The sequence below is a fragment of the Melanerpes formicivorus genome, unplaced genomic scaffold (genome assembly GCF_026170545.1).
Source record: "Melanerpes formicivorus ecotype bairdi unplaced genomic scaffold, bMelFor1.0.p_v2 SCAF_2, whole genome shotgun sequence".
Taxonomy (NCBI): Eukaryota; Metazoa; Chordata; class Aves; order Piciformes; family Picidae; genus Melanerpes; species Melanerpes formicivorus.
In genome coordinates, this window is record NW_027142354.1 from 19427397 (window position 1) to 19566276 (window position 138880).

At 40.0% G+C, this 138880-nt stretch overlaps 2 protein-coding genes across 2 annotated transcripts; both read left to right on the forward strand.

Annotated features, from left to right (window-relative positions):
• The first annotated feature begins 10502 nt into the window (after nt 1-10502).
• SHPRH (SNF2 histone linker PHD RING helicase) lies at nt 10503-66656 on the forward strand. The gene is made up of 30 exons (XM_068152438.1): nt 10503-10653; nt 12798-13470; nt 13853-13982; nt 23109-23327; nt 23629-23707; nt 24452-24602; nt 25693-25798; nt 26299-26555; nt 26850-27545; nt 30695-30946; nt 31693-31771; nt 34308-34471; nt 34562-34818; nt 37475-37596; nt 40205-40293; nt 41948-42040; nt 45609-45716; nt 46595-46737; nt 48999-49172; nt 49455-49517; nt 50699-50924; nt 52927-53070; nt 54799-54900; nt 55720-55791; nt 57516-57704; nt 60926-61018; nt 61571-61657; nt 62103-62281; nt 64824-64904; nt 66156-66656. Exons 2-30 carry the CDS (start codon nt 12829-12831, stop codon nt 66250-66252), a joined length of 5094 nt encoding a protein of 1697 aa, XP_068008539.1. The 5' UTR covers nt 10503-10653; nt 12798-12828; the 3' UTR covers nt 66253-66656.
• Nucleotides 66657-102483: 35827 nt separating this feature from the next.
• On the forward strand, nt 102484-122002 carry FBXO30 (F-box protein 30). Its single transcript, XM_068152448.1, has 4 exons — nt 102484-102691; nt 109161-109265; nt 116138-118211; nt 119070-122002. The coding sequence occupies exons 3-4, from the start codon at nt 116154-116156 to the stop codon at nt 119271-119273; spliced, it is 2262 nt and encodes a 753-aa protein (XP_068008549.1). The 5' UTR covers nt 102484-102691; nt 109161-109265; nt 116138-116153; the 3' UTR covers nt 119274-122002.
• Nucleotides 122003-138880: the final 16878 nt, after the last annotated feature.

The following is a 138880-nucleotide window of genomic DNA, read 5'->3' on the forward strand; positions in this document are numbered from 1 at the left end:
AGAAATAGAACTCAAGCCCTGAAACAGTGAAAAAAAGAGAGGCCTGTCATGCCATGGCTCCATGGTACTTTATAAACCAAACACTAAGGAAGTTTGCTAGAGCTGAACCTATGAACATAATTTCCTACCATGGCACAGAATAATGACCAGTTTATTAACATTTGGGAAAGACTGGAGTCATGTTATGCCTCTGCTTGGATCCATCTTTTCATTGCTATTAGATGGTGACTTTTATATATGGAACTCAAAAATGTTTTCTTACTAGTTAACTGATTAACACAGGACTTGTTTGCCACCTCATTTGTGGAGGTACACAGATCGACGTTTAACTCTTCAGCATAACATGCAGTCACAGAATCACAGAATCACAGACTGTTAGAGATTGGAAGGGACCTCCATATATCATTGAGTCCAGCCCCCTGCCAAAGCAGGATCACCTAGGGTAGTCTGCACAGGAATGCATCCAGGCAGGTTTTGAAAGTCTCCAGAGAAGGAGACACCACAACCTCCCTGGGCAGCATGCTCCAGTGCTCTCTCACCCTCACTGTAAAGAAGTTTCTCCTCATACTGAGGTGAAACCTTCTACGTTCAAGTTTGTATCCGTTGTTCCTTATTACTGTGCACCACCAAAAAAAGATTGGCCCCCTCCACTTGACACCCACTCTTCAGATATTTATAGACATTGATCAGATCCCCTCTCAGTCTTCTCCAGACTAAACAGCCCCAGGTCTCTCAGACTTTCTTCATGGGGCAGATGCTTAAATTGCCTAATCATCCTTGTGGCTCTCGATTGGACCCTCTACAGCAGCTCCCTGTCTCTCTCGAATTGGGGAGCCCAAATGTGGACAAAATACTCCTGGTGTGGTCTCACCAAAGCAGAGCAGAGGGGGAGAAGAACCTTCCTAGACCTACTGGACACACTTTTCTTGATGCATCCCAGGATACCATTGGCTCTCTTGGCCACAAGGGCACATTGCTGTCCCATGGAGAACTTGCTGTCCACTAGGATTCCAAGGACTTCCTCCATGGAGCTGCCTTCCAGCAGGGCAACCCCTAACCTGTATTGGTGCCTGTTGTTATTCCTCCCCAGATGCAGGACTCTGCACTTGTCCTTATTGAACTTCATGAGATTTACCTTCACCCAGCTCTCCAGCCTGTCCAGATCTCACTGGATGGCAGCACAGCCTAACGGGGTGTCATGGAATCACAGAACTGTCAGGGTTGGAAGGGACCTCAAGGATCCTCTAGTTCCAACCCCCCTGCCATGGGTAAGGGTACCTCACACTAGATCAGGTTGCTCAGAACCCCGTCCAGCCTGGCCTTAAAAACTTCCTGAGATGGGGTTTCTACCACCTCCCTGGCAACATGTTCCAATGTCTCACCACCCTCATGGTGAAGAACTTCTTCCTGAAATCTAATCTGAATCTACCTACTTCTAGTTTTGCTCCATTTACCCCTAGTCCTGTCGCTACCCAACATCCTAAAAAGTCCCTCATCAGTCTTCCTGTAGGCCCCCTTCAGATACTGGAAGGCCACAGTAAGGTCTTGTGGTGGTTTTAGGCTATGCCAGACTGAATAGCCCAAACTCTCTGTCTGTCTCCATAGAAGAGGTGCTCCAGCCCTCTGATCATTCTCATGGCCCTTCTTTGGATATGTGTTGGCCACTGCCCCAGTTTTGTATCATTGGTGAACTTGCTGAGGGTACACTCAATCCCCTCATCCAGGTTGTTATTTTCAATGCACCTCATGGACCAACCATCTATGCCACATTTCCTGATCTTTTCTATGAGGATGTTATGGGAGACTGTATCAAAAGCCTTACTGAAGTCAAGGTATATGACATCCACAGCTCTCCTTTTGTCTACCCATTTGGTCATGGTTTCATAGAAGGCTATCAGATTAGTCAAGCAGGATCTCCCCTTGGTAAATTAATGTTGGCTGCTCCTGATAACTCTCTTTTCTTCCACGTGGTTAGAGATAACCACCAGAATGAGCTGCTCCATCATCTTTCCAGGAATGGAGGTGCGGCTGACTGGTCTGTAGTTGCCTGGGTCTTCCTTCTTGCCTTTTTTGAAGACTGGAGTCACATTGACTTTCTTCCAGCCATCAGGCACCTTTCCTGCTCTCCATCACTTTTCAAAGATGATGGAGAGAGGTTCAGCAACAGTATCAGCATCTCTCTCAGCACTCATGGATGCACCCCATGAGTGCCCATGGATTTGTGTGTTTTCAGTTTTCATGTGTTTGGTACACATGATCTCTAACCCAGTCCTGACTGAGTAGTAGAGTGTCCTCCTCCCTCCAGTTCTGTTCCCTTGCTTTCAGAGACTGGGGTTCCTGAGGGCTGATCTTAGGAGTAAAGGCTGAGGCAAAGAAGGCATTCAGCAATTCTGCCATCTCTGCATCATCAGTTATCATATCTCCCACATAGTTCACTAGGGAACACACCTTTTCCCAGCTCTTCCTTTTGTCACTGATGTATTTGAAAAAGCTCTTTTTGTTTTCTTTCACCTCCCTGGCAAGACTCAGTTCCGAGAGCACCTTGGCCTTTCTTATTGCATCTCTACATTCTCTGACAATACTTCTATAATCCTCCCAATTGACCAGACCTTCTTAACACATACTGTAATCCACCTTTTTCTTTTTGAGCTTCTCCAAGAGCTTCCTGATTATCCACGCAGGTCTCCTGCCTCCCTTACTTGATTTTTTTTTTCTTGACCTTGGAAGAGGTAATGTTTAAATATGAACCAGCTCTCTTGGGTTCCCCTTCCTTCTAGAGCCCTAGCCCACTGGATACATCTAAGTAGAGTTTTGAAGAGGGAAAAGTTAGCCCTCTTAAAGTCCAGAGTTGAATTTTTACTTATCACCCTGCTTCTTTGTCTAGTGATATTAAACTCTTAACATGTTGTGGTCACTACAGCCAAGATTGCCCCCAGCCTTAAGATCTACAACCAGACTGTCTTTGTTTGTTAATACGAAGTCCAGCATCATTAGTGGTGTGCCCCAAGGATCAGTGCTGGGCCCCATGCTATTTAACATCTTTATTGATGATCTGGATGAGGGCATTGAGTCCATCATCAGTAAATTTGCTGATGACACCAAGCTGGGGGCAGGAGTTGATCTGCTGGAGGGTAGAGAGGCTCTGCAGAGGGACCTCGACAGGCTGGACAGATGGGCAGAGTCCAACGGCATGAGATTTAACACATCCAAGTGCTGGGTTCTGCACATTGGCCACAACAACCCCATGCAGAGCTACAGTCTGGGGTCAGAGTGGCTGGAGGGTGGCCAGGCAGAGAGGGACCTGGGGGTGCTGGTCGATGGTAGGCTGAACAGGAGCCTGCAGTGCACCCAGGCAGCCAAGAGGGCCAATGGCATCCTGGCCTGCATGAAGAACAGTGTGGCCAGCAGGAGCAGGGAGGTCATTCTGCCCCTGTACACTGCACTGGCTAGGCCGCACCTTGAGTACTGTGTCCAGTTCTGGGCCCCTCAGTTTAGGAAAGATGTTGACTTGCTGGAGCGAGTCCAGAGAAGGGCAACAAAGTAGGTGAGGGGCTTGGAACACAAGCCCTATGAGGAGCTACTGGACACACTATTACTTAAAAAGAAACACTACAGGAAGTGGAGAGAAGGACAGGTAGAACAGGGGGAATATAAGGAAGCTGCCCGAGCAGCAAGAGTCCTGGTTAGGAAAGCCAAAGCAGAGTTTGAGTTGAATCTAGCCAGGGAGATTAAAGGGAACACTAAGAACTTTTACAGGTATATTAATGGGAAGAAGAAGACTAGGGAAGGTGTGGGCCCCCTCAGAAAGGAAAATGGTGACATGGTCACAAGTGATGAGGAAAAGGCTGAGGTACTTAATAACTTCTTTACCTCAGTCTTCACTGCAAGGGCCTCTAGCCACACTCCTGATGTTATGGAAGTCAAAGCCAGGGACGGGGAGGAAGAACTGCCCATTGTAAGTGCAGATCAGGTTCGTGATCATCTGAAGAACCTGAAAGTGTTCAAGTCCATGGGACCCGACGGGATACACCCACGGGTGCTGAGAGAACTGGCAGATGAGGTTGCTAAACCCCTCTCTATTATATTTCAAAAGTCATGGCAATCTGGTGAAGTCCCCACAGACTGGAAAAGGGGAAACATTGCCCCCATCTTCAAAAAGGGTAAGAAGGAGGAACCAGGCAACTACAGGCCAGTCAGTCTCACCTCTGTGCCTGGAAAGATCATGGAGCAGATCCTCCTGGAGTCACTACTGGCTCAAAAGAATAGTGAAGAGGTGATTGGGAACAGTCAGCATGGCTTTGCCAAGGGCAGATCCTGCCTGACCAACGTGGTGGCCTTCTATGAGCAGGTGACAAAATTAATAGATGAGTGGCGAGCAACTGATGTCATTTACCTGGACCTGAGCAAAGCCTGCGACACTGTCCCGCACCACATCCTGGTCTCCAAAATGGTGACACATGGGTTTGACGGGTGGACCACTAGATGGATAAGGAACTGGCTTGATGGCCACACCCAAAGAGTGGCTGTCAATGGCTCCATGTCCCAGTGGAGGCCAGGGACAAGCGGAGTCCCTCAGGGATCAGTCCTGGGACCTGTCTTGTTCAACATCTTTGTGGGGGACATGGACAGTGGCATTGAGTGCACCCTCAGCAAGTTTGCTGATGACACCAAGCTGTGGTGCAGCAGACACGCTGGAGGGAAGGGAGGCCATCCAGAGGGACCTTGACAGGCTGGAGAGGTGGGCACAAGCCAACCTCATGAAGTTCAATAAGAGCAAGTGCAGGGTCCTGCATCTGGGTCGAGGCAATCCCAGGCACAAATCCAGGCTGGGCAGTGACTGGCTGGAAAGTAGCCCTGAAGAGAGAGACTTGGGGGTGCTGGTGGACAAAAAGCTCAACATGAGCTCTCAATGTGCACTTGTAGCCCGCAAGGCCAATCAGATCCTGGGCTGCATCAGGAGAAGTGTGGCTAGCAGGTCGAGGGAGGTGATCCTCCCCCTCTACTCAGCCCTGGTGAGACCCCACCTGGAGTACTGTGTCCAGTTCTGGAGCCCCTATCACAAGAGGGATGTGGAGGTGCTGGAGCGTGTCCAGAGAAGGGCCACAAGGATGATCAGAGGGCTGGAGCACCTCTCCTATGAGGACAGACTGAAGGAGTTGGGGCTGTTCAGTCTGCAGAAGAGAAGGCTCCGAGGTGACCTAATTGTGGCCTTCCAGTATCTGAAAGGGGCCTACAGGAAGGCTGGGGAAGGACTTCTCAGGATCTCAGGTAGTGATAGGACTAGGGGGAATGGAATGAAGCTGGAGGTGGGGAGATTCAGGCTAGATGTGAGGAGGAGGTTCTTCACCATGAGAGTGGTGAGACCCTGGAATGGGTTGTCCAGGGAGGTGGTCGAGGCCCCGTCCCTGGGGGTGTTTAAGAGCAGGCTGGATGAGGCTCTGTCCAGCCTGATCTAGTGTGGGGTGTCCCTGCCCATGGCAGGGGGGTTGGAACTAGTGATCCTTGTGGTCCCTTCCAACCCTGAATGAAACTATGAAACTATGAGAGGCTGAGGGAGCTGGGATTGCTTAGCCTGGAGAGGAGGAAACTCAGGGGTGACCTTATTGCTCTCTACAACTATCTGAAGGGAAGTTGTAGACAGGCGGATGATGGTCTCTTCTCCCAGGCAGCCAGTACCAGAACAAGAGGACACAGTCTCAGGCTGCGCCGGGGGAGGTTCAGGTTGGATGTCAGGAAGAAGTTCTATACAGAGAGAGTGATTGCCCATTGGAATGGGCTGCCCGGGGAGGTGGTGGAGTCACCATCATTGGAGATGTTCAGAAGGAGACTTGATGGGTTGCTTGGTGCCATGGTTTAGTTGTTTGGGTGGGTTGGATTGGTTGATGGGTTGGATGTGATGATCTTGCAGGTCTCTTCCAACCTGGTTTACTCTGGTTCTGGTTTATCATGCTTCTCCTTGTTGGTTGTTCAACTACCTGCATCAGAGAGTTGTCATCAGTCATTGTAGTGCAGGGAATATAGCCTATCTGCTCTCAGTTTTATTCTTTTGCTGCAACTGCTTGCATATCCTGTCCGCAGAACCAATCTGCAGAGAAAGATAATTTTGATTTTCTTTCATCTAGTTGCCTTTGCACCTAAAATATTGGTAGAAAGGACTCTACAATGTTGTATTGGTTGACATGCTGTTTTCTCTTCTTCATCCTCCCTCACAAAAGAAACACTTTGCAATGTAGCATGTCTCCTGCTTTTCTTTGGTTACTCTTTCTGGGATTTAAGAGTTGCTGCTGAGAGCAAAGGGAAATTTTTTTTCCACAGGCAAGAGAGGCTATGTTTTCAAATGTGGTCAAAACCCCGCACTGTCTCATTTTATGTTATATTCTCTTCTCTTTATATAGTTCCTTTCTTTTTTGTTAAATTAAACGGCAATTCTATTATTTCATACATTCAAGTCCTTTAGAACAGGAGGGAAATTACTAGGTACTAATCACCAGGATCCTCAGTCATTAATTGCTGAATAGAAATGGGCATTCTTCCACCTGCTCTTGACCCTTATTTCAAAACACAGCTCATTTATCCTGAGAACTGAAGAAGGTATTTTCTACAGAATGAGGATGAGAGGGGAAAAAAAGAGGCTCATTATGCAGAACAGACAGCCTCCTGGTGCCATTGTATTTTCCCCTCTTCTGAAAGCAGAAAGGTTCCTTTTTTGCTTATTAATTTTTATGACATCCAGATAAGAAAATAAACTTCACTTTCACAAATGTCTTGCATCAAGTCCTAAAACCTCACCATCACTATTGAAGAATGCACAAACCCCAACCCTGCAGAGGAAGTCATTAAATACAGAATGTACATTACAGAATTACAACAGTTAAATAAAAGACAAGGACTTATTAGGAGATTCACAGCCTTTAGCCTGTGAACAGAGCTTGATGAAAACCAGAGTGTTTTCTGCTGTATGAATTTTGGAGTGTATGCTGTTGGAACAGTTTCTAATAATGGGTGAGTGATTGGGCTACCATTTGTCATGTGTTTTTCTTCCATTCTTTTCCCACAGGAGAGTATGTGGTGCAATTCTTTGGTTCAGTCACTTTTGTCTGTTCTTTTTCATACTGCCAAAGTCAGTATGCCAGAGACAAAGTAGTGCTGTTTAGGCTTTTAGTAGGAGGGGGACAGTGTTTTGATGGTCACCAGTTCCTAGGTAAACTAGGGTAAGGGCTAGGTAAGACCACTGCTAGAACATTACATCTGAAATGTGTTTTTCAGTTTGATGGAGATTGGTGAAATTTCTCTAGATGATTCATCAGCTACTGGTTTCAGAATTGGATGAAGCCTGTGCCAAAAGTTTAGTGCTCCTTCAAAAATTCAGAGTGTTTTCTCTCATAAAAAGCTTTTGTGGGGCTCACAATTCTGAACTGGATAACTGAGTTGTTGTCAGGGTTGATTTGTCACATTTAAGCTTGATTTACATATTTATAATGAAGTAGGATACCACAATGTTCCTTGCTGGATTTATTGTCATTAGTAGATTCCAGACCATTTATAAAGCTGTTTCCTATTGCTAACCCGAGGATCAGATTTGACAGCAATTACAGATTCTTATATGAAGCCTTTTAGGCTACATCTGTGCAGCCTCTGTAAGACATGCCAGTGGGCATAAGCTAATTCTTGGGCAAGCAGCACAGTCCATATTGTACGTAAGGTATTTTGGAAAGAGCTACGTCCAGTCTGTATTTAAGCAGGACAAACATGGACAAGAATCCAGAATCCTTTTGGTTACAGACTGCAGGCAAGGGGTATTGTTCCACCTGTCAGACTTCTCTTTTCTTTCCCATTTCCCATTGTTGGTAGAGCCCAGACTTCATAAAGTGGAGAAGGATGAGTAGCAGTCACTGCTGTGCCTTACAGCATCAGGTTGTCAATAGCTGGTTCAGGACATTTGCATGCAGAGTCCCACATTTGAGGTCCTACATGGGTGGAATCCATGCTGCCCCAGACTGACAACATACTGCTTTTATGATTCCCTTACCTCAGTAACCATGGTGGGAGTTGTTGGCTTCTGGCTGCCTTAACTCCTACCATTTGAAAGAACCAGTTCAGGATGGGAAAATCTGATGTTTGCATCTTGCAGAGTAAACCTGGGAGTTATCCCTTTAAAGTGAGCTGCCTACCAAGGCATATGGCTACATGCCAGGAGGTAAGAGTGAAACATGGTAGCTTCCTAATTTCCTGTGGAAGCACATAACCAGCTACATCCCAAAAGGCATATACAGAAAGAAATGCTTCTATTAAAAAGAAAATAAATAATAAAAGGAGGCTCTTTTAGCAAGACCTCAGAAGACAAGTCTCCCAAGGCAACTCCAAGCCACCAGCTTAGCAGGGTGTGATGCAAAGACTCAATGTGCCAGGACACAGCACACCCAGAGGCATGGGTCACCGGGGGCGTGGTCATAGGATGGGACTCATAGTGACCTGCCCCCAGGGTGGTCTAGGTCTGGTCTTAAGCTTTTTGAATTGATAGAACCTTCTACACAAGTTAAACTAGCAGTTTTGCTATCTCCCCAACATTTTTTTCATACAGTTGATGGAAAAATTGCTAGCAGTAAAGCTGTGTCTGCAGCATCAGCAAATTCTCATGAGTATAGGCATCCTCAGGGCAAAACCACCTCTGATTGTCCCTACTGGTCCCCCAAGGCACCCCTATGGCCCAAGACTCCACATCAGCACTGGATGCTGTCAGCTTCTGCCCCAGTAATACCACTGAATGTCCTGTCTCCATCGCTTCACAGCCCTGCCCTGGGCCCCATCAAGACATGGACCCAGCTAGAAACTTTATCATAAAACAAGCTTGCTCACTCTTCAACCGCTCAGTTGCTCTTAGTCCCTTAACACTGCACACTTAGTGTCTTCCCTTTTGTCTTAGTTCTGTAGTTATGTACAGAACATCGTAATGCAGGACTGAGTGACGATTTAAAAGTAAATTTTCATAGAAGAATGTCAAACGTTCACATAGCAAACAAAACATTGTAAATTAAAATAGAAAAAACATCACAGTGTAAGGGCCAATGGTCTGAAAACTCCCTTCACTAAGATACACCATGGTTTTGAGCGGCTCCACTGAACTCACGCAGGCCTTATCCTTCCAAAAGGGCTGAAAATGCTAGAAAATGAAATACAGACAAGTAATGAATTAATTGGTAAAGACGAACAAGTGGTTGAAAGGATTGCTGTAAGAATAAAACAACCCACAGATTATTGTAAATGGCTTTCCAATTTATGTATTTACAGCTGCTCTATGTCCACAAGTGCTGTGGTAGGTTGAAATTTCACTCCCAACTTTGCCAGACCATCTCAGGTGGAAACAAATGAAATCTGTATTTACAGGCAAAACTACAATCTACAATGGAATACAATGAATATGTACAGAATATACAGTATTTACAATTAACAAACAGCACAAGAACCCCCCTGTTCTTATCAAGGACCACCTGCCACCTGCCCAAAGAAGGGAGAAAGGAGCAGAGAAAGGTGTTGTTAGACTTAAGCAAAACAATGCAGGCAATGGAATTGTTTAGGAGTGGATTGCAGTAGCGTTAGAAAGGTAGTAAAATGCAAATAAGTCACTATTGGGTGTAAAAAAAGAAAAATAAAGAAAGGTAGCCCAAAACTACCACAAGTGTGTATCTGCATGTTTCACAAGATGACGTTTTCCTAGTTTTTATTGAAGTGATATTTGCTGTTAAAAATGTAATTGACTTTCTTGCAGTACTAAGTGTCCTGAAATGCACTCTATTAATGACTTGACACATGACTTAATGGACATTTACAGACCTCTGTTCTCTCAATGTTTCACCTCATGGAATGCATTAAGGTTACTACCATCATCACTATTTTCAAAAAATAATTTCTTGGTATCTTTTTCCCATGTATCATTCACCACAGAAACAAGATGGCATCTCCTCAGTTCCATGATTAAGTTTCTGTACCAGACTTATAAATGATGAGAGCACCAAAAGGTTTTCATTAGGTTCCCAAGAGGATTTGAGGACTTTCTACCATCACCCCTCAAATGAACACCTCTTCTAGATGACTGAAACACCTCATTAACCCAGTGTAGGGTTTTAACCTACCCAATATACTCCAGCCTCATTCCTCACGGGCATAACCCAGCCCATTCCGCTCCATATCTATCTCACTACACTAGAAGGCTTTACCCAGGGCAGAAGGGTGAACCTATGGGACCGCAAGCAGGGACACGACCGCACCAAGCCGTCCTCGGCCGCAACCACTGAGGCCACAAGCCCCGCCGCCGCGGCTCTTTAAGCTTCGCCCCGCTAAAGGCGAGGAGCTTTTGCCCGCCCCCTTGCCCAGGGTACCGAGCGCGTCTGCCGAGGCTTTTTCCGCCGGCCCGAGGGGCGGGGAGAGCTGTCATCTCCCTCACGTGCTATTGGCCGCCGGCCGGGCCAGGGCGGGTGCGCGCGCATCTTCCGTGTCCGCTCCGCCCCTCGGCGGCCGTGGGGTCCTTCCGACGTCGCCAGCAGCGGCGGGGGTCGTGAGCCCTCGCAACCTCACTCTTTGCTGTCGGTAGAGGGTCTGCTCCGAGCGGAGCAGGAGCCGCGCTGGGAGGGCAGCCGTAGCGGCCTTGCCCCTTCGGTATGTTGCTGGTTGTTGGCTCTGCTCACCCCTGCGGCTCCAGGGGCCGCAGCGGGGGACTGTCCGCCGGGCTCAGGGGGGCGGTGGCCAGTCATCCTGCCTACCGGTTCGCCATGCGCGCCTGGTGATCTCCCGGCCATGGCACGGCGGGGCGGCCTTGCTGCGGCCGGCTGCAGGAGGGCATAGTGGCCGCGGCAGGGCTGGGCGGCCCAGGGGCCTGGACAAGTGCCTGTGGTTAGTGGTGGGTGCTCTGGCCTGGCTGCTTGTTTGTCGCCTGCCCTTAAGGGCCGTACAGTAACCGGGGGGTTCTGAGGGTGGGCAGGCTAGCCGCAGCCTCTTACAGCCTCTCCGGTAGCAGGTGTCGGTGGTAGCTGAGTACGCTCCTCCACTGTTGGCGCCTCCTTTCCGAGTTTTCAGTAACTTTCTTCATTAGGGACAGCGAGACCTGCCCGTGTTCTGGCAACGGGGCGGGCGGAGGGCCGTCGCCCGGGGATCACAGCCGCGGGCTGCTTGGCGTGGTGCTTGTGGTCTGCTGAAGCGCAGCTGCTACACAGGCCGCGGGCGTAGCGCTGGTCTCCATACCTCTACAGGTTGCTTTCCGTGCTTCTGTTTGCGGGTTTGTTACATCCCGTTGTAGACGCATTCGTCTTCTGGCCATGGGAGTTAAACGATTTTACTCAGAGCAGTTCCCTCTAGCTTTGTTCGTTGGAGTGTGATGCTGAAGTTCATGTGTTACATGCAGAGTGGGTGATGGAGGAATACTTCGATCTTTGGTTTAAGCTCAATGCCGTGATGCTTGCCTTTGGAGGTTGCTTCATTTACTGTCAGTAACACTATATGCCTGAGCATCATTTCAAAAAAACTCTCATCTCCTTTCCTAATTCTGTTGTGTCTGAAACTGAAACACAAGATTTTTATATTCCTGAATGTTTCTCTTGCCTTTCATTAATTAAAAAAATCAGACTGGTTTTTTTGTTGTTGTTTTTTGTTTGTTTTGTTTTTAATATGACCCTTCAAAATTATTTAGAATTAGGAGTTTTGCCCTATTCCAGCATAAACCGCTTTGCAGGATACTGCATTTAGTAGCTTAGAATATTTGCCTCTCAATTTCCTACTTTTCTTAAAAATGTGTATTCAGAAACTGAATAGACATGGATATCTCAATATTTTCTTGGTTTTGCTGACAGAGATAGTGCTGTAACGTGAAGTCATAAATCTATTGCTGGAAGGGGGGGAGGAAGTTCACTACTTGCTTGGGTATTTAAGTATGAGCATGTTGTTTTGAGTATGTAGCTACTAGTTTCCCAGGTGGGTTTGATATTTCATAATCTGCTTCTCTGTATGTATTATGTGTGTACTTTATTTTCTATAATTTTATCCACAAAATCTGTTCACTGCCCAGGTTCAGTCAAGGAATTGCATGTGTATCTTGACTTAGTTTTGCAGTTAGTCAAAATTAGTAAGACAGTGCATTTAATTTGCTGATTGAACCCAATGGAATGAACTATAGGATAAGTAGGGTCTCCTCTGCAAGCAATTTGTATATCCAGATACCAAGATGCACAGCTTCCTGGGAAAATAAAGTATCCAGTACTAGTGGGAAGGTCCTTAGAAACTTCTAAGGACAGAACTTGATAGTTTAGACTCTAAACCATGTTTTATGTGTTATCAGATTCAGACTAGCCCTGTGTCAAGTTTACTTAAACTTTCATCTCAGTGTAGACTTTGAAAGGAAGGGTGTTGTGTGTGTTTCTTTTCCCCACACCTGCCCCAAAATCTCCTGTACTTCCTGCCCTTTAGTTTGTGGAGTTTATTTTGCCGTTTCCTTCCACTTTTCAGGAATTTTACTGGTTATCATTTTATAGGTGTCCCACAAGATTCTGAGTAATAACTGAAATGTAGCATTTTCATGAATCTTTGTGGCTGTCTGGTGAAATGGTTATGATGTAGTACAAGGCAGATGCTTCATATCCAGCTTTGTGTAACAGCACAAGGACAGGGGAGGCTCTGTAAAACTAAGTTTCTTTTGAACAGTTAATTTTCTTAATACATATGTCTGTGTCCAAACCTTTTGCAGTGAAATTTTGGTGTGGGCATTTGATTTTGTAATACTTATTGCTGACTTATTTTATTTCATCTCGCAGAGACTGAAAATAGTGTTGAGAAAGCAACATAATGAGTAGTCGTCGGAAATGTGCACCTCCATCAAAACTGGATGAGGAGAAGAAGAAAAAGCTCTGCTGGGATATGCATGAAGACCGGAGAAATGAGATGATAACATCAGATGATGAATTGAGTAATGAGGGCCATGTTCCAGGTCCAAGCTCTTCTTCTGCATCCTTCATTGTTATAAATGATGACAGCACTGATGAAGATCTCATTCAAAAAGAAGGCAGTGGTTTAAAATCTGTCAAGTTTTTGACAGTTAATGATGAAGAGGACTCTTACTCTGCTTTGACTCCTGTGTCAGTACAGCTAAATATTACAGTCTTGCCATACCGTGCAGATGGGTCCTGGAAAGCCTTGTTGGGAGAATTTGCTCTTCATCTTCCATCCGAGCAAATTCTAACTGATGGATTCCATGAAAGGGGCTTTACTTTAACGAGAGGAGATTCTGATGATCAGCTGCAGGTCTGTGTTCATGAAAAAAGTGAAGAAGAGTACAGTAATGAAACAAAAGAATACATGGGTTCTTATGAACAATGTATTTTGGTGGAACCGACTTTAGGTGGTGAAATACTGGAAGGCTTGAGATGGCTGCAAAAGAAAAAGATAATTGGACTTTATCAAAGGCCTAGAGAGGCTCAAGCTTTAAAGGTATGGGTTCATATATTTGTTATGCTTTTTAAAAGTTACTTTTTGTTTTGAAATATAAAATCCTCTGAACAATTAAGTCTGTCAGCTACTGTGTATTTTTATAATGTGATGAAAGCAAGTAGTTTCCACATGCTTTTTGTAAATGTTTTCATTGTGATTTAAAAAGTAAATTACTGTTGCACTGTTACTAATACACTACCCAAAGACACCACAGAAGTTTTTAGCTGCAATATAGGATACTGTCTATGTGGTGATTTTAGTATATTTCTTGTGTCTGTTTACATCTGCTAGTTTTCAAAGCCTTGTTTCTTTCATACCTTTCTGTTTATAATATTCTTGTCATTCTAACAACTTAATGAATAACTGTGTAACCATTTCACAGGTTGGAATTTATCTTCTGGAAACTGGGCTAAGTAAACCAGAGTTTCTCAGCGATGGAGGTGGAAGGCCGAAAAAAGCTAATCAGCTGATTCAAAAACTCATGGAAAAGTTCTATAGTTTTTTAATTCCAGGTAAAGTGATTCAATTTAATGCTGATGAATTCAATTTTTTTGCTAATATTTGGGTTAGTATTTTTAAATGTAAGGGAAAATAAGAAGTTGTTCCTACCATCTAGAGTAACTTTCAAGGTAATATTAACTAATTCTCTCCATATTATTAGCTGATTAAGTATTAATCATATGTTAATCAGTTTTGGTCAAATTACAGGTAGAATATTCCTTATCTAGAGATAAGGCCCTGAGGCACATAGAAGTTTGAGTTCTTACCTTTTTGTGGGTAAATACAATTTCCACTGATTTGTCTGGGTTGTTTGAACAGGGCTGCAGTATCTTGTCCAAGTTAGACAGGAGCTATTTAAAAGAACCAGGATTTCAGTTTTGAAAGCCTTTCTTGTGTGTGCTTAACACATGACTATGGCAGTAGAATTTCTGTTTGATTTATACTGTAAAGCAGTTACGATGTAAACTACTACAAAATGCACTTTTATGATGGTTTTAAGAACCTATCACTGCAATTTATAATACAAATATTGTCACCATTTGGGAGCTGAAGATGTATTTACCACATTATACTCAGTACTTACACAGATTTTTAAGGTGATCAATGATCACTTTATAGTGTGATGACTTAGGAAACTCTTAAAAAAACCCACCCATCATCTTGTTCCTGAGTGTAGGTTATATTCATAATGTTAGTTGAAGACTGACTTGGAAACAGTGACTGTCATATACTGGGTTTCAGTGGTTTTGCTGAAGCAATAGGAGATTACAACCTCCTGTATAACCGAACTTAAATTCATAAGGCAGAGTTAATTAGAAGTTAGGCAACTTGCTGAAGAAAAACTGAAAGGAAGAGCTAATAGAATAAATTCTGTACATTCATGCTTTCTGCAAAGAACAAATGTGCAACTGTTAGAAAAGACTTGAGAAGCATGAAGAGAAGGGCCAGTATAAGTATGTGGGGAAGGGAAGATACAAGAAGTCGTACTTCAGAAATCTGAAGTAATTTGGCTGAAGCAAATTTGTCAGTTTAGCTTTAAAAACACAATAAAGCAGATCCAAAAGGGAAGCCTGGAGAGTAAACAGTTTAGGATATGGAAATGTATAATAATAATTTTAAAATGTATTAGGAAAAACATTGTCATAAATGCATTAGAAGCAGAATTCATAGAGTTGACATCACTAAAGCATATGAATGAGTGCTCAAATATGGTAATGCTACAGCAGGAGGCACAGTTTTCTTTTCTGAATATGTTCTCACTGGGGAAAGTGATTGTTTATGGACAAAGTGAACAATGATTTTTTATTTTTTTTAATTATTTTTTGAGATCAATAATAATTTTCTGCTGGAACACAGAGCATTTGGTCTCAGTACACTCAAAGACACACTTCTATGGACTGTGTGGTTCAATGTATCTTACAAGTGATACCCAGAAGCAATATAGCTTCTGAAAGGGAAGACATCCCCCTCAGTTACTGGAGCAAGAATGGACCTGAGTGACTGGGTTGTTACCCCTTCACCTTACCTTTTCAGAAGGCATGTGGCTGTCTCAGGTTCATAAGATCTTTGTTGCCAACTGTTAATTTTTTTGACTGTTGTTCAGTATATACATTTTGATATAGCATAAAACAATAGTATAGTATTGGTTTTATGCTAATGAATGCCATCTAAATGATGTAAGCAAACCAGAGGCTGTGGAAATAGAAATAAACCTTAATATACCATTAATATCCTTGTGAATGGTTTTGAGACATTGTGGAAAGAATCATAGAATCAATAAGGTTGGAAAAGACCTTCGAGATCAAGTCCAACCTAATACCTAACACCTCCTGACTAACTCAGCCATGGCTTTAAGTGCCACATCCAGTCTTTTTTTGAACATCTCCAGGGATGGTGACTCCACCACCTCCCTGGTCAGCACATTCCAGTGGTCAATTACTCTTTTTGTGAAGAACTTTCTCCTCACCTCCAGCCTAAACTTCCCCTGGTGCAGCTTGGGTCTGTGTCCTCTTGTTCTGATGCTGGTTGCCTGGGAGAAGAGACCAAACCCCACATGTCTACAACCTCCTTTCAAGTAGTTGTAGAGAGCAATAAGGTCTCCCCTGAGCCTCCTCTTCTCCAGGCTAAACAACCCCAGCTCCCTTAGCCTCTCCTCATAGGATTTGTACTTGAGATCTCTCACCAGCTTCATTGCCCTTCTCTGGACACTCTCCAGCATCTCAATGTCCTTCTTAAATTGAGGGGCCAAGAACTGGACACAGTATTCAAAGTGTGGCCGAACCGGTGCTGAATACAGGGGCCGAATGACTTCCTTGCTCCTGCTGCCCACACTATTTCTGATGCAGGCCAGGGTGCCATTGGCCTTCTTGGCCACCTGGGCACATTGCAGGCTCATGTTTAGCTGGCTGTCAACCAGTACCCTCAGGTCCCTTTCTGCATGGCTGCTCTCCAGCCACTCTGTCCCCAGCCTGTAGTGCTGCATGGGGTGGTTGTGGCCAATGTATAGAACCCGGCACTTGTTGTTAAATTCCATTATGTGGGACTCTGCCCATCTGTCCAGCCTATCAAGGTCCCTCTGCAGAACTCTCCTATCCTCTAACAGATAAACACCTGCCCCCAGCTTGGTGTCATCTGCAAATTTACTAATGGTGGACTCAATCTCCTCATCCAGATCATCAATAAAGATATTAAACAGGATGGGGCCCAGCACCATTCACCACCACTCTCTGGGCTTGGCCCTCCAACCAGTTCCTAACCCAGCAGACAGTGCTGCTGTCCAAGCCACAAGCTGCCAGCTTGGCCAAGAGTTTGCTGTGGGGAACAGTGTCAAAGGCCTTGCTGAAGTCCAGGTAGACTACATCCACAGCCTTCCCCACATCAACCAGGTGGTCGCCTGATCATAGAAGGAGATCAGGTTGGTCAAGCAGGACCTGCCCTTCCTAAATCCTTAAACAACCTAAATGTCATTTACCTGAACCTGAGCAAAGCCTGTGACACTGTCCTGCACCATATCCTGGTCTCCAAACTGGTGACACATGGGTTTGATGGGTGGACCACTAGATGGATAAGGAACTGGCTTGATGGTCACACCCAAAGAGTAGCTGTCAATGGGTCCATATCCCAGTGGAGGCCAGTGACAAGCAGGGTCCCTCAGGGATCAGTCCTGGGACCTGTCTTGTTCAACATCTTTGTGGGTTACATGGACAGTGGCATTGAGTGCACCCTCAGCAAGTTTGCTGATGACACCAAGCTGTGGTGCAGCAGACACACTGGAGGGAAGGGAGGCCATCCAGAGGGACCTTGACAGGCTGGAGAGGTGGGCACAAGCCAACCTCATGAGGTTCAACAAGACCAAGTGCAGGGTCCTGCATCTGGGTTGAGGCAACCACAGGCACAAATCCAGGCTGGGCAGTGAGTGGCTGGAAAGCAGCCCAGAGGAGAGAGACTTGGGGGTGCTGGTGGACAAAAAGCTCAACATGAGCTCTCAGTGTGCACTTGCAGCCCACAAAGCCAATCAGATCCTGGGCTGCATCAGGAGAAGTGTGGCCAGCAGGTTGAGGGAGGTGATTCTCCCCCTCTACTCAGCCCTGGTGAGACCCCACCTGGAGTACTGCGTCCAGTTCTGGAGCCCCTATTACAAGAGGGATATGGAGGTGCTGGAACATGTCCAGAGAAGGGCCACAAGAATGATCAGAGGGCTGGAGCACCTCTCCTATGAGGACAGACTGAAAGAGTTGGGGCTGTTCAGTCTGGAGAAGAGAAGGCTCTGAGGTGACCTAATTGTGGCCTTCCAGCATCTGAAGGGGGCCTACAGGAGGGCTGGGGAGGGACTTCTCAGGATCTCAGGTAGTGATAGGACTAGGGGGATTGGAATGAAGCTGGAGGTGGGGAAATTCAGGCTGGACGTGAGGAGGAGGTTCTTCCCCATGAGAGTGGTGAAGCCCTGGAATGGGTTGTCCAAGGAGGTGGTTGAGGCCCTGTCCCTGGATGTGTGGATAAAGCTCTGTCCAGCCTGATCTAGTGTGAGGTGTCCCTGCCCATGGCAGGGGGGTTTGAACTAGATGATCCCTGTGGTCCCTTCCAACCCTGACTGATACTATGAATCCATGCTGGCTGGGCCTGATCCCTTGGCCATCGTGCAGCTGTGCTGTGATTGCCCCCAAGATGACCTGTTCCATAATCTTTCCTGGCACTGAGGTCAGGCTGACAGGCCTGTAGTTTGCAGGTTCCTCCATCCAGTCCTTCTTGTGTATGAGCATCACATTGGCCAGTTTCCAGTCATTTGGGACCTCTCCGGTGAGCCAGGACCGGTGGTAAATGATGGAGAGCAGCTTGGCCAGCTCATCTGCCAGCTCTCTCAGCACCCTAGGATGGATTCCATCTGGTCCCATGGACTTGTGAGTATCCAAGTAGCTCAGCAAGTCCCTAACTACTTCCTCATGGATTTCAGGGAGACTATACTGCTCCCTGACCCCATCTACCAGTTCAAGGCCAGTTATCCTGAAGTCCACCTGCCTTACTGTTGAAAATGGAGGCAAAGAAGGTATTTAGTACCTCAGCCTTTTCCTCATCTTTAGTTACAATGTTCCCCTCCAGGTCCAATGAAGAGTGGAGGTTCTTCTTGCCTCTCTTTTTAGCATTAATATATTTATAAAAATGCTTTTTATTGTCTTTCACAGCAGTGGCCAGCTTGAGTTCTAACTGGGCTTTTGCCTCTCTTATTTTTCTCCTACATGATCTAACAACATCCTTAAACATATCATGAGTTGCCTCCCCACTTTACAAAGGCAATGCACCCTCTTTTTTTTCCCCCTTAATTCCTTCAAGAGCTGCTTGCCCATCCAGGCCGGTCACCTTCCCTGCTGGCTCATCTTTTGGCACGTGGGCACAGCCTATTCCTGTGACTTCCTCTTTGAAGTAGGTTCTTCAGTAGTAGTTCAGCAGTACCCTGCTGCCCAGGGTACTCTCCAAATTAGTTGCTTGAGCAAGCTGAAGTCTGCCCTCTGGAAGTCCAAAGTAAGGGTTCTGTTATTGCTCCTCCTTATTTCCCTGCATATTGAAAACTCCACTATCTCATGGTCACTGCATCCTAGACAGCCTTCGACCATCACATCTCCTACCAGCCTTTCTCTATTTGAGAATAGCAGGTCAAGTAGGGCTTGACCCCTGGTAGGCTCACATAACAACTGTGTCAAGAAAGTGTCCTCCATACACTCTAAGAACCTTCTGGACTGCCTCCTCTCTGCTGAGTTAAGTTCCCAGCAGATGTCTGACAGGTTAATGTCACCCACAAGGACAAGGTCTGGTGATCTTGAGACAGCCTCCAGCTGCTTATAGAATAATTCATCAACCTCTTCATCCTGGTTGGGTGGTCTATAACAGATTCCAACCCGGATGTCAGTTTTGTTAGCCTTCCCTCTGATTTTAACCCACAGGCATGCAATCCTTTCATGCTCTATCTCAAGTTCTGAGGCATCAAGAGGTTCCCTAATATACAGAGCCAGCCCTCCTCCTCTTCTCCCTCGCCTGTCTCTCCTAAAGAGCTCGTAACCATCCAGTGCAGTCCTCCAATTGTGTGAATCGTCTCACCATGTATCTGTAATGGCAACGTCGTAGTTTTCCTGGTGAACCAAGACTCCCAGGTCCTCTTGTTTGTTACCCATACTGCATGCAGAATTCCATCTTAAGTTAAACCAGATAGATGCCAGAGAGTTGCAAAATATTTGATATGCAGAAGCTTCATGATTTTCAAACGTTAATTGGAGAGTTAACCAACTTTATGAGACATTTGTTTAATAAATAGTTTTATAATAGCTTGTCTATTTTATTTGCTGTGCAGTGTCACGTGTTATGTCTTGTTGCTTCAGGGAACACGCGCGCATAAATCACTTGTAGAGCCAGCTATCTGCTTTCTCAGTATGGAAAAAAAACCTAGTATTTACACATTTATCTTAATAAAATAAAAAAAAAGAAGAAGAAAATGCCAGTTTAACTGCTGGTTTGGGGTTTTTTGTTTTTTTGTTTTTTTGTTTGTTTGTTTTTTCTAGTGAATGCTGAGTTCACAGTGTTTTGGTGTTTGTTTTCTCATGGTGTCTTGTTTTGTGCCATATGTTCCATGACATGGAGCATATGGCATACTGATGGCATGTCAAGAGCATGTACCATACACCATTTTCATTCAACTTGTGTTCAAAGAAGAGGATTTTTTTCTATGGTATTTTTAATGCGATATGTAAAGCAACAAGTTTTCCGTTAATCTAGAATAAAGAGAAGGAAGATTCAATTTCTTTGATGTAGGTGTTCTCATACTGCAATTTGGAAACTGCATGTTGTAGTTTTAGACTATGCCTTTAAAAATTTTTCACAGATCTTGAACAGAAAGTAGTAGAATGTAGATAAATCACTATTAGGTGTAAAAAGGAAAATAATGATAATTCTAAACAATCCTATTGGAAAGATACAGGACTTAAACTAGTTGTACCAAAACAACTTCTGTTTCTTCCTGCCTCTTTGCTCTGGTAGATAATAACTTGCTTGTGCTTGGCCTTGGCTGCATTGTTTTGTCAAAGTCTAACATCTCTCTGCTCCTTGTCCCTTTTTTGTTTTGTATGGGGGGTAGGAGGCAGCAGGGAGGGAGAAACTATTAGCTTCCCCTGGTCTTTGGGAAATCCTTGTGCTGTTCACTAATTGTAGATACCTGTAAATACTGTATATTTTGTACATATGCATTGCATTCTGCTGTAGACTGTAGTTTTGCTTGTAAAGACAGCTTTCATTGGCTTCCAACTGAGCCGGTCTGGCAAATTTAATTTTGATGGGGTGTGTGTGTGTTCAACCCACCACACTGCACTACCACTAAAATGGAAAGGTCCTACTGCAGATGCAGTAGCCAAAATTCAGTTCAGTCACTGAAGGAATTAAATAGAATACTTGATTATAAAGCATCAGAAAAAATTTATAGTATAATAGCCTCTGTTTCTCAGAGGTAAGAAATACTAAGGCGGAAGCTTTGTAATTGAATTTCGTGTTTAAGTGGCTGAAAGCCTAATTAAATATTCATAGATTCATAGAATGGTTTGGTTTGGAAGGGACCTTAAAGAGTATCTAATTCTGATCCCTGTGGCATTGGCAGGGATGCCTTCCACTAGACCAGATTGTTCAAGGCCTTCTCTAACCTGGCCTTGAACACTTCCAGGGAGGGGACATCCGTGACCTTCCTGGGCAACCTGTTCCTGTATCTCAGCACCCTCACTGTAAAGCATTTCTTCCTAATATCTAGTCTAAATCTGCCTGCTTGAGCTTCAACCCATCATTCTTTAATAAGTGACAGAAAGGTAAATTTCCTTAGCATCCTTTTAAATATCCCTGTGGTGCATGGAACCATTTAATAAGGAAAAAAAAAAATCTCTGAGAGAATGAAAAAAATGAGAAAGGTATGGGCAAAACATCCAATTGTGTGAAAAATATTCTGTTTGAAGTGTATTGTGATCTTTGCTCCCGTGTAAAATTATGGATGAATTTCTAATAGAGAAGTCAATTTAGTATGCTTTGAAATGTGAGCTGTAAAACCTATTACTTTAGCAAGTATGATGGTAAGTGTCACTACAGATTGTTAAGGGTTGTTCTCAAACCAGGACATAGATCATCTTAATTGTTCAAAGTTATACTCTGTAATTACTCTTAATTTCTCAGTTCTTTCCATGAAGTGAGGAATGTGTGTGAGAGGATCCCTTTGTACAGTTTCTGTAGTATATATAGCTGTATGCTCTGCTTGGTGCTTTATGTTTAGCTGGAACATTAATAACCCCGTATGTGCACTCTGGTTGCCTTCTTTACATGTACAGTTTTTATGAATTTATAGAAACTTCATGTCTTTCAGAATTTTCCCTTGTGAAGCACTGGAATTGTTCTATTGACTAAAAAGGATTAGGGGAGGGCACTGATGTCACACGAAAGGCATACAACTTCCTGCTGTTTGTTTTGGAAACCATTCTTCAGCTTCACCATTCATTTGAATGAAAGAAAGCTTTTGTTTACTATGAAATAGAGTCCTAATAGTCTCCAAACATTATTTTGAGGTAGACCTGTCTGGCATTTGTGCCAAGTACATCTCTTTTTTTAGCAGGAGGCATTATAATTATAATTTAATTGTCCCTGCCATTAGATGGTTTTTCTTTTTATCAGTGTATTATACTTTTTAATATACCTTACGGTCACTTTGTGCTGAAAATGTTGGAATGAACTTGCTTCTAAATTTGGCTTGCTTTGTTGGTTTGGTTTTTTTTGGTTGGTTGGTTTTTTTAGAGAATAATTCTCTAAGAGGGCTTTATCTCCACTACCAGCTAGGGCTAGCGTCTTTCTTTGAACAGTAGAATTGTACATCTGGTGCTGATGTTTCTAATTTTAGACTGTGAAGTCTTCTTTCTCATCAGTTTCCTACCTTTGAATTTTTCATGATATTTTTTTGCTTTACACTGCTTGAAGTCTGTGGAAAAATACATAAGCACAAGGCCTTCTCTTCTAGAGGGTAGAAAGGAAGGCTAGACCTTCTGTCCTAGAGGGTACATGTCGTAAGAAGGAATTTTAATTTCTAAAGTGTGACTTGTCTGAGTTTTGCAGTGATGCAAGTTGTCCTACTGCTACAATTTTCTTATCCAGATGGATAAGGTCACTGAAGAGAATCTCCTGGGTTCTTTTTAATCAAGAAGGGCTGTGTTTAATGAAAAATGTACAAATCCTTGACAACCCACTGTGTTTTTTCCCTTTCTGTAAGATCACTGAGCCATGTTAAAATTTAAAATGTGAATTATTTGTGATTCTGTATCAGTGGAAATATTTAGTAGAAGGCCTTATTTAATAAAGTCTGGTCATTCTATCCCTCTGTTATAAAGGAAGAGGTTTGGTGGTTGTATATACTTCTGTGATTGCCATAGCATGTTGTTCTCAACTTTTAGGGAAGTAGTGCTCATTGTTTCCTACTGCTGCCAGCTGAGTCAGGTGCAGTCATGATATACATTTCAATGGTGTTTTGCTTTCTTTGCTTTCATGTATTAACTAAATATGTTGCACTAAAATTTACTGAAATGTTGACCAAAATTTACTGTTAACATGTGTCTTGGATGACTTGGTATATGCAGATGAGCTGGAAGAAGATGAGGAAGAATCTGACATGGAACTAGAGCGACAAAATATTGAAGAGCTTTATGACTTTGTAAGGCATACCCATCAGCAGGATATCCACTTACTGAGAGAGGATGTGCAGCATCCTGCATTAATTCCTATTCTGAGGCCATACCAAAGTGAGGCTGTGAACTGGATGCTTCACCAAGAGAACCACACAAACAGTCCATGTGATGGCAAGTATATAAGTCTGGAACACTTGCATAATTGAGGATAGTGATATTGTATTGTCAGCAGTAATGTTTTCTTGCTATTTGATTAGAACCTTTGTTAATTATTTCATTACCATTTTTATAAAAGCTGCTGTTTGCATAGTACACTAAGTGGTGAACTAAACTTTGCTGAACAGCAGTTGATGTATCTTGCTGGTCATGAAGCACTGCTTTTTTGTCTATAAATGTCACAATAAGGCAGTTCTAAGTAGTGTGCTGTTCATAGCAAAACCTCATAATAGTAACATCAACTCTTTCTCCATAGAAAATGCACTGCACTTCTTATGGAGGGAGGTCAGCACTCTGGATGGAGTAAAAATCTACTATAATCCATTTACTGGCTGGTATGTTTTTACAGTCATGTCTTCAGTTGTAGTTTTTGAAAGCCTTACTGGCATATTTTGCATACAGGGTAGCAAATAGTCCATAACTGTCACTTTTCCATTAGCAACTAGAGTTAAAACAGTGTTATCTTTAAGAAAGAAAGAAAGAGAAAAAAGGGCAAACTGGAATATTTGACACACAGATAAGTAGCTAAATCCTTAAATATTAAAGGTTTGATTTTTATCTTGTTCTAAAAATTAAAGATTAACATTTTAAAATGTGACCACTACATAAAAACTGAGAGCATTGGAGGCTTCAACCTTCTGGTCCAGTGTTGGGTGTTGCATTACTAGTCATGTTGCATTTTTCTCATTAATTGGTTAGAATAGAATCTTTTGATAGTGAGTTTGCCTTTTTTTTTTTTTTTAATTAATCTATATAGCTTTCAGATCTTTAACATGTAAGTATAAATCCTTTTTTTTCTTGACTCTAAGGTAATGATGTGCTAAAGTTAGCAAGGCAAGGCCTGTTAGGAGGGGAAAAAATGCAAAACCATCTACATCTGGCGTGGGTATTCATTTGCGAGGCTTTGTATAGCCAAAAAGCTTACTAACTTTTGTCAATCTCAGTTTATCTAATAACAGATAACCTCTCACCTTACAGACTTTTGCTTGCTGAGGCTGTGCTGTGTATCCCTGAACACATTCTTTGTTACACCATTCTGTAGTTACTGACTTTCATTTGCCAATGTACTTGGATTTTAGTATTATCCGTGAATATCCTAGTGCTGGACCTCAGTGGCCTGGAGGTATTTTGGCAGATGAGATGGGTCTTGGAAAAACAGTGGAAGTGTTGGCTCTCATTCTGACTCATACCCGACCAGACATTAAACAAGATGATCTGATGTTACCTGAGGTAAGAAAACCAGGTTAAGATTTAGTATGAAGAAAATACTTTTTCAGAATTAGTGGAAATGCACTTCTTCTCTTGAGTTTATTGCTTTCTGTTTTATAGAAGTCCAGATTTAAAGATGGATTAAAGTACAGTGGAAGTTTTTGCTATGTGTGATACTTGGTAGCATAGATAATGGAATAGTTTGCAAGAGAAATAATGGAGAGTTTGCCATTGTTGGAGGATGTTAGTAGGCAACCATGCTGTTAATAGGCTTTTGGTAGTTGACATGCACTACAGCAATTTACAAATATATAGTTCAGTATACAATGTTGGAAATCGTTCTCCATTTCATTGTATTGATGAGTATCAAACATCCATTAGAGATGCAGTCCATGCTAAACCAGGGATGATTTAAACTCAGTGAATGAATGAAGATTTCTGCTCCCCCTCTATTTCAGATAAGAGCTGATTTAACAGCAGTTTTCTATCTTTTTACTTTCCTTTTCATGTATCCTGAGGAAATGTAGCACATTAATTAAAACCAAACATTTTCTCTGAAGGGAAAGAATCTTTATCCTTAAGTAAACTCATACCATTTCTGTGGGTTCCATCCTTTTGAATTCATGGCAGTCAGTTTCAATATATATCTATACATAATGATCTTGTATTTTATCAGTTGCTTCTAATTTTATCAGTTAAAAAGACCCTATTCTCAGAGAATAAGTTTCTTCTTGAATGTATCAGAGGGTCAGCATAAGGAGTGTAAGAGAAAAGTATTAACACTAAAGCATCTGGACACCAACTGGCAACAATAGCTTTTGGACTATAGCACATAGCTTTATGGAGCGCTGAAGTTATGAAACATTCAGATGTGAGCATCTGGGACAGACGTCTTAGCTGATATTTTCAGATCTTTGGGAACAGAATTATATGATGTTTGCCTGTGGTTAAAAAGGCAATATTGCAGTCATCCAGAAGGCACTTCATCATCTGTATTTGTCTCATCTTCAAATATAAAATGTCTGATGTGCTGAAAAAAAAGAAGTTAATGAAGTTCAGAATTACTGTGAAGAGACATGAGCTAATAACTATTAAATGTTGTCTGCACTAGGGTAAACTCGTAAACTACTTTGTTCCACCTCAACCTTTAGAAGGAAATAAAAAGAAAATACCAAGGGAAATGGAGCTTAAATTGAAGGAAAAAATACAATATCCCAGTAAGTATTTCTGATAACTTTTTTCAGTGCATTTTTCTTTTCTCATTTGTCTTATTTTGGCCACTGATCCTGACTTCAAGGCTACTCTTTAGCAGAATGAAGTGATTATTTTGGTGAGCACTGTGATATAGAATTGTACGCTGCAAAGAAGTGATAGACATTTTAAAGCTTCCAGATCAGTGCTCTGTCCCACAGAGCTCCATGTAACTAAAGGTCATTGTAAGACAGTTTATGCATTCAGCTGAAATACATTGCTGTTTTCAAGCTCAGTGAGAAAACTGAGTAACTTATTTCTAGTGCTACTCAATATTGTCTTAGAATCACTGAAAAATTGTGATTTTTAAGGGTGCCTCAAGTAAAGTGTTGTCAAAACTGTTGCCTGTTTTTTTAATGTAGTTTTTAGATGACCACAGTGTTTAGAGTTCCCTTGATAGGTGTTCTCTGAGGTAACTTCCACTTTGTGAGCTGTAATGTCTTTTTTGCTTTGATTCTATGTATAGGCTTACGAGTAATGATATTAGCAGCTGTAAAGGAAATGAATGTGAAGAAAGGAGCATCCATTATTGCAATATTTAAGTACATCAGTGCTATGTATAGGTATGACATACAGAGAAATAGACGACTTCTGAAAAGGACTCTAGAAAAACTAATTGCAGAGCAAGTAGTAGAGCAAGTCAGAGGACATGGTCTGGCTGGATCTTTCAAGCTGGGAAAGAATTACAAGGAACAGAAGAGGAGAGAAAAAACCAAAGAGAAGGTAAAACACTTAAAAAATGTTGGAAACACATGACTTAGTGCTGTGTTTTCTGCATACACTATTTCAGTGATACGGGCTTATTGACAAAATTGACAAAAACTACAGCATTTTCTTTAATGAACAAAGAAGCTAAAGCATAAACATCAAATGTGGGGTTAAACTATTAACTACATAGATCTGGAATTGTGTTTTAAATGCTGGTAAACATAAACTAAATCTTGATATGTTTATGCATTAAAGGAAAAAAAAAGGTGAAGAGAAAGTCTGACATTATTTGTTAATTTTACTTTGTAGATAGCAAGGACTTCAGAAAGCATTCAGAAGAAGCAGCTGAATGATGCTAAAACTCAAACCAAAGAATCAAGAAATAGTGATGTCACTTCTGAAAATGTCTTAAAAACCCCGTTACAGATGGATATCACCATGGAAGAACATGATTATTGTACAACTAGCAAAAGTGACAAGAAATCTGAATTGAATCGTGAGAACTCTGTAAAAGATGATAATGTTCAGCAGGAAGCTGCCATCTCAAGGTCTTCTGATTCGCATGGCAGCCTTCTTGTCTCCAGTGACACGAACAGTCAGGTCAATTTTGGTGTTTCTAAAACTACAGCTGATGTCTGTCAGGAAGTCCCACATGACCAGTCCTCACGTTCCCAAGAACATGCCAGTAGTAGCATACAACATAGCAGTTCTGTATTTCCATTTAACACCTCTGAGTATCGTTTTGAATGCATCTGTGGTGAGCTTGGATTGGCTGACTATAAAGCTCGTGTGCAGTGCCTGAAATGTTACTTATGGCAGCATGCAGAATGTGTGAACTACAAAGAGGAAAACCTAAAGATCAAACCTTTCTACTGTCCCCATTGTCTTGTGGCAATGAAACCAGTTCCTACAGGAGCAACTCTGATAATTTCTCCAAGTTCTATATGTCATCAGTGGGTAGATGAGATCAACAGGCATGTAAGATCATCATCTCTTCGAGTTCTGGTAAGGTTATATGGTTTCATAATCTGCAGAGTTTTGTCAAGGCTTGAGGCTTCCTGTCTGACACTGCATCACACAAATTTGGAGGTTTCTTTGTCCTTTGTCTCAGCATTCTACATTGCTGGCTATTGGACCTGTACTTTGGTACTACATGGTGTGTTTGTCTGTGTCTTAGACTGCCTGTATTTGGTTCCTCATTTGTTCCTTACTACCCAATCACTAGGAGGTGATGTGGGGGACTAGATATTTTCATGAAATGGAAGCAAATTTTGACCAATTGCAACAAGTGATTCATGAGAGGGAAGGCTGGTGTCATTTGGGGTTTGGGTTTTTGTTTGTTTGGGTTTTTTGTCATTTTGTTTTTTGAAAAAAATTAACCATGGAACTTAGAAAGGCCTGACTATAGGTGTGTCTCACTGTACATGTGCACCCAAGCAGCTCTCTGATGTTTCATAGCTTCTCATTTCATTCTAGATAAAAACAAATGTTTCAGAAGTAGAGAGTGTACTTTTGAATTTCTGGTTCTCAGGCTTTATGAATAAAGTCTTGGGCTTTGATGTTTACTAAGAATAACACAGTTACAACTTAGGCATTGTCTCTATGACATCCATCATATTTCATGGGATGTTGCCTATCTGCAGACCTTGTATTTTCCTTTTACTTGATTTCTAAATAGTTCCATCACTAAAACAAAACTTAACTCTACACATTAGACTGTGGTTATACAGGATTTTTTTTAATATAGTTCTTACACAATTCAAAATTAGTCCTTGTCTCCTATTTGACGTAGTCATGTCCTTCATATTTTTGGTAGACAAGAACATTTGTAATGGTAAAGTACTTTGAGAACCCTTGTTTTAAGTGACAGTGGTAGTTGATAGATAACGAGCAGAAACTTTGTATTCAGGAACGTATCACCTTTAGCTGTCCTGCATAAATGTCCAATGTATAAATGAATTCTAGGCATCCACTAAGCCATTTGTATGAGTTTCAGTAATGCAACAATGAAAGACGTAAAACTTGCACAGCTTTTGTGGCACCCAGTCCAAGGTAAATACCAGCTTTTAAAACTGTCAGAAGTCAATTTACATTGTAGCAGTAAAATACAGTAAAATACTGAATGTCAGTACTTTAAACTGTGTGTAAACATCCATTATAAGACACTATTTTGAGGGTTTTTTTCCCTGCTGATTGTAAGTCATCCAGACTTGCTTTCCATGTTGGTTCAAAATGAAAATTTGTTGTTTGGTTGGTTTTATTTTCTGTAAAGTTAAAAGTAATGCAGGTGTTTCAAAGAACCAGTTTCTCATGTTAAGAGGTTTTGCATTGCATATGAAGGGTGATTTTTATTTTTCCACTGATTTACAACTCATAGGAAATTCTAATGGTTTTATATCATAGAACAAGAAATTAATATTTATCAGTAGGTCTTGTTTTGTGGCAGGTTGTCTTCTTTCTTGCTGCTGTGAAAACAGCAAATCCTTGGCCAAGTTATAAACTCTTCATAAATACTTGGAAGAGATTATTAGATTTGAACAGCTATTTTTAATTCCAACCAGTTGCTTCAGTAAGCATACTCTTTTTAAAAAATAAATAAAAATCTTGCTCACTTCTCCCTCTTTAGTTCATGTGCACTGACTTGGTTGCACAGTCTTTTGTAAAGGAAGGCTATTACTGGAAGAAAATTACAATGACTGTGAAATTAACAGTGAAATCATGGGTTGATCGTCAAGGGGTAAAAAGAGGGGGAAAAATCAACTGGGGTTTTATAGTCACCTTAATTTTGGTATTTTTTAGCTATTAGTTGGTGAATTAAGGGAACATTAAAGTTTGTGATGATATGAGGGATTGAAAAGATTGTGATTTTTCTCAAATGGTAAAAATGTTTGAAGATAGTTGCAGATAAGAATGGACCGCCTTGGTTAGTGTTCATGATTTATCATGAAGTTGCAGAATGAGAGAGGAATAGAAAGATGCTAGCTGTTTGAAGATGAGACTAGAATATAGATTTTTTTTTTCTAAAAAAGACAGAGATGATGTTGTATCTTTCAGATGAAAGCCCTACCTATTTTAATGTTGTGACTAATAATAATAGTTCAGTGATATGATGATAACTGATGATAGCATTTGTGAAGTAATCAGTGAATGCCTGTGAGTTTGAAATAGATTCCTTAGGTAAACTGAGAGCAAGAGAAAAGATTTGTATGAGAAAGAAAAGAGGAGGATTGATGTACGACTCTTGTAATCATTACTTTTAGTAGCTAAGAATACTGGATATTAGAAAATGCTCATTATAAAAATATTATATTGTGTTATACTACAAGTTAGTTGAAATTTTCACTTGTTTTGATATTGTAAGTATAATAAGACTTATAATATGCACTGTATTATCTTTAGATACAGAATGCTGCTGCAGGGAAGCATATAGTAAAATGTTTGATTTAGCTTGCCAATCTTTTTATTTGTGCTGCTGTATGTTTCTGAGGGATTATGCTTAAATTATAAGGAGGATAAGAAAAATACTTCTGATATTAGAACAAATACCAGTATGAAAGGTTTATAATAATAATCCGTGGGTGTACAGGAATTTTTTCTTACTAAGATAGTCTTTCTCTTTCATGAGTCTCTGTAAAAATCCTTTTTTGTAGATAAAATAATGCCCAGAGTATAATTTCTGTTCTTTAGAAACGTTTTGCCCGGTACATCTCTCTTTGCAGAATGCTTGGAGCAGTAGGGAGAAAGGTAATAAACCAGTGCTAAAGAGGAGGACGGGACACATGACACTGGCATGATGTTTTTCTGTACAACATCAAAGAATACTTAATCATAAAACTTTGACAACAAATAGCTTATAGCAAATACTTAAGTCATCTTTTTTTTTTTTTCCCCTTTGCAAAGTTATGAATACTGAGACATTGATGCAAATTTCTTTTTTTATATATAGATTGCATTTATTACCTGTGTTACTTGCATGGATTTCCAACTATATTATTGCTACTATATGAATACAGGTTTTATGAATTATTTCATATTATATGAGGAAGCATTCTAAAAGTATGCACATATCAAGCTGTACTGGTGTTTTTGTATTTTTACTGGTGTCTCTTAATAGTATTCTCTGCTGTTGTGCTATCGATCTCAAATCTGTGTAGGTGTATCAAGGTGTGAAGAAGCATGGCTTTTTGCAGCCACACATGTTGGCAGAGCAGGATGTGGTCATTACCACATACGACGTCCTCCGCACTGAGCTGAACTATGTAGATATACCCCACAGTAACAGCAAAGATGGGCGCCGTTTCAGGAACCAGAAGCGGTACATGGCCATCCCAAGCCCCTTAGTGGCAGTGGAATGGTGGAGGATCTGCCTTGATGAAGCACAAATGGTTGAGTGCACTACTGCAAAGGTATGACATTCCCAGTCATGTATTATTTAACTTGAAAAGGTTCTAGCAAGCTTATTGTAAATGATATAATAATCGCCTCCCCTTCTCCCTCTCTTAATGTTAAGTACAGTCATTTTTTCTCTAGAAGTGAATTTCCTGATGGAGGTATTTACTGTTAAATGGTTCTCTTGTTGGAATTTTGGCAAACTCTGAAGTATATCCGGCTCAAAAAGTACTTACAATCTACACTGACAGTTTAAGGAACTAGTTCACCATGTTGTATATGGTGTTTGATAGTTTCTAACAAGACACTAGCCTGTTCAGAGGTATAGATACACCCTTTGGGTCTAGGAGCTAAAGTAGTCATCAGCATGTCTGTAGACTCTAGGGCTGTAGTCTGCAGAGGGAGATTGTTTTAATTAGTATTTTTCCAGTCTTTTTTTCCCCAAAACAAAAGTAGTGCTTATGTAATGTCTTATATGCTTTTGTTATTTTACATACAGTTTTCTATTGCTAAATACTTACCTTTTCCAAACCCTTAATGCACTTGATTAGTTGGAACTGTGTGTGACTTTTATCAGCTTTCATTTAACATCAAAAATACTAACTTTTCGAAGATGTTGTACGAATAGTGCTTACAGGTCTGCTAATCATACAAACTGAAAGGATACTCAGACTTCTTAAAAATGAGGTCCTTGTGTTTTCAGACTGTGTTTCACCCTATCTGTTTTTCTTTTCCTACCACTGATTCTGTCTTCATTCATTAGGCTGCTGAAATGGCACTCCGTTTAAGTGGAGTCAATCGCTGGTGTGTTAGCGGCACTCCTGTGCAACGAGGATTAGAAGGTGAGATTTGGAGGAATTTTTTTGTAGCAACGTTGTCTGTGATTTTTCTGTGTGTTGATAGTCAGGTTTGAAGCAGTTAAAATGTCTGCAAGTTTTACTCTGACTTTGTAAGCCATAAACTTTAACCATGTTATAAAGCCATCAATAAATGTATCAATGTAAAAATCACAGAACTGAAATCTTATCTCCTCAAATTAAGCTAAACACTTTTTGGAGTAGAGAAGCTTTATGTCCAACAGTTGACTCCAAGTCTGCTCTTCAGTGTTCACGTAACTGAATGCAAGTATTAACCCTTCTCTAGTGCACCTAAAGATAGTCTACTCTGGCTACAGCATCCTTCTAACTATCAAATACAGCAATCAAGCTTTATTTGCTTTATGCATAGCCCTGTATGGATTACTGTGGGCATCAAGTGCCATGATTATGAATTCTAAAAATGGTACTAAAGCTTACTGAACTCATATTAAGTCCTTATGTAAGTGCATAATGAATTGAGATGCATGGTGTAGGGAGCTGCATTTTAGCAGGTGTCATTTATCTTGTCTCTTTTGTGAGGTGCTCAGGTTCTGTAGGCAGGCTTCAGGCAAAGATAGGAAAAAAGAAAAAGAACTGACTTCTTTTCTCTTTAATTGATTTAGAAATATGTGCTACACATGGAAAGAATGACTTTGAAAGTGAAAAATCAGTGTGTTTATGTGTATTTGTGAACTCTTGTTCAAATACTAAACTATCATTAAATATTGTAGATTAATTCATTATATAATTATGAATTGTATAATGATGCAACCTGATCTAGCTGAGGATGCCCCTGCTTACTGCAGAGGGGGTTAGACTAGATGACCTTTGGAGGTCCTTTCCAACCCAGACCATTCTATGATTCTATTAATTAAATTTATATATGCACTTACTAGTTGTGAGAATACATAGTTAATAAGCACTATAGAAGAAAGTGCTTGATTTGACCATCATGATTAACTTGTTCAAGTTTTTGTGTGATAATGTTGATTTAATACAAATCAAAAATGTCATGTTGTCCATAATACATGTTGACCAGGCACTCAGGAGGCTATACTGAGGAAACCCCCATCATATAGTGTGGCCAGCAGGAGCAGGGAGGTCATTGTGCCCCTGTAATCTGCATTGGTTAGGCCGCACCTTGAGTACTGTGTCCAGTTCTGGGCCCCTCAGTTTAGGAAGGACATCAAGACACTCAAACGTGTCCAGAGAAGGGCAGCAAGGCTTGTGAGAGGCCTTGAGCACAAGCCCTATGAGGAGAGGCTGAGGGAGCTGGGATTGTTTAGCCTGGAGAAGAGGAGGCTCAGGGATGACCTCATTGCTCTCTACAACTACCTGAAGGGTGGTTGTAGCCAGGAAGGGGTTGGTCTCTTCTCCCAGGCAACCAGCACCAGAACAAGGGGACACAGTCTCAAGCTGCGCCAGGGGTGGTTTAGGCTCGAGGTGAGGAGAAAGTTCTTCATGGAGAGAGTCATTCTTCATTGGAATGTGCTGCCCAGGGAGGTGGTGGAGTCACTGTCCCTGGAGGTGTTCAAGAGGAGATTGGACGTGGCACTTGGTGCCATGGTCTAGTCATGAGGTTGTGGTGACAGGCTGGACTCAATGATCTTCGAGGTCTCTTCCAACCTTTGTGATACTGTGATATAGGGGATGAAACATGTTTATTAATCTGAATACATGCTGCTGCTGCTGTAAGAAAATGGTATAGAACCTCTGGGTAAACAACTGCTTGCTGCATAGAAATGATTCCCAGGATTTTTCTTTCTTTGATCTGTATTTGGAGAACATCTTATGTCTTTCAGCTGAATACCAAAGTTACCATAAAGAACAGAATAGAAGAATAAAGAATGTAGCCACTAGATCTTAAAGAACTGTGCATAAGATACAATCATGTATTTCTGTTTCTACATTGTCCACATGCAGTATTTAAATGTGCCTCGGTATTTCTCCAGTAAGACTAGATACAAGCTTGAAGTGAGTACATCTTTAAATTCCAACCTCCAAAATGATGGGTTTCTGAGTTGGATGCAATTAACAATCAACAAGAAAAATGTGTTCTGTTAATTTCTTCTGCTGTAGTAGAAAGTGAAAGTTCCTTTTAGGTTGGTGGGCAACAGACAGTTGGTACACAGCAGGCTGTGAAGTAATGTTACGGAGCAATATTGTTTTACAAAACCTGGCAAACCCAGGTAACCATGTGCCATCGTGGTTTTTTGCCTCTCACCCTCTCTAGGAGTAGGCTTAAATTAATCTTTCTGTTCTGCTAAACTTGAAATGAGTTTCTCATAAATAGTTATATTTCAGCAAGTTCTGTGAAAACCAACAACTAGCTAAAGAAGAGAACCCCCACCTTCCCCCACCCAACCCCCTGCATCGAATTAGCTATTTTGGTGAGGGAATGACTGTAAAATGAGTGGAAAAGGTTACCGTTCTCTGAAAGTTAATTTTCTTTTTTTTTTTTTCCTGAGATAGATGAAATTGTAAAACACAAACATTGTGCACTACTTTCTTGTCTTTACAGATCTGTATGGATTAGTCCTTTTTCTTGGAGTCGATCCTTACTGGGTCAAACATTGGTGGGACCAGCTTTTATATCGACCTTACTGTAGGAAAAATCCTCAGCCTCTCTACAGTCTAATTGCCAAGATAATGTGGAGATCAGCAAAGAAGGATGTGATTGACCAAGTAAATAAGAGTTTTGGGGTTTAAAATTACTAAGCAACATTTATCAACAGATTTATTTGCAAATTTTTTTATTTTTTTTTTTAATTGCAGATTCAAATCCCCCCTCAGACAGAAAATGTACACTGGCTTCACTTTTCTCCTGTGGAGAGACACTTCTATCATCGCCAGCATGAGGTGTGCTGCCAAGATGCATTGGCAAAACTCAGGAAGATTTCAGACTGGACTCTTAAGCTTAGTAGCCTAGATAGAAGGACTGTGACTTCTATTCTGTACCCTTTGCTGCGGCTGAGGCAGGCCTGCTGTCATCCACAAGCTGTTCGAGGAGAGTTCTTGCCATTACAGAAAAGGTGAATTTCTGTCACTTTCTAAATAGCTTGTTTTATTCAAAGCAAAACTCTAATTGTCCCTAACAGGGAAAGATCTAGTACAGTTCTCAAACAATACTAATTTTATACTTCTTTAGTTAAACATGTAACTATGCCACACTAAACTGTCTGACCTCAGAAGCTGCATAGGATGTAGTAAGGCGTTTAGTGTAGTTTTTCTATTAAAGAACACTGAATACTATGTTGCTATGAGACAGTTGTTTCTGAAGTAATATTTTAACCATACCATGCTGATGTATACTAGGGTGTTGCAGGATAACAAACTGAGTGTGAAACAGTTTTAAATAAGCCTACTGATTTTCTTTTGTCTCTTAAAAATCCTCATGTTTATGAATGAGAACAACAGTCACAATGATTAAACAGAATGGGAATAAGTCTTTAATTCAAAGAAAATACAGACTTTGTAAATGTAGAAATGTAGATCCAAATTTGAAGGCTATTGAAATGCTTTTTTTTCCACTTTTTTTTTCTTTTTTTTTTTTCCTGCTTTCAAAATAATTTTCCTCACAAATACCCCGCAAATACCAGCTTGGTCTCAGTCATTGTTAGACCAAAAGCATGTTGCTAGTGCTCTTTGCAAAATATGGTTGCTACATTTTTGGGTCAGTTAAAGAGAGGATGTGAAAGAATGTGCAATTTCTATTCCAGACTCTCAGAACACTGGGTTGGGTTTTTTTAAACTGCAGGTAGGGAAGATCTTAAACTTTTAACACTAATCATGTTATTTCTACAGTTTGCTGGTGGTGTTCATCCATTCTATTTAGTCTCTTTCTGTCCCTTTATGAAGTTTTGTGTCCTAGTCTTTTCCCTTTCTTGTACAGGGCACCCATAGCTCCTAAGCAGCTGTAACTGACTTTGCACCTGCTTCTGCAGGGACCAATGGCAGGCACTGTGCTGCAGCGCTTTCTAATAGTGTGCTAGTGTGAAAGCAAGGACTCAAACATGGAAGAGATCATTATTTCCACTGGCCCATACAAGATTATTTACGCTAAAATGACCCAGTGAAATACAAATGAAACATGTTAACTGAGCTGAGTATGCTGAGGACAGTTTAGTACTGTGTTGTTTTGGATGGAATAGTTGCAGAGTAACTGTGGTTGCTTCTGGCTTCCTGAGGTCAGTGGTTTCATCCTGGTGGTGTCTGGTTTTGGTCATATGTAGGAGTATAATGAAGAAATTCTGCACTATGAACTTCAATGAATAAGAGAAATTTACTGAAACAAAGTTGATGCTGGAGCATATGTTTAACAGAAACTGACCTGAAACAAGAATGAGTTTGGAGCACATTCTATGCTAGATTTATTTATTTTTTATTTTTTCCCACTTGGGTAGTGAAGGCAGTAAATGATGACTTCTACTCAGCAAAAATACAGCCCTACCAGGGAGTTTCCTAGGCTCCCCTAAGTTGACTGAGTAAACTTCCTCACTTTTTTTTTGGTCTAAACTGGTAATCCTAGGCTGTGTATCAAATTGCATGCTTTATATGTATATCATTTGCTTTTATGTTTTTTTATTGTTGCTTGTTTATTTGGTGTGATTTTTTTCTTTTAACTGCTAATGGCTTTGAAAATGAAAGATAAGTAGTAATAGCAGAGGTATTGGAGTATGAGTGGCAAGTACTATATGTGTTTGCAGTACTTTGCAAAATTCAGCTAATTATAAATAATGTTGATTTAAAGCCTGCTCTAGTGTGCAGTGTATACTCAAGGAACGGTTTCTGCAAATGGAACTGTTGCGAGGAGGATACCAGCATACATTGGGCTTAGACTGTTCAGAAGTTATTTCACCTCTAGTCCACAGCAGTAAACATGAAATAGTAAATGCTTCTCCAGAAGGTGAATGAGGCTGATAAGCAGAGATTCAGGAAGAGGATAGGTCGGTCTCACAACTGGTCAAAGAAGCATCCTCTGGTCAAGTGTTGTAGACTGTTGTTGCCACTCTTGCCTGGAATCTTTACCACTTGGCCTTACTCCAAGCTATCTTTCATGCTTTATTCTGTGGTTTCTCATCTTGCTTCTTCCTCTTACCTCTCCGTTTCCTGTATTTTTATATTAGGCTAATTCTCTTCTGACTAAATTGCTCTCATGAATTACAAATGTTACAAACAAATGTAAGAAAGTCTAAAATGATACTTGCTAACCTTCACTGTCCTCAATTCACACATTTTCATCTTTACCTTGACAGCTCATGTATTTTCAATGTTTGAATTGGTAGCAAAGGGGATAAATGTAGTCTTTTGTACCTGTTTTAATTTGAACAGCTTGTATCAAAATGAAATCTATTTTTGCCTGTTTCCAGTTCATCACTGTAACAGATGGAACAAAGTATTTTGCCTTGTGAAAGATTATTTTCCCTAATTCTAATTTTCCTCTCATTTCTTACTTCTTTTTATTTTTAGAAGGTGTCAACCTCTTAACATACTTAAGTCAGGGTAAAGTTCTAGCTGGGGGGAAACCTGACAACTGGGGTTAATTTAATAAGTAAATAAATCTCAATTAAACATTTGTACAGTGTGTTGGATGTACGTAACAATCTTCCATGTTCCACAGGATGACAGTTTTCATTCTGTAGTACTGTGGGTTTGCTTCAAATCTGAGCCATTTGGTCTCCATTTCAGCACCATGACCATGGAGGAACTGTTAACCTCTCTGCAGAAAAAATGTCGAACTGAATGTGAGGAAGCTCACCGACAGTTGGTGTGTGCTCTTAATGGCTTAGCTGGTATCCATATCATTAAAGGTAAGACTGGATGGTTACAGCATACTCTTTACTCTTTTTTTTAGTAGGCTAATTAGGGTTTAGATGCCACCTTATAAAACCTTATTTATTTTTTTTATGATTCAAGGGAAAAGCCATAGTGTGTAACAAAAGCATGCATTCTAGGTGAGGGAGAAAAGAATTGGTGTCGTTTGGTGCATCTTTGACAAGTATTTTGGCTATTTTGTTTTGTATTCCTTCTTGATTCTATCATCTGTTTGTACTGGGAGGATAAAATAAGTCATCTTGTGTAACTGTACTTAGTCTGGTTTTGCTTTACGAGTAGTACTTTCTGGGCTTCCTTTGAGGTCCCAGCTGTGCAGACTGCTGCTTTGGCTGTGGAATCCCTTCACTGCTGCCTGCTATACAGCTCTGTCAGTGTAGTTTTTGTCTTATTTAGGAGGAGATAAATCTTTGAATGGCACTAAACAAAATAATAATAAATGAAAATGATTGAGTCGTGAATGTGGAAGAAAATGCCTCTTTGCCAAGTAATAAGTTTTCTGAAGTTGACAAACTGCTTGAATTTTTCTAGCTCATACTGAAGTCTATTTTCAAAGCAGAGAACAAGCAAACTGCCTGTTCTGTTTTTAACTTTCCTATTGAAAGACAAGTCTGTAGTTAGTATGTTTGAAATGCGTTGTGATGACTGCAGGGTGAAGATCTAGTTTTTCAGATAGAATTAAGTGCTTAAAAAGCCTTCTGTACAGATCAAATACTTCTGATATACACTGATAGCAAAGACTATGTCTGGCCTTTCTTGAAAAGCAGGCTGGCAAAAATTGCATCTGGTGAGGGGGAAAAAAAACAACCAGGTTTTAGGCAGAGTTCTGGTCAATAACTTCCAGTTTCCGTAGCCTCACTGTTGCACTCACTACACAAGCAAGGAGGAAGCACACCTTACATAGATACTAATAGGAAATGAACGTGTTTATAATTGAGATCTTACAGGTCTTATTGTTACCAGTGGGAAAAAAGTAATAATCACTTTGACTTGTTTCTACTGTGTTTTCATGCTTTTATGCACACCTTTCCACTGTCCTCCTGGGTCCAGAGGTCAGTGGTTTCATCCTGGGGTGTCTGCAATGGGTGGTTGTATACCACCTGGAGTTCTTTGTCAGGAGGAATGAAATGTTGGTGGTGACAGTTTCTTCTTTCTTATTCAAGGATCCAATTAGGGTCATTTTTATGTTTGCTAGCACACTTTCACACTTTTCTTCATTTGTCTGCACTCCATGTTAACACCAATTTAGTGTACGTGATGCCGTTTATGAATGTTACATACTATTTCTTTGTTCTCTTTGTTGTCCCTAAAACCAGTTTTGTCCAGCTGTAGGTCTGCATTTCTGTGGGTGAGTTGTTTGTAGCCATGTCTTCCTTATTCACTGCCAAGCCTGTGCACCATTTTTTAGCATCCCATGGCTGCATTCTACACTGCATCCTATATGTTTACTTTTCAAGGCCTCTGCTATTGTTACTAGGCCTGTATTTCTCTACATCATTGTGTTAGTTGTAAATATCTCATTCTACATGGAATAACTGCTTGTTACTGCTATCTGCAGAAAGCTGTACCACACTAAGATAAACAAAGTCTAAAGAAATAAACCAAAACCAACAACAAAAACAAAACACAAGGGAAAAAATCATCCACAGATATTTAGTGAAGTAGAGAAATTGCTGTCACAGCTAAGCCCAGTCCAGGCAGGTCAAGAAGGATTCAAAGGAGACCTGACATGCCTCAAGCTTGGGACCTTGCAGTTTCAGCACATAGCTTTTGGCTGTTGCTAGTAATGACAATACTCTATTGCAGGCATACACACTTACAACTGGCAACTGTTTCAATACAAGAAGCAGCAAATCTTGTTGAAATAGGGTTGTTATACTTCCAGATATGTAAGGAGATAATTTTTGGTTTACTCTGTTATCTGTCTTTATACATTTCATGTCTGTATCTTCTCCATGTTTTAAGAATAAGCAACTTTGTGTCAGTTGGGAAAAGAGAAATATTTTTTTTTTGCTGCTTTTCCATATGCAACTTCATTTTATTTTTTTTAATTGAAATTTATATAGTCTATTTTATGAAAAGTGGTTGTGATGTTAGCAGCTTACATCAATATTTATGCTCCTTGCATGTATTTAGTCATTTCTGCTTTTCTGAAGTAAGACACAGCTTTCATTGTTGTCACTGAAAGAGCGAATAACATGTTTGCAGTGCCAATCAGTAATGCGTCACTGCAGTGAGTTGTAGAGTGGGTTTTTTTTTCTTAATTTGAGAATTTTTGGACTTAGGCAACTGTGAATACATATTTTAAGATCAAGGAGCCTACAGATCTTGCCGTCATGAAAGATATTGAATTTGTAAACTGCTCTAGTCTTTGTAAAATATAATACTCTGTCTTTTTCCCATTTCCTGGTTTTTTTTGGCAGTAGGGGGGTGGCCTGCCATGAATAGGGAAGATTTGCTTCAAGACAAGCAGATATGCAGCCTCTCTGAAAACATCTTAGTATATTATGCTGGCCAGTCATGGCTGCTTATGTATTTAAAAACCAACACAGTATGTGTATGTTTTTGTTACACTTTTTTTTTAAGGAGAATACGCGCTGGCTGCTGAGCTGTACAGGGAAGTGTTACGATCATCTGAAGAGCACAAAGAAAAGCTCAAAACAGATTCATTGCAAGTGAGTGAGCATTCAAATATAAAGGAGACATAGTGGAGAACTAGAATACTTGTATTTCATTCCACAGGCCAGTCTTTTCTTTCTCCCAGTAGTGTGCTGAATGATTCTTTCAGCTTGCTGTCCTTATCACAGTCTTTGGAAAAAAAATCTGTCTGGTGACCTTTTAAAAAAAGCTACTGTGTTTCTCAGCTTTTGCTTGTGAGTGAACTCCACCTGCTGTTCTGCAACAAAGATAACAAGATGAATTCCTAGACATGTGTATGTGACTGCTCACATTAATGGCACTCTATTACATCTTACAAATACAGAATGCTGGGTTATCATTGGGAATGATATTAATGTTCCCAATGATAAAGAATAATAAAATTGTTGCATTGCATAAGATGTTCTCTGAAAGGAATTCAAAACATGGAGAAGAATCAAAATCAATTTTCTTTTCAGGCAATATATTAATACATTTTGAATACTTTATTAGAACTATTAATGTATCTTGTTGATAAAAAAGCAGTGTTTTTTGAAGTAACATCTTTTTATTTATTTTTCCAAGAAATATTAGTTCTAAATTAACCAAATTTCTTGTTAGCATACTAAAGTATTCAGAATGTTAGAGGTAAACAAGAAATGATCTATTGTGTATTTATTTACTTTGCTTGCTTCACTGAGTAAGTTATTATTTGATTGTCGTGTGATCGTACGGCTCTCTTGCACTTCTTTTGTGATTTCCCAGAGGCATTCTTCACTTAGCATATGTATATTAGCATAAATTTGTTTAATTAACAATATTATTATGAGCAGTTTAACTGTTCTACTGCATTATGAAATCAAATAAAGAATTGTAGTGTTGTTTTTTTCCTGAAAATATGCGCTGTCTTAATACTGCCTTGTGAATAAAACTCAATTTTTGATGAGTACCTCCTAGTTGTGAAGGCTTGTCTCTTTGAGAGAATGGTAAACCATTGCAGACCAGTGCTCTTCAGTGGCTGAGATAGTAATAGGTTCAAAGGTGAATCCAGGAGGTGAGAAAGGCACAAGTTCACGATACTGGAGGCTATATTAGTATGAGTTTATGGGAGATGTGCAGGAAGCATAATATTAGGGTTCTAGTTTGGAATATGTAGGATGAACCTAGGAAAGGGGAATAGACTTGCCTTATATAAACAATCAAGTTTATTTTCCCTAATAATAAACAAAAATGTGTTATTCAGTCATCTTTTATTTTAGAAACTTAAAAACTGTAAAAAAATATTGAAGCTCTTGGGACCTGTTTTTCTCCTTATACTTTATTTTGCTTTAAGTAGGCTAAGTGAAAGGTCTCCTTATAATATTGTGAAAGATATTTACAGAAGAGTGCGCTCTGAGATAACGAATTTATTTTCTGCAATGTTCAGGGGCTGATTTGATAGGGAGGGTGAGTTTGGAACAGAGCCTGATGACTTGCCTGCTGATTTGCTTTTGAGGTATTTTATTTGCTACCTCAGTAAAATGGGGGAAAGAATATTTTCTATATAAGATGCTTCCAGATGTAGCAGAGACAAAATTAATTTGGAGTAAATACTAATTTCTTATTGCAAGCTTTCATTGCTGTTTAAGCTTTTCCTGTCACAGATATTGCAATGTATTTTTTCATGATTGTTGTTGACTTTGTGCAATTTAGAGACTCCATTCTACACACAATTTGATGGAATTGTTGCTGGCAAAGCACCCAGGAATTCCCCCGACTTTGCGTGATAGCCGACTTGCAGAAGAGGTCAGTTTTCATTTAAATACATTTTGAAGAGTGCCTTTGTATTTTTCAGCCTTTAATTTTTTCTCTAACAGAAAAACCCATCAAATAGCTTTCAAGTTAACTACATACATTTCCTTTCAGGCTCATAAACCTAAGAGCTTTTTAGTGTGTGAGATGAAATCAGATATGTCCAGTGTAATGGTACTGTTCTGAATGCTTGGTGGTCTCTGTTATGTATGAGCTAGTAATGACTAATGCATCTTCTCAAGTATGTCTCAAAGCTGGTTTTCTACTTCTCTTTTTGACCCTCTGTGTGGTACTGATATATTCTCCAAAACCTTCTTGAGAAGGTCCTGATTCACAGTTTCCTTCACAGCCTAAATTTTGCCAGTGGCATTTGTCCAGTTCTCCCTGTATTACTTACATTGTACTTGCATATCCTAAAGCAACTGATTTGCCCCTGTCACTTTTGTTCTGCCTAAACATCTGGAGAGGCTGACCAAGTGAGCAAGTCACTGTGTGCTGGTTATGGTGTGTGTAAGCCTGTTGAACTGTACCCTTAAGTAGGGAAATACTTATCTGGCATCACTGTTCCTCACTGGTTTCTCATACTGGACATATAAACCACATTTGCAAAAGCACATCATTACTGAGGCATCATTTGGGTTGTAAAGCTCCATGGGAGGCCTCTAGCTGAACCTCCACCTCAGAGCAGGGTCAACACTGATTTCTGACCAGGTATCTCAGGGCTTTATCCAACTGGACCATTAAAACCTCCAATGAAAACTTTCTCAACTATCTGTGCAACCTGTTCCAAGTCTTCATAATCCTAGTAGGGGGGGAGAAGGGGTGTGGGGGGCGAAATTCAGATAGAACTTCCCATTCCAATGTATAGCCACTGTCCCTTGTTCACTTGCCATGTAGTTCAGTAAAGTGCCTGTCTCACATTTCTTGGTGATTTCTTTCTGGCTGCTGGAGTGCTGCTATTTTGTATGCTCTAAACCTTCCTTCTCCAAGCTGGGCATACCCAGTTTGTTCAGTCTCTCACTCTTCTGTGATGGTGATCAGTATCTGTCTTATTATTTTGATATCTTGTGATATTTGATCATTTTAATGCAAATACTTTGCATAGGTAGCTTTATTTTCTGTTTTAATGAGACTTACTAGAATAAACCTTTATTAGAATAAACCAAACCAGGTTGGAAGAGACCTTCAAGATCATCGTGTCCAACCCATCAACCAATCCAACCCACCCAAACAGCTAACCCATGGCACCAAGCACCCCATCAAGTCTCCTTCTGAACACCTTCAATGACGGCGACTCCACCACCTCCCCGGGCAACCCATTCCATAGCGCAATCACTCTTTCTGTATAGAACTTCTTCCTAATATCTAACTTGAACCTCCCCTGGCGCAGCCTGAGACTGTGTCCTCTTGTTCTGGTACTGGCTGCCTGGGAGAAGAGACCATCATCAGCCTGTCTACAACCTCCTTTCAGGTAGTTGTAGAGAGTGATAAGGTCACCCCTGAGTCTCCTCTTCTCCAGGCTAAGCAGCCCCAGCTCCCTCAGCCTCTCCTCGTAGGGCTTGTGTTCCAAACCCCTCACCAACTTTGTTGCTCTTCTCTGGACTCGTTCCAGCAAGTCAACATCCTTCCTAAACTGAGGGGCCCAGAACTGGACACAGTACTCGAGGTGTGGCCTAACCAGTGCAGTGTACAGGGGCAGAATGACCTCCCTGCTCCTGCTGGCCACACTGTTCTTGATGCAGGCCAGGATGCCATTGGCCCTCTTGGCTGCCTGGGCACACTGCAGGCTCATGTTAAGCCTACCATCAACCAGCACCCCCAGGTCCCTCTCTGCCTGGCTGCTCTCCAGCCACTCTGACCCCAGGCTGTAGCACTGCATGGGGTTGTTGTGGCCAATGTGCAGAACCCGGCATTTGGATGTGTTAAATCTCATGCCGTTGGATTCTGCCCATCTGTCCAGCCTGTCGAGGTCCCTCTGCAGAGCCTCTCTACCCTCCAGCAGATCAACTCTTGCCCCCAGCTTGGTGTCGTCAGCAAATTTACTGATGATGGACTCAATGCCCTCATCCAGATCATCAATAAAGATGTTAAAGAGCACAGGGCCCAGCACTGATCCTTGGGGCACACCACTAGTGACTGGCTGCCAGCTGGATGTGGCACCATTCACCACCACTCTCTGGGCTCGGCCCTCCAGCCAGTTCCTAACCCATCGCAGTGTGCTCCCGTCCAAGCCATGGGCTGACAGCTTGGCCAGGAGTTTGCTATGGGGGACGGTGTCAAAGGCCTTGCTGAGGTCCAGGTAGACTACATCAACAGGCCTCCCCACATCCACCAGGCGGGTCACCTGATCATAGAAGGAGATCAGGTTGGTCAGGCAGGACCTGCCCTTCCTAAATCGATGCTGGCTAGGCCTGATCCCTTGGCCATCCTCTAAGTGCTGTGTGATTGCACTCAGGATGACCTGTTCCATGATCTTGCCTGGCACTGAGGTCAGGCTGACAGGCCTGTAATTCCCTGGCTCATCCAACCGGCCCTTCTTATGGATGGGCACCACGCTGGCCAGCTTCCAGTCCTCTGGGACCTCGCCAGTGAGCCAGGACTGCTGGAAACTTACTGTCTTAAATATTTGAAGAATTTTCTACCAGCCTTTATAGAAATGTTCCCCTTGCTTTTTTAGTGTCCTGTAACTCCAGCAAGTTTTTTATTACTTTCTTCTGACGTTATTGTGAAAACAACAATCAAAAAATTTGTGTTTTGCTTATAAATGTGAAGCAGAGATTGGTTTTCTTAGCTGTCTTTGGCCAGTAGCTCAACCAAATGCCTGAGTCCTGTCCACTCCTCATAAACTGGGCTTCATCTGTAACAATTATATAATTGCCTTGATAATAGCAAACAAAAAGAAGAAAGACTTAAACACACTCTAAAATTCACAAAGTAAAGATGTTTAATGAAAAAAATAATGGTGAAGCCATGTATGTGTATATATTACTTGTAAGAAAGGTAAGTTATATCTTCATCAATTTTTAAAATCTCAAATAAAATGGTATTGATTGTACTATGGCAGTGCCTACATACTGAGAGGAGTTTTCGCTGTCAGAAGTAAAAATTTAAAATTTAAACCTTTCTTTTAACTTTATGGATAAGTTTTATATGCAAGTAATTTAAATTGTCCTGTTCTCTGGTTGTTCTAGGATCTTTTTGTTGTTTGCCAATTCAACACAATATAGTTTAATGTACAAAGAAGTAAAAATCAGGCATTGAGTAGCTTTTTGTAATGCAGTGCATTCCTGTTGTGTTGCTTGGGCTTATCCAAAAGCATAGTTAGCATCTTTGTAGCCATTTGCCTTCTCAAATGTGTTTGGTTTGGTTTGGTTTTTAATTGCTAATAAATGCTGGATTCTAAAAGAAAAAATGATGGTGAAATACTGCTTATGAATCAAATTGGGTAGCACATAGGTAGCTAACGGTTTTAAAACATTATGGTAGCTGGAGAGTTTTTACCTTTTCAATTATTCCTCATAAAAATGATTTGTGCTTAATTTAAGCTCTTGTTTCCATACAGGCAGAACAACTTCGACAACATTACATGAGTAAATCCAATGCAGAAGTTGCAGAAGCCCATCAGGCTTTGCAGCCAGTTCTTCAGACTATTCGGGAGCTCCAGAGAAAGGCAGGTACCTTCTACATACTTAGTGTCTGACTTGAGATTTGGTTGAGTTTTGTTGTTTGTTTGGGGGGGGAGGTTGTGGTGTTGGTATGGGTTTTTTTAAGATAATTTTTATCTGTTTATCCAGAACTCTAGCTTTTTATTATATCTGATAGTTCTTCTAGTTTAACACCATACTAGAAATTTATATTAACTGTGTTTTTCCTGTAATTTTAGGTAAATAAGTTTTGGCCTTGAAACATTTTTGTGCTGTATCAAATGATATTTCAGTTACTTTCAAAGGAGCTGTTCTTGGACATGCATTTAATTATTGTGCTTAAGACTTGATTGTGTTTAGTCAACATGTAATTCAGGTTTCATGTAACTGATGATGCCTGACTTGAAATGCTGCTTGTCACTTGCCCCCATTTCTTTATTATTTCTTTACTATTATGGAGATGGCGCCTGAGGAAGTAAACTTCCGCATCTTCTTTCACCTTTTAAAATTAATTAGGTCATGTCAGTGTAAATCTATTAATTTTACAGAGAGCTTGCTTTTGCTGATTGAATGATCCTTTCATCTCCTTTTGAGGCAGAGAATGAGGAAACTTTGAGAATACAGTATCTCTACGAGGTTACTCTGTGTAGGTGGCCTCAGTGAATCTAACTTCATAGAAGCGACTTGAAGGTGTGGAAGTAGGTGGGAATGTAGAAAATTTTTCAGTTGTATATTCACTTAAACAGGAAAGGGGACATTTTTCACACATACTCTTATCTTAGGCTTTCCATGGAATTCACTAGTCTGTGTTTTAGTGTGTCCTAAAGAGCTGCATAATCCTCTGCTGTAATGAGTAAATTAGTTTGTTGAATGTTCATGGATAAATTTGTTCTTTTGCATACAGATACATTCAGGTTCTCCTTGGTGGTTGGATGTCATCCAGACAGCAATACAGTATGCTATTGATGAGGAACTTGTTCAACGTGTGCGAAACGAAATAACCTGCAACTACAAACAGCAGACTAATAAACTCTCCATGGCAGAGAAGTAAGAGAATAGCTAAAGTAGGCTAATGAATACAGTTAAGTCTGCTCAAGTCCTTTTATCAGTTTATGCTAACAGTTTCAATTAAATAGCAGGCATTTTTGCTTCTAAGTATCTGGGCTGCAATTTAAGTTTCAAGAGCAGTCCCCTACAAAGTGTAAATAGATAGAAGACTTGGAGAGAAAAGCAGGACAGTTACAGTTTTCTCCTTGACAAGTGTTCTTTTGAATGTTCCTTTGTATTATCTAGTGTGGCTTTACAGTCTTCTGTACTCATGCAGCTGCCAAGCAAGAAAGTTTCAAAGTTCAATGCATTAAAATTGAGTAACTGCTAAAATAAACTTATTTAAATGGAAAATCAGCAGACAATATCACAACAGCCTTGTGTAACACCATAAAATAGCATCACCTTTTTTCTGAACAACGAAATTTGGTTTGACTTCATGTTAGAGACAACAGTACAATTGTTCCAGTGTGCAGTCACGAAATAGTGGATTAGAAAGGGTATTTGAAGGTCACCTAGACCAGCCCCCAGCTTATAGGTCCAGACCCGTACTCGTAGATTCAGCCTGATAGGTTGCAAAGGGACATGCCCTTTTAAGATTAGGGTATCTCCATGAAGATTTCCTGATGTCTATGTGAAGCCCATACTTGGTGGAATTGGAAGGATTTTTAATTTTGTTTTTTCATCTAGTCAGTATTTCCTGTGTTGAATCTCCGTCCTTTATCATGTCCTTTCACCATGCATCTTTGAGAAAACTGGCTTTGTCTCTGCAACTTCCAGTTAGGTAAATGTAGAAAGCAATAAGGTCTTCCCTGAGCAATCTCGTTTTAAGGCTGAATAAACTCTTTTCTCCCAGCCTCCTCTTGTGCATTATGTGCTCCAGCTCCTAAAGTCCGTCACAGAAGAGTGAGGTATAAGGAGAGTATTCTTATTTTTTAATTTTAGGCAGTTTTTCTCCAGATAATATGAGTAGTCTTATACTCTTAAATACAGTCTATATGAATTATATTTTAGTTAAATTTATGTGTGTGTGTATATATATATAGCAGGCATGACATATGTATGGCATGGAATACCCACTGGCCGGTTCAGCTGGCTGTCTTGACTGTGGCTTCTCCTAGCTTCTTGTAACAAAATTTACCTTATCCTATCCTATCCAAGACAATCAGGAAACGCTTTTGAGGGGGGTGGTGGGTGTGACCAAGCATTTGCACAGGTTGCCCAGAGAGGTTGTGGAGTGTCCACCCTTGAATATTCTCAAAAGCCATCTAGGCATGGTCCTAGGCAATCAGTTTTAGGTGATGCTGATTGAGAAGAGGGGTTGGACGACACAACCTCCAGAAGGCACTTCCAACCTCAACCAGTCCGTGAGTCTGGATATGAATGTTTCATGGCTGATCAAAATAAATTTGAGGGAAGGATTGTTTGCATGTTTATGCTGAGCTGATATATATGCATCTGTCTGTATGCTTTCCCGAAGCATATTGGAATTTTTTTTCCTTTTTTTTTTTTTATGATTTGAAATTGACTCTTTATGGAGTTGTTTGGGTTTTTTTATTATTACTGTTGCTTACAGGGTATATAACTTTGGAAAATCTGTCTCAACAGGTTCCTAGTAAAATAGGTACAAAACTTTATTTCCTTTTAAAATTTGTTTTGGCATATGCTATAAACTTCAAATGCATCATCCTACAAAGTGGAAGCAATAGGTGCTAATCTCTAGCTATTAGAGATAGTTAATGCAGGTAATGATGTGAGACACTTGCTCACAGGAAAAACAGTATAGGTAGTGTTTAACTGGTGTTTGTATTCACATTCCAATCCTCCTAGCCTGCAAGTACTAGGCATCATCTCTGGGAATACAATGGAATAATTTCCAGCAGCATTACATGTAGTCATATTAAGCATGTCACAGAATGTTAGAGGTTGGAAGGGACCTCCAGAGATTATCAAGTCTGACCCCCCTGCCAAAAGCAGGATCACCTAGGGTAGGCCACACAGAAATGCATCCAGGCAGGTTTTGAAAGTCTCCACAACCTCGCTGGGCAACTGGTTCCAGTGCTTCATCACCCTTATTGTAAAGAAGCTTCTCCTCATGTTGAGGTGAAACTTTCTCTGTTCAAGTTTGTATTCCATTTACTTGTAACATGAACTTCGTGTGTTGTCCTAGATTGTTAGCTATTTCTCTTTTACTTCAAAATACTGAGTTACATTTGAATTTGGTGACAGAGTGCAATTAGTTCCCTTTTTCTTTAAATCAGATTCCGTGACTGCAGGGGCCTTCAATATCTGCTCACAATCCAGCTGGAAGAAGTGAAGAAGTTTCAGAAGATTGTAAGAGAAGCAGTGAAAAACTTAGAAGGCCCTCCCTCGAAGCAGGTTATTGAGGCTGCCACTATCTGCCATTTGCGACCTGTTAGACTTCCGCTTAACAAGTATGTCTTGAAAGTAGAAAATGCACTTTAGAAGTATATTGCTGAATTTTTAATTATTTATTCTGTACTCAGGATTTGTATACACACAGATACCACAGATCAGTGTGTTAGAATCATGACCCTGTTTTGTTATACTGTTATAGTGGATGTACATAAGACTGTTAAATTGTCCTTTTTTTAAGGACTTAGTAAGCTTTATATGTTGGAATAGGCAATTAGAGGAATTACTTTGGGTTTTGATGAAATTCTGAGTGCTTCTGTTTTCAATATTCTATATTGCAGCTGTGTCTTTTGTAAGGCTGATGAGTTGTTCACAGAATACGAGTCGAAGCTCTTTTCTCATACGTAAGTTCATAGCTTTATAAGCTTCTCACCAGAAAAAAATAAAATGGATTGTTTTGTATTTTCTACTTGAAGTTTTCTGAAGTGACATTATGAACAAGTTATAGCAACTTCATGCTGGTGGCCTCTAACAGCATTATTAGGTTTAATTGGCTTTGTAGATTTAATTTTAAAAAGTTGTATCCAAGGAATGAGTACAGGCCACTTTCCCCAAACTGCTGTAATATGACTGTACATTTGAAGTGCAATATTAAAGTATTCAGCAAGTGTATGTATAAATACAAGTGTGCTAATTAAGTATATATTCCTATTTGTGCGAAGATTTATTTGCTGTCTAATTGCAAGTGCTATAATACCATACTTGTTCATGCCTTTCTCTTATTTTAAATTTTGCATAATTTATGAAGTAGCTAGATTTCAGTAAAGCTACAGTGGGAGAGGAGATTTCAGTCATGAATGCAGCTGTGAGCTGAAAGAAGGGTTGCACCAGCACATAGTACAAGAGAATTCTGCGTAATGGACAGTAGTAAGACACAGATTACAGTCCTCTGCATGCTTTCTCTTTGGCTTTTATCCCTTGTATTCCTCACAGTATCAATATTATACTTAAAATTCTTGAGGTCACTGAGAAAACCTTTTGAAAAGTCTTTGCCACTGTGAGCTGTGTTACCTAGTGATTGGTGAATCATTAGGAAATGTTGGTGTGTTTCTGAATTAGCATTGTGTATCATGGAGGGAACTGGCAAGCTGGGCAATGGTGCAATGCACAGCAAATTTTGCATCAGACTTTAACCACAGTCCTTGCTTATTTAAGAAATCAAAATTGCAAATATTTTTTAATTAAGTTGATGTTATTAATTAAGATGACATTAATCAATAACTACTTTAAGATGACATTAATCAATAACTACTGAATGCTTAGTAAGATTTGTAGGCCTTTACAAAAGCTATTGATGATTTCAAGCCAACAAAATGGCATGTACATTGATTTTATTGCTGGTACTGAAGTCACTGTTAAAAGCAAACTTTTGGGATTTCAAGTAATAAGCCAGCTGCTTTATATTTGTTTGATATGCTATATCCTTTAAGGAAATATTAGAAGGCTAAAATATATAATGCTTAAGTAGAAATGGATGTGGAAGTACAAAATCAATACTAAATGTCATGTTGGGCTTGTTTTTAAGTGTTAAAGGCCAAATGGCAATATTTGAAGAGATGATAGAAGATGAAGAAGGGCTTGTTGATGACCGTTTGCCAACCACAAGTAGAGGACTGTGGGCAACCAGTGAAACTGAACGTGCCTTGAAAGCTATTCTCTCCTTTGCCAAAGCTCACCGAATGGATGCTAAACTAACTGAAGAAGGCAGCGTATTTCTGGAACTCTTTGAAGCATGGAAAAAGGAATATAAGGTACAGTCAAATGAGGTGGTGATGGAAACAGTTACATAGTCTGTTCAATGTAATGTAAATGAATTTAAGCTGAATATGAACAAATCTAAGTTGCCCAGGGTGGTTGTGGAGTCTCCTTCTCTGGAGACTTTCAAAATCCACGTGGATGTGTTCCTTTCCAGACTTCAGTTTCAGTAGAACACGTTCAATACGCTAATACCAGGTTTATTGACTCATTTGTACTTTTTTTTAATTTTAAATGGCCTGCCATCAAAGGAAATTTCTGTTTATTGAAGAGTTTCCATCTGTGATCTTTCTCCAAGACCTTCTGTTTCATGATTTTAGGAAAACTATCACTTAACATATATTTTCCTAGGCGATTTTGAAAAAGCAAAGATACCTCTTACAGAAATATGCTGTCCAGGAATTTAAACATTTGTTATTAGCTTTAGCCCATGTAAGAAGAGAAGTTATTTTAGAGAGTGGATTACTTCAGGTATCTTAGATCAATTAACAGAATTGAGTCTTTTTCTGTTTTTCAGCAAACTTGGTTACTGGCTACCTGTTTTCCTCAAATTAGTGCTACTTAGGAGTAAGCCTTAATCTAGAGTGGTCATAAAAACAGTTACTGGGTTACAGTGTAACACAGTGCAAAACATTTTAAATAAAATGACATCTCAATCAGCTTTCAGGTGTCTGATAATTAAAGTCATAAACACCTAAGAAAGTTGTGTTGCTCTCAAGTTAAGTCACTTCCTTTGGTCAAAATGCTGATTGGAGAATAATGTCCCAATCTCTTCTCATGCTTCATTATGTTATGGCCCCATCTTGTAGCAGTTCACAAGAGGAGGATATAAGGTAACCAGTTACCCCGGCATTGTTGTGTTGAATTTTCTGCTGCAAGAAGGGAACATGATCTCTTCGTGTCCTTTTACTTTGGGAAACAAGAGGTGGGACTAATATACCAATGAGAATCAAAATAATGCTGTTATGATTCCATCTCCTATGACTTAGAAATGTTGATTCAGTTGTCCATACTACTACAATCTACATTTTTAGAGTATCATCTATGTATGTTGAATAGCCCTGAAGACTAAACCAAGCTGCATTTTTTTTTCTGGTGGGTTTGGTTTGGTTTGGTTTTGTTCAAAATAATTTTAGCTTAGTTTCTCATTTTGTTTAGTTAGAGTAAGCCCCTTTCAGCTTACTTTGTCCATACCCTGTATGCTAGGTTTAATACACAATAATTTGTAATCTAGGCATAGCTCAAAACCAATACTCCAGTAGTCTTTCTTGAGCTAAAAAGAAAACTTCAAGCTAACTAGCCTAATCCCCAGCTACTGGATGTTCAGAAATATCTTTACAACTGAAAAATCAGAAATCAACAAACAGTAATTTTTGACATTTGCCACAAGGTCTTGAAATTTCAGTAGTGGGGCAAAAAAAAGCTTGGGAATAAAGTATTTTACAGTGTTATCAATAATTTTTGATTAATGTCTGTTTATAATATACTTCCAGTTATAGCCAATTCTTTTATAGAAAGCAAGCAACTTCTTGGAAGAACTGAACGTGTTTTTATCTTCACCTTGTGATTGCCTGTGCCTTTATTAAGACCAATGAAACTGTTAACATTTCTTTAAAACATACTTCACTTTTGAGAGCTGTCTTGGTACTATCATAGGTAGCTGTTTAAAATTGCTTAAATATTTTTTCCTTATTTTATTCAGCATTTGCTTAGCCTTGGTAGGACATTTTGTTTCTGAAGTTTTAGTTGCATTAGTAATTGCAATAGTAACAGAAAAAATGAGAGACAGCTGTTTATAGTTGTTCATAAAGAGAGGCTGGAAAAGACAATCACTATACTCATTGTTTTCATTCGTAATTTGTTGTTGTGGCTGAATTACTGTGAGAAAATACTATCTCTTACTCCAAAAAGATTTTCACGTTATACATTGTATGTCAGAGTCATATAAAGGGAGCTCAGCTCAGTTCTGCTACAAATTTGTTTGGGCTTTTCTTACAGCTGCTTCATGAATATTGGATGGTACTCAGGGATCACGTGTCTGCTATTGATGAACTGGCAATGGCTACAGAACGGCTGAGAGTGCGTCATCCTGATGAGCCAAAACCAAATCCACCAGTTCTCCACATCATAGAACCACATGAGGTAAAGTACTGGGCAAGAAAAAAAATGTTTTGATTTTTTTTTTCTTTCTTTTTTTGGAAAAACCTGAGTCCTACAAAACTAAGTTTGTATCTAGGTCTCTCTATGAGCTCTATAATATGCCTTTTTCCATTACATAAAGCTTTATCTGGAATAGAGAGTTCCTGTCTATTTCTACATTTAATGTGTGGGACTTATTGAGCTTGTAACTCTTATTTTGATATATTTTTGTCAGCCTTCTGACTCTTAGGAGTGGCACGTTTCCAAAAGAGTGCTGTCCTTCCAATAGCAGGTGAATACCTCTGGGACCTTTCTCTACAATTACCCAGTTTTCCAAGCTGGTGGGAAATGAAGTTGACCTGATTTATCACTTGTATTGCTACTTCTTACAAGGACCTAAAAGACAAATCTTTTTTCAGTACCTTGACATTTCTAAGCCATGTTTGAGACATGTCATGAACACAGAAAAAGGCTGCTCTGATTTAACCTCTTATTTTTTCATTTCTTTTTGCACTAATACACATATGAGATGTTTTCAATATAAACATGTTGTGTTTTGTTGGGTTTTTTTCAGAGTTTCAGTGCTAGATAAAAGTACTTATTTTTGTTATGTAGGGGAAATAGATATTTAATAATTTTATCAAAGCAATTTTTTAAATTAAGTACTTCACTTAAGAATTGTTGAACAAAGTCTGAGTTTTATGCATGGATTTGCAGACATAAAAGATACACCCTTTATTTCAGCCTTCATCCTTCAGGTGGTTGGTGAGGGCTTTGGAACACAAGCCCTATGAAGAGAGGATGAGGGAGCTGGGATTGCTTAGCCTGGAGAAGAGGAGACTCAGGGGTGACCTTATTACTCTCTATAACTATCTGAAGGGAGGTTGTAGACAGGTGGATGTTGGTCTCTTCTCCCAGGCAACCAGTACCAGAACAAGAGGACACAGTCTCAGGATGCGCCAGGGGAGGTTTAGGTTGGATGTTAGGAAGAAGTTCTATACAGAGAGAGTGATTGCCCATTGGAATGGGCTGCCTGGGGAAGTGGTGGGGTGCCGTCATTGCAGGTTTTCAGGAGGAGCCTCGATGGGATGCTTGGTGCCATGGGTTAGTTGTTTAGGTGGGTTGGATTGGTTGATGGGTTGGACGCAATGATCTTGAAGGTCTCTTCCAACCTGGTTTATTCTATGTATTCTATGTATTCTCTTCTGCAGTATTAATAAGTGCACCAGTACCAACTGCCAATTAATAAAGAAGTTGGTTTGATGTTTCTGGCTTTGTATAGGTTAAATGAAAAGTGAAAGCTTCTAAGAAGCATAAAGAAAGTAATTAATTAGTTCTTACACATTGGTTTTGGAACCTGTGTTAGAATCTAGGATCTATTTAGTTCTAAGGAGATAGATGATAAATTTATTTAGAAGTTTCTTTCAAATTTTATTCACTTATTTTAGGTTGTTATTTGGTCTCTGGAAAGAATAAATAATGCAGACAAAGCAATTTGTATAACCTCAGCCCATTCACAGCACTGCGTTCATACTGGCTACAGGAAAGGAACGGATAGTCAGTTTAGCCTGGGGAGAAGTGCCTCTTGAATTTACAGCATGAGCCATTCTTCTGTCTTCTGTAAATTATTCAATTTAATTTTACCAAAAAATGAACTTAATACTTTTTTAAAAGCCTAACTATTTATTTTTTACTTTTCTCTTTAATATGTATTTAATACTGTTTCCATAGGTAGAGCAAAATCGAGTGAAGCTTTTGAATGACAAGGCAGTTGCCAAATCTCAGCTTCAAAAGAAATTAGGACAACTCCTGTATCTCACTAATCTGGAGAAAGTAAGGTTTACAAATCCTTAGTCTTTACCAGTGATGCACTCCATTCACCTAGTGGAAGAAACATACCATTACTTTTATTTAAAGCTTATATTTCAAAGAAAATGTATTTTTTGTTTAGGTTGATTACATGTTGGAATTCAGTGTGTTTTTATTTGTGTTCCTGCATAGCCATAAAATTCTTTATTACATTGTGTATTTTGACTGCTTAATTATACAGATATGAAACTATTAACTAGTTTTAGATGGTTAAAATTTTCATTAAAGCTAACTGGGCTGTGTCTAGTAGAAGCCTTGTAAAATGATGTGCCCCTCATGTACGAAGAGTTTACATTCTTAAAAAGAAAGACAAGCAAGTCTACAGGTTAAAAAGGTGTAAAAAAGTCAGACTAATGCTTTGTATGTTATGTTATTCTAGTAACAGTATTCAAGTAAATACAATTATGCTTAAAAAAAACATAGTTAAGCATGATTAAGTATATTTAAGCATATTTATAACAACATGGAGCTGGTAGAAAATATGAGGAGTTTTTTGTTTGAAGCTTATCTTTTGCCAGGAGTTTTCAAAGCTGTAGTACAAATGCAGATACTATCTGAAGGACAGCAGTATGACCAGTACTCCTTTTACTTACTATAATTGCATATTTTTTTAACTCCTCAAACTATTTATTCATGAATGATGTTTTTTTAATTTGCTCATACAGTGTGTTGGGTTTTTTTAAGGAATTCATTATTCATTTTTTTCTAGAAGCTCGGTATAAACATAGAGTAACTTTTTATTTATTGAAACACAAAGCTGTTGGTTTTTTTCCTACTTTGTAGTCTCAGGATAAAACTACTGGGGGGATTAACCCAGAACCATGTCCAATCTGTGCACGTCAGCTGGGAAAGCAGGTAAGATATTTAGTCATCATCTTTTGGTTTTAGAACATCTTTACCTTAATCTGAAGCAGTTCTGTGTCAAATTTTCAACATCTGAATAAGACCTTTCCTGTAATGTACCAACCAGTCTCTCTCCTGAAATAAAATCTTGTTTAAAAGCAAGCAACTTTAATGTCTTTAGCTGCTGATATTAATTCTTAGGTGTTTCCATGGAAGTGTTCAAAAAATGTGTGTTGCTGATTGTTTATAACTTTGAAGTTTTGCTTTCATGCTTTGTCAGAATTTTTTTTTTTCATTTATAATCTAATAGAACAAAGAAAGAAATAAGCTTCTGTATTTTACTGTAACTACTCTTATTAATAGTATTATTTTATTTATTCTAGCCTTTAAAGAAGTTGATAGCAGCTATTTAAACAGTAGTAAAACCCAATAGAAAATGACTGGCAGTCAAAATTTCTTTCCTCACCACTTAAACTGCTGTACTGCTATAGTTGAAATTTTAAGTGAGATTTGTGATCTGTATCATAGAGTACAAAGCCATAGTTTATATGTTACTTATCAGGCATTAGGTGAAAATATGAAAGGACTCCTCAAGAAAACTAAACTTGCTCTTTTTTCAGGGTGGCTGCTTTAAAATGTGTTAGTGTTACAGACATGCATAAGCATGGGCTGGTGTCCTGCTATGTTTTCAAAACCTCCTCTGCACTCTTCTTCTGAGAGTGATACAGGTGTTAACAGAGAACACGTGTTTGCCCTGTTACCTGCTATTGTACTTCAAGTCTGAGCTGGAGGAGCTCGTTGAAAGGAAAAATGCCTTTATCATTGGCCTGGACTGCCACTTTAGATAATAGTAGTCATAATGTTGCACAGATCTTTTAAAATCTTTTGCATGCTGTTTCTGCATGATTTAAAGAACCTTGCAAAGCCCACAATATATTTTGTTTGATAATTCCCTCTGCTCCATGGACCCATGACAACTGTTTTATTTTTTTCCTCCTAGAATGGCCTATGGAGCAGACTAGTACAGAGTAAGACACTATTTCTAGGTGCAGTAACACTCTTACACAAACGCCTTTTGTGTTAGAGTATCACAGCTCACACAGATGTTCAAGGCCTGCGAAAGAACAGATTAAGCAATACGATTTTTTGGTCCTAATGCTTTCTGTCAAAAAAAACCACAAACAAACAACAACAAAAAAACCCCACTTCTCTGTTTAGAATCTGTCTTAAATCCGAAGATGTTATCTAGGACTTAAAAATAGGCAAGAATTAAAGCACTTCTTTCAGGATTTTTTAAATAAAGACCGATCTATTATGAATGTATAGAAAAAGAAGGCCAATACAAATATTTCTCTGCAAATACTTAATTTGTGTGCATAATCTATGTATTAAGAATCATAATTCATAGAGCTGAATGACTGTAATGTCCTTTCTTAGTTTTAAAACTGGGAAAATTAAAAACAAACAACAACAACAAAAAACACACCACAACAAAAACCCCAAAACCAACAACCAATAAATGCAGAGAACTTCTGTGGGTCATAAATCTTTCTGGCTGGAAAAACTTCCAAAACCTGGCTTTATAGCAGCTAGAGCTGTCAAACTTCTAAAGTTCTATATTTTTAATCTGATGGAAATGATGTTTCAATAAAAATGTGATGTATTAGTATTCTGCTTTTCTTTTGCATTCATCCAAAACTGATACTGTTCTGTTTTGTTTTTAATTTCCTGCATAGTGGGCAGTGCTGACCTGTGGGCATTGTTTTTGTAACGAGTGCATAGCAATCATCATAGAACAGTACAGCGTCGGCACCCGTCGGAGCTCGATTAAATGTGCCATTTGCAGGCAGACAACATCTCATAAAGAAATATCCTATGTCTTCACTGCAGAAACTGCAAATCAGGAGGATGACATTCCTGTAAAGGTACATTGTTTGTATGAGTTTTGTGGCCCAAACTTATAGTAGTGAGTATTTGTTGTGTTTTGCTGTATACTGCATTTAGGCAGACAAATCTACCCTGTATTTTATAAGTACGTTTACTTTTATAATCTGTTTTGTTTATGATAGGTGTAGTTCTTTTTCTTTTGTATTGGACATGATGTATGTGGGCATTTCTTACAGTGTAATCAGTGTTTTTGCATCCTTCCTCAAGTATAAAATACACATTTTCCTGTCAAGTAAGAGGTTTGGGGAGTTTATTTGTTAGGGATTTAATTTGTTTGGTTTAGGGTTGTTTTGTTTTACCTTACCCATTTAATAACTAATTAAAATTTTGGAAACAAAACATGAAAAAATAGAGGATTCTGGACTAAAGTGCAAAGGTAAAAGGCTAATATTGGTAACGTTTTTATTTAGATGATACTCCTATTTTTGTTTACTATTATAACACAGCTGGACATACCAGTCAGAATTTTAATCTGGTTGGAATAGTAAAAAGTAATAATGAAATATGCTGGTAAAGACTTCCATGTATCCATGCAAGCATCACTAAACATTGTGGGGTATACCAGGGTGGGTGGCCTGCACTGCAGGTAATGCTACCACATTCACATTAGTTATATTAACCATTTTATGAATACATGCTTCCTAACTCAAATTACTTGATTGGAAGTAGTTCACAGTATGAGGCACCAGGGGGGGTAAATAGGCTGTATTTTTGAAGCGGTTGTATTAGGACCTTGCTTCATATAATCTGTTAAAAAATATGTTTCTTCAGAGTTTAGAGCTATCACCCTGTTTCTAACAGGAAATTTTCAAATCTGGTTCATAAATTGCATTAAAAGATGAATAGAATAATTGAATTTCATAAATAAAACACAGAAGAGGGGTGGCTGTAGCTGTGAGGGTACAGTCTCAAGTGGGATCAGCTCTGCAGGTCTGTGCATGGTGCTGACAGCCTGGTTGCAGAGGCAAGGCAGTGGTGTGGCTGAGGTCTGTTTCCAACAGCAGGTTGCTTTGGGAGCTCCTCTCCAAGCCTGTTTCTTCTATATTTCCTTGGAAATGGTCAGTCATTGGAACGTGCTGCTGAGACGTGTGGAGTCACTGTCCCTGGAGGTGTTCAAGAAATGTGTGGACATGGCACCTTGGGACATAGTTTAATGGCCATGGTGGTCTTAGGTTCAAGGTTGGACTCAATAATCTTGGAATTCTCTTCCAACCGAAAGGATTTGTATTCCCAACTATCATCTGAGACATGAATTGTTTACTGGGGAGTAGTTTTGATTCTAATGTGTTCTGTTCTGTAATTAATTAATACTAGCGAATCTGTTTATAAATACTTGTGGATAGTCAACAAAATGGCAAATTCAAGGTGTGTAGGTCATGAGTGGGGTAACTCTTTTCTTTTTAAAGACTGAAAACCAAGGACCAAGTAGCAGGTTTCATCTCGCTGTAAATATTGAGAACAATATTGAATTTTTCCATCCGCTGTAAACCAAAGCTTTAGTCTGTTAGCTCAATGATGAGTATAATATCATTTGTCTAATATAATGAGAACCAAGCACACTTAGTTATCTTCTTTTAAAAACAGAGCAAAAAGATCTGCAACCACTTTGATCATTGTGCTGTTTTTCTGTCCGCTATAGTTCCCCTTACTGACATTGTACAAAGTTTGATTTGTAATACCTAAGTCACAGTAAGTCTGAGGTGTGGAAAAATCAAACACAAAGGCTAAAGCTACTATTTCTTAGAGCAGGGAAAAATAGAACCTATGGTAAGGTCCAGAAAAAGCCTCTGAGGAAAAGACAGTCAGAGGAGATTAGCTAGAATGGACAGCACTGAAACAGTGATGAATAGTATCAGAAAAGCACATAGATGACCCTGCAATATATAGGAAATACCTGAAGATAGTCTCTGATCTCCAACCTGTAAGTGGTTACAATTGGCAGGGAGATACCGCAGGGCTCAAACATGTCATTCTTCTTTGCAGATCATAACACCTACTGTCATGAGCATTTTTAATTGACCATCTGACTTTGGAAACAGTGCTAATGTCTACCAGGTGCAACAGAGATGTTATAAAAAGGAGATGGTTTATTTCTATTACTGTGACACAGAGTTTGAATCACTATGGAAGACCCAGGGAAATAAAATGGTACTGCTTATAGCAGCATTCGCTGTCTGCAGAAAGTCTTTTGCACATATTTCTGGAGCATTCATTTAGCTCCATAATGTGTGAATAATCAAGCAGCCCAGCATTGGCTCCCAAATTGTGCTTGGACTGCTGACATTCTTGCACACCAATTCTGCAAGCAGCATAGCTTCAGTAAATTTGATCTGTCATTGTAGCAAGCCAACATAGTTAATTCAAATGTTCAGAGGACAGGTGCAGACAGAAATAAAACAATATTTGTCCAGCTGGATCTAGTGCAGTTTGAAATTACTATGCATGTAAGAACAAGTAAGAAATTAAATAAGAGCTTGTTAAAAACAATTGCTTAATACAAAATGCATACTGAAGGAAATAGAGGGAGATACTAAATACTTCTTGGAATCCTCTTCTTGACCTAAGGGGAAAGAGTAAAGTACAGAAATCCAAGTGGACAAGAATTAGAATACAGTATTAGAGTCATTAAGTGCTGAAATACCTCTGAGTTCAGAATATGAAGATTTTTTTTCACTGCAGTGCACAATCCTTCAAAAACTTAATTATATTTACCTATTTCTTATGATTTTAAGTATATTTAACAAACTTCATAGTAATGAGCATGTCTGGTGTTGCCAGAGACAAAAGCCCAGAAAGAGTGTTCATTTTTCACTGCCAGTTTTCAAGAGTTATGAAGTGAAGGAAAATTAATTATGCGTTGGGAAGATTCTTTAGTGATTGTGCCACTAAATTAAATCTCAGGAGGCCTAGCTGGCATGTTTGGCACAGCTGCAGTGCTTGGGCTATCCATTCTGCCTCACAGCAGAACCAGAGAGGTGTGTCTGTGTGATACTTGCTGTAATACACTGCTGATCCTATGCTGTAGCAGGACATTATCAGGCAGGTATAAAAGCAGTTCAGTGCTACTAGCCTGTCCTTTCTTCAGATTGCTGATTATTACATTTCTGTAAGTATCTAAGAGTAACTTAATAAAGCAACAAATGTGGAAGGAACTGTTTAATATCTTACTTTACTAATGCTCTTCTTCAACTTCTCAAAGGGAAGTCACTCTACCAAAGTGGAAGCAGTGGTCCGAACACTGAAGAAAATTCAATTTAAAGATCCAGGGGCTAAATCCTTAGTTTTTTCAACGGTAATAATAGCAATTTTCTGTCTTGTCTTTGTGTGTGTGTGAGCTTAAAGCAGTCATAATACTTTCAGGAATTAGTTTAACTATCAAAATGTTGATTCACTCTGTACAGCCACTTAACTGTTTTGAGAATTTGTAGGGCAATTCATGTAGCTGGGACATGAGTAATGATTGTAGTCAAGAGATGCAAAAGCCCAGTTCTTTAAAGGAAAAAGAGATTTATATGGGAGCATTAGAGATTATAGATATTTTAAAATGCAGTGTCCAGAAATTTTGGATCCATTATAAAACTGACTTTGTGATGGGTACTAATTTCTTTTATTCTGGATGATCTTTTAATTCTATTTCTTAGTTGGTTTTATGAAAGATTTGGTTCTTGATACACAAATACTTTTAAAATTTTGCTTTGTTTTCCACTTATTCTTTTTCCTTCTGTCTTTTTTTAATAACTTGAAAGACCTTTTTATCTACTCTTTCTTAGGAAGTTCTCACTAGTGTTTGTAATGTGTTATTTTTATTGTGCTGTGTTCTGTTTTATTGCCTTTTTCTTTACAGTGGCAAGATGTGTTGGACATAATTTCAAAAGCTTTGTATGACAACAACATGATTTTTTCTCAGATCAATGGAATTAGTAAATTTCAGGTACATAAAGGATATTTTTCTTAGTGTTGTTTTCAGTGGGGAAAATTACAGTTCCTAGAAGTTAATTTGATCCTTTCATTGCTTCATTTGTGAAACTGAAAGTGCAGCAAAGTTGTTTGGCAGAAGCTTTGATCTCAAATTCTAAAAAATCATAATCACAAAAAGCCACGATTTAAAGCCTTTGGAGGTAAACAGAATATTCACTTTTGAGAAAGAAATGTTGATGTGGCTGTTAAGGATGAGATACTGGTCAGTGTTCCAAGAAGTTCTTGCCTTCGCGATACCTGTCTGGGATGTTGTGGGATGAGAAGTCTTGGATCAGTCACACCGCAAGATTGTCACTAGGGCCTGTAGTAAAAGCTATAATTCCTTGAAAATGTAGAGGGGGCCCCCAGTATCTTTCCTGAAGATTTTTTGTCATACTGCTGTGATGTTTATCTTTTAGGAAAATCTCTCTGCATTTAAATATGATCCAAACATTAACATTTTGCTGCTGCCTCTTCACACTGGATCTAATGGACTCAACATCATCGAAGCAACTCACGTTCTGCTCGTGGAACCCATTCTGAATCCAGCACATGAGCTACAGGCTATTGGCAGAGTACATCGTATTGGCCAAACAAAGTAAGAGTTGAAATTATGTGGAGTGGTTTAGATATGGTCCAGAATAGAACTATGTATCGTAATCAGAATAAATCAAGTTCATTAAAATTCTCAATTTTGAAGGTGAGAATATTCATAGGAAGCCAATTTTTAAAGATGATCATATAACAGAAATAATTAGGTTTGGGTTTGTTTTTTTTTAAATGTTGCTGAAAGGTTTGGTTTAGGGAATTTTGAGCTACAAGGGTAAGATGCAGAAGCAAATTGTATTTAGGCATTTAGGGAGAATATAGGCTCTTGAGTCCAAAATCTTGAAAAACATGCACTATTTTGTGGGTACCATAGATGCCTTAGTTTTTAACTTCCAAGTTCTGCTTATAGTCATGTCCAGAAGTGTCCTTGCTTTTCATGTCTGAGTAACTCAACATTCCTGTCATATGTGGCTAAATTTGGGCACAGCCCTTCCAAGTTTCCTTGCCAGGTTCCTTCTAGGTGACCATTTCTAGCTCCCGGTTAGGAGCTACATAAGTTGTTGGTGTTTTTGGCTGCTGCTTTTGTTCTTGCTTTTTTATGTTCCAAAAATTTGTTTATAGTACACACTTGAACTGATTAGCTTTTAGATCACAGTTCTACTCCCATCTCCATCCAAGTCTTTTTGAAGACAATGAGTTTACGTGTCTTTGGTTTGCTCAGTGGTTTAGATATTGCATGGATAGTACGGAACACTTAACAAAGGTTTTGGAACAGATGTGTACATTTTTCCTTAGGTTTCATGCCACTTGAAAAAATAATTGAAAACCCCTGTACACGAAGAAGAAAAAGGACTGGAGTCAATTCTGGAATCATATTCTAGAATAATAGTGGTGGTTGTGTTCTGGAAGTGAAGGCAAAGCGAGAGGGCATGAATAAACATTATGGCAAATAATGTTTATGAACAGGTGGATATTTGGGTGTGTTGGTAAAGATTTTTAATTGACTATGTAGGCATAGGATTACAGCAGCCTGCTTTATAATTTTACATGATTCTGGTACAAAAGTTTGGGGGAAAACTTGTACAAAAGCCAGCAAGGTTCTGAGCTGTACTTCTTAAGAATAAGTCTTTAGCAAGGCTTATTTGAAAAAGGGCTGTGTTCAAAAACAGTGAGTGTATGGGAATATTCCTCATTTCACTGGTGCAAGTATTAACAGTTCAGATGAGTTCTTATTTACATTTCTTTGACAAGACCTTTGCCTATGAATCAAAAAGTAGTCCCTCAACATTCCTTTGTGTAATATTACCTGCTGAAGTTTCAACTTCAACGCAGTTTGATGGATTCATATTTTGAAAAATGTTTATGTTGAGGAGCCTGGAGTAATTTCTCACTTTATCTTTGAAGCTGACTTTTCTCCATTTCACCCTTTTCTGCCTGACTTTTTTTTTTATTGCCGCTATGAAATTTTATTTCATAACTATGAAATTTTATTTCATACATGGAATTCTTATTTTGTTTTATACTTAATGACATTTTGGGGTTTATGCTTTACCAGTGCTAACAATGTTATGTTTACTATGGTTGCTGACTTTAAAATGTTGTGGGTTTTTTTTTGCCATGTTCAGGAACTGTATTTTTAAAACACTGCAGACAGACTTTAATTATCCATTGCACTGAGCTCTGCCTCTTGCACTAGCTATTGACAGTGGCAATATAACCAGTGGGCCAAAGTAATTTCTTTAGACATGATAGGCACTTGAGGACTCATTGTTTCTTTTAGGGCCACAGAAAGCAGAATTTAGCTCAGCATCTGCTTTAGCATTTTATTTAATACAGTTCATATCCATTTGTTATTCAGCCAAGGGGAAGCATATGCCTTGTGAGGCAGTAAAGATCCTTAAACATTTATCAGTGGGAGTTGTTAACAGCCTTGTAAGTCATCTTTGGGAAGGAGAATAGAATAGAATAAACCAGGTTGGAAGAGACCTTCAAGATCATCACATCCAACCTATCATCCAACACCACCTAATCAACTAACCCATGCAACCAAGCACCCTGTCAAGTCTCCTCCTGAACACCTCTAATGATGGTGACTCCACCACCTCCCTGGGCAGCCCATTCCAATGGGCAATCACTCTCTCTGTGTAGAAATTCTTCTTAACCTCTAGCCTAAACCTCCCCTGGCACAGCTTGAGACTGTGTCCTCTTGTTCTGGTGCTGGTTGCCTGGGAGAAGAGACTAACCTCTGCCTATTTACAACCTCCCTTCAGGTAGTTGTCACCCCTGAGTCTCCTCCTTTCCAGGCTAAGCAACCCCAGCTCCCTCAGTCTCTCCTCACAGGGCTTGTGTTCCAAGCCCCTCACCAACTTTGTTACCCTTCTCTGGACTCGTTCCAATAAGTCAACATCTTTCTTAAAATGAGGGGCCCAGAATTGGACACAGTACTCAAGGTGTGGTAGAGGCATTTTTTCAGCACTCTTACAGTAATTAGTATGTGAGAGAAATGTGACCTTGAACTTAGACAGTAACAACAAAGTTTCAGCTCACTTCTGGTCTTGTTTTCTTTTTTTCTTTTTTTTAAACACATTCAGATCTACCATTGTCCATAGGTTCCTGATAAAAGCAACAATAGAAGAGAGAATGCAGACTATGCTGAAAACTGTAGATAGAAGGTATGTGTGGGATTTTTTTAAAACATCATTATTGCTCTGAAAATGAAAAGGTGATTCTCAACTATACTTTATTACAGTTGTATATGCATAACTTGCTTATAAACTCTTCTCCTTGATCTTTTAAACTGTTTTCAGTAACTTGAAGCTTAAGGTATTTTCATACTCTGGAGAATATTTTGGTTATATTTTGTATATTAGATTTGATAAGAACCCAATTAATAAATCACATTTTTATCTTTTCAGTTTACCTATTCCTGTTATTATAAAAGTATTGCAATTGGCAGTGTAATACTAAGCCTGCCACTGGAATAACAGCATATGTTATAAGCTCTAATGTAGGGCATTAACTCTTTCTTTCATTATTTTTAACTTCTACAAACCTCGTCTGTCAGTGCTGTGTGTCACTGGTTGGTTTTGCAGTCAGTGCAAAAGTTGTTCAGAATGCTAGCCCATAAGGTAATCTTCTGTGTAAATACAGAATACACTGCATTTACTTTTTCACAGTCTATAAGCAAGGGTGGAATGGGAGTGGAAGAAAAACTGGTAGCCCATAAGTTAGTCTTCAGAAAGCAGTTTTCACTGCATTTGCTTTTTCAGAATCTATAAGCAAGGATGGAATAGGAGTGGAACAAAAGTGGTATTTACATTTTGTATACAGAAAGTATAAGAGGCTTGCATCTCTTGAACTATATTGCATACACATAACAAATCTAGAAGGAAATTAGTTATTCTTCCTTTTTTATGTCTGTTGCAAATAGCAAGGTTAAAACTTTACATGCATGTCTTTGTAGTTACAAAATATTTCAGCTTTAGCTTTGAAAGGATGATTCAATGAGTTTCCATATCCATAAATAATACTACTTTTGCATATGAAATTCAGAAAAACATACAGTGGTTGAATGCAATCCAATGAGGGCCAGTGTTTTGGAAGCAATACCAAATCTTCTGCTTGGAAGCTGAAGTCAATCCGCAAGAGGGCAAAGTGAACTATCTCATGTCCTGCTTCCTCTGCAGTGCCTGATGTTGAGAAGTTGTTAGCAGTACTAGATGGACTTTGTGTCTTGCTCAGAACATGCAAAAAGAGCAGCTAATCAGTGTGTGTATATTCCCTGTTAGAAAGTGTGTTTTCCTGCTGAGCTTCAAAGCTGAACAATTATTGGACTGAACAATGTGGTGTCTTCAGTGCATACAGCTTGTTACTTACTTATATTGCTTCCTTCTCTGATATCTGCATCCAACTCTTTTCCACAGCCACACAAGCTCTTCCATGAAGCAGTCAGAAGCCTCAGTTCTGACAGTGGCAGATTTGGCTGACCTTTTTACAGAGGAAACCGAAGATCTTGAGTAAATGCATTGGTTTGGCCTAACGACGTCAGAAAGTACCTGACCTAATGAGTACATGTATATAATCCACTTAATCTGTCATTCCTGTAAACATATCTAACATTGGTCCATAACAGAGCTATTGGAAATGGAAAAGTCTTAATTGTTACTATTTCATTCTGTGGTGAAGTTCTTTGCAGCACACACTTCTGATAGCACTGGAGAAAACTTGCACTTTGCACATTATACAAAAATATGGATTTTATTCCCAAAGAGTGTTTGAGCTATATGCTAAAACTGCTATCTTGGACCCTTGGCTGAGAGGATTTTTACCGTCGGGTGTGATTGGCTAGTAGCTCAGTCCAAGAGCAAAAACTACGTGGGTGGTTGGATGGGAAAAGGAAGCAGGGAAAAAAAAAGAAAGAAAAATCAACACACTAATTACTAATATAATTTTTTTTACTGTACAAAGAATTGTTAGAAAGGATAACTGTAAATTAATATTCTTCTAGAAAGGGCTTGTTAGCACTTAATGCAGAGTTATTGAACATCTTATTGATAACACTTTAAATGTCTAATCTTTAATTGCATAATTTGTATTAGGCTTTTAGATACTCCTAAAAACTTGTGACAATTAAGGATTTTGTTGTTAATGCTTACTCACTGCAAAACAATGATAATTAAATTATGATTTTTGGTATGTGTGTTGGTCTGGTAATCAGTTACATTCTTGAACTTACTATATGTGTTTTCACTTATTTTTGAAGCCATAACTGATTTAGTGCTTTGTTTAAAAATTAGTTGGTTAAGTTGCTGATTTCTTTATAATCATTTGGTGCTTGTATACGTTTTTTTCACACAGTTTCTTTTTTGTCTGGTTCTCCCTGTTATAGATGCAGCTATCTAAATATTCAAAACAGATTAAATTTAGGTTGGCAGTCTAATTATTAGGTACCTTGCTCAAGTATAATCAGGGAAAGAGATGAAACTTTTTTGAAACTGCATTTTTTGATAGGAGAGATCACTCTGCCTCATCTCTGCTGGCAGTAGGGAATTTAGAAAACAGATGTGATGTAGGCTAACTGTTAGACAACTGAAAGTAGGCAAGCCAAATTTCAAGCCTTCTGGCATAGGTTATGAATACCCTGGACCACATCCAAGGGACAACAAAACTGGTAAATGGTCTAGAGCACAATCTTGTAAGTAGGTAAATGAGGTTGTTCAGCCTGGAAAAAAGAAGGCTAAGGAGAGACCCTATGACTACAGCTACCTGAAAGAAGATTGTAGTGAGGTGGGAGTCAGTCTGTTGTCCTGCTGCTTGTTACTTGTGAGAAGAGGAAGCAGCCTCAAGTTATGCCAGGGGAGTTTTACTTTGGATATTATGAAACATCTCTTTACCATAAGGTATTTAAAGCACTAGAACAGGCTGCCCAGGGAAGTGGTGGGGTCACTATCCCTGGGGCTATTTAAGAGACATGTAGGTAGTAGTGCTTAGGGCCATGGCTTAGTGGTGACCTAGCAGTGTTGGGTAGACAATTGGACCTGATGATCTTAAGGTTCTCTTCCAACCAAAACAATTCTGTGATTTTGTGTAACATCATTTTTGAACGTATTACAGAAGCAATCTCAGTTAGAAAGTTATGATAGACATATGTTAGAGACTGGGCAAATGTATATCCATAAGCAACAGGCTAATTCCCTCAAATTACAGCATTTACTTTTCCAGTATACAATGTTTTTTGTATGTTTTAGAAAACTTATTTGAGCTTGAAACTAAAAGGAGTCCTTTAAGAAATCTTATCTTAGAATTTTTACTCTACTGATGTCAACTAAATGGATCTGCTATATGGTTACTGAACTTCAGTTCTGCTTTCAGTCGTACTGCATTTGAGTTGCACTGTTTGGGTATTAATCCTATCTTCATGGCAGACAACTTTTCCACTTCCTGACAACAAATGCAAATAGAATTTACATGAATAATATTGTATCAAGAAGTGGAGGGTTTGGTATTTATAACCTGTTGTCCCTTTGGACCAATTAGGTACTTTGTTCTAGAGACTGTTTGAGTACATTTGCAGACAACAGATCTTTATTTCCCATATCTGTCATATGTGTCAGTCTTATTCATACATTTTTCTTCTGTTGATTACTAGGTTTTTTCAGATTACAGTTTGCAACAGGGGAAATAAAATAGATTTTGTTTCATGAGATTGCTCAAATGATTTGCACAGAGACCATGGCATCTCCATCCTTGAACATACTGAAAACTCAAATGACCCTGAACTGTCTGACCCAGCTTCAAAGCTGGCTCTGCTCTTAGTGGTGTGTTTGACCAGGTGATCTCCATGGATTCCTTCCAGCCTAAGTCGTTCTATAGTGTACTGGAGACCAGGCTGTACAGACACTGCAGAAACTCTGAGGGCAGCAACATTCCAGTTTTCTCATGGTCCTCAGAGAATTTTAACGTATGACATAACGTGACTGAGCAAGGAGTTGCTGTTCACTCAGAGAAATATCTGTGTTAAAAATTATGGAAGCACATCATGTTTACAGTCATAACACCCATACTAGATGTAATAGCCCTAGAATAATATAATTATAGAATGATTATAGAATTATAATTCCTATGTCGTCATCATCATCAAATAATAACTAGACATGGGAATAATAGTTGTTTGTGAATACCAAGACAGAGAAGCCAACTGCAAAACACCTGGCTATGAGAGGTTTGCCAATTTGCAAGCTTTTGGATTATTTATGTAAAGATGTGGGTTTGTGGTTTATTTACAAATATGTAGGGTTTGGATTCCTAACCAAAAGTGTATCGTCTCATCAAACAGTGCACAAGTCTTTAGCCATGACTTTTTTTTTCTTTTATCCTTTTTTTTTCTTTTCCTGCTCACATATCAGTGTGGAATGCCAGATACCTCAGGTACCTGGTTCTATCTGCTTTTTCCCAACTGCTGTGGAGCACCAAGGTCTAGGGCTCTGAAAGTATAACATTAAAATGTGTACACCAGTGTTAAAACACCTCTTGAAATTAGAAGATGGAACCATTGGAGTATATAGCTTGTGTCAGTAGTAAATTGTGTTCTTCAAGTTTCACATAATAGGAAGCACAGGGACTAAATGCAAGGAATTATTTTGAACAGGAACCCAAAATTTCATTTACTGTTTGTTTGGGGTTTTTTTGCCATCCTTTGCAACATTTAGTTTGTCATGACAAAGGTTTTCTTCCAGGCATCATAAAACACCTAGTGAGGTGAACTTTTTGTTTCCCCCACCCTTTAGGGTGCAGCTTGTATATCTGTGGTGCTTATCACAGCATAATAAATCTGTTTTCATGGTGCTGCCATGATTTCGCTCTCAGAACATTCTTGATAGGCTTTTTGTGAGTGTTCCAATATCACCTTTTTTGCCAATATCTTCAGAAGTATTCGAGTCATCTGTCAGCACATCATTCTCTGCTTCAAAAGTAACTGTGCTTCAGTACAAATGTGAGTGGGATCCTACAGAAGAAAACTGCATGGTTGTTTCTGGTTAAAAGCGTAATTAGACATACTTTCTGCCGTAAGATTTTGTCTGTATTAGTGACTGAGAACAAGTTAAAAACTTTGCCACTGCCCTTTCGAACACAAATGGTGTTCTTGTTTTTTCCATGCCTTTTTGCAATCCTTAGGACTGCATTATGTTTTCCAGGAGTCCCAGAGTTCTCGGTTAATTAGCAACTGTTCTTCAGTTAAATTGGAGCGGGGGGGAAAGTCTGTATTGGTTAAGCTTCTGTTGGCTGATGTAGGAAAAATTTAACTGTGAAATTTATTGTTCTGCCTAGGTAAGGGATTGGATGAGTTTCTAAAGGGTAGGTAGCTATAAATGAAACTGATTTCTGAAGCTTTATCTAAAGACTTCCTACTTGAAATCTTTATAAGGTTTTCTATAGTCTGAAAGGCTAGTTGCAGGGATACTGCACTTCTGCTGTTCTTCCTTGTTTGGTTGCCTGAAACATGTGAGGTATTTACAAGATAATATACTGTAAATATAGGCTAAAGTAATTTAATAGAGAAAAAAGGAGATCCAAGACATCCGTGTCTCTCTGTTTGTGTCCTTCTTTCTCTGTCTGCTATCCTGCACTCCCCCTACCCTCCACCCTCCCCCAGTTTACTCAGTTTGTTACAAAAAATATTTCTTTAGTGGAAGTAGAGTAAAAGAGCATACTCCATAAAATGGCTACAGTGAAACTAGCTTCTTGCATCAGTGAGAAAGTGTTGGGGGTAGAGGGAATTTTATCCTGGTATAAATTCTTTTTTTGTACCTGTGATGTCTTCATTTATCCACATTATTCACCACTGTAAAAGGTGATGTTGAATTTCAGTCTGTTAATTTTTATTTTTCTGGTTTTATATTGTACAGCTGACCTATAAAAAGGAGCTAGTAATCGAGAATTGGGGAGGCTTATGAGTTTTAGTGGTAAAGTCTACAGGTTTTGTATTCATAAATTGCACCTGAATCACATTATCGCAAGTCCTGGTGTGTTCACTGTCCTTTCTTTTCTTTAGAGGCAAAGGTAACTATTGAATCATTCTAGTATTGAAGTCCAAATAGTCATTCTACATACTCTGCAGTCATATGCTATGTAAACAGGAGAGTTAGTTGAATTTGGAGCTTTCAAATGTAGTTAGGGAATTAGGTTTCAAGTTGGGCTTTACACATTCAGCGTTCCATCTTGGACAACAAAATAATTGCTAGTAAAATTGCATATTGTTAGAGGGACACTGCTCTTCCAGGTGCTTCATATGCATTTATATTAAAAAAAATTAGCTTTGGGGTACATTGATAAGATAGAGAATACATTTTATAGAGAACAGAAGAAGCCATTATATTTGACTTTTTTTTTTTCTCATTCTCCCACTGTGACTTTTTTTTCCTCCTTCACTGCCTGCAGTTGACTTGGTTTGTGTTCTGGACTGTAAGCTTTGATGCAACACTGGAACAAATGGTGAAGGAATAGAGGGCAGACTTTACTGAAGTGATGAGTGCTGGATGAGGGGGTCGAGTCAGTCATCAGCAAGTTTGCAGATGACACAAAGTTAGGGGCAGATGTTAGTCAGTTAGAGGGTAGAAAGGCTCTGCAGAGGGACCTCGACCGACTGGACAGATGGGCAGTAGTCCAATGGGATGGCATTCAAAAGTCCAAGTGCCAAGTGCTGCACTTTGGCTATGGCAATCCCATGCAGAGCTACAGGCTGGGGTCGGAGTGGCTGGAGAGCTCCCAAACAGAGAGGGACCTGGGTGTGCTGATCGACAGCCACCTGAATATGAGCCAACAGTGTGCCCAGGTGGCCAGGAGGGCCAATGGCATCCTGGCCTGCATTAGGAATAGTGTGGCCAGCAGGAGCAGAGAGGTCATTGTGCCCCTGTACTCTGCTTTGGTTAGGCCGCACCTTGAGTACTGTGTCCAGTTCTGGGCCCCTCAGTTTAAGAAGGACATTGAAACACTTGAACGTGTCCAGAGAAGGGCAACAAGGCTGGTGAGAGGCCTTGAGCACAAGCCCTGTGAGGAGAGGCTGAGGGAGCTGGGATTGTTTAGCCTGGAGAAGAGGAGGCTCGGGGGTGACTTCATTGCCCTCTACAACTACCTGAAAGGTGGTTGTAGGCAGGAAGGGGTTGGCCTCTTCTCCCAGGCAACCAGCACCAGAACAAGGGGACACAGTCTCAAGCTGCGCCAGGGGAGGTTTAGACTCGAGGTGAGGAGGAAGTTCTTCACCGAGCGAGTCATTCGGCATTGGAACAGGTTGCCCAGGGAGGTGGTTGAGTCATCGACCCTGGAGGCGTTCAAGAGGAGATTGGACGTGGCACTTGGTGCCATGGTCTAGTCATGGGGTCTCTGTTGATAGGTTGGACTCGATGATCCTCGAGGTCCTTTCCAACCTAAGTGATACTGTGATACTGTGATACTTTCACATCATCAAACCGGAGATTTACTTAAGGAATGTGAACATCAACTAAGTATTTTTGTGTAATTTCCAAGCATTAGTGTATTGGGCCATGGAACAAAGCAGCTGTTTCCTGCTCACAAAAGAATATTTGTTCACAAAATGACAAATACTTGTACTAATTCTTCCTTATCCCATGTCTGTTAGTGCACATTTATATTACAAGTATGTAATCAGCAGCTGTAAGCAGTGGAGATTGGTTTCTATTCCAACTTCTCTCAGTATACTGGAAAGTAAACCAAAGTAGTGCAGATGTAAAGCTAGCAGCTCCTTCTGCAACATTTTCTTTGATATGGGGCACTTTAAAAAAATAAAATGTATATATACACTCTTGATTCTGCAGCAGATACAGTGATCCAGATAGAAGATCTTCCATAGTGTACTACCATTCTCCTAAATGCATGCCACCTTCATTGCTCAAACCTTCAGCTACCTCAGAGATCACGCTGCATGTCTGGCCCACACAGGAAGGGGACCAGCAGCAGGAAAAGGGCTTGCACGTGTTCTTTCTCTGCTAGTTTTCTACAAAGTTTTAATAAAGCAATGTAAGACTTTTGTGGAAATTACTATACCATGCCAACTGCTGCCACCATTGCTAGTCTTGAAAGAAGAGATTGCACCATCCAGCTTCTCTTTCAGAGGTGGAAAGCCCAGAGCATTTCACCACTAGCCAGAAAAGAGATTGAGAAACTCTCTGAGTTCTGGTGATCCATGCGTATCTGCTGCTGCTGCACATGCTGCAGTGGAGCTAGAACCTGTACTGGATTAACTTGAAGGAAGTGGGGAGGAGGCTGGGGGCAAAATTCGAGAAATAGTTGTAAAATCTTCCTCTGAGTGATCTGTTTTTCCTGTGGAATAAATCACTGAGTAATGAACAAAAGGATGAAAGTGTAACCTGTTTGTCTAAGTATGGTGGCACATTTTTGCGTGATTGTGATTTGAGATTGTAGTAATTTTTGTCCTGGGGTAAGAACATAGAGGAGGTTAAAGCAGTTGCACAAATGGGAATATTGAAACCTTTTATCCTGGGATACCCCTGGTTTTTATGTGACTTAAGAAAAGTCATAGGACTCCCTAGCCACATGAATGCTGTGGATTTATGAAGAAAACTGGTGCAAACTCATAAAGCTATAAATGCATGGGTCTCCCTGATATAAAATGGCAGGTTTTGCTTGATAAAACTTCTGGACAGGCATAAGTCTCTCTGAAGGGGCAAGACAGTGTACTTTGTAATTGCCACTTGGGAAATTTTGCACCTAGTGCTCTTTCATGCCAGCAAAGATGAAAGGCAGTAAGTCTACACCAGTTCTGGAGTGCAGGGAACATGGTCCTGGGAAGTCTTGCCAGAGGTCTGAGCTTGCTGTGTTGGAAGGCATTTCTGGAAAATCTGCTTTTGCCTTCTATAATCATCAGACATCTTGTGAGCAGAGGGTTTTCTGTCAAGTTTCTACAGTTCTTTACATATGCTGCCTTCATTGGCAAGCTACCATTCTTCAGAAAGACTTTTTTCTTGTCGAGCATCTCTCTTTTTTCTTTATTACACTTTAACAAATAGGAGTGCTTCTGAATTGTTTACAGCTTGTGTTAAAAGCTTCAAAGAAGAATTGAAAGATGTTAAATAAAAAGGTGGTAGACAAAGTGAATGAACTGAGGGGAGTTGTATTTCTGTCTAGTGGGACGCGATGATCTTGAAGGTCTCTTCCAACCTGGTTTATTATTATTATATTATTATTATTATTATTACTATGCTGCTACTGCAGCACAGGAGAAAAATGTGTGAGTATGGGTACAGCAGAGAGTGGGTCCATCCCTATCTTGGGGGAATCAGTTCTAAAATAGGTAGAAAGTGCTTTCTGAGCTGTTCTCCACTGACTGCACTTTAAGAATCCTGTTGTTGGGCACAGGACACCATTTGGTCATTTTTTGAATCACTTTATTCTGTGGAGAGATTTTAAATCCACAAACCATGGCCCTGGACTTAAAAGTCTGGAGAGATTTCTTCAGCTTCTGTTGAACTGAAAAAAGCTTCACCTTTTACTCCCACCAGAGAAAGCATTTGGAATTGCAAAGATACAGAGATCTTCAAAGATATCCTGACTTTGGACTGCAGAAGGAAGTTTGATACTGACTTTGCTTTGTAATGAGTTGCTTCCTAGTTTAGTAGCTGCTTCTGTGCTGATTTCTTTAGTGTCAACAGATGGCACTGACACGAGAGAGGGTAAGTTTTGTGTATTTTTCTTGAAGAAAATGCTATCATTGATTACTGAAAAAGGGTATTTCCATGGAAACCTGCAGCAACACAGAAACCTTGTAAGCCAGATTCATAATGTGCTGGTGTAATTGTCAGGTTTAAAAATTAACCTCAAATCAGAATCCATCACAGCTTTGTAACAACAGTAGACCATATTTCCTTGCTGTCACACTGATGTGCAGTAGGACCTACAATGGTATCAAAACAATTTCTTTCATAACCTCTTATTAGTTTTCTACTGTAACTTTGTTGCTTACAGGATTCTGGGGACGACGGAGATTGGAATCAATACGGCTGATCAATATGATCTAGTATTGTTCCTTTATTGCTTCATCATTGTTCTGTTATAAAGCAAGCATAGTGCAAAGCAGACAGTAGAGCTGACAGGCTAGTAAGGAGTGCGCAGAAGAAGTGCGTATTAAGAAAAACTTTAGAACTTATATAAGCTCGGGGGGCATTGCTGGCATGGCTTCATTGGCCCCTCACGAGTGACCACACGCTGTACTACTGTGGATTATTGGTTAACACACGGGATTGTTGATATACGTGTGCGTCCTGTCATTCCAAGATAACTCTCTATGTTTATGGCTACCAGTGCCCTGCTTTGGTTACACAGTGCAGGCACAGCACTGTTCTGCTATACTGCTAGCCACTTCCGCACTCATGCTCGGCATGGCCTACCACCATGTCAGGCTCTAGGCCTACACTGCCAGATTGCTCACACTGCCTGTCACAACCATTACCACACAGGATAGCTAGAACATTTGTGATATTTTAAATGTAAATAGGTAGAGATTTTTAACTGGTCAGTTGTCTCAGTGTCAGCTGCACGAGCTCCTCATTTATTCATTTTATTATTTGTTCACTGTAATAATGTTTAAAACAATTTGCAAATTAATCCAGAGAGATATCTTTGATTTGCATTTATTTATTTTTCAAATACTCTTTTAATAATCAAATTATTATAAAGTCTGTCATCCACTTTGTTAGAAAAATGTGTTCTTTTATATATATATAAACAAATACTTTGTCAGGCATTTGCAAGCAATTTGATGTCCTCTAATTTAATTATCGATTTCAGTATGGAAACAGAATGGTAGAATAGTGAAACTAATCAGCTTTTGCAGTGCCAAGTTATTGACATTTAGAAAGCAAGCCATAGAAGAGCTGTTGGCAGTTGTATTCCAGATCTGTTTCCTTGCATTATACAGATATTGTACTTTCAATGAAATAATTTATCTAGAAAGTAGCAAAATTAATTTTTTATTTGAAAATTACCAGAGATGGATAAACCTACAAAATAATGCTCCCTTGGTCTGTGAGTAACAGCAGTAGCCTTCCCATTGCATTCACAGTTTACTGTCAGAAATACATCATACTGCCTCTCGAGGTTTGCAACTATTTCAGAGTCTTTGTCAACACAAATGTTTGTCTTATGCTGCTACTGAGATAATACCAGTTGTAATATTCATTAAATATCTTTTCTTTATGGTTTGTGGAAAAAGAGCTGGTGCTTCTTCTGAGAGACAGTGCTTAATAGTTTGTGTTCCTGTTCCTCAGTATGTAACTGATAGATGTCTGATAGATGCTACCTGTTAAATAGTATCAATTAACAGGAATTCTCTGCCTGTGTAAATAATTGTTGTTCAAAACTACAATTACAATATGTGTAGAAGCCCAGGGGTCCATAATTACTCTTTTAAGTGTGATTGGTTGAGCCCAGCTCCAAAGCTGCTGCCCTCTGGAAACAGCTAACAGTTCTCTGCAGCATTTCTTCACTGTAGTCTGCTGCTCCATAGAGGCTGAGCCTGTGACATCTCCTCAATAAAGTCATCTGTTGGATCAGTTGTATCATATTTTCCTTCCTAGAACTGTACATCAGGCCTGGTCAATCCCAGTATACACAGAACAATTTTTAACTGTGTGATATAATTAGGAGACCTCTGGCTCACTGCTATATTGCAGTCCATCTGTTACTGCTTCTAATTCCTTTCAATGTTTGAAAAGAATGAGAAAACAAATATTTGGTTAGTTATATATAGGTAGAATCTAAAGAATGAAAAAAATGGCTGCTCTGTTTCAAAAACCCAAACTTCCTCACAAAGCATGAGGAATTATATTGAAAACAACGGATCTTAACTTCAAGTCAGCACTCTGCAGGTTCTTATTTTTCTGGGCACTGTATAAATGTTTGAAATTGAAGCCAAAGTCCAAATCTGAAATGGGAGATATTTTTGTTGAGGTAAATGGCCTGTGGACCAATTATAGATGGAGGGAGAGAGAAGCTGTAACTGAAAAGGATGTGAGGGGACTTGCCCAAAGCCAGATGGTGGGAGAGGGAAGCCCTGGCCCCCATGTCCTCCAGGGGAAGCCACATATGCCCACCTGAGCCCACAGCATGCTTGTGTTTGGGTACCTGTATCTCACAAAGCTGTTGGCACAGTAAGTGTTGGAGCCATTCAGCATAAGCTGTTGCTCACAGTGCCCTTTGGCACACGACGAGATCCTATGCCTGCTGTTCCTGTGGTATTGTATACTGATGGAACTCCACAAAGGCTCTTGTGGCATGCTTGCAACGTGCCCTGCTCCTGGCTGTCATGCGCAGGCAAAGCAAGATTGTCTTCCATGTCCCCCACACCTCAGCTGACAGCTTTCAACAGCTGTCCTGCACTGAGCAGCTAGCCAGTCTTCCTCAAGATATACCAGTTCCAGCAATAATATGGAAGAAAATGTGACCTTGGAAAAAACACATCTGTTAACAGTTCAGAACCTTCTATAACCTGTTATGGTGCAATGTTTATGCTGTTTTGATTAAGTTGTTCTATGGAAAGGCATCACAGCAACCAAAACTGCTGCATATAGTGATTGGGGTTGTTGCTCATCTGTTGTACTCTGGAATAAAAAAATAGCAAAGTATTAATTAAGTGCATTGGAGGAAGACACTAAGGGTCCTTGGGGTCCAATTATTGAAAGATGATCTCACAGAAAGTCCCAGTCAGGTCTCACGGTGTCAAAAGGACAGTAGCTGATGTGAGTGACACACAGACATTGAATAAGAAGTGCAATGATGTCACTGTCTTATGACATCATCTGAATCAACACTTGCATGAAGGAAGTGGGGAGGATCCTTTTTTGGTGTGATCTCTTTACATACTGTAATATAATGTACATGGTAAGAAACAAAACACAGGATTTCAATGGATCACCCTGAAAACAACCTTTTCATGTGGAGGTTTTGCTGCAAAGGAGTTAGAAGATCCCTCTGGCTTTGCGAGCCTTGCTGGCCAGACTTCAGGCAGGTGGAGATGCATTATTCATAAGCATATGACTGAAGACTGAGAAGGAACCTGGGCAGTGAAACCCTCCTGGCTGCTTGTGCTAGGGATATTTCCCTGTCCCAATTCCACAACTCAGATCAGGAAGCCCTTGGTCTGAGGAAATGTGGGTGCATGCTGGTGATAACTGGGAGCTGTAATCCTCATCCAGGGAGGCAGAGAACAGAGATTTGTGAAGCAGAACCACAAAGAGAAAAGTGGGACTACATGGGTAATACTTTGGATGGCACACACATGCAAAACCAGAATTCATTGCTACATCCGATTTCCCTTTGCATAGTTATCCATGGTATCATGAATAAGGAAGATGGTGTGTTAACAGAACAGAAGTTGTTAGGTGATCCTGTGGTAGGGAAAAGGGAAAATCTGGACTTGTGGCAGGCTAAAAGCTAAATAGAAGTCACAGCTTGAGGGAAAGGTCAAAAGTTAAGATGTGCCACTATTTCCAATAAGATGTTTAAAGAAGTGGGTTTCTTTGGGTGAGTATGAGTATCTGGGGACATGTTTTGCTGTCAGTCAGTCCACTGCTGGACTCTGGAGCTTTGTGAGGTTTTCTGTGCTCCTGCCAGTGCAACTGAGAATAAACTTTGGCTCTAGTTACATCCATCTAGAGCAAGCTGCAGCTTGCCTTATCCGCAGAAGAATTCCTATGGACTTCATAAAGTTTTTCAGAAAGAGTTGGGACATCTGAATTTGGTACAGTAATACTTAACATTAGGATGTTGCTGTAAACACTGAGATGTTTACAGAAATGAGAGACAAATCAGACTCCTGTTAACTATTTCACAGGAGCATGGAGTTTCTTCCAAGAAAAATACCTGAGCACTTTAGGGCAGCCTCTGCTCCCACTATTCTCTTCTGCATGAAAACATATGCAGGAAGATTAACTTCCCTGGATTCCTGTATAAAACTGCCAGCTTGAGAATCAAATCCATCTCACAGTTTCTAATTGCATTAATTCCCTTAAGTGTCAGTAAACCAATGTGTGCTTACCAGCCATCCCATGTCCCTTGTGAGCTCCAGCCCCAGTCTACCCTAAGCCAGGACATGCATCCTTTGGTAATTAAATGCTTGGCCTGTTCCAACAGTAAGTGAGCTACTGTGAAAATGGGAGATGAAGACGATGAATACTTAGAAAATATGAGCTGTCTTTTAGTTACCCTTCCTTTGTACCAGCATCTAAATTCTGGAGACCTTTTGAGTCTGTGGTTGCATTTCTGTTCCTCAGTTAGATCTGTTCTTAAATATAAATTATCCATTTAAAGCAGAAACTAATTTTGTGACTGCTACATCTTGTGATCCACTCCAGCATGTAAGTTTTCAATGAATAGCCACCATAACAATTTGGAAGATAATTACTACACAAAAACTTCCATAATATGCTTCAGTTACAGTAAGAACTGGTCCAAAGCCATCAGGAACCATCTGCACTATGGTAGGGGCATTTACAGCTCTCTTTGTGTCAGAGATTAGCTGGCAGCAAGAGGCAACTGCTGTGCCGTACATGAATTGGTCAAATTGATGCTAAACTTGGTGACCCAGTGGTAAATGGAGAGCTGGGACTCTCCCTGTACAGATTCTGCAAGCACAAGAAACAATCTTCCCTTCATTTTGCAAAATGCCAGAGGTTTTATAAACAACTGCCAAGATTAGTAGAAAACACAAGGTTTTCCTCACCCTAGCCAGTATAATTAAACTGACATGATTACTTTTTGGAGATCTTAGCACCAGTCTTGAGCCTGAAATGTTTCCTGAGTTTGTCCCTTGTTTACCAGAGGGGGAAGGATGACAGTACTTGCTGGTGCTGTTTTGAGCAACCCTACCACCATGGTTAAACTTGACTGGGAGCTGAGCCCCAGTGGACAAGTCACAGTCAAGTAAAAATCTCTTGAGGCAGGAGATCACCTCTTCCACATCACCAACAGTGCAAAGCTGAGTATTATCTGTGTATTCCTAATGCAGTACTCAGTATTTCTGTATAACTCTTCCAGGAGACTTCATATGTGCACTAAAGGAGGGGAAGGACACAGTAAGACCTTCCTCTGTCAGATCATTTTTCAGTTTGGGGGCTGCTGTTCACACATTGCCAACAGGAGGAGTGTACTTCTGTGTATGTCACTACTTCAGTGCTTCAGGAAGTGTTTTTCAAATGAGGTCCCCTGGTACTTGGCTGTGAGTTGCCTTGCTGCTGGTTTACTTACAATACAGGGTGAGCATAGCATGGGAAGAGGGTGTTTCAGGGTTGTTGCATACTGATGTGGAACAGTGCCTAGCCATCATTTAGTGCCAGATTAGACACTTCCAGAACCAAGCTGCAGCAGTCTTACTGGGAAGTTTATCAATATTAGCATTTCACGCTGAATACTCTCCAGTACCACAGTTTGTCATAAGCATTGCACTCTTCTCCATCTCATCCAAAGATGCCAGTACTTACATGCTTTCTTCTCTCTTTGTATGTACCAAAGTCAGACTTTGCACAGGAAATGACTGTGTGAGTGCACACTACCTTCAGCTCTGAGCAGTCATTACAAGGCAGAACCTGAAAACTGAGATACACTTTCTCTAATATGAATGTCACATTAGGATTTGTTTCTTGCACCATTTGCTGAGATATACACAGAAGGGTTCTGCATCTGACAGGAAAAGTAAAGGACAGTCCTTTCCATTCCCATCTGTTTTCCAGACACTGTATCCTTGTGCTAGGTACAGGTGCAAGGGAAAAGATGCTCCAGCTCTTGCATACAAGATGGATCTCTACAGCCCAGTTTTCAGTTCCCCAGAATCTCTGTTTAGCAGTACTAATGAAACTGAAAATAAACACCTTGGGTTACATTTAACAGATTTATCTGGTTTTGTTCTTTAACAATTCTCAGGTTGCTGTACTTGTTCCTTCATTTGAATTTGAGGGCCACAGGACAGGTGAGCTGTTCCTTGATTGGCTGCTGGTCTCAATCCAGCCACAGCCTTTGCACTGTGGCTGCGAGGCCCTTTGGTAAGCTCAAAGAGAGGAACCTGTCGCATTACTAGTAGCGGAGCTTAGGGTAGGCTTGGTTTCATGCTGTCTTCCCTCAGACTGTTGTTCTTCTCAAGAGGGATTGGCATCAGAGGTTTGCATTACTACTATTTAATATGATGTAATTTATTAAGGAACTTGCTGCTGGGTGGCTTGGGTAAGGAACAAAGAGGCAATAGGCTCTAAAAATTGATTAAATTATTTCTCACAGAAAGTTTTCCAAGCGTGCACTCTATTTCACAGCTCAAAAATTAGCCTAAGTTGAATAAAAAAGATAAACAGAATTGTTTTCATGATGAAAGTAATTTGTTATCATGTATTAAAGATTTATTGTATCTGTTGCTACCAGTGGGAAAGGCACTGAGCTGGTTCCTCATTTTAGTGATCATTAACCACCATGGTGTGGTAAGGTGTAAGGCAGTAATTACTATTTTTCTAATATATCGTGGTAGTGATTTTTGACATAGGGAACATTAAAGCAGTGAGCATAGTAAGATCTGATGGAGATGGTCTGAGTTACCCACTCAAGCAAGTGGCGATGAAAGCTTCCAAACTAAGCTTTGTCTCCCAAGATATCCATCTCCACTGCATTAGTTTCCTTGGCAAGGACTGCCAAGAGATTGGCTTAACAGATCCAAAGAGAGCTCCTTATGAGCTGCTACCTGCTTTCCTCAAAGGGTGCATATTACACAAGTGCTAAGAGCTGGGCTTTCAGCTATGCAGAATAATGCCAAACACTTCATACAAGTCCATACTTGGGGTAAGAAATTGATCCAAACATGATCCAAAAAGTAGAAATCTCTTCCTAAACCCAAAACCTATATATGAGCTGGACTTCAATACTTACACACAGCATCACACATAATTAGGGCCTCAGGAGGCATAACCAGTAAGTTGAGAGAAGAGTTGTTTCTCCACCCCTGTTTCTATATCTGACATGGGATTTCATAGAATATCAGGTTGGAAAGGACATCAGGGATCAGGTCAAACCTCTCTTGGGAAAAGTGCAGTCTAGATAAAATGGCCCACACTCTGACCAGCCAAATTTTAAGTGTCTCGTGCTAGGGACTCCACCACTTCTCTGGGAAGATTATTCTAGTGGTGAATTATGATAAATTCAGATGTCTTGTTAGACATCTTCATGTCAAAGGAAAGATCAGAAATTATAAACCATTTTCTCTTTAATTCTTTCTAATTTTTCCCTGCTTTGAGTAGTAAAGAAAATAGAAATTGGTAGTTGTAGCACAAAGAGACAATTCTAGGCTACCAGCATGGTAAAAAACCAGAACGTGTTAGAATAAAAGTGACAAAACAGCATCCATTCCATCATTTTCCTGAGTTCAGCTGCAAACCTCTTAATACTGTCTGATCATTACAAAGATTTTACACAACACAGTGAGACCTGTTTCCCACCTGGCATTAATCAGTAGAGTCCCAGAGAATTCAGATGAGGAAGACCTTCCCTAATGGTTCTTTCCAGAATCAATGAGGAGAGATTATTCCTGTTAATCAGTCATAGGTTTCTGAAACATTGAGGAGGAACAAGCAGACCTTCATCACTGCCCCTTCCAGCAGTAGCTGGGAATCCTCCCACATTCACTGTGAGTTTTGATGGATGGCATACTAAAAAAATATCATGAGTCTTTCAATGCGAGACAGCCTGCAAGGAAACCTTGGTCCTATTGTAGCATTATTAGTATTTCTTAAAGAGGAAAGGTTTACTTTGCACTTGACAGTAGGCTGAACATGAGCCAGCAGTGTGCCCAGGTGGCCAAGAAGGCCAATGGCATCCTGGCCTGTATCAGGAATAGTGTGGCCAGTAGGAGCAGGGAAGTCTTTCTGCCCCTGTACTCAGCACTGGTTAGGCCACACCTTGAGTACTGTGTCCAGTCCTGGGCCCCTCAGTTTAGGAAGGATGTTGAGTTGCTGGAAGGTGTCCAGCAAAGGGCAACGAAGCTGGTGAGGGGTTTGGAGCACAAGCCCTATGGGGAGTGGCTGAGGGAGCTGGGCTTGCTTAGCCTGGAGAAGAGGAGGCTCAGGGGAGACCTTATTGCCATCTACAACTACCTGAAGGGAGGTTGTAGGCAGGTGCAGGTTGGTCTCTCCTCCCAGACAACCTGTGACAGTCTCAAGCTGTGCCAGGGGAGGTTTAGGCTGGATGTTAGGAAGAAATTCTTCATAGAAAGAGTGATTTGCCATTGGAATGGCCTGCCAAGGGAGGTGGTGGATTCACTGTCCCTGGAAGTGTATAAAATAAGACTGGATGAGGAAATTAGTGCCATGATTTAGTTAATTAGATGGGTTTGGGTGATAGGTTGGACTTGATGATCTTGAAGGTCTTTTCCAACCTGGTTAATTTTGTGATTGTGTGGTTCTGCAAATATTTAACCTATTGTCTCTTGCTGTCACATAAACAGATAGAATGTTTACATCACAAGTGACAGAAAATTACATACAATTCAGCTTGTCATGTGAAAATCATTTTTTGTGCTATCTACTCCAGCTGAACATGAATGCGATGGTGGGTAAAAGACTTCTGCTTTCCCACACTACTACTTATTCTGTTGAGCTGCAAGAGATGTGAGTTTCTGTTTGTTGACTGTAGGGTACAGTGACTTTTATACCAGGGTGAAAGAAGAGAGAATGTGGAAAAGAACTAAAGAGAGTAAAATCAGACTCTTCTTTGCATGCATTTTACTGGAGTGGGATAGCAAACACCTATATGGTGCTTTCTTTCTCTACCTGATGTTCACTATTGTGCTTCGACCTCTTATCTAGTGATGGGCATTTCATTACTCTCTAACACTATTATGAAACATAGATGAAAAATGAAATTTTGTGTGGTAAGAAGAGAGGCAAAAAACCACATAAAGTAGGATCTTGCAATGTGCTCCAGTCAAACCGAAGCAGAATTGAATTATGAAAATATTGACATATTTTCCCTTAGCATTTTAAAATGACTTATTTGACATTGGAAAAGTAAAACAATAAAAAAATATTCCAGTGCCTTCAGAAAGAAATATATTAGTTGGCTTTAAAATCATATTTATCATTTTCAATTAACCTAAGGGGAAAAAAGAACATCTGAATGGATTAAAAATGTTGTTGCTTGCTGTTCTGCTTATTTTATTGCATATAAAAAAGCCATTTCAGTTCTATCCAGACAATTTTTTTGTTTGCTTTCTATCTTAGGACTGGTATTTTTAAAAAAAAAAAAAAAAAAAGTCTTTATTTGTCCAAGCATGCTGAAAACATTTATCAGACATGTCAACTATTATGTAAGAAAAATGTGGTTTGCAGCATAAACCAAACAATAAAAGAGGAGCAAGGTTTATAGTGGAGATCCCTCAGTCAAGCTCAGAGGGTTTTATTACTACTGATGTCCAGCTCAGATGATCCAAGCAGATGGTCAGAGACAAGAGATTCACGCCTCACTATCCAGCAGCAAAACTCTGCAAGAAAAAATCCCAGTGCTTCTGCTGGCATTCCTCCAGAACTATGTACAGAGTCTAAATGGGACCAGAGTCTAAATGGGACCTCTACTCAGCTACGAAAGAAATTCTGCTCCATCCATGCAGCTCCTAGCCATCAGCCGTGCATCCTGCACATCTGAAGTTCTCTACACCACAGTTGAAAGTTCCATTCTAAGAAAAGACCCAAGCACCCATTTCAAGATTTTGGACCTAAGTTCTTTCTGCTGTAGTGCACAGCTAAAATTAATAGCTCCTTGTTTATTTTATTCTTTAGAAATGCAATGGTCTACTTTAGAGCCTGAAATATGTCTATATAAGGTAATGGCCATTTGGCTACAACATGAGCTGATGCTAACATGTATCAAGCTGCTAAAAATGATCATTTCATTTCAGATCTCCAATTTACACCTGAATGACCCCAAAGGCCATGGCACTGAAAAGGGTAATGTTTGTGTGTTCAGCATTAAAACTGATTTAACAGACTGTGCAGACAGCATAGCAACAGCTTGCTTTTGAAAAGGAACATTTTTCCCCCTAAATGCCAAGTTTATTTCTTATGGTGGTGCAGCTGCAATGGCTTAAACTACAGAACAGTACATGTATTTGATGACAAAGTTCTGTATTTTCTCTGTATTTTATTGCTGCTGCTGCCCTGTACTAGTTTCTTATTGCAAATTTTCTTTGCAAAACAGACACTAATCCAAACAATGATGTTGCTCAAAGTCCATGGGAATAGATCTTTTATAGACAAGAACAAAAGCCTGCTATATGTGCAGTTTCAGAACATACATGAAAGAAAGAATCTCAGAGCTACAAAAAGGCCAAATTCAGAAGCTATACTGTAGAGGTACCTAAAGAGAAAAAAAAATTAGACAAGGTGCAGCAGCATTCTCCATTTACATTCCTTGGATTAATAGCCATAATTTGCAATGTGAATTAATGAAACATGGAATAAAAGAAAAAGAAAAAGAAAAAAACCCACCCAAAACCCAACCAAAAAACCAAACAGAATAAAGAGATATGCTGATTGCAGAAAATAAGAGAAAAGTGCTTTCCCAGAATCCAGGGCACTCTGCATGTGCAAAGAAGAGGCATTTGAGACTGCCTGAGTTTTAGATTTCAAACACTGAGCTCACCGAGAAGAGGATTTGGCTCCATTGCCTCACATAGTACAGATTTAATCCTATCTGGCACCAACAGTTATTTTGAAATTACTTCAATGAATGCACTTTGAGAACTAGCAAACCCTGGCTCCTTAGGGATTTATGTATTGCCTCCTGCCTCCACTTTGCTGCCATAGTACCAGACGTTCTCAACACCTCCACCACAAAATTTTGTCTCTTTTCAGGTTTTCTGGAGAGTCTACCTTCTTCCAAGCATTTGGAGAATCTGCCCCAGAGCCCTTGGGCAGGAAGAGACCCTGCAGACCATCAGATCCCAGGTTCTGTTGAGAGCTGGTGCTTATCCAGGTTCTGCACATTGGCCACACCAACCCCATGCAATGCTACAGGCTAGGGTCAGAGTGGCTGGAGAGCGGCCAGGCAGAAAGGGACCTGGGGGTACTGGTTGACAGCTGGCTGAACATGAGCCAGCAGAGTGCCCAGGCGGCCAAGAAGGCCAATGGCATCCTGGCCTGTATCAGGAACAGTGTGGCCAGCAGAAGCAGGGAGGTCATTCTGCCCCTGTACTCAGCACTGGTCAGGCCACACCTTGAATGCTGTGTCCAGAGAAGGGCTCCTCAATTTAGGAAAGATGTTGAGTTGCTGGAACGTGTCCAGAGAAGGGCAACGAAGCTGGTGAGGGGTCTGGAGCACAAGCCCTATGAGGAGAGGCTGAGGGAGCTAGGGTTGCTTAGCCTGGAGAAGAGGAGGCTCAGGGGAGACCTTATTGTTCTCTACAACTACCTGAAAGGAGGTTGTAGCCAGGTGGGGGTCAGTTTCTTCTTCCAGGCAACCAGCCACAGAACAAGAGAACATACTCTCAAGCTATGCCAGAGGAGGTTTAGGCTTGATGTTAGGAAGAAACTCATCACAGAAACAGTGATTGGCCATTGGAATGGGCTGACCAGGGAGGTGGTGGGGTCACCATCACTGGAGGTGTTTAAGAGGAGACTAGATGAGGCACTTAGTGTCATGGTTTAGTTGATTATGTAGTGTTGGATGATAGGTTGCACTCGATGATCTCAAAGGTCTATTCTATTCTATTCTATTCTATTCTATTCTATTCTATTCTATTCTATTCTATTCTATTCTATTCTATTCTATTCTAATTCTCATCAGGCCAAGCCTGGAGTGTTCCCTCACCTGGACAATGGCAGAGTGATACCCCTAGATCTCCCTCATTTCCCTTTTGATCCCACCAGGCCCTCCACACACTTGCCACCCACCTCACCATGGTCTGTGGTAAGGTGAGAGGCATCTTAGGGCTGGTGTGCCATGTGTTTATTGGGCCAACATTCCAATGGGGCTGCCAGCAACCCACATTCAGGCTGGAAAGGAAAGGGAGAGATGTGGCTCTTCTCCATGTCATCACTGACAAGGTTTCCCTTCTTCAGCTGTGTGCTGCTTTACAAAAGAGCAAGACCAAGCCTGAAGCATGTGCCTAAGCCCTCCCCTTAAACTACCTCGTTCCAAAATCCAGTCTCAGTTTGCAGAGCCATGGCTAATCTGTGTGTTACGGCTGGGAACAGTGCAGCTGGTGTAGTGCCTGACTCAGGGGAGAAGACATCTCTCTTTGCATCTTAGGGCTAACAAAATAAACTCTATTGTTATTAAAGATGATTGCTTTTAATGGATCTGTGTGGTACACAATGATAGAAATGTTCCCATTAGGAATGTTTGTACAAACCGCAACGTCTGATGAATCTCCTTGTCTCCTAATATTTCTTTATTAACTTCCAGACTTCTGATGATGCACATATTGTCTTCAGAAACACAATACAGGGTAACTTCTCCAAAAGGTTCTCGAGAACCTTTACCAATATCACATTTGCTTGCCAGTGTTGTGTCAGTTACATGGCACAAAAGCCTGATGGACAGAACAAAATCAGTTGTCAACATCAGGCAATTGTATTTTTCCTACTAACTGGAGCTAATAAACTATTCCGTTTAAAGACTGTGTAAGAGCATCAGCAAAATTAAGTCTAGGGATGCTCCTTGTTTTATAGGGGTGCTTTTGCCAGGACTCCTGTAATAAAAAATAGTTTCTTTCTAATATCTAACCTAAATCTACCCTCTTTTACTTTAAATCTGTTACCCCTTATCCATTATCGCTACATTCCCTGATGCAGAGTCCCTCATCATCTTTCCTGTAGCCCCCCTTTAGGTACTGGAAGGTTGTAGTAAGGTTTCCCTGGAGCTTTCTCTTCTGCAGGCTGAACAAATCCAGCTCTCAACCTGTCCTTATAAGGGAAGTGCTCCAGCTGTCTATGATCATCTTATCATCCTCTGGACCAGCTTGAGCTGGTCCATGTCTTTCTTACGCTGGGGTCCTCAGAGTTGAATCAACCAGACAGTATTTGTGCTTGGGATTGCCCTGACCCAGATGCATGACTTTGTATTTGGCCTTAGGTTCACACAGACCTACCTCTCAAGCCTGTCAAAGTCCATCTGGATGGCACCCATTCTCTCCAGCATGTCAACTATACCACAAGGTTGGTGTCATCAACAAACTTGCTGAGGGTGCACAATAGTTAATGCAGTGGGGTTTTAGCTTCAGTTCTGGTTTAGTTCTCCAGGCCACGCAGCCCTACAAATTTTCAGTACAGTTAGTGGTATACTGTACATCAAAGTCTCACGGTCAGAAAGCACTTGAGCTAATGTCTTAGTTTGCTGCAGGGATTGTGACAAACACCTACAAGCAGCTGATCAGATGTGTCCCCCTGGGGAAGGACAGACAAGCCCCACAGCTGAAAACCTCTCTCACATCCGGAAATTCACACAAACACTGCCTGCTTCTGAGTCACAAGCACTAGCTGGCCTGGATTAGGCATTTCAGACACAAAGACTGACTCATAGCCTCACAGGACCATCCACTTCTCCTTTTTGAGATAATATAGTGCCCTGTGGTTTTGAGTGGGGAATTTCTGGGTCACATGCTGGACAACGGGCCACTGAATGTGCAGGAAGCTTCTGTACAGCCTATGCATGGTGTGCTGGGGGCACCTGGCTGTGTCAGACCTACCCTGCACCTATGGTGTTAAGAGAATGTGCTTGTGTGGACCAAGAGCTATGGGAGCACCAGAGCCAAGCACAGAGCAGCTACAGAGGGACAGCAGGACACACTGGCTATACAATGTTTGATCTGACAGTGTGGGCAGGTCTGGGCCAACTTCCATGTTTCTGTGAGTTTAGTGTAGCCTTTCACCCCACAGATCCCGATTCAGCACAACACTGAACTCATGCTGCAGTTAATGCTTTCAGTTAACTTGAGTAGGGTTTGAGCTTTAATTTCTGGCTTTGCTGAACCAGGCTCTGGTGCACAGTTTCATGTATCATCTGGCAAATGGTGGCATTAGAGCAGCGTGCCTGGCACCACCATAGTTTGGAAACTGCTGGTTCCTGTGATTTTAAAAGCAGCAATTTCATTTCTTAAACCAGGAGGCTCTTCAAAGACAGGAGAAATTAAAAATCAAAAGCACCAAAAAATAGATAGCTGCAAAGCATGCAACGGATGATTTTTCAGTTCAGACATGCTTCCCATGATTTGTCCATGGACTGTCTCACTGTAACTATGTGATTGATCTCAACTGTTCACAGAATGATTACGCTGAATACAGAAGGTGGGAACCCCTGTGTCTTCATGCTGCTATACAAAGACCTGAAATTCAAGGGTATATGGACTACTCTGCCCTTACAAGCTCTGGAGGACAAAGTTTTTATTAAAATCAACTTGGTATATTATGTGATTGTGCTGGGTTTGTGTGGTAAGGGAGGCTAGTAGGGAGGCTACAAGGGTGGCTTCTGAGAGAAGCTGCTAGAAGCTTCCCCTGTGTCCAATAAAGCTCATGTCAGCCAGCTCCAAGACAGACCCACCACTGGCAAAGGCCAAGCCCATCACTCATGATGGTGGCACCTCTGTGATAACATATGTAAGAAGGGTGAAAAAGCCCTGCACAACAGCAACAAGAGAGAGGAGTGAGAATATCTGAAGGAAACAATTCTGCAGACACCAAGGTCAGTGAGGAATGAAGGAGAGCAAGTACTCCAGGTGCTAGAGCAGAGACTGCCCTGCAGCCCATGGTGAAGACAACAATGAAGCAGGCTGTCCTTCTGCAGCCCATGGAGGTTAACACTGGAGCAGATACTCACCTGCAGCACATGGAGAACACCACACCAGAGCAGATGGACGCCCAAAGGAGGTTATGACTCCATGGCCTGCACTTGATCAGGCTCCTGGAAGGACCTGTGAATCCATGGAGGGAGGAGCCCATGCTGGAGCAGGTTTGCTGCAGGACTTGTGACCCCATGGGGGACTCACACCGGAGCAGTCTGTTCCTGAACAACTATACCATGGAAAGGACACACACTGGAGTAGTTTGTGAAGAACTGCAGCCTGTGGGAAGGAGTCACATTGGAGAAATTTGTGAAGGCCTGTCTCCTGTGGGAAGGACCTCCACACTGGGGCAAGTGAAGAGTGTGAGGAGCCCTCCCCCTGAGGAGGAAGGAGCAGCAGAAATGTGTGATGAACTGTTACCCTGTGCTGCTGCTGGGGAGGAGGTAGAGAAAATCAGGAGTAAAGTTAAGCACAGGAAGCAGGTATGAGGATGATGTTTTAAGATTTAGTTTTTATTTCTTATTACCCTTGTCCATTTTGGTTGGTAATAAATTAAACTAATTTCCCCAAGCTGAACCTGTTTTGCCCATGACAGGAGCTGGTGAGTGGTCCCTCCCTGTCCTTATCTTCACCTATGAGACTAGTTGTGTTTTCTCCTGCCATCTGTCCAGCTGAGGAGAGGGAGTGGTAAAACAGCTTTGGTGGGTGCCTGATGTCACCACAGTGACTTGACAGTATCTTTCTCAAATACTTTTGAGCTGAAGGCTGGAAAATAGGTACTGATGCCAAACAGCTACCACCACCATTATGCATCAGAATCATAGAATCATTTAGGTTGGAAAAGACCTTTAAGATCATCCAGTCCAACCATGAATGTAAGCAAGCTGATATTTAGTCAACAGCAATATCTAATTAAAGGAAGAGAATAAATGATGTAACTTCATGGGAAGCTTTGCATTTTTAACTTTTCAATTAATGAAAAAAAGGAAAAGACAAAGTTTATGAATTACTAATATGAAAAGTGATAATAATTTAACTATATTACTTTTTCACTCATGATAATATGAGTGGAAACACCAAGCTAATGTGTTTATCTGCTGCTAATGAATGGGATGACAAGCCAGGGATGAGCAATAGCCAGTGCTGCAGACGGCAGAGGCAGGGACATGGGCTGCCCTCTGATAAACTATCAGCTGCTCTTGATCCAGGTTCCAATACTTCTAAATTGTTACCTCCTGGCTGCTTGTCACATCTCCCTCTTCAAATCATCATCCCTGCTGGTTTGTCAGCTTAGCTGAGAGCTCTGGGTTACAAAGTATTTTACATAACAACAGGTTTTAATTTGGAACTCTGTGCAGAAGCAGGTTACTGATTGGTGAGCCAATCAGGAAAGGTAGCAAAAGCTGCCCTCCCCCTGCCCTCCCACCTCAACAGGTTTCTTCACAGGGTATGCCCTTCCCCTTAGGGCTTGCAGCTGGATGCATGACACTCTTCATGTAATTTTTGGTGGGCATTCAAATACTTTCTGGAATGCTCATGGCAGTAATTTCAGGGTGTTCTGTCTTGCAATATTATTGTTAAAGCTTTCAATAAAATTGCCATCATATCTTCAACTTCAAGGGACAAATAAAAAATGTTACCGTATGCAGAAAAGCTAACATGTACAGGCTAGAGACAAATAAAAAGAAGGGAAAGTAAAACTTTCAGCTAGCGAAAAACATGTTATTTGAGGCAAATTTATTTACAAAAGGCAGAGTCACTCTTTCCTGCCCCTCTCCATTCAGCAGACTTGGACAGACTGGATAGCTGGGCAAAGAGGAACCTAATGAGGTTCAACAAGGTGAAGTGCAGAGTCCTGCATCTGGGAAGGAATAATAAACTGCACCAGTACAGGTTAAGAGGTGATCTGCTGGAGAGCAGTCCTGTGGAGAAGGACTTGGGAGTATTGGTGGATAACAAGTTATCCATGGGACAGCAATGTGCCCTTGTGGCCAAGAAGGCCAATGGGATCCTGGGGTGCATTCAGAGGAGTGCGTCCAGCAGATTGAGGGAGGTTCTCCTCCCCCTCTACTCTGCCCTGGTGAATCCACACCTGGAATACTGTGTCCAGTTCTGGGCTCCCCAGTTTGAGAGGGACAGGGATCCACTCAAGAGAGTGCAACGGAGAGCTATCAGGATGATTAAGGGACTGGAGAATGTGCTGAGAGGTCTGGGACTTTTTAGTCTGGAGTAGACTAAGAGGGGATTTTATAATTGTTTATAAATATCTGAGTGCTGGGTGCCAAGAGGGAGGGGACAGGCTATTCTCAGTTGCACCCTGTGACAGGACAAGGGATAATGGATATAAACTACAATACAAGAGGTTCCACCTCAACATGAGGAAGAACTTCACTGTGAGGGTCACAGAGCACTGGAACAGGCTCCCCAGAGGGGTTGTGGAGTCTACTTCTCTGGAGACTTTCAAGACCCATCTGGATGCATTCCTGTGCAACCTGTGCTAGATTCTATGGTCCTGCTCTGCCAGGGGGGTTGGACTTGATGATTTCCAGAGGTGCCTTCCAACCCCGAACATCTTGTGATCCTGTGATCTAAAGTATACTACCTATGTCCATATATTAATAAAAATGTTAAAACATGAAACCTCAAATCCAAAACATTCTGATTCAGGATGGCATCTTGTTCCCTGGAGTTAGAGTTTGCTTACTTTATGATACAGTTCCCCTCTACAGACAAAATTTTCTGGCTAAGCTGCAATTTTTTTGAATATGGAAGGTATCATGAAATATGCAACATGGACAGAAAATCCAGAATATAGGGTAGTGGATCTACACCTCCCATTAGGAATCACTACCGGCAAGTAACAAAAGGGAAAAAATATCTTGCCAATATTTTTCCATTCAATACTTTTTTTTCCTTTTGTAACCAACAAATTGCCCCAACGATAATATTTCCCTTTTTTTCCAGTGATGGAGAGCTTACACTATTGGGTTCTTCTCTAAAATACAATAAATGTATGCAATGATGTAAAAACATGTCTTAACATAAAGTCAAACATTTGCAACAAGTCACACACAAAGACTGATTGCAGCTGGAATGAACTGTGTTTCACTTGAACACCTGTTTTTTTTGACAAGCATTAAAACACTTCTGAGGTCTTTGTTCACTCCTAGTGTTAAATGACATCGATCTCAGCAGTACAGCCTCAGGAATGATGTCAGAGAAATTACTTGCTCCAGCCTCTGCTGCAGCCCCCTGTGGCTGCCCAAACCTGAGGTAGGGCTAGGTGCCTAGGAAGGATTTCCAAGCATCAGGCAAACATCAGGCAAGAAATGTTGCAATAATACACTTGAGACAAGTCATTGTATGACATCTGATTGCCAACACTATAAGGATGTTGTACCACATAGGCCACTTCCCCTATCAATCTTTCATATAGACATCTCCCATCTCAAAGTCTGACATGCCACTGCTTAATTTACCTTAGGTGATCCTTTTCACAGGCAAGTGCTAGAACTTCATTCCTTTTGAATGCTCCACTTGTAAGGTCAGACTTACAAAGGTACACTTGCCTCCATCTGAGGCTGAGCTGGCATATATTTAGATGCCTTCCTATTCTTAAAACAAGGTTTTGTGACTCAGGCCTTAGGAATTTTCTAATTCTGTTTCCCCATTTTATTCTAGTGCTCACAAAAGAAAGCAGATAAAAGAATAAGAAAAATGTTCTTCACTTTTTCTATCCCCTGGCATATCTGGAAAAATTAAAAATGCCTAAAAAGATATGTGAAATTTTAAATTATTATTTTTAAATTAAATTGGTATTATTTATTTTTAATGGAATGGTGTTAGCAATTTTTCTAAAGAGTCTTCTGATCAAGAAACCACTTTATTATTAACATTTACCAGTTCTCACCTCTGCTTTTCTCAATCTGATCTTGATCCCTTTAGTTCCAACTTTGATTACTTTGTGGGATGCATGAATATTGAATCTAGCTACTGGATTCTGCTGTCTAGTTAAATCTCTTCAATGTCTGATACAATCAGTTCCACAGCCTAAGTTTTGTGATCTTCGGATCTAACTGCATTGTATCTTTTATTTTACATAGTTGCCCATAAGTTGCCAAAGATGAAACCCTGTCTGTACTGGTGAATGGAGGAGCAGAAGCAACGTTTAGGATCCATGCATTCACATTAGTTGGTGCCTCTTACAGCTACACTTTTGTGCGCTGCAAAAGTCAGATTTATTACAAAACTGCAGCTGTTTACAAGCCTCTAAGTTCTGCATGTGCAATGTGAGGATAAAGATGAAGTTATACTGGGGCCAGTCTAAAACATTGAGTGCAGGTTCCTAACATGGGAGTTTCTGAATTCCAAGTGCCATAATTTAGCTGGTGCTTAGCTCTGAGCAGTGTTCAACCACCAGGCCTCAGTATCCCCGTTTACAAGAACAATTCTTACTGCAAGCCTGAGCAATGACTCAGCAGAAATTAAAACAAGGTGCAATCAGTAAAGCTTCTTATTTTAGCCTTACACGTACAGCTAGACAACAAATTATTTAACCATGATTAAAGAGGCAAAAGTCCCATCAAAATTAGTTTCTGCTTTGCCTGCATTATTTGAACTGATACTTTGTATGCTTTCTAGAGCAGCCTGTCCAGTGCAGTGCATAGATAAAAAGATCTGCAGTGATGGTAGTTTACAGCTTAAATTACACACTTCTAGTCCTGAAGGAAAATGAATAGCAAAGAATTTGTCTCTCTCTGATCAGTGTAATGTAGTACCAGACAGCATGCGATATTACTTGTTCATAGAGGAGTTACAACTAGGTGACATTTACAAGTATTCATCTAATGAATTATGGGCTCTTGAAATAGAAGAAGAGTTTTATAATGGGAGCGTTATAACATTCCATCCAGAAGAACACATTCTGTCATGCTGTGGAATCCTATAGCATTATGATAATAGTAAGAAGATTTATTATTCAAAACCCAGAGGGGAAGCATTTTGTAGATCAGAAGAGAAAATACTATATCATAGTCTCAGTGCTTATGAGATACTATAATACAAAATGCAATACCTACTTGATAGGTTTCAGATGACCATTAATGGCAGCTGCCTCGTGACAACAAGGTTTTATGAACCACTTTGTTTCTTTAAAGATATGTCTAAAATACCACCATGCTGACATTAAACAAGGGAAAAAATCAAAGCAGAAAGCAGCATGATATTTTGGAAATGGACTCAAAACCAGATGCTAGGTCTGAAAGTCACAAGATTACCAATGCACTTGACAAACAAAATCTGACAAAAACAATAGAAGAGTTTGCATCTGCTTATAGATATGAATGCCATTTACTGAATTAGACCTTTTTACCTAAGTTGTTCACACAACAGCATGGACTTCCTTTAAAAAGACAAAATCCAAAAGCTGTAGCAACATGTGGTCATATTAAATCACTCCTTAGTTTATCCTGTGATTCAAAACATCAGCAATCCAATGTCATCATATTAAGAAAATACTTCTGAAGGGCATAATAAGTAATTTACTGCTGTATGTAATTGATTTTATTTTCCCCAATAGGACCTAACTTAGCCTCATCTAGTGCCAAGGAAATGAAGGAAATTATGATGCCACAAGGAACAGGGCATACTGACCATTGCTAAAGTGAGAAACAAAGACACCTCAGGATATATCTGCAGAGTAAGTCTTGATTGGATCATAGTGGGTTATCCAGTAGTGGTTGTTTTAAAGTGACTTCTATCTCCTTTTTTGTGTCTTAGTATAAATGACAGTTCCATTGCATTTACTCATCCATATAAATAAAACTAATGGGGGGCTATAATAAAGCCATAAAATGTATGCTCATCCATGGTTCTTCAAACTGTGGAGCCCAGTAACATCAGCATCTATTTGCTGTTACTGGACTCCATTTTTGTGGAGCAACTTAGATTTTTATAACACGTATTTTTTAGGGTTTGGAACAAATTGACATTGAGTTCTTAGTCTAACATATGGGCATTGGCCTTCCAATATCTGAAGTCTTTAAATTTGAGATGATCCAGTCCCCTGCTTTTAGACAAGAAAATGTGCTGCCGTTAACAAAATCTTATGGCTACAAATGAAGTCCTGCCTCTTGACTCCTACAGACCTTTCTTTGGTATTGCACAATATCTTTAACTGGTACATTCCCAAACCTCCAGCACATGTGTTTATGAAGGAGAAGAGATAGCTGAAGCCCTAGTAACTTCCCTGCACAGCTGTGACTGGAAGGAATTATGGGCTGGGAGCCCAATCAGTGAAGCAAGATTTTATTTTCGTCTCTGCAGCTGACCTGGATGTTTAGTTCTGGGTATGTTGCAAGGGTGTGAAAGGGGTAGAATTTCTGAATCCTGATCTGTTTTATTATGGATGGTGAAAGTTCTTCCTTAATCCTCAGTCTTGTTTTTGAAATTTACTCTTTTTGGAAAACTGGACCAGGACAATGCTATGCATATCAAAATCTTTCCCCAGATGACTGAGCACTTGGGATTTCTCTTCCCTGTTCCAATGAAGATGATGAGAGATTCACTAGCATTGCCCACTGGAGTTCCCCTACATCACTTGCTAGATTTTGATCACTACATATAGGGCTTGGACATAAGGAAGGCTTTGTCCTCAGAAAAGGGAGCGTGAAGGATGTCATATTTGTCCTGTAAATGCAGGCAGAAACAGTTAGTGTGAAGGTGTGGCCCTATTTTCCCTTTGCAGAGAGTCTTAGTTGAATTAGCCTGCTTGGAAAGAAAGAATGGGATCAGGGAAATTACAATAAAAGCCCAAGTTTACAAACAGCTTAAAAATATACTGTCACTGTACAAAATTTTTCAAACTTACTTCTAAATCTGAGCATTCATAGTAATGTTGCTTTCCTGGTTGAACCCTTTCTACCAGAGTTGTTCACTTCAGGATCACATTGATAGCCTGGTGTCTTTCATCGCCATCCCAAAACTGCATCTGCTTTATCTGCTCATAATACATCTATCAATTTGCCATGAAAAGCCAACAGTGTACTATCCATTCTTCAAAATAGTCACAGTAGTTGTCCTTGCATGCCAGTTATCAAAACTTAATCTGTAACTCAGATTTTTTTAAGGTGCAAATTAGCTCCACGAGAGTAAGCTCTCAAAGTATTTCTACATAATATATAGAAATTCTATATCAGTCTATATACAATATTAAATAAACAGAAATATAAGTTAAAATAATCAGATATAATTTTTCTTGTGATATCTGAAAATACTAGGGACTACCAAGAAACAGGAATCTTTCCAGGTCACAACATAAAAAGGTATGTTTGAAGCCTGAGCTCAATTACTCCAGTATTTTCTAGGATGGCTTTTATCACCCTAATATTTTGCATTATTATGTACAAGTAACCTCTCCCATTTTGGATGTTGCTGTTTACAGCTCTGAGACAAGTACAGTTGGAGAAGTCAGTAAAACCCTCACATTTATAGGAAGTTCAAACCCCATTAACTTACTTTCATTGGTTTTGTCATTGGCTGTATCTCCTGTATAACTAAAAGCACATGTGATGAAGAGTTAATTCTCAGACTGCTAGTACCTATTTGTGAATGACACTCCTGAAAAAGCTCACACCTTTTGTGAGAACTATATTAAAATGCAGTGGCAGAAAGTGAATTCTGGCATAGCTATACTTGTTCAAGCTGCCCTGTGTCGTCCATAGCTGCAGGTCTTTGCCTGCAGGTTCAGGCCACTCTTGACCTCAGATGACTTTGAACAAACTTGTCTATTAGTGTTCCACTACAAGTCTGCTAAGTAGCAGATACTCCTGCTTTGGCTGCAGGATAAGCTGTGTCTTGTGTCCAGAGTACATGATGTGTTGTTTTGTATGTCTAGGTGTCAGAGCCCTCTCTTGAGAGAATATAGCTTCTACGTAGGGCCTCATGGAGCTGGTCAACTTGCTCCTTCCTCTGCTGAGTTTGTTTCTAAGCAAGCAGTTTTGGAAATGGATTGACAATTTTTAGAGCAGCATATACAGACCTCACAATCTGCCATTTCTTTTATCAGAACTACACTATGGTGGAATGACCAGAAGTAAACAAGACTCCATTCCCCACTCACTTGGTCTCTTACAGTCCCATTAGGCAAAAGCTAATGGACAAAAGCTAATTAGGCAAAAGACAATGGGAAGCAACTCCAACTAAGTGATTCACAAAGTGGCTCATTAGAATCAAAAGTTCACACAGCCTGGTGCAAATCACCACTATACTTTTACCATAAAAAAATGTGACACTGCTTTGAATTTGGATTACTACACTGAGGAGATTAAAAATGTAGTACTGCAATACAAAAAATGTAAATATACTCATGCACACATGTCAGGGAGGGGCTCAAACCACTTGCCAGTACACTTTTTTTGATCAGGACATAGGTGCGCTACCCAACCAGATGTTCCTGGAAAATTAATAAATACACTGCCTCTTGATCAGTCCCAATGACCAGCAGCTAGTGTGACAAAAACTAGATAAAAGCTAGAAGTTTTGAGGCACATGTAGTTGATAGGTTACTGCAGGACTAGCTATCTCTAATTGCATTCTGGTTAGTCTTAACTCTCCTTCCCTTCTGTCATGATGCTGCCAAAGCCAGAAACAAGCTATGGGGTTGCAAAGCATGCAGCAATGTGTATATGATATTTTGACCCTAGCTTCCCCTTGCAGCCCTCCATGACACTCCCAAATTCGATCATCTGATGCAGTCCTATCACTTGACCTTCAGCTCCTTTCCCTCTCAGATAAAACACTGAGGTTGCATTTATCATATTACCAATTCAGTTTCATAAGCGAAAAATGAACAGAAAAGCACCAGTGGCTGACTGAATGGTGCCAAATACTTTGAATCAATCACCTGAGTCACAGCTAACTAGGATTGTACTTTTAAAACCCAATAACTCTCAAAAAGCACCTTTATTTCTAACAAAAAAAATATAACAATGATGCAGCTAGGCATCACTGAAACGTCACAGTATGGCAAGGCTGGCTAGTAAGAATATCCCAAAATACATGGAACAAACAAAAACATTTATAAAAATTGCTGAAGTGTAGCTCTATACAAAGAACTTGTTCCAGAAAGAACATAACCAAATAAAGATGCTACATCATCATTTTAATTTGTTTAATGTGGAACTCTATCTTGATCACTTTTGTGCTATTAAGCCCAAGAGCTACAATGATCCTCCCGAGTCCTGCAGCTTCCAAGCCTAACTTGCCATGAGCTCAGAGAAGTCTCCTTGATGCTGCCATGATGATGCCAGCTATTCACACAGATCCTTGCAAATGTGGAGTCAGAGGGCCCAGTTATTCCCTCATCCCACTATTCCAAACCAGATGAAGTGCCATAAAATTCCCTAGGATTACACTACTATAAAACTTAGGCCATTTAAGGAAGAATTAAGTTCTCGAATGCCTTCAAGAAACTATTCTAGCACCAATTCACACGCTGCCCTATATTATCCACTTCCTCAGACCTTCAGGTGCAGAACCCCTTCTCCAGGTTGAATAAACTGGTACATATTGTTTACTGGTACACAATTTTTTTGTTTTTGTGTGAAGCCAATGAATGACTTCTGGGAGACCCAGGACAGCAATTCAAATCATTAATGGGATAAAGTTTCAAAGATTGTAATGACATATTGAAGGATTCATTAATATATGCACTCCTGAGATCTATAGACAAGTTTTCATGAAAAAGCACTTTTTTTTTCCCCTTCCACTCTGAAAGAGAACACTGATCCCTACTATCTTGCCACTTCATAGGGCTATAACCAACCAAGGGATTCCAGTTTGGCAGGATTAAAACTTTATTGACTTGAAGGTATTTATAGTCCAGTACCTGGGTCATGGCACCAAGTAAACAAAACAAGTTTGGCACCCAACCACCATGGCATGCATGGCTGTAAATAGGTAGGCAGGTAATTATGCTGGCATTGAGACACTGAATCTGATGTTAGGGTAGGTTTCCTACCAAAAACCTCATCACATTAAAGATGCAATATGATAAAACACCACAAATTTACATGAACTTCTCTAGCAGTTTCTTTTCTAATCCATGATCCAGATGTTCTAAAAGATCAAATGCTGGTGTCAAAAAGCTTTATGAAAGACAATCTGATTACTGTGCTACTTCAAGCGTCTAGGCTATTTACAGGCTTTTTTAACGAGAGAAGAGGTACCTTGTTAGAGAGGAAAGGCTTTGCTTGGAAAGCTCCAAGTGTAAAGACATTAAATTAAGTATCAGATCTCTTGATGGGCCTAGGCTTAAAACATAAACCCAGGAGGTAGAAAAACCTCTTCTGAGGCCTCTGTTGCATGGAAACATCCTTCTCTCATAGCTGTATAGTGCAAAATGCATATGTAGCCTGGTGGAGACATCTCAGCTGTTTTATTGTTTACAGACTGTTAAATATGACTGCTCACACATCAGTAAATCCACTTGCAAATGCATTTTGAAAGCATCTATAGTTTCTTCCCTCTATCTCCATGTAGAAAGAATTTCCAGACACATACCTGTCACTGAAAAACTAGTTTGGAACTAGGACTTACTTAAATAATTCACATTTATTACCAAGTGACAGGAAGCATGTTGCACATTCTACAACCTTAGGATCAAATGTGGTTTATTTCACATATACTTATTGGCTTGCAGGAGACTGGCTTACAGGAGACAGACCTCAGCGACTGCCTTGGCATTTGCTTCAGACAAGGTAAAAGACCCAAATTACACTGCCTCAGGAATCAATTTACACCTCATTTCTGTTGACTTCAGTGACAGTGTCATGTACAGAACAATACTAGAACAGACATGGATACTCATTTTCCATTTATGAGAAACCAGAATGAAGTTTCATTTATTTTGGACTTAAGCCAGTAGAAAATAGCCTCTCCAGTTGTTCACCCACTAAATCCTCAAAGACATTCTAGCTTGTAGGTCAATGGTGCTAAGCCAAATTATATGATTACAACTTGCCTGATTACCTTAAATAGCAGTTTGTGAGAACAGTGATGATTGTCAGGTGGGGTAAAAGGGAACAGCTCAGAGACTGTGAGCAAATACATGCATCAGAGAAGCTGCAGACTTCCCTGAATGACCAAATGACCAGAGGAGTCTCATCTGAAGCATGTAAAAAGTAGTCCAAACCACAGAAATTAATTTTCCTTACTTAAAAGAAGCAATTAAAGTAAGAAGCCTCACCTCTGTCATAGCAGCCCAGTTCCAGCAGGTAGGCAGACAGAAACAAAAACACTGTAACATTCTCTGCAATACCTTTGCAGCACATTGATCTCAGCCAGATTGTAGTCCACTGTTGTGAGAACAAGCAGAAGAAAGAAAACTTCACCTGTCCCACAGAAGACATTGCCAGTAACTGTCTATATGTCTATTTCGCCCAGCAATTTGTATAATTGCCTGCTGAGCAGATGAAATTATTTTGTTTGGCTTCTCTGAGTCATGAAGCAAATCTCTACCATCATATGGAGCTAACTTGGCAAGATGATTATGTCCAAATCCTATAATCAAATCTATGAAAGATCAAGAATGATCAAAGCTATAGTGCAAGGGTGGAGCAAACCTGAGAGTGTTTATTACAGGAAGAGCTGGCAACAATGCCTCATATTAAGGTCACCGTACGCTTTGTCTTGCACACCTAACATGAAAATAATAGCTTACATCTTTCTTTCATGGTTTTATTTTCAGAGTTAGGAAAGGTAAGAACCTTCTAAGATGCTAAACATCCAAACTTGCAACAATCACATCTTTTATTTGTTTCCCCCCAAATCTGGGTTAAGTGTTGAGAGATTTAATTTGGCTTGCCCTTAAACATCTACAATCTCAAACGGGACTCCACACAAATAGTAGGAAATTAAGGCTTTGGAAACTGGGTGCAGACAAAGTTTTCAACTAGAAAGAATAGTATTTCTTGTAAACTAATAAACTTATCTGCCCATTCTGTATATTCTGTGGCCATAGAAGGTTTACATTTGTTGCTTTTCTCTCAAGACCATGTCAGTCCTTTAAGACTGTTATACACTGAAAAATTCCTGCTTGGTTACAGCCTCTGAAATAGCCAGCTTCCACAGTCTGACCCGGAGAACTTGCAAGGGCAGGCCCAACATCCTGTAACTCCAGGCACAAGTTCAAGTTTCTGGGGGAAAAAACCCACGTTGTGCTCCGTGCTCTAGAAGCCTTGAGGGTGACTGTAAGCCGAACACACCCAAAGAAAAGCCTTAGACAACACGGAAAGGTTTATTTTGAAGGGCTGATGAGGTAACTGTAGCAAGGCCCAGTGCCCTGGCGTCTGACAGGGCGCTTGGTGAGCCAAAAGGGTTGTTCAGATGCAAAGCAGCAGCAGTGCTCGCCAAGTCCTCCACTCAGGCCTTGCCCTGCACATTCTACTGCACGCAGCCCCGGCCCACCCGGGCCCACTAAAGTTTCACACACAGTAACCCACTGCTAAGAGATGCTGGTCCTCAGGCCGGTTAGACAAGGTAGGACAGGGCATGCCGGACGCAAGCCTCAGGCCCTCCGGAGGGCACATCTCCTCGCGGGGCGGGGCAGGCCGGACCGAGCATCAGGCTCCCTCGACCGACAGCAACTGTCCAGCCCAACAACCACCAGGTCAGGAGTGCGGGCAATAACCCAGACTCGCAGCTTCCCGAAGACGTACTCCCGCCCCATCACTTCCACCGCCGCGCAGGCACGGAAACAAAACCGGAGCGAAGGAGACATCCGGGCATCCCGCCCGTCCCGCAGAGGAAGCACCGCGCCGGCGCAGCGCTACCCGCCCGCTGCGCCGCCCCTTCGGCAGCGCCGGGGAGGCCGCGCCCACCGCCCCGCCCCGCGCTCCCGCCTGCCCTGGTGCGCGCGTCCGTCGGGGGCGCGGCTGGCGGCGGGGCCGCGCGGGAGCCCGGCGGGTGGCTGAGGCGAGGCGAGGGGAGGGGAGGCCACGCCAGGCCGGGAGAGGCGAGGCTAAGCGGGCGCCGCGGTGGCGAGAGCCCGGCGGGGAAAAGGGCGAGGCGCAGTGCAGTCTCCCGCACCTCCTCCGCGCCCTCCTGCCTGCCGAGCGACTGGGACGGGTGAGCCGCTGCTGTGTGCGACTGGCGGGGCGAGCCGAGGCCTGCGCGCCCGGCGGGACTGCGTCCCGCTCCTGGCCAGTGGCGGCTGCCTGGCAGCCGGGTGGTAAACAAATGGCGGGCCCGGCAGGGGGGAGCGCCTGGGGTTGCGGCGGGGCGGGGGCGGCCAGGGCCCACCACCCGCTCGATGGCGATCTGCCTGCCGGCTCTGACAGGTCCCGGCCGGGAGGTAGGGGCAGTGCTAATCGCAGTCTCCGGAGGAGGCCGCGGGGGATTCGGTGTGCGTGCTTCGGCGGTGTCCCATTCTCCCTGTTCGCCCCCCCGACTCCCGCAGGGCACAAAGTGCTGAGTGTGTGCCGGTAGTAATGTGCAGCCGTCCTGGGCCCGCGCCTGGCACCCCAGCAGGCCCACGAGTGGCGGTGGCGGCGGAGCGAACCCAGCCGCTGCCGCTTCCCCTTACCCCGCAGCGCTGCTACCGCTACCCGGGGTGTCGCGATAGCACGTGGGGAGGGGTAGGGCCCGGGGATCTGGCTGTCCGCGGTCGGAGGGTCTCCTTTCTGTATGGAAGGAGAGGGAAAGGGAGTACGTAATCCAGAGGTGTTGCAGAAATCCTTCTCTAATCCCTCGTGTTCGTGTATTTCGAGTAGCTGTGCTCAGATCGTGTAAGAGGTGGTGGTTCATCTCTTCTCAGTTCCTTTTTTTGATGACTATTATTGACGTTCAGTGAAACCTTTTTCTGCTTTATGAAGGTAGAGAAGGTTTGCTAAATCGTCCCTCCTGTAACCCCCCAGACTGGCCGTGAGAAAGAAGCGTGTAGTGAGATGACAGCATCACGCTGAAGCAGTGCTGTGGCCTCACTTACAAAAGTTCCAACGCCGCTGTTGTTTGCAGCAGGTCTTCTGAATTCTCTGGGGAAAAACCCCTTAGGGTGGAGAGACGAACTTCTTTTGTTCTGTAAAGGTCTGCTGGGATTTGGCTGAGGAGGTTTTCATAATCCGTGTTTCCCTTTGGCTGATTGTGTCGTTAATGTGCCAAAATAAGTGTGTTATTATAGTAATCCAAAACAGGGCCTGTACTGCTGTAGGAACAGCATCACCTTGTTTCTAGCACTTCAGGCAAGAGATCTCTTTCTGTTTTCTCTAAAATTGATGTGTAGCGTTTGATGGTTAAATCCTTTCCCTGGACAGCTGCTGCTTTCTGCTGCATGTTAATGTCATACACCTTAACTTGTGCTGTGATGTAAAGGGTTCAGGTTCATAAGTCATTTCTGATAATGCTGTTAGTGATGCTTATTTATGATCTTTCCCTCTCCCAAAAGTACAAAAATACTATTACAAGAACTTTGGTTGGTAAGCAAGTTAAACGTCTGGAAGACTAAAAATACACTGTCATCTTTAATCCCTCTTCCGCTCTATACTCATGTAAATATCTGTGAGTAATTCCCCCACAGAGGTCAGGTGTCATCCAGAGAAGAAATAGATTCAGAAAATGAATTTGAGTTATATTGCAAGCTGGGACTTCTTTGTGAGGTCTCTGTCTTCTCTTTTCCAAAGTTAGAAGTGTTAGGAGATCAGGATAATCCATCAAAATGGGCAAAGGTTATGCAAAGGCAGTGTTTTTATTTTATTTCTTGAATGTGTTTATTTTTGTTGGTTTTGGTTGGTTGTTTTTTTTTCACTAAATTCTTCTCATTTAATGTCTTAATTTTTTATTATATTTCCCTTGCCTTCTACTTCAATGGTAGAAGTGTAATGAGCAAAATAAATGTTGAGTTTAACTAGCAATACCTGATTGTAAACTTTCTGGACAAGATTTCAACACATTTTTTGACAACAAATCTTTTTACCTTTGGTCCTAAAGAGCGTCTTGTAGTACCTTTGTGAAGAAGAAGACATATGGCTATTAGTCTTCAAGTGGGCTCTGTAGCTGCTGTGTATTTCAGTTTCATAACAAACCTATTCAGTCCAACTGAACTAAAAATAACAAATTTTCCTTCATGTTGATAGATCTGTTTCTTTGCCTCAAATGCTGTTTGCCTCTGGCAACAAGATCCAGTGGAATAGAGATGGGAGCAGGAAATCATTGTATTGGTGACAGTACTTTTTCAGTTTCCTTATCTGCAAAATGAGGATAAAGATAACTAGAGTATTTGTTGGTGAGACGGTTAGATTGTATAAGGAGTAAGTATTTCTGAACAGACCACGGATAAACTGAGGGCTACAGATAAATCCTGTGTAAGCTGACCTAAATGTCTGGGCACAATATCAAATGAAAGAAAAAGACTGAAAAATCTTGTATTATACACTGGTCTAGAGCAGGCCAAGAGAGTTAATGCAAGGAAGTTCTAGATTATGGCTTCCTTTGCAAGCTACTTTTTTTAATGGTTTATGAGGTTACACTTCATGTCTTGTTTTAATTTTCTTGTAATCTGTTAATGATACTTGAAGCTACAATTCCCTGCAAACCCTTACAGTCTGTGGACTGTCTTTACAATGGAATGCAGCTAACTCTTAGAGTGTAGTTTTTTTGCTTTGTAAATACAGCTTCCATTTCCTTCCAATTGAGCTGTGAATGGGAAATTTTAACCCACCACATTCAGTAGACTGTGTTGTTGCTTACCAAAGGCATTTATCTAAGCTCTTCATGTGAAGTCATGATGAAAACCTGATATAGGTTTGAACTTAAGGCATGAGAATGAGAGGCACAGTGAGATAAAATCCTAAAGGGTGTAGTTATAGCTCTTCATATAAAACTTAAGGTAGTGTTTCAGGCTGTTTTTTGAATAGTGGTACCTGGTACATGGTTACATAGATACTGAAAGATGTTGAAGTTTGTTGACATTTTAAGTTTTGTAGTTGCCTGTGTAGAAGCATCTTTAGCAGAAACTAGTTTTCCAAAGTCTTGTGCAACAGAAAAATTTGTTGGAGTGACAAGCTAATTGCAAATGGGATTTTTTTAGGGGTGTGCTTTATTGACAGAGCTGTAATGCTCTTACAAAACCTTGTTTTAGCTGAGTCACTATTGTCATTGGCTATGGAATGTGTTTGGATGGGAATGTTTAGCTGGAGTCTTTGGGGGAAATGTTATAGCATTAAGCCTGCTGACATTTGGAAAAAGCAGTCTTAATGATATTGGATATCAGAAATTGATGACTCATTGTGCATCCTAAAACCCTGCACAAACTTGAAGTACAGTTCTTTGTGTTTTCCAGTTCTTCATTCAAGTCAAAAAGACATTGAAAGAACTGGTATAGCATGCTCATTATGAAATATATTCCCAGCTTTTTATCATCAACTATTTGAGATAGGTATGCTTTTACTTAGAAAGTAGGGGGTTTAAAACTTGATGTTTTATTCCCATTGGTTGTAAAACCAAGCAGCTTGGAAGGGAAAAAAGCTTAATAGGTACTGCAAAAAGTTGCTTTCATTTGATAAGAAAGTGAAGTACCTAAAAATAGAAAAAGTTGTAATACCGTCTCTGTTCTTTTTATCTTCTTTTTATTTTACTTGTAAGTTTTCAAAACATTTTAGGACAAGCTCCATCTTTGCTACTTTAGAATTATATGGTGCACTATGGGGAGAGGGAGGGGTCTGTTAACTTTTTGTGTGTACTATCTACTTCTGCTGTGCAGTGGCCAGGTCATTGTCTGCTAACAATGGCATGTTTTTAATGGAAAAGATAACCTTTTATGTACAGAGTAGATGTCACCCACATTTCGGTCTGGGATCTTAGAGAGAAATTGTGTTCACATACCACTTACTTTAAGATTGGCCACTGCTGTGAAGGACAACAAAAAATGCTTTTATAAATATATTAATGGCAAAAGGAGGGGCAAGGACAACCTCCACTCCTTAGTGGACATGGAGGGGAATATTGTAACAAAAGATGAGGAAAAGACAGAGGTACTTAACACCTTCTTTGTCTCAATTTTTAATAGCAAGATGTGTTGTCATCCAGACATTTGGCCTCCTGAGCAGGCAGATGGAGTCAGGGAGCAGTATAGTTCCCCTGTAATCCAGGAGGAAGCAGTAAGAGACCTGCTCAGCCACTTGGATCCCCACAAGTCCATGGCACCAGATGGGATCCATCCTAGGGTGCTGAGAGAGCTGGCAGATGAGCTGGCCAAGCTGCTCTCCATCATTTTTCAACAGTCCTGGCTCACTGGAGAGGTCCCAGATGACTGGAAGCTGGCCAATATGGTGCCCATCCACAAGAAGGGCCAGTTGAGCCAGGGAATTACAGACCTGTCAGCCTGACCTCAGTGCCAGGCAAGATTATGGAACAGGTCATCTTGAGTGCAATCACACAGCACTTACAGGATGGCCAAGGGATCAGGCCCAGCCACCATGGATCTAGGAAGGGCAGGTCCTGCCTGACCAACCTGATCGCCTTCTATGATCAGGTGACCTGCCTGGTAGATGTGGGGAAGGCTATGGATGTAGTCTACCTGGACCTCAGCAAGGCCTTTGACACTGTCCTCCACAGCAAACTCCTGGCCAGGCTGTCAGCTTGTGGCTTGGACAGCAACACTGTGCTGGGTTAGGAACTGGCTGGATGGCCAAGCCCAGAGAGTGGTGGTGAATGGTGCCACATCCAGCTGGCAGCCAGTCACTAGTGGTGTCCCCCAGGGATCAGTGCTGCGCTCCATCCTGTTCAATATCTTTATTGATGATCTGGATGAGGGGATTGAGTCCATAATCAGTAAGTTTGCAGATGACACCAAGCTGGGAGCAGATGTTGATCTGTTAGAGGGTAGGAGAGCTCTACAGAGGGACCTTGAGAGGCTGGACAGATGGGCAGAATACAACGGCATGAGATTTAACAGATCCAAGTGCTGGGTTCTAGACATTGGCCACAACAACCCCATGCAGTGCTGGGGTCAGAGTGGCTGGAGAGCGGCCAGGCAGAAAGGGACCTGGGGGTACTGGTTGACAGCTGGCTGAACATGAGCCAGCAGAGTGCCCAGGTGCCAAGAAGGCCGATGGGATCCTGACCTGTATCAGGAATAGTGTCACCAGTAGGAGCAGGGAAGTCCTTCTGCCCCTGTACTCAGCACTGGTTAGGCCACACCTTGAGTACTGTGTCCAGTCCTGGGCCCCTCAGTTTAGGAAGGATGTTGACTTGCTGGAATGTGTCCAGAGAAGGGCAACAAAGCTGGTGAGGGGTTTGGAACGCAAGCCCTATGAGGAGAGGCTGAGGAAGCTGGGGTTGCTTAGCCTGGAGAAGAGGAGGCTCAGGGGAGACCTTATTGCCATCTACAACTCCCTGAAGGGAGGTTGTAGGCAGGTGGGGGTTGATCTCTTCTCCCAGGCAACCAGCACCAGAACAAGAGGACACAGTCTCAAGCTGCGCCAGGGGAGGTTTAGGCTGGATTTTAGGAAGAAGTTCTTCACAGAAAGAGTGATTGCCCATTGGAATGGGCTGCCCAGGGAGGTGGTAGAGTCACCGTCACTAGAAGTGTTTAAAAAGAGACTGGAAGAGGCACTTAGTGTCATGGTTTAGTTGATTAAATGGTGTTGGGTGATAGGTAGGACTCAGTGATCTCAAGGTCTTTTCCAGCCTGGTTAATTCTGTATTCTGTAAAGTTGTTTTCTTCTTCTGCTACACAAACTGGTTAAACTTGTGTAGTAAGACCTGAAACTGTATATTAACAAGACTTTTGGCCTAATCTCTGTAAATATGCAGAGGTCAGGAATTCTGTGGCAACATGTGTGAATTAAAATATTAGGGAAAATTCCTTCTTTTACATTTCTTTTGAGTGGCTAAAGCTATCTACTGTAGTAGAGAAACCATCATTTTTTCCCAGTAGTTATTTTTCTGATTTCTAAGAAATGGCTTATTTTATTTTCTGTTTTTAAGGATTTGTGAGGTGATATCTGGGATTAAGGATATCATTATTCCTTTGGGTATATCCACCTCTGTTAAGTTTTAGTGATAATCTGTGGATATGAACACATGGAAGAAGCAGCTTGTTAAAGTGCTTTTTAATACTAAGTAACTGCTTGTTACTCAGTTCCCTTGTGTGAAGATAAAGGCGAAACAAATTCTAATGAACAAAATGCAGTTTATAAAATAATCAAATTTTACTTATTTTTTGATTTCTCCAGCTGTTGCAATCTTTAATTCAAGTTTGGGTTGTTTTTTTTTTTTCTTGAGTGCTTACTGGTAAGCCAACCAAAGAATGAAGTGAAGTAGGTCAGAATAATAAGTTTTAATAATCTCTTCTAGCCTTGACTATAAATAGGTAACCATCTAGTGTGACTAATAGCTAGCAATAAGCTATAATGACAGAACTTAGTTGCACTTGTAAAGCCTGTTAAAAACTTGCTTGTTTTTCCATAAAAGCTGCTAAATATTTCAACATTCATAGTTCCAGATAGTGTAAGCACATGACCTTTTCAGAGGATTGTACATATGGAAAGCAATCTGTGCACCTGAAATGAAACCTTACTTCTAATCTCATTTCTTGCAGAGCCTGCAGCAATCAAGGAGTCGTGCTGAGTTCAAGTTCAGAAGTGCTTTACACATGAAATCTACTGGCTCTGTAGCTGATTCTGCCCTGTTACCATCTCAACAGGTAGAGTGCTTTTGTGCCTGAGCAATGCAGCAAGTTCCTGGTGTGGTTGTCCTGTGTCAGTGTGTGGCCAAAGGCGCGTTAAGGCCTTTGGGTTTCTTCTTTGGGGGATGTGTCAAGGAGACAAGGATGCATGGTGTATCTATCACAAAAGTACTCTAAGGAAAAAGTTGGTGGACTTGGTTATGATTTTTAACACTTGTAGAATTTAATATTCATAGTACAAAGTGTTCCATGATTTCATCTGAGCTTCTGTTCTGAAATGGAAAAAAGCCAGGTGCATCAGCAGAGGGTCCACTTCAGTTAAGTGTTTTGCTTGGGGTCACTTTCCCCTTGAATTCTAATTTTATTTTTTTGGCTGCAGTGGTTTGGGAGGAAGTATCTCACTGAATTCTCTGAATGGGAGGAAGATGGTTTGGCACTAGTGCTTCTGAAAAGAACAAAAAATACAGGTTGTCTCCAGTAATAGGATGTTTGAGGCAGGGAGTAGACATGGAAAAGCTTTTCTTTATAAGGTTGACATAAAAAAGTTGAGCTTCGTTATAATTCTAATGCTCAGTAGTTTTACTGTAGTTAGAAGTTTCTTTGTGTTTTGCTCTGTTTTTTTTTTTTGAGGTGCGTGGATAAATTTAAATTATGCTTCAATATACTCCTTCAGTGCTAGATCACTTATCAAACTACAATCTTTCTAAAAGTGTGTGTCACCCTGAAGCTTTTTCTAGCAAGAAGAAGCTGTGTTTTGAGCCTGACCTTTTTCTGCCTCTTTTGTGTAATGCATATAAATTGCTGCAGACTAATGACAGTGCTAGAAGTAGCATACTATTTGTGTAGTAGTTTGGGCTTTAATAACTGAAGCTCCTTCTCATGTGTTCAGTGATTAACAAAAAAAACCCCCTAACAAACTAGGTTCATTCCAATATGTGCGGGCAGGGAAGATGTTCTCTTCTTTGTTGTGGTGAATATGTGCTTGAGAATGTAGTGAAAACTCGTCTGTCCAAGTGTTTCAAATACTGTTTTAATTTCTCTGGTCTGCCTATTTATAACAGAATGCAGGGTTGTCCTGATGAACTTGGGGATGAGGAGTGCTAATTTGTATCTCACAGGGCTAAGATTTTAAGTGTGGCATCTGAAAGCATTCTGCTTCCTAAAAGTATCTGTGATGTGAACTAGTCTGCAGTAGTAGAAAGCGTCACAAAGTTCCTGTCAGGAACTTCTCTTTCAAATCAGAAAAATTGTATAGAAAAAGAATGGCTGCCTAGTATATAAAGATATTAAAATATGGCTACATGTACTACATTATTACCTGTGGAAAGAAAGCATATACTATTACATTTGTCACCTCTTAGTCATGTTATTTCATGGTAATAACTAGCCATTTTTAATGTTGTTTGTTCTTTTGAATTTACCATTTTAAAGAGTAGTTGGAACGTTAAATTAACTTCGCTGTGCATCCTTGTTTCCTGCATTCACAATGCTACAGAAAGACACTTAGGCAGGATTTGAGGTGCCTGGCTCCCTAATATTAGGATAATGGCTGCAGTTGCTTTCAAGAAAGTTCAGGATGGAGCTATTTAACCTTAGACTTCAGAGTCTTGAGGAGAAGTAGAGTTAGAGCATCCTCAAGCAGGGATAGCAACTAGTGGTGGCATTGCCATTCTCCAGTTGAAATGGTGTCCAAGACATCTTGCTGAACCTCCAGTTCATGTTTTTCATTGGTTGTTTGAAAACTGATGAATCAAAAAAAGATCTCAAACCCACCAACCCTCAACCTCAAAAAGGGAAGTATAACATGCATAGCATAAGAAATTAATGTGGCTGTGCTATTGTAGCAATGGACTGAGTTGTTGGGTTTTAGGTAGAAAAATTACTCTACTATTTGTGCAGGATAGGGATAACAAGACAAGAAAAGCTTACCTTCCAGAAGGCTGCAAAGCTTGTTTGTTAGTTAGACCTGTTAGTCAATGTAAATGATAGTTATTGACCTGTACATGGTAGGATATAGAAAAATAAAATAGCTTGTTCAGTAATTATCAGTAGTACTGCCAATTCTAGTTTTGCAGAATATACTAAACCCCTTTTTAAAAATTATGTTTATAATGCTGCTTTCTAACTCTTGCCCTGTTTTTCACTTTTCTTGGTTTTTTTTAAACAACCTATCACTCAGACATCTCACTTGGCCATTTCCTCTCTGAAAGTTTCTACATCTTACCCAGCGCCTCTTAGCCACTCTTGTGGCCAGACATGGGTAAGAGATGGATGATTCAGAAATACGGCAGTCTCTTCTACAATGTCTAAAACAAAAGGGATATTTTAAGATGATTTGCATTTATTTGCCTGCTTGTGGGTGGATTTGGATGCTCCTGTTAGTTTAAACCTGCAGTGCTACTTGCGTCTCTGTTCTTCTACTTCCTTGAACCAGTAATTTAAGAACTCGTTGGCCTGTTCAGTCACATTTGATAGAAGAAAGAGTCTCGATTATAGTTGAGGTTTATAGTTTTGGTGAATAAAAGGTAGCTGACTAATGGAGAGTTCCAATAGCTGTAATAGTTGTGTTTTCCTGTGTTACTGGTATGAAAGAATTCATGGGGACAGTAAGTAGAGCTCTTTATACTTTGTGAAAGAAAGTGAGAGCTGTCACTTGCAGCTGAAGCATTGTGTGGTGACTGAAACTCTTGTTATCCTATTTTAATGTTTGTATTACAACAGCAACCAAAAATCATGTGGCCGTACCAGCTGGAATTTTAATCCTTTTAATTATGACATATTTTCAGAGCATGTTCTGGCTCATTTGGTCAGCTGACTGTATAGTATGTACAATAACATCAAGTGATTGCACAAATTCTGAGAGCAGTGGTCACCTCGCTGGAACGGGATGTATTTTTAGGTTTCTCTGCTAGTAACAGTCAAGTGTGTGTACTTATGCATCTCATATGAACTGAAGCTAGCTGCTGACACTACACTATCAGGAAAGGACAGCTGTTCATTCTTGCTATAGTCATTGATCTGACGCTCTTCTCACTAAATTGTGGCAAGAAATGCAACTGATTATAAACACTGTAAATACCATTGGCACATGTATTAATGACAGGTGTTTGCCTTCAAGTCAGCAGTGATGCTCTTTGCTGGCTATTTCAGTTTTCTGTGTCAGAAGAAATGAAAGCACTTTGATACAGTCAGCAATAATTTATTTTTTCAAATCTCCCCTTTACTCAGCAATGTTTTCTTTACAAGGCACTGTTTGGGAAGAGGATGGTTCTTGTTCCTTGTTGTAGTGCCAGGGATATACTGTTATGGTTCTTCAAAGGAAAATGATTTGAATGTGGATGCTCTTAATCAGTGAGTCAGAGGTGCTAAGTTCTGTGGTTCACAAAGTTACCTTGCTAAATAGAGCAAGTCATGACCATTTGATTAATAACGAATGTGCTAATTCTTGAGGTCTTACCCATTCATTTCACCAGTTTCACCAGTCATTTGGTTTTTTGCCTTTGGATTTAATTTGCAATTTGATAACTGAATTTAACTAGTTAAGGCTTTTGATATAAGTAGTCCAGGAGCTCATGACTTCCTGCAACAGCTGTTGAGCCCAGGTATTAAAAATGGAAAAAAAAAAATTTTCTTTGTATGTATGTATATATATACACACATAAATAAAAAGACTTTGTAGTAGACTATAAGCAAAATATGACATTCTGACTAAATTGAAGTTCTGGAGCAGGTACTGTAAAATCAAGGCTTGTAAGCAGGACACAGAATTTCAGTGAATATCCTGCTGATGATCTGTTGATATTGCAAGAGATTTTAAATTATATATTTAGTCAAGGAGACAGATGATTTGAATTTTTAAGAGAAATTGCCATTTACATCAGTACTTTTCTTACAGAAACAGAAAGAATGAGTTACTTCAGCTGTTTAAATGGTGGCATAAAAAGAGTTGCAAGTATCTGTTACAGACCGAAATTGTCATCTACCTCTTTGTAAAACGTGGTATTTTAGTGTCTGCTCTGGCTTTCATATACTGTCTGTTAGTAATATTTGATGTTTTCACTGGGTTTTGTCTCCTTACACACTTTTTGTTTGTATAAAATCATTAACTTTTGATGAATATTAGCTTACATGTGAAAGGAGTCCAGGAGCCTGAAAAAAACCCCGTGTCAATCATACCACTCTGGTTTCACAATCTGACTTGTAAAGACCAAGATAGCATGCTAGGGAGGAGGATATTTTACTGTCTTAATAGAATGTTCTTCTGTGTAAGCTCAGATAGGCTATTTAAAGGTAGTATTTAATAATGGTTGACTAATTTAGCGTATGTCTAAACAAATGGTGCAGGCAAACACAAGCTCAGTTTGACTTCATTCTGAGCTGTCTGCATGTGGACCTGCTTTGGCCTAGAAGCAGTAGAACAGTGCTAGCTAGCACAGCAGCATGTGCCAGTTCACACACCTGCCTTCTGCTGTAGAAGTGGCTCACTTCTGGCCATCTGAAGGTGAGCAGGGTACACAGCGTTTTGCAAAGTAGGTAAATATTTTTATGTATTAATTTTTAATTTTAAAACATAATTGCAGGAAACTGATTTTAGCCTTCCTGCTACCAGACTGCTTGTTTATTGGGTGCAGGACTGTGTTGAGATACATGAAGCAAGAGCTGGGCTCTGTGAAGGCTCTTTTGTTATAAACTAGCAATTACCTTTTCCAAGGCTGTTTCCACTTTGTGTCAAATGCACACATAATCCAAGAGCTTCGTTTTGATCTCTGTCCACCTGTTGACTTGAGGAAAACTAGAATTTGGCTTCAGTATTGATGGGAAAACTCAGATCTTTTCATTGGTCTAGCAACAGGCAGGCTGCTGTATTTGGCAGGAATTAATTAGAGAGGAGTATGCTGGAGGAGTTGAAAATAGAGAAATCAAATAATTTTCTTTTTATTCTTCAATGAATATGTTTCAGCTCCAAGTCAGATAACATCTACTGCAAAATGTGCAAGCTGAAAGCAGGTTGTGTGCCAGAAAGGCCTGCTAAAATGTTTAGCAAGTCAGTCACTGAGTTCAATATTGGACTGATGCACTTCACAATTTGTTCAAAACTTACTTGCTACTTAGTGTATAAATACTAAGGTATGGTGGGAAAAATTCAGCTGTGTTTTGCCTGCTAAGTGTAGTACATATGCTTGTTTGTTAGAAGTGTTCAGGAGAGTGGGTGGCTGAAATATTTGAGTTATCCAAATTATGACAGATGGGGGATTGAGGACTGAATGCTACTTAAAGTTGGCATGAATTTCAAAGCCTTAAAAAAAATAAAGTGAGCGAAGCATCCCATAGATTTCTATTTAAATGCTTTAAATTATTTAAAGTGGAGAGTCTAAATGGCAATTTTGTTTCCTTTTGTCTTCAGTTTGAAAAAAAGGAGCAATACTACACTGTTGCATTTGTACTGTTCAGAGTATTTTTAATTCAAGACGTTTTAGTTCATTGAACCACATCCTTAGGGTCCTTTCCAATCTGGCATTCTGTGATCCTATGAAATGGAAATGTTTAGTCTGAAGACAATGCATGGAAGCATTTAGCTAGTAGAATAAGATAAGGAAGCATTTCTATTAATCTCAAATTCTATAAGCATGCTTATTTTTCATGAAAATTGCTGGAAGCTATGGAGTTTTTGACACAGTATTTTGAGATTTGGCTCTGTGCAAGTCATTCTCTTTTATCTCTGAGCTGTAATGCCTAGTGGTGTCAGTTCTGAGAGGGAGTTTATTATGGTGTCAGCAAGAATGTGGTCACTTGCCTGCATTTCAGGTAGTGAGCAGTTTTAGAGTTTCTTGAAGTACAGTAGAAAGCTACAAAGTTTACTCTCTTCCTTTTTTTTTCTCCCCCTGTACCACAAGAGAGAATTTCATTAGTTTGTGTCAGTGTTTTATAATAGATTATGCAATTAATTTTATTTGGACTTCTGTTGCTGTTTGGCCTTGTTATGTGAAGTTGATGTGTTATGCTTACACTTGGAAATGTTAGTATTTTCATCAGGCAGGCCATAGGATACATTAAAAAAATGAACTTTTTTCAGTTGAACTGGAAGTGTATATATGAGCATGTTGGGTAGTAAAGTTTTATGTAAAAGTTTGCAATGAAATTAAAGGACTTGCATAATGTTTAGCAATTTAATTAACTTGCTACCCTATTTCAACAATTCCTGTGAAAGTAAGGGAGAAGCTATAGGTGAAGAGAAAAAGAAGAGTGATGAGCTATTGTAAAGGACTGCTGTCTGCCAGAAATATGGAGAGTGGGAGAATGGGACATGACAGGGGATAGAGATACTCTGATGGCTGCAGATTGCAGTAAACAGAACTGCATGAAAAGGGTGTCAGAAGCTTAGGTAGTAGTGAGCAGCCCAGGGAAATAATTGACTTTTTTTAATTTAGAAAACTTGAGATGAACATGAATCTGGTTTCTTTTATTTCATTTCTCTATTCTGTCGTGTTGTATGCTTAATGATTTTAGGTAGCAGGCCATAGTCAATGATCATGCTTTCTTTGTCATTGAGTCACTGATTTGCAGTTGGCAGAGGAAAAGAGCTGTTCCAGAGAGAAAGATTACACAACATTTTTAACCTAAGTTGTGTACGTTGTACTTTGTGAATAAATGCATGGATGGTCTTGAACTCTGATACTAATGTGTATCTCAAATTTTCACGTGAACTTTTAAACACCATTTCTTTGAGATAGTGTCACATACTTGTTCTCTTAAAATGACTACTGATCAGTTCACACTGCGTTAACGTATGTTTCTCTGTACACATAGAAGATGCAAAAATGCAAATAATAGCAAACATTAACAATATTGAGTTAATATTCTATGCTTTTGTCTCCTTTCTCTTCACACAGAATTGGATTTACAATCATGGAGGAACATCAACAACATTTGCATTGTGTGAATTGTGTCAGCCGTCGATGTATGACCAGACCAGAGCCTGGCATTTCCTGTGATTTGATTGGCTGCCCATTAGTTTGTGGAGCAGTTTTTCACTCCTGTAAAGCTGAGGAACATCGCATGTTATGTCCACTTGAAAGAGTGCCTTGTTTGAATAGTGGCTTTGGATGTCCCTTCATAGTAGCCCGAAATAAAATTGCTGATCACCTAGAAGTTTGTCCTGCAAGTGTGGTATGTTGTACCATGGAGTGGAATAGATGGCCAGTCAGTTATGCAGACCGAAAATCATATGAAAATCTGAGTAAAGATGTTGATGAAGTGGAGCAGCTAGATATGGCTTTAGCCCTTCAAGACCAGCGCATGTTACTAGAATCACTTAAAGTAGCAACTATGATATCAAAGGCAGGTGATCAAATACCAGAATCCAGAGAGCAAACCGCTGTCAACTCAAGTGCCCCGGATACAGTGCATTCAAATGGTCTGATGCCTGTAGATGAAGAGTCCTATGGTGCACTTTATCAAGCTACTGTAGAAACAACACGAAGTTTGGCTGCTGCCCTGGATATTCTGAACACTGCTACAAGGGACATTAATATGCTGAGTTCAACGCTTTGCATTTCACCACATGAAGCGAAAGAAGATACTGAGATTAAAGAACAAGCTTCTAATGGCATTATTCAGGATAACAAGTCTGACCATGATTATCCAGATGAAGATAACATGGGAGCAGCTGGGGGTATTAACTTTGAGAGCCTGAATCAAAATTCACAAATGGAGCAAAATGGTTCTAGTGATAATTGTCACGATGACTTAAATCTAAACCTTGGTAACTCCTCACCTTTGTGTAACGGCTTTCATGTAGAAAATGAAAGTTCAAAGGTGTTGGACCAGAATGAAGATCTTCCTGTATGTAATTCAAAGCCGTCCAGTGTAGCAAATGGTGAATGTACAGCAACTCACAATGATGAAGCATTACAGCCTTGCAGCTCCTTCCCTGTAACATCACAACTTAAAGAAGTGGTATCAGCTGATCACCTAGTCAATGGCAATGTTAGCCATGTGCTACTTCCCCATAATGCTAACGAAGAGGAAATGTTAGAGAGACAAGTAGAGCAAGAAAGATTGAGAAACATAGCTGCACTTTTACGATATCGATCATACAGATTCCTTGTTGATGACTATTGGTCTACACCAAAAGAAGACAAAGCTGTTGATACATCAGATCTGGAGATAACAGAAGATCCTATGGGTCTTCAGGGGATTGATTTAATCACTGCAGCACTGTTGTTTTGCCTAGGAGACTCTCCAGGAGGTAGGGGTATATCAGAAAGCCGTGCTGTTGATGTGTATCGCATTGACATTGGGACCCAAACATTTTCTCTTCCATCTGCTATATTGGCCACAAATACAATGGTGGGGGAAATAGCTTCAGCGTCTGCATGTGATCATGCCAACCCACAGCTCTCAAATCCAAGTCCATTCCAGACACTTGGACTGGATTTGGTATTGGAATATGTGGCTAGATACCAAACAAAACAACGTTCAATGTTTACATTTGTTTGTGGACAGTTGTTTAGGAGAAATGAATTTTCATCACATTTTAAGAATGTGCATGGTGATATTCATGCTGGCCTTAATGGCTGGATGGAGCAGAGGTGTCCTTTAGCATATTATGGGTGCACATATTCTCAACGAAGGTTTTGTCCTTCAACACAAGGGGCAAAAATTATTCATGACCGCCACTTAAGGTCATTTGGAGTTCAGCCTTCTATATCCACAGTATTAGTAGAACCAGCAAAAAGCTGCTTAATTGGACTACACAATGACCATCTGAGTAGTCTACCTTTTGAGGTTCTACAGCACATTGCTAGTTTCCTAGATGGCTTTAGTTTATGTCAGCTTTCAAGAGTGTCACGTTTAATGAGAGATGTGTGTGGAAGCCTGCTTCAAGCACGTGGAATGGTAATACTGCTTTGGGAGAAGAGAAGGTACTCAGATGGAAGTTCTTCTTGGCAGATAAAAGAAAAGGTAAGTTACTTTTTAATTTAAAGGGGAAAGTACAAGTATTAAACTGGTGATGTCTCTGCTTTTTCCCTTCATGTTTTCCATGATCACTATTTTTATTACTGCTTTTTGATACAATATCACTTTAAGAAACAAATTGCTGTATAAAGCAACAGTTAGTGAAAACTGCTAGCAGGTCATCTCATTCTTACCCACTGTTGAAGTAGAAATTGAAGTAGTGGCTCTCTAGTTTTTGCTTGATGTAAATAAATTAATCTACGATTTCCCCATGATGTTAAGACACAAAATGATTACTTAATTATTTTCTTTAATACCAATATTTCAGGCAAGTGGAAAATTTGTCTGTGAAGTTTGCTTTTCTTGCCTTTACACTGTTTACAGCAATTGTAATTTTTGCCAGCCTGTTGAGAGCTTATCTACTGCCATGATACTGAGTGCCTTTCAGGTGACTTAGGTATAATCCAGTTTTCATCATTTCCCACCCACCCCAGAAATGCAGAGCATCTGCAGCAATCATTTGAAATTGCCAAAGCTGAGCATTGTCAAAATGGATTGTTGTGACTGGTCACGCAGTACTTCATCATTTAAGTTCTGATTGCATTTACTTCGTAGATGCAAAAAATATTGCTCATCTTTCTTCCCCAGTCTTCAGAGTTGACATGGAAACTGAATCAGCCTGGGACTGACTATACAAAATTTATTATTGTATGTTTTTGTCGTGTTCCTTTTTTAGTATGATTTGTAGTATATGGTATATGCAAAGCATTACCTTACAGTATTATAAACCAAATATTTAATATCCTCTTCTGAGTTCAGGTATCTCTTAGAACATTCTGAGCCTAAGTGCAACTTATTTTCTAGGTTTGGCGCTTCAGTACAGCCTTCTGTACTGTGAATGAGTGGAAGTTTGCTGACATCGTAAGCATGGCTGACCACTTGAAGAAATGTAGCTACAATGCTGTAGAGAGAAGAGAGGAGGCTGTTCCGCTGCCATGTATGTGTGTAACACGAGAACTCACTAAAGAAGGACGTTCACTGCGCTCTGTTTTGAAACCAGTACTTTAAATATTGCAACCACTCCAATTGCACATACACTCAAGCACCTGATATAACCTTGGTAATACTACGTGACACTTTATTAATGTACTAAAGATACTTTCTAGCTAAATCTGCTCTGTCACTGTGTATATAAGGTTTGAAGTGACATTTATTTTTTATAATACTGTTTAGCTGGAAAGTAATGAAAGTTGCCTTAATGTTTGAAAAATTCAGAACTTGCTGGACAGGGTAGTTTTATCTAACTTATATAATTTAAGAACAAAATCCTAGGAGGTGTGTTTTTCTGATTCACTGGTGCCCGTGTTGCTGTTGACTGATAACGTTTAAAAAATGGTCTCTAAATGGTATCCACATTCAGGTAGGAAATGATGAATTGTAGCAAGACAAAATCCTGACCAAATGTACTTTCTGTCTTTTTTTAAACTTTTTTTTTTTTCTTTATTCACCAAATTATAATCCCAAATATTTGAACAATGAGGAAAAATTAAAAACTTTCTAGTGGATGTCTCAAACATGACTTTAAAGCACATCCTGTCTCATGAAATCAGTGTTCTAGTGCTGTTCCTAGTTAACGGATGATCATCTAGGATCAGCTTTATTTTTCTTTTAAGGAATTATCTAAGTGAACTTGAATTTACAGCAGCTAGTTTTAAGTACAGTTTCCTTTTGACATGTCAACAATGATTATTTTTCTTTTGAACTATTAAGTTATTTCACTTTGGGGAGCAAAAGGATTAGAGCTAAAAACAGGGAATGCTAGTTTTGACTCTCACACCTACAGTAACATCGATCTGAAACTTTCAAAATGTTTTTCCTTGTCCCACAGTTGGCTGAGGGTTAAATTGCTTGAGCAGTCAGAAATTCGAAGTATGTGATGAACAGTTGTGAATTTATAATGCAGCTAATGAAAGGGCTTTACTTGTTCTATGGTATTGTGAGATGTATTGTCTCCTTTTCTGTTAACTTGTCTATAAAAATGCTACTTTTTTGAGGGGCATTTTAAATTACTGGTATGTAGAGCAAATGTATCATCTTCATAAGATGAGACATGACTTGTTAATTGCATAAGGCATATCAGAAACGTATGTTCAACCACATCTGTTAAAGAACAGCTCTGATTTGCTTCCAGTCTTCCATAACAAAAGATCATACAAGGCATTTGTGAACAGAGAACACATGCTATGAAAAATGGCCTGGTATATAAACTGTAATAACTTGAACTGACTTTCCAACTTGTTTGTATTAATGTTGGTGTCTCTAGCCTGTTGCACTTAGCAACTGTGCCACTAAGCTAAAACAGAAACAGACCAGACCTTGGAACAAAGAAATACAATACATACTTCCATTACAGGGGGGAAAAATAAGAGATTATTAGGAAGGAGATGTTTACAAAAATGGCTAAATTTATTACTTGTAATTTCTGTACTGGACAATTGTTTATGGCTGCAGTTCACAGTTTTGTTATCTGTGCATTTTCTTATTCTGGGTCCAGTCCAGCTAAACACTCACTGCCTTTTTCTGTCCAGATTGCTACAGGTGCCCAGAAAATAATTAAATCTAGTTCTTCAGTGCCATGAGTTGAAATTACAAGAGCCTAAGCAGAAGTTTTGCCTGGATTTTCAAACTAGATGTTCCCTTTCCACACTTTTTTCTTTTGTTTGTTTCATTTTGAGAGAAGAAAGATGTAAACCCTCAGCAGAAGTTAGCAATATTTGCAGTAATTTTTAGCTGTTACCGCAGTTATCTGGAAAGGAGAATATGGATTCATGGACAAATCTGACTGTACCAACTGGGTTTAGGGAGGGATTTTAACCCTCCTCATCCCCACCCTGTTCTGAGAATGCATTGAAATGCTCATTACCCACAAATTCTTCAGTACAAGGCAGGAGACAGACTTTCATAAGTTTTTGTCTTTTAGCTCTAATGGCTCCTTGCTGCTGCTGTACAGTGTTTCAAAGTAGTAGTGATTGGAATGATCCTAAAAGTTGAGGAGTTTATAGCTAAATCTACTTTAAAACATTTGTCTTGGGTTACTGGTATTTTTAAGACAGCAATGTGGTGGGTTTGGTACTCAGCATTCTTTGTAAGCTACCCAGAACCCTGATAAATACGGTAGGCAGGCACGTTTCTCAGTTGCCTAGGAGAAGAGGGTGTTCAGTTCGAGGAGCTGGTGTTGGTAGAATCTTGCTTGTAGCACAGTGCAGATCTACATCTAAAGTATCATTAGTTGTTGATCTATTAAAATGATTTTTTTAAATACTCAGTGTTCTTTTAATGAAATAACACTATTTCTCAAAACATGCACTTTTGTTTTCAAATGTAGATACAGACTTTTTTGTTAAATTAGTTTATTTTTTATGAGAATCCAGAGCTATTAAAATATCAATGTTGTAAACAAAATCTCTGCCTTGTAAACTGCTCCAAATGCAGGAACACAAAATAGTTAGGGTAAAACCTGGGTTTTTACACTGCTATGCAGTTTGTAAAACATCTGTGGTGTACAGTCAGTCTGTCAAAATGTGACTTGCTCACATTTGCCCTTGAATTTTGAAAATGTCATATCCCATTCCCGGTACATTTTCCTTACAGCATATTTAGACATCTGTTCCAGTCTTTCTTTTACTTGATACCACATTGCTACTTTGTTTAACAAAATACTATGTTTTCAATCATTATGCAATATTTTTTTGCAATGTCTGTTGAAATCCTAATAAAACTTTTGGAGTTTCATTTTAGCATGAGTGTACTTGTTTTTTTAAAAGCTAATCACTAGCCTTCTAGTGTTCAAACACGGTGCTCAATGTATGCCTACACCCATTTCGACTGCTTTGATCTATTATGCAGCATAGATTTCCTTCCACAATTAAAGATTTAACTGCATAACACTGAAGGCTCATATTGCACCTTGGAGGTTTGCTGTAATTGCTTTTCCTGAACAGTAAACTGGAAAGATGATCCAACCAATATGATACATGTGCTACTGGTTTGCTAAAAGCATTTTCAGTATACCATCTCATAAGTAAAGTTTCCTGTAGAAAGTTGTTGCTTAAAATGTTACTGAAGCAAAACTTTAGGCTAGTGTTTAGAATAATGGCTGTAGCTCAGACTGTTACATGAGATGGCAAAACAGAAACCAGGAGCTTCATTGAAACAGAAGACTGCACAGAAATTCAGTTTTTGCCTTGGCATTTGCTAATATGCTGAATCTTTACAAATAAAGAGGTATCTATGCTACATAAACCTGGTAATAAATTAAACAGTGTTGGGTAAGGTGGTGCCATGTATGGTTTAATTTCAGCAATTACTAACTTGTGGCTATTTTACTTTCCAAACAGACTGCATTAACTTTTTGGTTTTGTCTCTCTATAAATGGATTAGGTACTCTGCTGTGTAAGGGAGTATTTTTTGTCTCACTTTTTAATGCGTTAAGTATTCTAGAGGATTTGTCTGGTTTAGTTTGGTTTTCTTTGAATACTACTGTAAAACTTTCATCATAGGCTCTTGTCAGCTGAATGTACTTTGCTAAAATGAGATTCAAGTTCAGTGGAGAATTTGATGCTTGCTGTAATATCAGAAAGCAGATTTTAGTTCCATCAGAATGTGCAGGTATTTTTAATCATCAGATGTGCAAAATATAGTGGTTGTTTTACTGCACTGATGAAAAAATAGCATTCAGATAGTGTTTATAAAAAGTTATGGCATGCAATGCAGAAACTGTTTGAAGAATGAGATTCTCATGTGGTGAATATTGTAGTAGTAATCCAAACTGGAGACGATAACTCAATGGAGAGGTAGGCTTAAAATAACAAAGGCATCCAGTCCCAGCACAGAGTCTCAGCTGAGGGACTGTGTGTGATTGTGCTGGGAGTTGCTGACTTGTGCATGCTGCAGCTATGTTTTACTGATGATTTATCAGTCTTTGTATGATACTAGGAGTTACCCTGCTGCTGCTTCACCTCTAATGTACTTTAATTGTAAAATGTCTCTGAGTGTTGCCTGTATTCCTGAATCAAGTATTAAGTTGAATGCAGTGTTCTCTACTGAATGCAAGGTAAGTGTTCAGTCTAGGTTCTGCATACTGATGGTGTCTGGGGCAGTATTTGGGAAGACTAATAGAAAACCAAGGTACTTTGGATATGGAGGATTCACCTACTTGGTCTCCATCAGTATTTGTCAGAAAAGGGGAACAAAAATTTGTAGGGAATGCAAGGAACAAAATAAGAAGAGGGACAGCATTTATTATAACTTGCTAATGGCCTGGTAGTTGACAAAGCATTATTAATCATCTTTAGATACACTATGTGACAACAAAAGTCCGCACCTTCGACGTTTTTGGCAAAGCAAATTCTGCAACTTGTGCAGCAGTAGGTATGTAGATTGGTTATAGTCTTAGGTAGAAGCAAAATGCATATAAAATAAGCATGTATGATTTTAACAGCAAAACATGGGAAATAAAAGCTAGAATTTCATGAAGTGTTAATCCACACAGGGCTAGATAAGTAGAACCAATGAGAAAAATGTGATTTCTGCCTTGAAGTGTTCTGGTGCTTAGTGTCATCCTAAACTCTGCCAAGCTTACTGTAATTTCATTGGAGAGGATTCTGCTGGCAAGAAGAAAGTTGGGTTGCATTAGTATTTTCATGTGAATGTGCCAGTGAAGGGTAGGCTGCAGAACTCAACTAATCTGATTATGTGACTGGTTAGCAAATGAACAATCAGTGACCTGGCATGAATATATGTTGGACTTTGTTCAGTAGCGTTAATGCTTGATTGTTACATGTTGTGTAATCTGACTATTGTGTACTCTTTAGTGTTGTGATTACATACTTGTGTTCCACATGCAATTCTGGAGGCCTTTGCAGCAAACAGGAAATGTGCTGCTTAATGAGATTTGAACTTTGGCTAAGGTAAAATATAACTGTTATGAGCTTTGGCAGCTGTTCATGAGCAACAGCTGTATAGAGGTTCATGTCATCATGTGTTTCAAGGGTAAGGGATGAGTGGATGCCTTGTTGCATAAGTAAGGTGGCTTTACTTGTAAGCAAGAAGAGTTTTATATGGTACCTGTGCACATGGTTTTTGATATGCAGATGAATAGGATGTTCTTGAATTAACAATGTACTAAGACCAACTTCTCAACAGGTGCAACTGCACACAACACAAAATTGCTTTCATATTTTGTGATGAAACAGTTTTGGTCGAAGTGACCTGTGACATGGACTTGAGTTAACTGAAGTTGTCAGCTGAAGCCATTCTGGATGAACACAAGCATTTATGTTAAAGTTCAAAAAGCAAAACCAACAAGAACAAAAACCACACCACCAAACCAAACAAAAACTTAAACCAACCATATGCAACCACCAAAACCCCAGCCCCATCAAAAAAACTCGCTCCAACAAGAGAAAACATTCCAGTGATGGATTTTTGCCCTGTTTCTATATATGAATGGTGCTCACTAATGTTTACTGCAAGTAAATAGAAGATTCAGTTTCATTCAAATGGCATCACACATAGATAGGGAAGTGCATCATTTTAATGAAAAACCAAACCAAAATTCCTTTCCAAAAGCTCTGTGATTGACTGTCACCTTTTTACTGTCCTTTCCAAGTGCAGTCTAAGTTATACCAAAAGTGCTAATTTTATCATCCTGATGTTTTTTTAGTCTCTCACTAGTTCAAGTATGTAAATAATTTTTTTTTTATAGGTGATTAGTGGGCTGAGGCAGTTTAAAGTACAATATTCTATCATTGATCTTTGTCATGAATGCAGGGGGTCTTTGTTAAGATAAGATTCTGGTGATGATTGTATAACTCGGATGCAATGAGATGATCTTTTGAACCCTGTAATGAAGATCAGGGAGAAGGCAATTCTCATACATAGCTATGATCCTCCATACCATCTTGAAACTCCTGTTTTCTAGGACTCATGCTGAACCTAAGAGAGTCTTACCTTATGTGAGTTCTTATCTGTTTGCTGTTTCAAGTACCATCCAGGTTTCACAGGAAAAACTGCTTTTATGTTTAATAGGGAGGTTGACACTTATTTGTCTCTATGCTTGAGTGTTTACATTTCAAGTAATTTGTAACATGCAAGATGGATATCACAGACTAATATTAAACAATATTGACATCATTAGCTTTTCAATCCAATGTTGGGCTTATCTCTGGGTCATTAAAATTATTTCTGATCATCTAACTACGATACCTGAAGGAAGTCTGTTTTTTCCAAGGGGTAAGGAAGAGGCATATTGTAACCAAAAATATGGATGCTGATTCTGGGAGAATCAACAAAACCCTGCCTTGTTTTTAGAACTTATCTTGAGTCCTGCACCTAGATTTAATCCGTGGGAAGTTCTTTGGATACTCTTTCTTAAACTTACCTCCTTTGGAAAGTAAGACATGGGAGATGAACTCATGCTCAAAATAATGAAGTGGAGGCAAAAGATTAGCAACTTGGTCTACTTTGGCCAAGTTGAAACATTTTCCTTCAGTGCCTAGGTATGACACAATCCCTGTGATTGTGACAATGAGAAGCTCTCTGGAGTTCAGTAAAAGTGCATTTAGCAGTCTTTTCCACATGATAGAACCACAGAATTGTTAGGGTTGGAAGGGACCTCAAGGATCATCCCGTTCCAACCACCCTGCTGTAGGCAGGGACACCATACATTAGATCAGGTTGCCCAGAAACACCTCCAGCCTGGCCTTAAAAACCTCCAGGGATGGGGCTTCTACCACCTCCCTGGGCAACCTCCCACCCTCATGGTGAAGGACTTCTTCATAATATCCAGTATGAATCTACCCATTTCTATTTTTTTTTCCATTCTGACATTCTGTATTTTTGCACTCATGTCACAGATATACTCAAGACCTAGTGTGTTAGTTCTGCTTGCAAAATGTTCACTATCACCAGGTTAATCTGATCTTATCTCCTTTACAAGGATATTTTCTGAGCTTTTGACCACCTGTCTCTGTTGAAACTAGCAGGCTTCTGGGGTGGCAGGGTGGGTATGGTTTCTGCTGAATGATTTTAGAAAATGCAGCCTTTATGGAGGATTCTATTTCTGTAAGATACCTTCCTGCCCCCCCCCCCCCCCCCCCCCCCCCAAGTAAACATAACCCTGTCCACATACTTTGGATTCTTCTTTGTGATACTGTCTTGCTGCCAGTGACTTACCTGATGCACCCATATGCAAGACTCAGTCCTTCTTCCTTGAGTATGCTGGATTTATGTGGCAAGGGTTTGGTAGCAAGGGGCTGAGAGGGGGGAATCTTTGTGTGATGAGACTGGGAGTTGTCCCAGCAAGATCAAAGCCAAAACTTACTTGGAGAAATTGTGCATGTGTGGACAAAGGACTGTACTATAGTCACTGGAAGGTTACTTGAGATGCACATCCACGTATGCCTTTATGTCATTTCCAATAGGAACATGGAAGGGCTTGGGAGGCTGACATACAAGGCTCACTGTGTTGATTAGCACCACATGAGATGATGAACTCCTGTGATTCAGCGACATAGGTAAGCATGACCCTGGCTGCATGTAAGATGGAAGGGTCTGACCATGTCATGAAGGTCCTAGCTCATACTAAAAAGTATTTGGTTTTAAATTATTGAATGTGTATGCGTTTATACTGTGAATTAGCACCACTCAAAAGATTACACTTTTTAATAGCTAACTTTCTTGTTTCCTCTTACTCAAGTGGTTGAAGAGTTTTGACTCAGGGTTTTGATCCAGAGTAGGTTTTGAAGACTTAATTAGATTTGTCATCAAGGTTTCAGTGTTAATGATGGAGTAAAGGGAGTTGTGTGGTTTATGCCATTCAGCAGTACCATTCAGTTGCAAAGCTGTAATTATGGTTTTTTTTTTGGGGGGGGGGGAGGGGGGCGACAGGGGGAAAGAGGGATGGATTTTATCTGTGTTTTCCTTCTGCTTTGGAATGAGACACAAACTTTTTCGTATGGTTTGTGTCAAGAAAGCAAGCATGATACAGATGTTTCAAGTAACAGCTGAGTGGTTAGGGCATTTCATATGTGGATCATCGGGTTTGTCTTGTCTCCAAGTCAAGCAGAGAAGGAACATTCAATAATAAGGTGCTGTTTCCCTCATCTTAATCACTGTGAGATCTGCTTCTGAGTTCTTGTTTTCACCTTCCTCTTCTCATAGCAGAGTAAATTATTCCATTATATTAAGTGTCCCAGAATAACACTGAGAGGCCTGTATGAAATAGTTAGCTTGTATACAGGTGTGTTAAACAAGGTTGGACAGAACATCTATATGTGGAATAAAATGTCCGTAAGAAATCTTCAATAGGTGAGGAATATGGGATAATTTATGCTTAGACAGTTAGTCAAGATAAATGGTAACTGGTCTTTAATTTTACTCTGGCCACAAGTATGTTGTTAACAAAAGGTGGTATGAAAAGCACTGAGAGTTAGGGCACAGCCTGCCTTTGGACTGTTCTCTTTGAACTTTAAGCTACTCTTAATAGACCTAAGTTGGGTGGACAATTTAGTGTTAATTATGGTAGTTCCTAACATCCAAGTCTAAATCTGCTCTTCTTATAGATTGAAGCCATTGCCCCTCGTCCTATCACTGCAAGTCTTTGTAAACAGTCTCTCTCCATCACTCTTGTAGGCCCCCTCCAGGTACTGGAAGGCCGCTATTAGGTCTCCCCGGAGCCTCCACTTTTCCAGACTGAACAACCCCAGCTCCCTCTGCCTATCCTTGTAGCAGAGGTGCTCCAACCTGGACACAATACTCCAGGTGAGGTCTCATCAGAGCAAAGTGGCAGAATCCTCTCACTTGATCTACTGGCCATACAACTTTTGATGCAGCCCAGGATGTGATTTGCATTCTGGGCTGCAAGCACACACTGTCTGCTTTCTATTACCTCTTCCCCTTGTCTGTATTGATAGTGAGGGTTGTTTTGGCCCAGGTGCAGAACCCTGCACTTTTTGAACCTCATGAGGTTCACCTGGGCCCACCTCTCCAGCCTGTCCAGGTTCCTCTGGATGACATCCCATCCTCCTAGTGTATTGACTGCACCACTCAGCTTGGTGTCATCTGCAAACTTGCTGATGGTGCACTCTATCCCACTGTCTATATTGTTGATAAAAATATTTTAACAGTACAGGTCCCACTACGGACCCCTGAGGGACAGCACTTGTCACTGCTTGTTTACTAAGAATAAGGCAAGAGTGACAACAGTTTGCTTATTTGACTTAGAAACCTTTGAGATCCCACAGATTGATTTGAGATTGAGATTCCACAGATCTTGAACAGAAAGTAGTAAAATGTAAATAAATCACTATTGGGTGTAAAAAGGAAAATAATGATAGTTCTAAACAGTTACCTACCATAAGAATTAGTTTGGTAAATAATCTCTCCTCGCTTCTTCGCTCTGGGAGATACTATCTTTGTGCTTCTGCTGGCTCCTACTAGATCTTGGCTGCATTGTTTTGGCTAAGACTAACAAAATACCTCTCTGCTCCTTTCTCTTGTCCCTTTTGCGTACAAGGGGGTAAGGGGAAGCAAGGAGGGAGAACTATTAGCAGGTCCCCAGTCTTTGACCAGAGGGGTCTTTGTGCTGTTTATTAACTGTAAATACCTGTGAACATTGAAAATACTGTATATTTTGTACATATTCACTGCATTTCACTGACTGTAGTTTTGCTTGTAAATACAGTTTTCATTTGCTTCCAACTGAGCTGGTCTGGCAAATTTAATATTGGGGGGGAGAATTTTCAACCCACCACATACTTGTATGTCTTCATATTCTGGCCCGTTATTACTAAATTTACACAAAAGAGGTGTTTGTAGGGAAATGAATGGATTCAGCTGACTTCCATGAACTTTTTGGATTATTTTAATCCAGGTCATACTGATTGATTCTTAAAATGTATCTCAGTTCTGGAACACAGTACTAGTTCTCCAAGTCTGAAACAAGATCTAGGTGATAATGTGCAATCCATCCATCACTCTGGCCAGCTGCCGAGCAACAATTCTGTAGCTTTTGCTTTTATAGTTCTCTGGCTGATGATGTGTCCCTAAAGAAATTTTGTCATATTTGTAAGAATTTTTGAAAGAGAAGAATTGCAGTGTTAAACTAAAAAAAATCCAGTAGCTGAAGTTTAATTAGCCCCTTCAAATTTTGATTGTATGTGAACTTTAATGAAATCCATAGAGCTTTGTAAAATGCATGGCTGAACAGAAACATGATTAGCCTCTCTTGAAGTCTGTGTAGACCAGACAGTGAATACTTTCTTTTTTTATCCTACTTTCTTATATTTTCCTTGCATTATTGTAAAAATAATATCCCACTGTCTGTCCCCAGATATTCCTAATCTGCAGTCATACTAACCTAAATTACACATGTACAGACTATTATGTAATACCTCTATAAATAGAAATTATTTTCATGAAGTCTGAAGTTGAAACTTGCACCAGTGATAAGTACTCAAATATATGGCTTAAAAGCATAGAAAATGAAACATGTATTGCCAGAGGGACTTAGTCCTTTACATCTTGATGAAATCAATAAAAGGCAGTTTTTTCTGTTACCTCTAGTAGTTAAAAGCTTTAGGCTTTCAAATCGGAATGCTTATGCTAGAGCCACCTTGAATCTTTCTACTATTAATTGAAGGTACTGACTGATTTTTATTTTATACTTTTTAAATATAGAGACATTTGCCTTGTAAGATTTAGTGTTTTAAAATGCCAGAGAGACTCATTTGGTAAGAGATGGGTTTAACTTTCCCTACAAAGATATGGATACAAGAATGATATGAATAATGGTTTGTGCTATCCTTAAAAATACTGAAAGGAAAAACATTAGAAGATAAATCTAATTTAATTGTTCCAACAGAATACACCACCTCATCTCAGTAATTTTGGCAGGCAAACAATGGTAGGCTCAGCTTTTGCAGCATTAAATCTAGAAAGATTAAGTCTCATGCTTGTTCAGTGTAGGAGCTTTCTGGAGTAAAATAATACTGAAGTTATTCTCCTTCAAATGCTTGCTGTGTTATGAATGTGGAGAGGTGTGCAATTGCTATTTCACCTGCAGTGCTTGGTTTTGAGTGTGCTGTAGCCTGGATTATTCAACCGGTCACATATGGCAACAGGCTTGATTTTTTTCAAGCTATTGATGTTGATGACTTTGCCAGACTGTTTACTTCTATCCCACAGTGGGATGGTACATGGAGACAAACAAGTGTCTGTAGTTACTGAAGGAACATGCAGATCAATGTGCAAATACTAAATGTGCCTTCTGTGTGCATAATCACTTCTTAGAAATACAGTTGAAGGCAACACTATCAATTGTTTTAGATTATTATTATATATTGACATTTGAAATGTAGTTTGGAAGAAATTAGCGTACAGCTGAAAATGAGGCAATTCAGAAAACAAAGATAAAATAAGTGGTCTGTTACAGCTGAACTGCAGTGTCAATACCTCACCTCAGTACTGTTAATAGTGCTTAACAGACTTGTTCCTGTTGAGGAAGTGTGCAATGTCATATTCCCTAGGTCAGTACTAATAGTCTCAGCAGTTCTGATTATGGAATTAACAGGTTATCACACCTAGATATTTTTGAAATGCTGAAGAATACAGCTTATTTTGTGTGCCATTTAATGCAGTCAGGGTAGTGAATACTTAATGTATCAGTATCCTTGATCCCTAAGTCATTTGAAATGTGGATACTTACAAAGGAAATAGAGTAACCCGTTCATCAGGTGCTTCACTGTGTTGCTGTGGTCAATCCAAACGAGGCATCACACCAGTCTAATAGCTCTATTCTTCTTGCTTCCTAAAAATACTAAATTATGTAATAAATTAAAAATACTCATAAATGTATGCAGTGCAAGGAACTGCTTTCTAAACAAGATTAAGCTACTTAGAACTTGGAACATGATATTCTACTACATGTGTTTATTATCAAGAACTACTACACGCTACAAAGAATCATTGATTGGCTGGCAGGAACTCCAAGAGGACGAGTTCAAACAATTCATATATGCATTTATTTTTTTAAAACTTCATTTCAGGATTACAAGTTTCACAGACAAGAAATTTGCTATTAATCAAAACCAACTTCTGATAATTAAGAAAATAGTTGTGTCTACCTGGAAAGTCATGAGTGATATACTCAAGAACTGCTCCATTTTGGGCAAATTAATGCTTGTTTCTAATCTATGATTCTATGAACCTTTTCTTTGTTGTTTATCTCAGAATAATAGGAAAGATTTTTGGCAACAATATTTTCTATAGCACTAAGACTTCCATAATGAACTTGGCTTGAGAATATTGTGTCCATGTAAGCGTGCAGATCACTAGAGAAACCAAGATGGAACCTGTAAGTAGGACAACTAGATCTAGGTGCTGTTTTTTTTTACAAAGAGACTTTGAAGTGCATACTGTATTGCAGAGGCTATTGTATTATTTTTTCATTAACATGACTGTCAATTTTTTGGCCTCCATACTCCATTATTCCTTCAAAACAGGTGAATTAAAAAACAAGAAGTGGTCAGCTGATGACTTAAGAGCCAGGTACAGCTCTTGAGTGGCCAGCTGTGGTTTCTATGTAATCAAGGGAGGGACTGGCTCTGCTAATGGGAAGGCATCTGTGGGAGAACTTGAGCTCAAGTGGAAACAGGTCACTATGGTACACAGCAACATACACACACCAAATTAAGCAGTAGGAGCCCCCTGTCTATGATCTAGCCTCCAAAGTATGTCATACACATCTTCTGTCTCTTGGCTGCAAGCTGTTGCTATGACCTGTGGAAGGTTGCTAAGTTGCAGGCTGTTGACACGCTCATTCGAAACTGCAGTTCCTATTTTCAAGGGTTTCTTTATGGCTGCATGAAAGCAGTGTTTGTTCCTCAGCAATGATTATTTGTGTCAGGCAAGTGAATTCAATGAAGCTTGCCAAATCAGCTGAAATAGTTTATTTAAAAAGGAAACAAATCTATGGTTGAAAATTTGGTAAACACATGAAACCAAGAAGATGAGGAAGCAGCAATGTATTTGATACAGTGACACTACAACATATTAATGCAAGGAAAGAAGAAAATGGAGTAGATAATGCATACACTATTACATATTTGAGCATTAAATCTGCTTCTTTGTTAGATTTAGCTGATGATACAACCTCTTATTTTTTGTGTGCAATGGTGTGACTGTCAGGTAGGAAGCAGGGTGGTTTCTGGATTTGTTGGTTTTGTTTTTTTTTGTTTCTGCTGCCACTTTCCTTAGACCTTAAATTTGTTATCTAAAGATAACTTCCAGTTTCAGCCTAAGAAAAAAAAGCCTTTGTTATTATTTTTAAATATAATTGGAGAAATTGTCACCACTAAGTTGGATTTCTTGTATTATGAGGAGCACACAATAACCATTAAGAACTGTCTATTTAAATGAACAATCATCTCTCTCTTTACATTTCATCCTCTGATCCCTTTTCTGTTAGATAAGCTATGAGTTGAGGGACTACATCCCTCAGTTTATGTTTGCTTACATTTTTTAAAAACAGTAAAGGGAACAAAGCTGTTTAACTATTCTATGGTGAAGGTGTTCTATTTTTTAACGTTCTTAAAGCTGAAGCAGTGTGCCCACGTGGCCAAGAAGGCCAATGGAATCCTCACCTGCATAAAGAATAGCGTGGCCAGCAGGAGCAGGGAAGTCATTGTGCCCCTGTACTCAGCACTGGTTAGGCCACACCTTGAGTATTGTGTCCAGTTCTGGGCCCCTCAATTTAAGAAGGACATTGAGACTCTTGAACGTGTTCAGAGAAGGGCAACAAGGCTGGTGAGAGGCCTCAAGCACAAGCCCTGTGAGGAGGGGCTGAAGGAGCTGGGATTGTTTAGCCTGGAGGAGGCTCAGGGGAGACCTTATTGCTGTCTACAACTACCTGAAGGGTGGTTGTAGCCAGGTGGGGGTTGGTCTCCTCTCTAGCAACCAGCACCAGAACAAGAGGACACAGTCTCAAGCTGCACCAGGGGAAATTTAGACTTGCAGTGAGGAGAAAGTTCTACACAGAGAGAGTTGTTAGCCATTGGAATGTGCTGCCCAGGGAGGTGGTGGAGTCGCTGTCCCTGGAGGTGTTCAAGAGAGGATTGGACGTGGCACCTGGGGCCATGGTCCAGTAGTCATGAGGTCTTGGGTGACAGGTTGGACTTGATGATCTTTGAGGTCTTTTCCAACCTTATTGATTCTATGAAATTCTAGTCAGGTGACCTTTCTGCAAGACTGCCCTCTAATTTTTTTTAATTGCTGTACATTAAATTCCATCCAGCTCTGGAGCTAGAAAGGTATTCCTTAAGAGTATATTGAGAAGAAACTTTTCTTAACTTTCTTTTCCATGATCATTTCACCAATTAACAAGTTAATTCTCTCACCTTATACACAACAGAAACTGGATTTGTATTGTTCATTAATACCTTAGCAAGTTACATTCTGAAGAGAAGAAATTTTGCCTAACTTACAATATTTAAGTGATGCTGTGGTATTAAAGACTGTGCCAAATGTGTTTTGCCCTCTAATGCTGTGACTTTCTGAAATACATAAAATACATAAATATTTAAAATACACAAAGCAGAAGAAGAAAGTCTGCATAGTGAAAACTAAGTAAGAGCTTTTTCTTAAAATACTCACAAGCATCTAACATACAGCGACTTTCTATCCGCCAATAACATGTTGGGGGGCCTAAGATCACTGAAACCATGTGTAGTTAGAGTTGGTACATCAGGCTCAAGCACAGTCTGTGTGCTTTTGATGTGGAAGAATTATGTTCTGTCTCCACAAAAAAAGACACATTCTTCTTAAAAATTCAAATCACACATCAATTTGGGGTCACACTGCACTCACCTAAGAATAGAATAAAGTTTTGGTAGTCCACAGAGTCTAGTATTTGGTTTTCCACTATGCTTTGTCTCAAAAGGGCTGAAACACGATATACCACTGGTGGTAAAAGGCTGGTTTCAAACAATATACGTTGTAATGAGTTGGCATTGCAATGATTTAGTGTTTTTCATTCAACAAGCTCAAGGTACGTCACTGTGCTGGGTTACACCCATCCTAGGGGGAGAGGATTGCGAGCACCATGCTTCCCCCAGGGGACAAAAGAAACCTGATCTAGGTGGACTTGTCTTCCTCCTCCCAGGAGGAGGGGTCCCCCAGGTCTAAGTTGGTCTGTTCCGCTCCCCCTTCCTGTCCAGCAAGACTACAAAGGCGAGGGTGTGGTGGCCATCTCATTCTTTGCTCCTGCCTTGCCTGTTTGAAAGGACCAACAGCCGCTGCTGCCCTCCTGGTCCTGCCAACTGGTCAGGTCTGATCTCCTCCCTGCCACATCCACACTTCTCTAAAGGACTGAAATCCACATACATTGAGGGAGATACAAGGCCATCCAAATTTCGTTTTGTGTATTTTCTTACTCATCCTCATTCCTTACCCTTGTAAACCCTTCCTGTTACTGCTATATATATATTTTGTTAAAAAATTTACTTCTACTTCCAAACTGACTCCAGATTATTTTTTGGTAGATTTACTTCCAGTCTTTTCATGGGTGGGGGTAGGCCTTCTCGGGTTTTTTTGCTACCATCCAAGCTCTTAGACTCCAGTTAAGGCTCAGACCACTACAATCACAATGCTCAAATCTTTACTCCCCTATAGAAGTTTATAAAAAACCCTCTGATTAAATCCTTGGCCTCTTTTCTGTCCCTTTGTGACAGGCAGAAGAACCATGTTGCACTGGGTCTGCCTGGGGGCATATTTCCCTGATGTAGATGCTCCATAGATGTGCAGCTTGCCTCAAGCATCCCTCCAAGAACTGTGTGGGCACTCTGAAGCAGGAAAGGAGCTGCGTGGCGGGCTTGTCTGTAGTATTTGTTGACATCTGGGCACTGATGAGGGTGATACAGCATATTGAAAGGGCCCTCTGCTGAAATACGCTGGGACTTTCTCCAGCTCCCAAAACATTTGAGGCTGGGGAGAATGCAGACATGGCTTTATATTTTTATTGGATTTTGGAAAAAAAAAACCTATCAGAACAGTTATTCCTGTATGTGTTCTTGTAATGTTTACTGCAATATTATTGTATGTTTATGCTGCCTAGTTACTTCTAAAAATAACAAACTATTTTTTAAGGAAACAGGCCTTACGAAATCCTGTGCAGAAGAAAAAAAAACCAAAAATATCTCCTGCAGTGTTCTACCCTATTATTACAATATAATTTTTCAACATAATTTCTAAAATGGTCAGCCATGGCAGAACTGTGGCTTAGTCTGCATAAAAAGCTGCCACTACTAAGTATCTGAAAGAGTTCAGAGTTACCACTGCTCTGACACAGCACTGTAAACTAAATAATATCAGTGTTTATCTGCTAAAAGGTTCTTAAATTCCTTACTCTTCTTTCAGTCTTCACACTACAAACCAAAAAAATCCCAGCTTTGCTTTTCTTAGCAGCTGTGCTGTCAAATTAGAACAGAGAAAGTATTAGTTTGTAGTTCTATCAAAATTATCACAAGGACAGGTAGACTTCAGGAAGGTTTGGATCCATAGATCACTGATTAGTGTAGATTATTAATCAGCAAAATCAACTTTCATTTAGGAGAGTGGTCTTAAATTATTTGAATTAGCCTAGTTTAGTTCAATCTCTTTGAAGAAATATAGACTGTCTAAATTTTTCAGCAGTGAACATTTTACCTAAATCACTAATACATCTACATCGTCTTATCACATAAACGTTTTCCTTTTACAAACAAGGCTGTACAGTGTGCTGCCTTCCTCTTTGGTATAATTAGCACAAACATTTGGGAATTGCAGTAACACTTTCTCTGTATCTTTACAAGAAAGAAAATTACCTAAAAAGGGAAGAAAGGCTAGTCAAGGAAGGAGCACAGCTAATATAAACATCACCCACAAGTTACAATCAGGGACATCTCCCTCCCTCCTCCAACCAGATCCTTTCAGGATTTGTATTTTGTTTTTCAAAGTCTGTCTTCACTACAGATTTCCCTACTTGGAAATATTACCATTTGAGATCAGTGTACAGCAGCAACAGATAAAGCTGTGCCAAGCAGAAAACTAGCCCATGTAGAAGTTTGTAATCAGTAAGGAACATGTACACTACAGACACAGGTGACCCCAGCATGGGGGTATTAAATTAATCTGTAATTTTAGTAGTGTTCTGATAATTGTGTGCCAACTGTATACCTACTATGCACTTTTCAAATAAGAAAACTGTGAAGAAAAATAGGACTTTCACTTGAAAAGTTGAATTTTGGATTACTGTATACTGACAAACTTCTTAATTAATGTCTGCATTATAATTCTAGCCAGCAATACTTGTTTCCTGAATGTAACAAATGGGTCAAAACTCTTTAGTTTACAAAGATACCAAAAAACCTTTATGCTAGGAAGGGCCTCTATACAAAATCAAAGGGACCTCTATAGCATAAGAAAACCACAAACATCTTTCCTGATTGGTTAATCATCCACAGCAATAGGATTTGTATCTCAGTAGGTCCCTATGCAGAAGGTTAGGTTTGTGATTCTGCAAAAGTTTAGTGCCCAACAAAAGAAAATGCTTTTAAGCATGTCTAACAGACATAAATTTAATCACAGATCTAATTTCTGGACATTCAGGCTTTTCTATATAACCCTTTTAGCTGCAGCAGTTAGAAACTGAAGACAAAACTGTTGATGTTAAATTGGTACACAGCCTTGATGACTCTTCCTGTGAAATCTCCACCACCTACACACATTTTGCATAATAAATCAGACATAAAGGCTAATTTGCTGGAAAATACATAAGGCTAAGGCCTAACAGTACAATTTAGGAGAAATCCCACAAAGCAACTGATTCTTGCAGAGACTGCAATATCTAGAGCCTCTTCATGGGTATTAATGCTATGGAAACATAATCTGTATTCTGCATATAATTCTTCCCATTTAGCCAGTTAGAAACACAGTGAGCACTGACAAACACCTGGGATGGTACCAGTGACAATAAACTGAAGACTTTAAACCTAATTTGGCACAAAGCATCACTGTGTGGCTAGCTTACCGTTATATCTGAGGTAAATGGCGGCTTCCACTCAGTAGATGTTAAATATATTTCTAGATCCTGAATGGTTGTTAAGGACACAAAGAAACAGTATTTACTATTACAGTTCAGACAGACCAGTAAGATGGTAGTTTGCTCCCACAGGAATGAACAGTTTACAATAGCTTCCAGGTCAGTTAGAAGCAACTTTATTGTTAGGCATTTGGCCACTTGATACCACTTTTTTTTTCCTTTTTTTTTTTAATGAATCTGTAGTAACAAATCCATACACCATGCAAATCTATCAGTGACAAAACGACACATTTGCCTTTGTTTCTGAGCTCAAAGCCAACCCTTACGGTACTTATAGTTCACCACTATCAGATCTAACAATTTTATCCTTTCTACTGTCCTCGCTCAGTTCACAATTTCATCAATAAAAATTGCTTTTCTGTTCCCACTTCTGAGTCTCAAGCCAATCTCCAGTTCTAGTTTTTATCCGAGTCTTGCAGGATCTAGCAATAAATCCAGTTTTTCAGCCTTTTTTACCTCTCAATGCTAACCCTAATCCAAACTAAGACTTTTAAGGAAAGAGCAGGAAGTCAAGCTTGTTACTGTCATCTTTGACCGTAATCTAACACCCAATATTGACAGGGACAAAACAGATTAAGGCAGAACCTGGGGAAGAAATAGATTGAATTATATTTAAAGCTAGTACTTGGCACATCAGAGCCAAACCCCAAGGTTTGTCTAAAGGTACATGTGTTGCTGGTTTCTCTTTCCACTGAGGCTCAGACATAAGCCAGGAACCAAACTAGCAGTCAGACGTATTGTTGGATCCTGCTGTTTCTTAACTATGACTGTGATGGCAAAGAACAGAAGCTATTATCTTAAATAGATGTTGGGTGGTTTTAGGGCTACTGTCAAGCTTGAACTTTGAGATTCAACCCTGGGAAGGCTTAGGGCTGGGCTGGCCACTGTGCCCTTCCCAAAGGGAAAGAGAAAGCGAGTAAGGGAGAGAGATTTATAGACTTGAAAAGAAAACCAGCTTTAATTAAACTAATAACAGTAGAATATATGCAAATACCTACAAACAAAATACATACAAATACTGAACCAAATCCCTATGATGGCAATTATGTCACTACCACTACTGATGCTGTGGGCCCGTATCGGGCAAGTCCTTGACTGGACTCAGTGGCAGGTGGACACCAGATTCAGGACCTGAACTGGATTCACGAACACAGATCAGGATTGAAGGCAGAATCAACAGAGCCCTTCTTAGATGCTGCTCATTGAATAAGAGCACTTGACCCTTGTGATCTCTCAGCTTCATACTGAACATGACATGTATGGAACGGAACACTTAGCTGTCTGGTTTAGGGTCATCTGTCCTGTCTGCTCCTCCCTGCAGGCGCAGCCTTTTACTTCCTACACCTTCAATGTGATACGTGAGATTTAGCAGTGACCTTGGTCTGCATACCAATCCTTGGTACTAACTACAAACATGGAGCATTATCTCTGCTAAAAGCAGACAGTATGCAAAACCATGCAGTTAACTTCAGAGAGGGCC

Coding starts and splice junctions, on each gene's coding strand:
- SHPRH (XM_068152438.1), top strand. CDS start 12,829: ATGAGTAGTCGTCGGAAATGTGCACCTCCATCAAAACTGGATGAGGAG. Junction 23,708..24,451: donor TATAATCCATTTACTGGCTG/GTATGTTTTTAC, acceptor CTTGGATTTTAG/TATTATCCGTGAATATCCTA. Junction 45,717..46,594: donor TTCGGGAGCTCCAGAGAAAG/GCAGGTACCTTC, acceptor TTTTGCATACAG/ATACATTCAGGTTCTCCTTG.
- FBXO30 (XM_068152448.1), top strand. CDS start 116,154: ATGGAGGAACATCAACAACATTTGCATTGTGTGAATTGTGTCAGCCGT. Junction 118,212..119,069: donor CTTGGCAGATAAAAGAAAAG/GTAAGTTACTTT, acceptor CTTATTTTCTAG/GTTTGGCGCTTCAGTACAGC.